This window comes from Tachyglossus aculeatus, chromosome 7 (assembly GCF_015852505.1).
Source record: "Tachyglossus aculeatus isolate mTacAcu1 chromosome 7, mTacAcu1.pri, whole genome shotgun sequence".
Classification (NCBI taxonomy): domain Eukaryota; kingdom Metazoa; phylum Chordata; class Mammalia; order Monotremata; family Tachyglossidae; genus Tachyglossus; species Tachyglossus aculeatus.
In genome coordinates this window covers 44,414,797-44,547,499 of record NC_052072.1, presented here as the reverse complement: position 1 = coordinate 44,547,499, position 132,703 = coordinate 44,414,797, and the positions used below count along the sequence as shown (strand labels likewise).

Here is a 132,703-nt window from a genome sequence, read left to right as displayed (position 1 = left end):
CTCTCCTAAGCGCTTAGTAGAGTGCTCTGCACACAGCAAAACTCGATAAATACCATTGATTGATTAATTGATTAACTGGGAGACTGTCTCCCCACTTAGTCCAGAACAGGGTGAGGTTTGAAGATCAGAATTTCCACCGCCAACCTTCTCTTCAATCTCTGCTCTCTGCTCTTTCCAAGCTCAAGTGGAAATGCTCATTAACTGGGAGAAATGCAGGGAGATTTCATTGGCCCACTAAGAGTGTTGGAACCACTAATGTGACCAGGGCGGGAAGGAATGGCAGGGTCTGTAGTGTCTGGCCGTCATGGTGGTTAGAAGATTAAACACATCTGGGGTCTTGAAATTTTAAATTTTGTCTTTGGTGTCAATGCTATTGTGGTCTTAAATGGGGTTGTTAAGAGCCAGCTGATTTATGCCAAATAAACAAATCTATTCAACTTCACACTCTAAAATCTCTAGATTATAAACTCATTCTACTTTATTGTACTCTTCCAACTGCTTATTACAGTGCTCTGAACATAATAATAATAATTATTATTATAATTATGGTACTTGTTAAGTGCTCACTTTGTGACAAGCAGTGTTCTAAGCTCTGGGATACATATAAGTTAATCAGGTTGGTCACAAACCCTGTCCCACATGGGGCTCACATTCTTAATCCCCATTTTACAGATGAGGTAACTGAGGCCCAGAGAAGTGGAGTGAGTTGTCCAAGGTCACACAGCAGACATGGCAGAGCTGGGACTAGAACCCAGCTCCTACTGACTCCTAGGCCTGTGCTCTATCCACTAAGCCCATCTTGATGCTTCTCTATCTTGATGCTACCCCAGGGATGGGCACACACATAGTAAGTGTTCAAGAAATACCACTGATTGATTGGTAAATCCCAAACAAAGACTAAAGAAGGAAAACATACTTTTCCACATGGAAAGGACTGGAAATGCAATAGGATCTTTCAAAGGGGCAGGTCAAGCAAGCTGGACACTGGCATGTACACTGATTATCGGCAGAGAACTTGTCTACCTTTCTTGTATTGCACTTTCCCAAGAGCTTAGTACAATGTTATGCGAACAGTAAGGACTCAGTAAGTAGAACTGATTGATTGATTGGACACAGCCTATAGAAACAGTTCTCCTGAACTAGTGTTGGTTGGGACAATCTGAAAAACTAATCGTTTACTCATGAAATCCTGTAAAATGCAAGGGACCTTAGAGAGTTCAGCCCTGGGTCTCACATTTAGGGAGCTCACCAGCTGATGCCGAGGAGTGTCTGTCTCATGCCGCTGCTGCTTTAAGCATAGCTGTGGGACACCTGAACATATCAAGGTAGCTGCCACTGTATTTTCATCATCATCAACTGCATTTATTGAGCACTTACTATGTGCAGAGCACTGTACTAAGCGCTTGGGAAGTACAAATTGGCACCACATAGAGACAGTCCCTACCCAACAGTGGGCTCACAGTCTAAAAGGGGGAGACAGAGAACAAAACCAAACATACTAACAAAATAAAATAGAATAGATATGTACAAGTAAAATAAATAAATAAATAGAGTAATAAATATGTACAAACATATGCATATATACAGGTGCTGTGGGGAAGGGAAGGAGGTAAGATGGGGGGGATGGAGAGGGGGATGAGGGGGAGAGGAAGGAAGGGGCTCAGTCTGGGAAGGCCTCCTGGAGGAGGTGAGCTCTCAGTAGGGCCTTGAAGGGAGGAAGAGAGCTAGCTTGGCGGATGGGCAGACGGAGGGCATTCCAGGCCCGGGGGACGACGTGGGCCGGGGGTCGATGGCGGGACAGGCGAGAACGAGGTACGGTGAGGAGATTAGCGGCGGAGGAGCGGAGGGTGTGGGGTGGGCTGGAGAAAGAGAGAAGGGAGGTGAGGTAGGAGGGGGCAAGGTGATGGACAGCCTTGAAGCCCAGGGTGAGGAGTTTCTGCCTGATGCGTATTTTGTTAAAGATATTTATTAAATGCCTACTAGGTGCCAGGCACTTCACTAAGTGCTGTCCCACATGGTGGTCACGGTGTTCATCCCCATTTTACAGATGAAGTAACAGTCACAGAGAAGTGAAGTGACCTGTCCTGGGTGACACAGCAGATGAGTGGCAGAGCTGAGATTAGAACCAAGATCCTCTGGCACCTGAACCTGTGTTCTTTCCACTAGGCTATGCTGCTTAGGACAGTCTTAGAAGGAGTCCACAGCAGGATTTACTAAAATGACTGCCACACACGAACAACCTCAGAGGGTGTAGGGTAGCACCAGCGTGACTTAGTGGAAAGAGCCCGGGCTTTGGAGTCAGAGGTCATGGTTCAAATCCCAGCTCCACCAATTAGCTGTGTGACTTTGGGCAAGTCACTTAACTTCTCTGGGCCTCAGTTCCCTCATCTGTAAAATGGGGAAGAAGACTGTGAGCCCCCTGTGGGACAACCTGATCGCCTTGTATCCTCCCCAGTGCTTAGAACAGTGCTTTACACATAGTAAGTACTTAATAATGCTATTATTATTATTTCACGTGCAACATCTCTCTTTCCACTTCCTCTGATACTGTGCAAGTGTAGCAGCCATCCCTGATTCCTTAAGAAATTTTCCAACCAGCAAAAAGTCAGGTAGTGTAGGATTCAATTACTTTGGGGAGAGGAGACTGTACTCTAGGCGCTCAGCACACAGTAAGCACCCTACAAATAATAAACACCCCCCAGAATAACACTGATTAATTCATTGGTAAGAGATTGGCCTGGGGAGGAAAACAATCACACATCCTCAACTAGTGGAGCAGGGAATGTCCATGGGGGACAAGTGCTTGGCCCAGGAGACTCCCACCATGGCCACCGCCACCCTCCATCCGTCAAACCAGGAAGAGTCTCCAGCCCGCTCTTAGCAACTGCTGCAGAGTTGGACCAGGTGGGAATGACCCTGGGGGGCAGAGGATCTGGCTGCTGCCATAGGAGCCTGGATGTCCTCCTTCCAACTCTTGCTCCCCCTCTTTCTCACTCCTGTCTCATTCCTGCAGCTGAGTGGCAGTGCCACATGATGCACTGGTGTCACGGACATGGGGCGAGGGAGGCCCACAAGATAGATCAGCTCTGGAGCCCACCAGGGGCTTAATCCAACCCTGCCTATAACTATTATTGATCCACTAACAGGTGAGAAAGATGCGGCAAGAACAGCTTAAACCACTTCCTCACAATGACACGGAGATTCAAGAGCAGAACTGGGAAGCTACGAATGCTTCATAGTTATTCTCGATTAAATTTTGCTCTTCGGAGTTCACAATTGCTTATTTCATCATTATCAAATTACTGCATTCATATGCATGTGGGTGCTATATAAACTAAGTTAAAAAAAAATTGAGATACTACCAACTCCCTAGGAACTTATGCCCTAAAACAGATTTCTTTCATGTGGGCAAGTGATTATTAATAGAACAATGGGTGCCCTGCAGATCCAAGGTTAGGTGATTATGGGTGAAGGATTACCATGTGTTAAACTAGGACCAGCTGTATACAGGATATGGAAGAGTTCAGAGCAACATTGGAGGTATTGTACAGGAGACCATCTTTAGAGGAGATAAAAAAATCCAGCACTTGATTCCTCAGCCCAAAAGTTTTTTTGCAACCTGACAATGCCTTTACCAAAACACCCAAAGTACAAAATACTGCAAAATAGAGTAAAATAAATGAATTAAAAATTCTTTTTAACAGGCTTCCTAGGAACAATCCCCAACCCCAGGCATTTGAACCAGTGACTACATCCAAGAGACAATTGGAAGAGCTATTATCAATTGGGATGTTGTTTTTCTTCACTTTCTTCTTAATGCTCTCTAACATACCTATCACCATAGCTCTCAGAGGCTCCGATTCTTTCCCATAAGGGTCTTTGAGCAGAGAGGAATTCTTGCCCTCCTTGGCCTTTTACAAGATAATCTGGGAATGGCCTGAGGTGGATCCCCCCAGTGACCTCCCTATTATTTCTCCCACCCCACTCCAAGGTCTCTCCACCACTCAGTTGACTTGGGGAGGGACTCTGTGAGCAGTTTACCTCAGGGCACTAAACTCCCTTTTGGTTTCACTTCTTCTGAGCTCCTGGGTGCTTGGCACCCTGCCTAGTTGCCATGACTACACGTACCTGTGAGGACAAAGGAAAGCTCATTTCGGGATCCAGGGGCTCCTTCCTTTCAGGTGTTGTTAATGAGGAAGTTTAGGTTGTGGAAACTCCACTGCCCGGCCATTAGCCTTCCCTCGCTGCCCACCCTGTCTTTTGGTATAGCAGAGAGCCCCAGCTCTTCTGAAGAGAACATGTGCAAAAGCTTGACTACGGGAGAGTGGAAGAAAGTCTTCTATGAAAAGATGGAGGAGGCGAAACCGGCAGACAGCTGGGACCTGATCATCGATCCCAACCTCCAGCATAACGTATTGGCCCCCGGGTGGAAGCAGTACCTGGAACAACACGCCTCCGGCAGGTGAGTCCAAGCAGGATGAGAGGCGGCGGAGGGAGGGACAAGGAGGTTGAAGACCCCTGTCTCCCCCCCTTCACCCTCACAATCCTACCGGCCCCGGCAGCAGAGGTGAGCCGCTTCAGTGGGGACTGTGAGGAGCTGCATTCCGGGAAACACAGACCTATTGTTATCCCACTTTTCTGGGATAACAGGGGAGGGGAGATGGAGAGGTCATGGTATGACACCTGAGTGGTTGAGGTGCCTGAACCGAGCAAAGCGGGTGGATTGCCCTAGAAGAGATTGAGGAAAAAAGAAAAACGGAAACAAGAGCTGTGGACATTCCTGAAGGGATAGATTTGGAAAATGACACCAGATAGGATTAACAAAGACCAGAAAGGACTGAGAGGGTGGCAAGCAGCTTGTGTTTCTGATCTCAGGTGATCAGTTTAATTTATTACTCTATTTATTTATTTTGCTTGTACATATCTATTCTATTTATTTTATTTTGTTAATATGTTTGGTTTGGTTCTCTGTCTCTTCCTTCTAGACTGTGAGCCCACTGTTGGGTAGGGACCGTCTCTGTATGTTGCCAACTTGTACTTCCCAAGCGCTTAATACAGTGCTCTGCACACAGTAAGCGCTCAATAAATATGATTGATTGATTGATTTTGGTCCGCCAGTCCAAATCTGTCCTAAAAGCTCTGGAATTGTGCTATGCAGGAAAAAAGAGACTCCAACTTTATTATAGTGTATGCTCCCAAGCATTTAGTACAGTGCGCTGCACACAATAAGCGCTCAATCAAAACAATTGATTGATTGTGTCACATTGAGGCATTATCCTTACCTTCAAGACTAATGGGTGGGTGAAGGGTGAAGGAATGTGGGGAAAGGGGGGGCAAAATACAACTCTATTTTATCACTGTCCTGTACTATACTACCCTCCTTTCTTACCTCCTCCAATTTCCTACCTTAATCCAATGCCACCCGCTTTGCCCTCTAATGCCAACCTACTCACTATACTTCAACTGCATCTGTTTCATGATTGACTTCTCACCCACATCCTGACTCTGGCCTGGAATGCTCTCCCTCTTCACAACCGACGGGAGATCACTTTCCTCACCTTCAAAACCTTATTAAAAGCACATCTCCTCCAAAGCTTTTTACAGTGCCTGGCATGTAGTAAGCACAGATACCACTAAAAAAAAACGGACTAAAACAAAAAAAAATATGGTAATTGTTAAGCACTTAAGTGCCAGGCACTGTACTAAGCCTTGGAGTGGACAATAGCAAATCAAGTTGGACAGAGTCCCTGTCCTGCATGGAGCCCACAGTCTTAATCCCCATTTTACAGAGGAGGTAACTGAGGCACAGAGAAGTTAAATGACTTGCCCAAGGCCAAATAGTACATAAAGGACGAAGCTGGGATGACCGTCCGATTCTCAGGCCCATGCTGTATCCACTAAGCCATGCTGCTCCCCTAATTTCCCCTTCTCTCCTTTCTGCATCACCCTTGAACTTGGCTTTGTGCCTTTTATTCACAGCACTTATTTACACATCCATAATTTATTTATATTAACTTCTATCTCCCCCTCTAGATTATAAGCTCATTGGGGGCAGGGAACATATCTACTCTTTTGTACAGTACTATCCCAAGCACTTAGTACAGTGCTTTGCACACAGTAAGCATTCAATAAATATGATTGATTGTACTAAGAGCTTGAGAAGGCAAGAGAGTCTGTATACATAGAGACTCTATGCAGAGGACTATATTGTGTTCAGTTCCTCTTCACCCCACAACCTGTCCCAGGGCCACAGTAGGGGCAATGTGTTTGGGGCAGGATGATAAAGAACCAGCCTGCAGGGAGAGAAGCACTTCTTTACCAATGGATATCACCTTGGACCAGCTGTTGTCAAGACAAGCCAGGGTAGTCTTAAAAAGACCACACTTTTTCAGTGCTGATTACTTTGGAGAGAGCAATGAATACAGGTATTGATTTTTCACAGATTGTGAGCCAGGGACCATGTCTAATCCTCAACCATGTATTTTTTCCCCAGCACTTAGCACATAATAAGCATTAAATAAATACTCTTAACTGCTACTCAGTAAAAGGGAAAGTGAGTGATAGAGGAAGGTCCTGTCTCCACAGCCCCAAAGCTGTTTTCTCATTAACCCTAAAGAGATAGAACACATGTCTCTCTTTTGATCAGATGCACCCAAGATCCTCCTCCGCTCAGGTCTCTCAACTGTGACATGAGATATATGCGGTAACAGAGTTGAGGCAGGAGGAGAATTGCTAAGAAGAGGAAGATCTGAAGGAGGGGAGGTTGAGAGAGAGAGGGACTGTGAAGAAGGGGTTGGAGTCTTGCTGCTATGTCTTTTGGGATTGTCTGTTTGGAATTTCGGGGTTGTGTTTCCTGAATTGGGGCTGTTAATCCAGTATTGTACACAACCCCTAAATCCCTGCTATTGGATTTAAAGGCTGCACATTGTATATCTGCTTATCCGATACTGTACATCGCCCCTAAATCTCCTTTATGAGATTTAAGGGCTATGCATCCTATATCAATCAATCAATTATATTTACTGATCACTTACTGTTTGCAGAGCACTCTTCTGAGCAGTTGGGTGAGTACAATATACAATAAAGAGACATATTCCCTGCCCACAGTGAATTTACAATCTAGCAGTCTGATTGATTAAATATGATTATGACCAAGTAGGATTCAATGTGGTTATTATGATTAAAATTAAGTATGATTAATTATGATTGTTTAAATATGATTGATTTATTGATCAATTAATATGGGCTACAAGACATTCCCTATTCTATAAGGATGGTGCATCCTATGTCCAGGACAGCCCATGGATATGGTGTAGTTGGGGTTTTTTTGGTATTTTTTAAGAACTTAGTATGTGCCAGATGTGCCAGGAACTGTATTACGTGCTGGGGTAGATACGATAATCAGGTTGGATACAGTCCATGTCCCACATGGTGCTCACAATATTAATCCTCACTTTGCAGAAGCAGTAACTGAGGCACAAAGAAGTGAAGTGACTTGCCCAAGGTCACACAGCAGACAAGTGGTGGAGCTGGGATTAAAATTCAGCTCCTCTGACGCCCAGGCCCATGCTCTGTCTTCTATGCCAAGTTGTTTCTCCTCCATATCTGATTTGGGTTAAAGGATATTGTACATCTCACAGGGTCTGTGAATCCTAAATGGGCTACAGGATAATCTATATCCTCAAGGGGCTGTTTATCCTATGTGAGCTATGGGGCTGTGAGCTGTGAGCCCCATATCCTGTGGGGCTGTGTGTACTGTATGGCTATAGGGTAATCTATATCTGAAAGGTGCTGTACTTTCTATATGGGCTATGGGGCAATGTATAACCTAAAGAGGTTGTATATCCTATTTGGCTACAGGACATTATATAACATATAGGGGAAGTACATCCCACATATGAGTATCCTATGGGGATGATGTATCTTATATGGGCTATAGGGTATTCTATACCCTACAGGGACTGTGTACCCTATATGGGCTACAGGGCAATCTATTCTGACAGTGACTCTGTATCCTTTTTGGGCTTTAGGATAATCTATATCCAGCAGTGGCTGTACGTCTTTTATGGGCTCTTGGATCATTGTTATCCTAAAAGACCTGTATATACTATATGGGCTATAAGATAATCCACACTCTACAGGGCCTGCATATCCTATATGAGCAATAGAATCACCTGTTTCCTAAAGAGGCTCTGTATCCCATGTGGGCCTTAGGATAATCTATATCCTATAGGGGCCATGCATCCTATTTGGGCTACAAGATAATAGCTGCACATAGTAATAAATGCTTAATAAATGCCTTCATAATTATTATTATTATAGGATAATCTCTATTTTATGATGGGGGGTGTGTGTCTTCTATGGGTCATGTACTAATCTATATCCTCTAGAGCCTTTGCTTCCTCTGTGAATAAGGGGCTGGGTGTGGGGAGAAGGGAAGGCAGGGGGAGGAGCTCACAAACAACTGGATGAGGCCCCCCCAGGCAGCAGAAATGAGCAGGGCCCCATCTGAGAACAGATCTTCTAGGACTAGAGGCATGAGGGAAGGGAGAGGCTGGAAATGCTCCCCTCTTCCTTTCCCCAATCCACTTGGCACCTCAGGGGCCTGGTGCCGTTGCCCGAGAAACGCCACCACATTACTTCTGCTTTGTCTCCCCGTAGGTTCCACTGCTCCTGGTGCTGGCATACCTGGCAGTCCTCCCAAGTGGTGATCCTCTTCCACATGTTCCTGGATCGGACCCAGCGGATGGGCTCCGTGCGCATGAGAGTCTTCAAGCAGTTCTGCTACGAGTGTGGCACCGCCCGGCTGGACGAGTCGAGCATGCTGGAGGAGAACATCGAGGGGCTGGTGGACAACCTCATCTGCAGCCTCCGGGAGCAGTGCTACGGGGAGAACGGGGGACAGTACCGCATCCACGTGGCCAGCCGCCAAGACAACCGGCACCACCGGGGAGACTCCTGCGAGGCCTGCCGCATGGGCATCACCCACTGGAAGCCCACAGAGAAGATGCTAGACGAAGAGGCCACCACCTACACCTTCTCCCGGGCTGCGAGTCCTTCCAAGACAGATGACTCGGGGTTCAGCTGCGACTTCTGCTCCATCCCTTGGTGTATGTTCTGGGCCACGGTGCTCTTGCTCATCATATACCTGCAGATCTCCTTCGGCAGCCCTGCCTAACAGCCTCGCCTGGCTCGGCCAGATGAATGTGTGTCAGAGGACGCTTTGGTTGGGGAAGAGTCATGAGGCAGGTTAGAGCAGGTGTAGTCTAGGTGACTGGAACTGTCCTAGCATCCTCAGTCGGTGGGGCATTTAGTCGTCACCGACAACGAGAGCTCCTCTTGGGTATTCTCCACCCCAGGGGAGGTTTCAAAGACCTTAGAATCTGTCTCCTCTTCTTCCTGCCCTTTTGGCCCTCCCCATCCGAGTCCAAGTTCTGCCCTCTCTGCTCAATCTCGACATCACTGACCCTTACCCAACCACATTTCCAGCTATTGAAGGGCAATCCCTTCAGTGTCTGCTATCTGAGGATGGGAGAGTCTCAGAGACGATGCTCTATAGGCCCAGCCTGGTCATGCGACTTCCCCATAGTCCTTCCCAGCCACTGGTCCCCCTCATCCAGGTGGTAACACCAACAAGGAACTCTCAGAGCCTGTGGGGCTCTCTCTCAAGGGGGTAGCAATATCTACGGTACCTGATCAAGGGGAGAGGACTTCAGGTTCTATTTTAAATATTTAGGAAAGTTAGCTAGGGGTGCAGTGGGGATATACTGTTCTTGAGCTCTCAGCTCTTTGGAAAGTGAGCATGGAAAGGCAATGAGTGACAGCAATCTAAACTTCCAGAGTCTTGTTGGGAGTCAGGATGAGAGAGTAAGCCCTCAACTAGAGTCCGGAAGCAAGAATGCAATAGCAGGAGTCAGAATATTTGGGTATTAAGTCCTAAGATCACTTCCAAACAGCAGTGGAATATTGCCCCAGGTAAGTATCTGAAGGACATTGGTTCACCGGTTAAATGGAAGTGCTGGATAGGGTAGCAGGGTCTTGTAAGAAAAACTGCCCTTCAAAAAGTCTGGTAGAAATGCTTCTGAACACATGCCGGAAATTCTTGAACATGGGAAAGCACTCATGGGATCCATTCTCTCATTGAGATTTGGGGAAAATGAATTTCCTGACAACTGCCAGGGAGAGATGTAAGAGATGGAACTGTCCAAGCATATTCAGGGGAAGAGTGTTTGGCTTTCAGACGAAACAGACAGGGGAGGGGATGATAGCTGGACAGGACCCAGTGTGGTGGGATTTGTGGTTCTCACATAAACCCCTGCCAAACAAAGTCCATTTGGGTCTCAGTGGCATTGGATGGCCAATGGGGTAGCTCGCCATGCTTCTCCCCATCTTCAAAACCCTCCTGAAAATTCACTTCTTCCAGGAAACTTTCCCTGATTAATTTTTCTCCTTCCTAGGTCATATCCTCCCAACAATCAGCTAAGCACTTTCACACCACCTCTGCACTGAAGCCCTTGCTGCCACCCAGGCCACTTTTATTCACATTGATAGATGTACTTGCCTATTTAGACACTTATTAATTCACCTCTCCACCTTTCCATTCCCTTCTTCCTCCCCCATTATTATGTTTTAGGCCTGGCTCCCCCATTAGATAGTAAGTTCTTTGAGGGTAGGAATTGTACTTTTTACCTCTTCAATACTCTCCCCAGTGCTCTGCACAGGTTAGGTGCCTAATAATACCATGGATTAATCAGATTGGTGAGACCTCAGGACCACCTCTGCCTCCAGGTGCCTGGCTGGGAGGTTGAGTTGTGCCTAGCTTCCTAGTTGGCCAACTGCAATGGATGAAACTTAGATGCTCCAGTAAGGCTTGGGAAAGAGAGCTATAGCCTCCCCTGTTGTACAACTTTTGTAAAGTTAATAATGTTCCAGGAGCTTACAGGACTCCCCTACACTTTCACTGCTCAGGCCAGACTCAGTATATTGAACATTTTTATGCAAAATTGTTTTTAAAGAACAGCAACAACAAAAAAACCTTGAAAGACTACAACCCCAGAACAAAGGATTATATAGGGAAAAGGGAAAATTTTCAAGAAGGGGTTGAGATTGCCTGCAAGACTTATCTCCATGTCACCCTGAGTTTACTTGGGCCCCCCAAAAGCTAGTGAGATCCTGTGGTGGCTGATGAAGAAAAGGGAATTACAACTCTGCCCAATGTCCTGTGGGCCCATTTCCCTAAAAAAGCTAAAATGCCTCCCATAGTCTTCAGCTGTGTTGCATCAGGGAATTTAGGCTTGCACTCTGCCTTGGAAAGTCCTATAGGTAGATTCTCCAGGTGCTTAGGGTTGAAAAGAGGACTTTCCCCTGCTCCTGGAGTTAGGGTTCTCAGCATTGTCGGGACTACAAGAGTTGCAGCTGCATGTAGTCCCCCTACAGCTCAGGGATCCACGGGGTGGGTCTGGAATCCCACCTCCCAAGTGGGAATTTAGACTCTAAATTTAGACTCCTGGTGGGCAGGGAACATGGCTACCAACTTTGAGAAGCAGCATGGTATAGTGGCTAGAGCATGGGCCTGGGAATCAAGAGGACCTGGGTTCTAATCCCAGTTCTGCAACTTGTCTCCTGTTTGACCTTGGGCAAGTCACTTAACCTCTCTGTGCTTCAGCTCCCTCATCTGTAAAATGGGGATTAAGACTGTAAACCCTATGTGGGACATGGGCTATGCCCAACCTGATTAGATTGTATCTACTCCAGGACTTAGTAGAGTGCCTGGCACATAGTAAGCACCTAAAAAATACCTTATGCTATGGTGAATACTGCTACTGTAGTATTGTACTCTTCTAAGCACTTAGTATAGTGCTGTACACATAGCACTCAGTGAATACCATTGATGGATTAATTGATTCAGATTACATGCCTAGGATTTCACCAGCTAGGATACTGGGCATGGGAATGTAATGACATCTGCAAATTAAACACGCCCGTGTTCTTGGGAGAAAGATGTGAGAAACTTGCAAACCAGTGTAGTCTGGTTGAAAAAGGCGCCATAAAGCAATTGAAAAAGCAGTCCCCGTTTTGCAACCGACTCACACTGAGACCCAAAACTCACCACTTAATCTCTACATTGTTCCATCTTTAAGGGGAGATAATGGTAGCGGCCCCTCCCTGTGGTGAGGATCAAAAATGAGATAATAGGAAAGAACTATGCTTAATTAAAATATATTATTGTGATTGGGAATAGTGATGATGGAAAATCAGATTTGGCTTGCAATAACTGCTTAGGTCCAGTCCTCTGTGGATCATGTATCTCCCCAGGGAAATCCCCCTCATCTTTCTGTTCTCTTTGCCTTCCTCCCTAGGATTCTTACAAGACCCTTCTGTTAGATTGGTTCACACACTTTTTTTGTCTTTTCACTCTGGGCAGCAGGGCACGAGTCACAGTTAACACCAGAACTGCAGCTCCCTGCTTTTTCCTATGGAGAAATCTGAGCCCTTGCTTTTTTCCCTCTAGCATATCATCTTCCAGTCCTACTCTTTAGCCCCTGCATTTTCTCGGCCCGGAAGTAGCCAAGTCTGATCAGTGCAAAACCCGGGCTTGTTTTCTTAAAAAATGCTTCAGCTCCCTTTTCACTTAAACTGAAATGGGTTAGTTAGTGATAAAATATTGTCAGACTACCTTGGAGTAAGCCAAAAGCCTTTGGCTTCAATCTAAGACATTATAGATTTCTTGGGCACATGATTATATTATCTTGAGTGCCCCTTGATTGGTCAGAGAGTCTGCTTGATTGTCAACTGATGCCTGGGAGTGCTGACCATTTAATGCTGCTCCCTTATTCTGTTGCTGGCCTGCCCAGACTGGAAAAACTTCAAGTATTATCTATCAATTAGGTAGATGTTGCTGAAGTCAGGACTCTCGAGGTGAGTTCTAGCAAAAGAGACCAGCAGGATGAGGTTCCAAGAGGGCTCTCCCTGTCTCCCTTCCACTCCCCACAAAAGAACTGTGACCCTAATGTTCGATTTAGCCCTGATTCATTCAAGTCAGAAGAGAATTTGGCACTGAACATGTCCTTTAAAATACCTCTTACCCCATGCAGATCAAAACGAGAGCTTCTGGATTGGAGAACTCTTTTAGAGAGGGCCTCTAAGGAGTCATTGTGGGAGTCACTTGGCAGGATCTGCCCTGGATGGGTGTAGCTCTGTCTGCTGGCTGCAAACCAAGACTATTTGTCTTTGGCACTTCATCTCAGGTTTGACTGGGGCGGCTTTGGTCTGAAATTTGATTTTTCAAATGAAAAATTATCTTTGCACACTTGTTCATCCCGTACAGGCAGGGCCTGTATTAAACCCCCATTTAAATACTTCACAGCCACTTTGGAAAGGCCTGCAGATGGCAGTCTCATCTCTCAAAAAAAAATCTGATTGAGGGAAAGTCCAATCCATTTCTGGTAGCATAACGGGAATATCTTTGTGAAACCAGTCTCTGGACCCTCCAGAGGACTTCCACTGTAAAAGGCTGGTTCAAGGACACCCTGTTAAGATTCTTGTTTGCAGAAGTTCCAAGTGTCTCCCCCTCACCCTAAATTCCGGGGACCTTATCATCTGTTTGGAGTTTAGAGGGTGTAGGTCAATAAGCTTCTTGTGTGTCCTTTTGAAAAAAAAAATGGCTTCACGAAAATGGGAGAGCCAGAGGTTGAGACTGGAGCTGAGGCCCTGCCTAAAGTTCAGACTCATTGAAATCTACCCCATATGAGGCCACAAGCAGGTCCTCCTAACTCTTTAATTCCATCCCAATGCCCAGGAAGGAGGGGAAATCACATTGCCTCTTTTCCTAATTTCAGTGGGTGGAGAGGGAATAGTGACTCAAGGGTAACTCTGAGACAATTGCTCAAGAGCTAAGACTCTCTCCTCCAAGAGTGCATTTTAGTTGACACTGACAAGAACTGAAAGATTGAGACATCTTATAATAAACTTCACTGCCATTCTCGTAGGCTGTTGCTCACCCATCCTGAGTTACGGTCCGGGAGGCTTCATTTTTCAAAAGAACTTACTACAGCTTGCTCTCTGGATGTGGATATAACAAGGCCCAAAGGTTGCGGTGGAAATAGAAATGATTCACTCCGGAAACCTTGACTGCATTGCCATGAGGTCATTTGCACACTGTTCAATTATTTACATACCGACAAGGTCATGCATTCGCTCCCATTGGCCATGTGGAAGGACGAAGACACCCACACACAAATCTCTATTTTCCCCATTACCCGTCAACGGATGTGAAAACTTTGGCCTAGCTTTTGCTGTGGCAAATTGTTGTTCTCAGGAAGCATTCTTATAATTCATGAAAAATAATATCCCCACATAAATGAATGTGTTAGATGTGCTTTGTATGCTATTAATAAACTTCGCTGTGGCTTTCTGAGCCTTCATTCGTCTTTGGCTGTTGAAATCTGCGGGCTGTAGTATTGAACACTTCATAGTGTATTAAAACTAGGAGACTCTGAAAGCCCAGTTTTGGGGGGAAGATGAGTTCCAGGACCTCTATCTAGACCACTCTTGGTCAGACCAATGGTCCATCTCAGCCTAGTTTCCTGGGGCAAGGTGATGCTTTCAGAACAATGTGATGGTTGTCCTAGATAGATATCTTAATAGTTATGGATGGACAGTCTCTAATCTTTAACTTTCCCTTTAGTGATCCGTTTTGGACCTCTTTCCCATGAGTGTCATCAGTTTTTGAACATACTGGTATTTTCTTGGTATGCAACTGCACAACTTTTCTTAGTAACCACTTCCATATGGTTATCTCCCGCTCTCTGTGACAAAGTGTTTCCTCTTGTTCGTTTTGAAACCACCACTTTTAAGCTTCAGTGGGCACACCTCATCCTGAAGCTGTGGCATTTGGTGAACATAAATTCAGTGTTTTATCTGCCCTTCCCTTTCATGATGTTGTGAATTTCAATCATTCCCGTCCTCAGCCCTTGTCTTTCCAGACTGAAAATATCTAAACTTTTCTGTCTCTCTTTGGACCTTCTCCATCACTTTCTTCAAGTTATCTATGGCTCTATTGTAATTTTCTTATGTTATGGTGACCAGAGTTTTATGTGGTGATCCTGATGTAGGTGTACTATGGTGGTAAAACTAGGCCTTTTATTTGCTTTGCCATGCCTGAAGGAGGTGTAAAAGGGAGTGATGGAAATAAGATGAGATGCAAAAAGACCTTCTTTTGGTTGACACTCCCCCGCAACCCCAACCACCGCACTCCCTTCGTGTCTGCCAGCAAAACCATCTGGAAAGGAGCTGCCAAGTCAATGGAGAAATTCAGAGCTGGGGAGGAGCAGGGGGGCTGAGCTAGCTCCACCAGTGAGGGAGTCTGTTTCAGGGCAGACCATCAGGGGAAAAGCTAGATGGAAGTGGCAGTTTTGCAAAAAGGAACCTGGGAGGGAAATGTAATAATAGTAATGGCATTTGTTAAGCACTACGATGTGCCAAGCACTGTTCTAAGCACTGAGGTAGATACAAGGTAATCAGCCTGTCCCACGTGGGGCTCACAGTCTTAATTCCCATTTTAATAATAATAATAATAATGGTATTTGTTAAGTGCTTACTATGTGCCAAGCACTGTTCTAAGTGCTGGGGGAGATAAGAGGTGATCAGATTGTCCCACGTGGGGCTCACAGTCTTAATCCCCATTTTACAGATGAGGTAACTGAGGCAGAGAAGTTAAGTGACTTGCCCAAAGTCACACAGCTGAGAAGTGATGGAGCTAGGATTAGAACCAACGACCATTGACTCCCATGCCCAAGCTCTTTCCACTAAGCCACGTTGCTTCCCTATAGCTGGCCAGGGAGGAGTCCCTTCTGAGACCTTATTTAGGTTGTGGGTTTGAACTGACTTTCATATAGTGTCATTCTGATATGTTATATACGCATGTAGTGTAACATAATGAGGTCATGCAAAATGTTGTGCGGTCATGTAGCAGAAGGAGGTGGAAGATTCTTTCCTGCTTCAGGGTGGCTAGATGTCTGACGGTGACTCTTGATATTTCGGGGAAGGAAAGAGGAAGAGTGGTAGTGGGAAAAGAAGCTAATGATAATGATATGTTAACAATAGCACCTTGCACTGATTGGAGGAGGATGAGGAGATATGTTCCAGGCATGGTCCCTGACTTGCTCCCTTCCTTCATCCCCGCCTCCCAGCCCCACGGCATTTGTGTATATATAATTAATTAATATATATTAATGTCTGTCTCCCACTCTAGACTGTGAGCTCATTGTGGGCAGAGAATGTGTCTGTTTATTTTGATATTGTAGTCCCCCAAGTGCTTAGTACAGTACTTTGTCCACAGTAAGCTCTCAATAAATATGACTGACTGAATGAATGAAAAGGCATTTAAGAAATGAGGAGTGAGAGCAACTCTCCCCTTACGTCTACATGCACACATTCAGCCCTCTCTCCTTTTCTCTATATGCACCTCCTCGCCTTTGGTTTACCTATACACACTCAATCTTCTATCTCTTTTCAGTTATTCATTCATTTATTCAATCATATTTACTGACCACTTGCTCTGTGTAGAGCACTGTACTTAGCACTTGGGAGAGTACACTACAACAATAAACAGACACATTCCCTGCCCATATACACACACTCTATCCTCTCACCGGGAAAATGACCTTTTATGCACAAGTCCCAGGCTGTTTGCCTTTCCATTTCATGAAGAAGAGACGAGGCCCTGGTGGGCAGCAGCAAGCAAGAAACAGCTGCAGAAGCTGAGATACTAAAATAGGAGAGGGGAGTGGCTAATGGCTGGCCAGGGTGGATGGTTTCCCTCAGAAAATCATCAGAAAATTCACCTGAATTGAGGCCTCACCACCACCCTAAAGGTCTCAATCTCCACATTTCATCATCTATCTCATTCCCCACCCTTTCCCCTCCAGTTTTTGAGCTGCCTGGATCTTCCCCCTGCCTTCAGACACATTTATGGGAGTCGTGTTTGGTAAGTGCCACTTTTTAATTTGCCGACTTGTGTAACTGGAATATCTGGAATACTTAAAATGCAGAAACACAGCAGAATCTGTGTCTACAGAATTCTCTGTGTGTGCATATATATATATGCAACTATAGGTGTGATTTTGTGCAGTACACAAAATCTTTTGTTGTGATTCTGTGCTACAGCCTCCAAAGGTCTTAACTGAGATATGACTGGGCTAATTGGTATAACTGTGATTGTGCAAGAAAATGCAACACCGTGCCCCTACAAAGATACAACTTGAAATGTTGCATTTATGTCCCTGTAGATATGCTCTGCATGAAAATACATTCCCAAAACACAGATGGTTTTGCAAGCACTTACATTCAGTCACCAAGACAAACTCATAAACATTCCTAACCCTGCCCCTGAGCATTCCTCTTTCTCTTGCTTGTAGTCCAAGCTTAGAAACTATCTCCACTGGGATATGTCTTTCACTGCAACCAGAGTGAGATGTGGGTGGTGAAATGGAACTGTAAGAGATTATTGAAGAGGACCAAATCATTCCCTACAACCCATCCTGCAATTACAAGGGGGTGTTTAGAGCATGGGGGAGAGAGGGACAGAGAGAGAGAGAGAGAGAGAGAAAGAGAGAAAGAGATAGAGAGCAGGTTCTTTGGTTCAGGATGCAAAATGTAGTGAGTTGAAGCTTGCCCACATCCTTTAAATGCGACATGACCTTGAAGTTGAGAGGCTACTTTACCAGAAATTCTAGGCGAGGTGCTTCTCGCTTCTCTAAGGTCATCGGATTTCCGAGATGTGAACACACACACACACACATACACATGCACACAAACAGCAAGCAGCAACTAATTCTGGGCTCAGTTCCCTTTGGCTGAAACGCCAAAGAAATATCCTTCCAGGCCTTTAACCCTAACCCTCTGCAGCATTCCCATCTGGAAAAATCTCCCTTTGAACATTTCTTCACAAGATCACTAATACTCTTCATGGCCCCACTCAATACGTAGTTTGCTCCTGCTTATCCTTAAGAGAGGGTTCGAACCTGGGGAACCTTCTCTCACTACCTCTGCCATGACATCAACTGCATGTGTAAAGGGATTGTGGGAGAAGACGAGTGCTAAGCATGGTTATTGAAGCAGGTTGGTTAAAGACTGGAATAGGTTTTAGAGGGTAAATAAAAGGACACAGAGCCACCCCTTCCACGAACCACTTTTTCCATCCAATCACTTAGTAGTAATAACAATAATATTTGCTATGCCCTTACTATGTGTCAAGCACTGTACTAAATGCTGAGGTAGCTACAAGCTAATCAGGTCAAATACAATCATTTTTATGCTTAGGGCTTACATTCTAGAAAAGAGGGGTGGGGCATGCAGAAAGTCCCGGGATTAAAAAGGTCAGCCTCGGGCGAAGGCAGGAAAATGGCTTGGATGGAGCTTGGCTGAAGTACAGGACATTTTTCTGTTCTTCTACTCCAGGCCTTGTTGGGTGATTGTTGGCATAACTGGGCCTTCAATCTTTTCTCCCTGCTTGCTCCCCTTCTGCCTATTTCAAGATTAATCCATTCTTCAACATCTGAGCTAATAAATATTGAGCTCCTTAGAGAATTTGGTCAAATGAAATAAATTCTTATTCAAAAAGTTCTGGGATTTAAATGTTCAAGGCAGTTTTATAGAAATATCTGCCCTTGATCCATTAGCTTCTTCCTCGGGATTGAGGCATGTCTCCTTTGTAGTGCCAAGAACCATTTTATTAGTGCTTTTCTGAGTGGGGTTTCGATTGAAGACATAGATTAAGACATGGGAAACATAAAGCAGACCAAAAGGAGGCATGTTTAGAGTAGCTTTAAGGTGGAGCCTTTGTGAAATCTTGGGTGTGTGAATTTAACAGCAATTCGATAAATTGACCATACATTGTCTCTTAAGAAACACAAAGATGTGTGATATAGAAGAATGAGAGTCGCAGCCAGCTGACAATGAATGTCATTTCTCTCTGAGTTGTCAGCTGTCTGTTGTTAAGTGTTTTGGGGCTTAGGTCCAAATTGGCTGCCTATTTAGTTCCCCTGAGGCTCTTTTAATGTCGGGTATTAGGGCCACTGCTGTGTCCTGGGAAGAGCACTAATGGCTCTGAGCAGTTGACTTCCTCTGTCTCAGTCCTGTGCTACACTTGAAAAGTTCCTAGCATCTCCCCAACTGGTCTCCCACCCCACCAGGACCTGACCAAGCCCTCCTTCAAGGAAAGTCAGCTATCAGTGTCCTTCTTATCAGGAAACATTTTGGTCTGACCTGGCTGTTTCTGCTCTCCTTGAAGTTCTCCACTGCTCTTCTAGGTCTTCTTCCTTAGTAGAAGCTCACTGTTGGGAAACAAAATTTCTTTGCCTCCAAAAGATCCTTTCCTGATCATTTTCAGGGAACAAATAAAGTAGTACAGCACTATCAGTGCTTTGTTTTCCCCTTTTTTATGATTTCAGAGAATTCAATGGTTTTCTCTCTGGCGTCAGAGTTGCAAAATTGGGTGTTCCCATAAAGGCCAATGGATTTTAAAAATGTAATGGCTTTGGGTTTTCATCTTTCCTGTCCTCTTTCTTCCCACTCTGCCTCCTAATTTCCTCTTCACTGAAGTCAGATGTTAGTGCCAGTTTTTTTTTTTTTGGCTTGAAGCAAAGAGTGTCCACCACCCTGCTGTGTAATTTTTATGGCAGTTGTTAAATGTTAATTATGTGCCAGGCTCTCTACTATGATTTGTGTATGTATTATGAATGGAGGGATACAAAGAACATATCTGTATCTTTTAACCCAACATAGGTTATTTCATGTGGGAGTACCTCATTTAAAGACAGCATTCATTGCCTCTCTTCACAAACAGGACATTCTAATAAATGTCCAAGGGGAATATCTTGGGACCAATTAAAACTACAGGTCCTCTCATGTGAAGAATTAGAAAAGATTTCAGAAAGGAGTATAAGGCAGATGTCTATCCATCCAAGACATTATTCTTAGCTATTTATCTCTCTGTCCATCCAACTACACTCACTTCTTTTATAAGATGTTGCTTTCTTAAAAAACTCTTCCTTGAGAAAGCTCACATCACAATGTCCAAACAGCCCGTCGATTACGACCTATGATGTATCCATTGCAGTGAGCATAGACACAAAACTTTCTTCTGACATCGTATGTTGCATAGAGCATTCCCTGGATTCTGCTATTGGATGCTAGTCAAAATGCAGAGTGGAAACACACCTTATATCAGAACTAAGAGTTTTTATCCATCTATCTCAACTCTTGCTATTTTAAGGATTGATTAACCAGCTTACAGAATATTCAGGAGGAGAAAGAAATCACTTTTGTGTGGGCATAGAACAAATCAAATTGCTAAAAACCAAATGCCTAAAGTCTACCTCCATTTCCAATCCCTGACATTTCCAAAATCAAATCATGGATTCCCTAAACCATCAAAAATCTTACCATGAAAATGGTTATAATTAGGGAAAACAAGTAAGTGAGGACTAGAGTTAGTAGTGTCGATAACTGGCTTTTATAATTGCCCAAAATTGAATGGTCAATTTGGTAGTCAATTGACCAAACTGATTGACGTCACTTTCCCAGCATAATAGTCATGTAATTCTTGTTGATTTGCTTAATCCTTGAGGGTAATTTGGGAAAAGTCTTGGAGAGGGGTTGCAAAGGGTTAATGTAAATGTGATCTTTAGTTATTCATTCCCCATCCTTTATCGACTTCCATGCCCATTGCCATGCCAGCTCTTTCAGATATTTAACTCCCTCCTCAAATCTGTTTTCCCTCACCCTACTCCAAATATCTTGTCCCTAATGATCTGGCCTCATATTTTATTGATGAAAATGAAACCATGATCTTCCTAAAATCTTCCTTGCTTCTCACTAGCCCATCCTTTTTCCTTCCCACTCTTTGACTCTCTCTCAAATGCTTAGTACAGTGCTTTGCACACTGTAAGCACTTAGTAAATACAATAGAATGAATGAATTAATACAATTGAGTGAATGAATGATTTTCCCTTCATTCCTAGCAGAATCTCAAGAGATCTACCTCCTCTCAAAATCATACCCAGTCTACCTGCTCCTCCAACTTCATCGCTTCACACTTTATTGAAACACTTGCCCCTTCCTTAACTGTCATCTTCAACTCCTCACTTTCTAATAACTTCTTTCCCACTGCTTTCAAGCATGCTCATGTATATCTCCTCTCATGGCTCAGTGGAAAGAGCATAGGCTTTGGAGCCAGAGGTCATGGGTTCAAATCCTGGCTCTGCCAATTTTCAGTTGTGTGACTTTGGGCAAGTCACTTAACTTCTCTGGGCCTGAGTTACCTCATCTGTAAAATGGAGATTAAGTCTGTCAGCCCCTGTGGGACAACCTGATCACCTTTGGGGAAGAAGCGTGGCTCAGTGGAAAGAGCCCGGGCTTTGGAATCAGAGGTCATGTGTTCAAATCCCGGCTCCGCCGCTTGTCAGCTGTGTGACTTTGGGCAAGTCGCTTCACTTCTCTGAGCCTCAGTTACCTCATCTGTAAAATGGGGATTAAGATTGTGAGTCCCACATGGGACAACCTGATCACCTTGTAACCTCCCCAGTACTTAGAACAGTGCTTTACACATAGTAAGTGCTTAACAAATACCAAAATTATTATTATTATTATTAAGTTGTCTTCACCCATCACCTCCCCTTCCTTTCCTCCAATTCTCTCTCTCATCCTTTTAAATCTGGCTTCCACCACTTTTACCCTTCTAGACTGTATGCTTATTGTGCACAGGGAATGTGTCAATTTATTGTTGTATTATGCTCTCCCAAGTGCCTAGTTCAGTACTTTGCACACAGTAAGTGCTCAATAAATATGACTGACCAACTTTACCCCATGGAAACTGCCCTCTCTAAGGTCACCAATGACTTCCTTCCCCCCAAATCCAATGACCTCTACTTCACCTTAATCTTCCTTGACCTCTCAGCTGCTTTTGACACTGTGACCCACAGCCTTTCCCTGGAAACATTGCCTAACCTTGGTTTCATTGGCATTGTCCTCTCCTGGTTCTCCTCCTATCTCTCTGGCAACCCCTTCTCAATACCTTTTGCAGGCTCCTCTTTAGCCCCCATCCTCAGTCCCTCAAGGTTCAGGTCTGGGTCCTTTCTATTCTCCACCTACAGCCATTTCTTTGGAGAACCCATTCACTTCCAGGGCCTCAACTACCATCTTAGCCACAGATGATTTCCAAATCTACTTCTCCAGCCCTGATCTCTCTCCTTAACATCATCATCAACAACAACAATAATAATAATGTTTTTTTTAAGCTCTTACTATGTGCCAGGCTCTGTTCTAAGCACGGGGATAGATAGAAGCAATTCAGGTTGGATGTTGTACTAGCTCCACAGGGAGCTCACAGTCTTAGCCTCTAATTAATAGATGAGGGAACTGAGGCACAGAGAAGTGAAGTGACCTGTCCAAGGTCACACAGCAGACAAGTGGCAGAGCTAGAATTAGAACTCAGGTCCTTCTTACTGCCAGGCCCGTACTCTGTTCATTAAGCTACATTGTTTCTCCATATGCTCCTTCTCTGCAGTCTCACATTTCCTCCTGCCTTCAGGACATATCTACTTGAATGTCCTGCCGACACTTCAAATTTAACACGGGCAAAGCAGAACTCATATACCCACCCAGATCCTGTTGTCCTCGGACTTTTCCTTTAATGTAGACAAAACCACTATCTTCTCTGCCTCACGAGGCCATTACCTTGGCATTACCCTTGACAAAACTCTCTCATTCAACCCTCTTGTTCAATCTGTCAGGAAATATTCTCCGTTCTACCTTCCCAACATTTCTAGAATTCACCCATTCTTCTCCATCCAAATTGCTTCCATACTGATCCAGGCACTGATTATGTCTCCTCCCTGACATCCCTGCCTGCAGTTCCTTCCCACTCCAGTCTTTACCATGCTCTGTTGGCCAGGTCATTTTTCTAAAAAAAATGTTCAGTCCACATCCGCCTACTCTTCTAGAACCTCAAATGGTTGCCCCTTCACCTCCGCAGCAAACAGAAACTCCTTACCAACGGCTTTAAGGCACGCAATCAGTTCACCCCCTCCAACTTTATCTTGATTTTAGACTACAACCCAGCCCACACACTTTGCTCCTCTAGTGCCAACCTACTCACTGTTCCTCAATCTCTTCCATCTCATGGTCTACCTCTTGTGCCCATCCTCCCTCTGACCTGAAACTCCCTCCCCCATCATATATGACAAACCATCTCTCTCCCCACCCTCAAAGTCACATTAAAATCACATCTTCAAGAGGCCTTCCTCAACTAAGCCCTCATTTCCCCTACTCCCCCTCCTTTCTGATTCATCTTTGTATTTGGATCTGTACTCCTTAAGCACTTATGTACTTATCTGTAATTTATTTTAATGTCTGTCTCAGTCTTAGAACAATACTCTGCACACAGTAAATGCTCAATAAATACCATTTATACATATATATATAATATTTTTATACACTTGTAAGAGAGTGATCTTTTTTCCCACTTTCCTACTTATCACCACCCGAAATGATTTTCAGAGAGCATGTCCCTATTCTAGGTTGAAAGTTTCTCAAGTTTTCTCTAACACCTTCTAGAGCTAACAATTTATTGCCAATCCTATCTTAATGTAACATTTCCTATCCATACAGCTAAGGAAGGCAATAAAACAAGAAAAGCCAATATTCCTTAGAGTAAGCAGCTTTTAACCCCATTAAGACTTTTATTTCATTTTTTACCCTCAGAAACAAGTGCCTCCTTCTCAATGCTAGTCTTATGCGATCATTACTGCTCATAATAGTAATGAGAGCACTTGTAGAGGACCAACAGTGTTAACTCCACAAAGAAAGAGAACTGCTTCCCACCCATTTGCTCACAATCTGCACTTCAAAGGCAGGTCAAAAGCAAACAGAAGAAAAGGAAGATGATCCACTCAAGGGAGCTGAGAAAGTTCACTTAGCCCAGGATGTTCAGGGTATAGTATTTGATCAGGATTTTTACTGCATTGTTGAACCATTTAGAATACTTTCAAGTCTCTGGGCCTTCAGTAGGCTAATTGTGGGCAGGGAATATGTCTGTTTATTGTTATATTTACTCTTCCAAGGTCTTAGTATAATGCAGTGCACACAGTAAGTGGTCAATAAATATGACTGACTGACTGACTGATAGTAGTGCATGATTAATTTCCCAGAAGAAAAGAGTGATACAAAGAGATCTGAAGGAAGTTCAGGAGAGCCAGGATATGAGAAAATGTATGAGCATAGGTAAAAAAGGAAGTGAGGCTAAACAGAGGAGTTAAAAATGTTTTAGAAGTTTGCAATTTAATAATTTGTTCTGAATTTTTAACTCAGAAGCTGCGTGGCTCAGTGGCAAGAGACCAGGCTTGGGAATCAGAGGTCTTGGGTTCTAATCCTGCCTCCACCACTTGTCCGCTGTGTGACTTTGGGCAAGTCACTTAACTTCTCTGGGCCTCAGTTACCTCACCTGTAAAATGGGGATTAAGACTGTGAGCCCCATATGGGACAACCTGATTACCTTGTATCTCTCCCAGTGCTTAGAACAGTGCATAGAACATAGTAAGTGCTTAACAAATGCCATCATCATCATTCATTCATTCAATTGTATTTATTAAGCACTTACTGTGTGCAGAGCACTGTACTAAGTGCTTAGGAAGTACAAGTTGGCAAAATATAGAGACGGTCCCTACCCAACAACTGGCTCACAGTCTAGAAGGGGGAGACAGACAACAAAACAAAACATGTGGACAGGTGTCAAGTCATCAGAATAAATCATCAAACCCCTAAACCAGGGAAAATAGAGAGACTGCTGGACATTCAGGACTAAAGAGAGAATCATTAGGTATAGAGTAATAATAATAATAATAATAATAACAATGGTATTTGTGAAGTGCTTACTATGTGCAAAGCACTGTTCTAAGTGCTGGGGAGGTTACAAGGTGATCAGGTTATCCCACGAGGGGCTCACAGTTTTAATCCCCATTTTACAGGTGAGGTAACTGAGGCACAGAGAAGTTAAGTGACTTGCCCAAAGTCACACAGCTGACAGTCGGCAGAGCTGGCATTTGAACCCATGACCCCTGACTCCAAAGCCCGTGCTCTTGCCACTGAGCCACAGTGCTTAGTAGATCTGAGAAACCCAGCTGCAGGTGATCTTATTTATCATTCAGTGAGGATTGGAGACACTGAAGACACTATTCCAGAGGTGATCATTCTCCTCATCTTCTGTCTTATTGAAGGCACATCTCCTCCAAGAAGCCTTCCCTGATTAAGCCTTCATTTCCTCTTCTCCCTCTCCTTGACGCAACACCCTTGCACTTGGATTTGCACTCTATTCTCCTCTCACTCAGTCCCACAGTGCTTATGTACAGATCCATAATTTGTTTATTTATATTAATGTCTGCCTCCCCCTCTAGACTGTAGGCTTGTTGTGGGCAGGGAACATGTCTACCAACTCTGTTACATTGTACTCTTCCAAGTGTTTAGCATTCATTCAATAGTATTTATTGACTGTGTATTGTACTAAGCATTGTACTAGCGTTCAGGAGAGTACAATAAAACAATTGTACTTCCCAAGTGCTTAGTACAGTGCTCTGCACACAGTAAGCGCTTAATAAATACGATTGAATGAATGAATGAACAGAAACATTCCCTGCCCACAATGAACTTAAAGTAAGCACTCAATAAATATGACTGATTGAAACGGTTGAGGGGAAAAGTTTGGTTTCTGAATGGAGGGAGGGAAAGAGAGAGAGATTACTGAAAGAGAGCATTAAAAAGTTTCTGAGTGAATGAGATGAGCTGGGAGACTCAGTCAGGGTCGCAGAGTAGAGAATAGAGGAGATGGTGAAGACTGTGGTTATCGGAGATAACAGCAAAGAGATTTTCAGTAGATGGAGAACTTTAAACACTTTAATGTCTTTTTTCCACAATGTGGGGGACATAGAATAAGTTCAGTTTCCACTCTTCTGAGAGAGCAAATAACAGAACCAGAGGAAACTATTAGTTAGAACACATTTATGCTATTTTAACTCTGAAAATCTCTCCATGATCATTTTTGCCGATTATTCTCACAATCTTATGAGGTAGTTTAGTATCATTCTCCTCATTTTACAGGTAAAGAAAGCGAGGAACAGAAAGATTAAATAACTTGTTCAAATAACTCAAAAGTTGTGATGCAGTCAAACTGGAACTTGCAATTCCTGAGTCTCTAGTCCCTGAGTCAAGCTTCTTATTTCAGACTCTTGACTAACAATTCTTTGGTCTTCCGCAGTTCAACCAAGCCAGAGAGTGAATGATTTGACACGAACCATTCGTCACTTAGCGCAGTTCAAACCAGAGCTCAAAAATCTGGTCTCTAGTTTACTGCTGCAGATTGTAAGGGATTCTGTTGTCCCTAGGAAGCAGGGCTGAATGTTACAGGGCTAAACTGGGGATTCACCCCTGAAGCAGTTACACATTACAATCAGGGAAAATGTACCCAAGACATTTCCTGTCCAAGTCAGTTGTTGGCGAAGAGCTAGCAAGCACTGCCTTTTTAAAGAGCAGGGAAGGAGGGAGCAGGGGGTGGAGGAAGCTCTGTTGTCTTAGCTGGAGGAAGATGTGAACCTAATTCTGGATCCCAGTAACCTTCTGAATCCAGGCCAGATTCCAGTGGATATTAGAATACACTCCATATCTGTCCTTCTTTCCACAGCCATCTCCCCAGGACACAGTGCTCACCAGGTGCCATCGGGTTTTCTGCCTGTTCAGGGTCACCATGGGGCCCCCAGAATCACCGGAACAAGCATCTTTCCCACCTGAGCGAGAAGAAAGGTGAGTGAGGGCAAGGCACAGAGGCCATCCATATAGTTTCCAGAGAAACGATTCCTGACTCAGCCAAAGGCACCAACTCTAAGCCCACTGGAAACAATAACTAGAGGAATGTGCAAACGTTTTCCTAGTGGTGACTGGTTGGAACTTGCCTCATGGGCCTCATCTGACTCCTTCCTTAGGGATTCCCACAAGGCTGGTTCAATGTTCCCCAAGGTTTTCCTCCCCCAACCCTTCCTCTCCATGCTCTTTCCTCTTTTCCTGTGAATCATTTAGTGATGCTACGTTGTTCCACCACCACTATCTTTGATACTACCCTAATCTCCATCTCCCGTGCCTTCGAATTGCTTTATTCCACTGATCCCAGTCAAAGTCTCCGCTACTGCCTATAGGACCTTCTCTAGGGCTTTCTCCATCTTCTTGCTTTCTACCCAGAAGGGAAAGGGGCAGAGTTACCTTCCTTTTCTCCAGCACAGATCATGTCATCTGAAACTTTCCTCTGCAGCGTGGCATATGCCTTCCGGCAGGTGTTATGATCCACAATTGGGACTTCAATCTAGAATATAAGGTTGCTTTTTGTTTGTTCTTATGTACTATTGTTCCTTGGCCCAAAAATCTCCTCTCCCTATCTTCTTGCTTTTGATTCCTACCACAACTCCCAAGTTCTTGGAGAAGATAAAGATAGTCTAAACTATGACTTGGGAGTCACCATAGCATTGACCTATCTTGGAGACATGTGATGATGGGAGGGAGAAGCCATAAATAGTGGGTCTGGAAGCCTAGAATTCTGAGTTTGAATCCCACCTCTGTTATTGCCCTATGTCAGGCTTTGGATCAAAATACTTCTCTTATCTGTTACTCAGTTGCCCAACCTAAGGTTTGGGTGAATGATGCAAGATCATTTTGGGTAAGGAAAATGTCTCTCAACTCTGTTGCATTGTTCTCTCCCAAGCGCTTAGTTCAGTACTCTGCACTTAGTAAGCATTCTGTAAAGACCATTGATTGATTAGTGATAAATTGATAATATAAAGCCTTTTGGAAAAATAAGGCATTTTAAAACATGTATAATTAATAAAATGGAAAATGTTAACACCAGAAGCCAGTTTCTGTTTATCAGTTTAGGGTACCTGATATTTAACCTCTGAGTCTCCTTAAGACCAATGAACGGACTCATTTCTCTGGGCCATCAGAGTAATCCAAAGTCACTGGTCTAAATCTTTGCTTCCCTAATCTGTTGCATAAGGCAGTCATATTTGCTCACTGGTGAATGACAGCCCAGCTGGGAATCAGCCTGATGATATCCAAGAGGAATTTCACAAGTCTCCGGGAACACAGAACTGCTTTAGGAGACTGGGTATCCTGTTCATTGTGTAACCCACATGTTTACTCAAGCTCAGAGTTGTAATAGTCCAGTAGTTGCAGTAAGTACAGGGTTCTCACACACAGTAAACACCCAGCATGGCCTAGTAGAAAGCGCATGGACCTGGGAAACAAGAAGGACCTGGGTTCTAATCCCGGCTCCCCAACTTGTTTGCTGTGTGAATTTGAGCAAGTCACTTAACTCCTCTGTGCCTCAGTTACCTCACCTGTAATAATAATAATAATAATGGCATTTATTAAGCACTTATTATGTGCAAAGCACTGTTCTAAGTGCTGGGGAGGTTACAAGGTGATCAGGTTGTCTCACGGGGGGCTCACGGTCTTCATCCCCATTTTACAGATGAGGTAACTGAGGCCCAGAGAAGTTAAGTGACTTGCCCAAAGTCACACGGCTGGCAATTGGCAGAGCCAGGATTTGAACCCATGACCTCTGATTCCAAAGCCCAGGCTCTTTCCAATGAGCCATGCTGCCTCTCACAATGAGGATTAAAACTGTGAGTGCCATGTCAGACAGGGACTCTGTCCAACCAGAGTGGCTTGTCTCTACCATCGCACTTACTACAGTGCCTGCCACATAGTAAGCACTTAACAAATACCATAAAAATTAAAATAAATAAATATGATTGATTGGATTGTGAGCTCATTGTGGGCAGACAATGTGTCTACCATATCTGTTGCAATGTATTCTCCCAAGCACTTAGTACAATGCTATGCACATGGTAAGTGCTCAATAAATACCACTGATGATTGACTTCTGTCAAGGGGAAATGGTGAGAGATAAATCTGGGTTTTGAGAATCCTTTTGAACTTGCATTACTTTTCCCTCCAATCTCTTTGAAAAAATTTGAAAAACATGAGGAAATCTGTCAGATGCCCTGCTGGCACTCTGTTCTAGATAGGACACATTTAACATCACCTCCATCAGGGACATCGGGAGCCTATGTAAGAACTGCTTTCCCCAGCCACTGACAAGAACCATAGTACCTGAAAGTAAGAGAAAATTATATGAGCATCTGGGCCATCTCCTTCACTTCCCCAAGGGAAGGCTTCATCCTGGCCACCCTGACTTTGCCAAGAGAATCCAAGACAACTGGCAGATGAAGAAGGGGTGGTCTTTTGCCTCAACTGAAGAAATTCAGTTTTCTTCTCTGAGTGGGCAGGGTACGTGTCTACCAACTCTTGAATTACACTCTCCCAAGCACTAAGTACAGTGCTCTACAGACAGTAAGTGCTCAAATTATATCACTGATTGATTGATTAATTAGGTCACATCACCTCCCCATGTAGATAGTTGGAAAAGGTCTAGGGAAAATGGCAGGTCTGCTCCCCAGAGCTGGTCCAAACCAGTTACTAGCTGCAGATGCATGGGGCACTTACAGAGTGGAGATGCTTTGGGCGATGAAACGATACCCTGCTCTATAATAGGTGGCAAAAGAGGCACCTACCTTCCTGCTGGGGCCCATCTGGAAGGCAGATGGGCATCACGTAGTCATTCAGTACTGCCTGCTCTGACAGCTCCACCAGAGCCAGGTCATTCTCGAACGTGGTGGCCTGGTAGGATGGGTGGAAGATGATCTTCTTTGGATAGAGATGTTGTTCAGTGTCATCCTTCTTTAATGTTGAGTGCTTGCCTGGGTGAGGAAAAGACAGGAGAAGGAGGTGAGGCTTTGAGAAGAGAGAATTCCCCTTCCTTGGAGAGTTTGCTCCCTGAAATTCTCAACGAGCTGCTGTCCTTTGTGAATCTTTCACATCCTGAGTTGTGGTCACTTCCATAATCTCCATTTGTGAGGAAGTTGGGAAGATGCTTGTCACATCATTTTGGAGAGAGGAGAACAGAGGTACAAGGAAGGTAAGAAACTTGCTCACAGACCTAAAGTCCATTCGTGGAAGAGAAAGGTTCAGGGAACTCTCACTTTTTATCACTTTACAGAAGTCATTGCCAGTTGCAGTTTCATTCATTCATTCATACAATTGTCTTTATTGAGCACTTACTGTGTGCAGAGCACTGCACTAAGCACTTGGGAAGTACAAGTTAGCAACATTGATGATGGTAGTTATATTTTTCCACTGATTCACCACCACATGATTAGATAGGTAGATTGGGAGCCAGAAGCAGTGTGGTCTAGTGGAAAGAGCACTGGCCTGTGAGTCAGAGAACCTGGGTTCTTAACCCGCTCTGCCACTTGCCTTCAGGGAGAGAACGGGCATGTCTCTTAACTTCCATGTTTCTCAGTTTCCTCATCTGCAAAATGGGGATTGAATATCTGTTCTCTCTCCTACATAGACTGTGAGCCCCTTCTGGAAGAGGTTCTGTCTCCAACCTGATTATCTAATATCTACTCCAGCATTTAATACAGTTCTTGACATATAGCAAGTGCTTAACAAATACCACTACTGTTGGAAGGTGATATGTGCGGCATTATCTTTTTTATGGCATTTGTTGTTCTTCTTTATGGTACTGATTAAGCACCTACAATATCCCAGACACAGTACAGAATTGTACTGTAGTGTAGAGAAGCAACATGGCTTAGTGGCTAGAGCACGGGGTTGGAGTCACAAAGTCACGGGTTCTAATCCCGGCTCTGTCACCAGTCTGCTGTGTGACCTTGGTCAAATCACTTAACTTCTCTTTGCCTCAGTTACTTCATTTGTAAAATGGGGATTAAGACTGTGAGCCCTATGTGGGACAGGTACTGTGTCCAACCTGATGAACTTGTATCTATCCCAGTGCTTAGAACAGTGCTTGGCACAAAGTAAGCACTTAATAAGTACCATAATTTTTTTTTTTAATTTTTTACTAAGCACTGGGATAGGTACAGGATAATTGGGTTGAACACAGGCTCTGCCCCAAACAGGGCTCACAGTCTTAATCCCCATTTTATAGATGGGTAACTGAGGCACAGAGAAGTTAAATAACTTGCAGACAAGTGGCAGAGCCAAGATTAGAATCCAGGTCTTCTGAATCCCAGGCCCAATCTCCTTCCACAAGACCACACTGCTTCTCGCTACTAATCCACTTCTCAAATCGTGTGGTGAGTCCTGCTTACAGTTCACCTTACATTCCTTGAATTGTGTTTCATGACTTAGGTTTCTCTTTCTCTTACTCACCCAAGATTATTTTGAAATCCGAGGGGCTGAGGATGTCAGAGAGGCGCAAAACTGAATCCTCAAACTCCAGTTGTCGATGAAGGCAATGAGCAGCTGTCACAATCCATTTATTACCTAGATAACAAAAATAATCCATTTATTACCTAGAGGACAAAAGATATGAATATACTGCAAAAGCCTCCTGCGGACTAGAGCTTCAGGACGTCTTTCTTCCTTTCTAATAGGAATGTTTTGCATTTTCCTAGCACTTTGGCCCTTTGCCAAATACTACTGGGACTTGAATTCCTGGGTCCACAATCCCAAGTCAGTAAACCTGATCCGAGGGTGGGTGAATGGAGTCAGAGCAAATGACTGATCCTAAATTACAGGTCCAATATGGAGTTCAAGCAAATGGGATGTTGATTCCCAATCCCCGCCCCTCCACATCCATTGGGTTCAATGGAGATCAGTCAGCCGAAATGTGGAAAACTAACTCCGGGGAAAGCCAAATCCTAATTGGCTGGTTCACCGAGTCCCATTCAATCAGGCTCCCACCAGCTGGCTTCTTTCTTGACTGTTTATAATGGGAAAAACCAGCAGCTGCTCCCATGTTTTTGAACAATTATGTGATTGGCATGGAACCAGGAATGACGTACCTGCTTAAGAAGCTGGGTGTCCATATTCCATTCCGCCACGCCACACAGAGTTTTACTAACAAAAATTCACACAAAGCTTTGGTTCCAGGGAGGGAGGCCATTTTGATTGCTTCTGTCTTGAAGTGGAAAGTATTGAGATTGACTGGAAATTAGAAGCAACTTGGCCAAGATCGATTGGCTAGTGGCTTCCTACCCTAGAGGCCTCAATAAAATCTGGTTCTAGCCTTTGGGGCTCCTGAATTGAATTGGGCCAGTGATCCCTGGGGAGGATTGAGAATCAGATTACCTTTCCAGAATCCTTGGGTCCACAGATGCTCTTTCAGCTGGGACCTGTTGAGCAATTCCAACTTGGAGCAGAGTAGCCTAGTGGATAGAGCATGGGCCTGAGAGTCAGAAGGACCCGATTTCTAGTTCCAGCTCCACCACTTGTAGGCTGTGTGACCACGAGCAAGTCACTTCACTTCTCTAAGCCTCAGTTATGTCATCTGTAAAATGGGGGTTATGACTGTATGCCTCATGTGGGACATGGGCTGTGTCAAAGTTGATTACCCTGGATCTATTCCAGTGCTTAGAACAGTGTCTGGCACATACCATAAAAAACAAAACAAAACAAAAAACCCTGAACCCACAGAGCCCAAGGAGTCTAGATTAACCCTGAGATTTACACAAGGGAAAAGGTGCATTGAAGCCTTATCAGTTTGCCAATTCAGCTTCCTGGCACGCCATCTCAGAGTTCCAGGTTCCTGAATGTCTAAGCCCCAGGACACATTGTTTCTCAGTTTCCATGTTGCCTCTGTCTTGGGGAAAGTCCAGAAGACACCACAAGTTTACTTTCCAGGTTTAATTAGCTCTTAGGCAACAGGGATTGATTTTCAAGGACTAAAGGACAAGTTGGAGAGGATTTTGTGGATTTCTGTACAGGACTACCCATCTCCTTGTCAGGCTCCCCACAGTCTTTGCATGACCTACTGGGAATCTCTCGGCATTATGAGTCAGCCTCTCAGCTTTTTGGGGAGTTGTGGGGGAAAAGTTAAGAGTTTTCCATGGCCCAAGTAGAGGATTGATAGGATGAGCAAGAGGAGTTTTTGAAGATGTGGTTTGAAACTTGAGTCACTGGAACCAAACCAAAGGGCTGCCTTGGTCAAGTCAGCACCGGGCCCTCTTAAGGGAAGAAGAGAAGGTCAACTGCTTTTCAGCAAAATGTTTTTCTTTCAGAGTAAACAGGGATAGGAAACCAGGTAGGTAAAAGTTTAGATAGGGAGGGAAAGTGGTTTCAGGACAGCTGGTTGTCCTGGGGATCCTTAGCAAGAAACGAAGGCCAGTATATACGGTAACAGGTTGGGCAAGACAGAAAACAGTTGCTGATCAGCTTTGCGGTTGGAAGATGGTTTAACCTTCACTCTATTGGGGAATTTCCCTTCTGTCTGGAGGAGGCAATCTCTTTGCAGCCAATAACCCATACAGTCCTTTGCCCTGTAACAAGAATCCTCCCTTTCCCTGACTGTTTTGCAAATTCTTGCTCTACAGGAAAATCTCCTCTTCTTGACTTGGAGAGGAGTTGGGCAGCTGTGCAGTAACATTAGTGTCTGGCAGGAAGAGGGAGGGAGCTTCTAGTCAGACCGGGGCAGACAGCAAAGAGCAAGATTTACAGCCTCAGTGTGGAAAAATTGCCTCCCAAGTAACAATCTGGTGAATAACTCTGTCCGCCTTACCCCAGGGCCATTAGACAATGGGTTCCTGTTTGAGCAGGCCCAAGAGAACTTCCCCCCTATTTCTCTGGGGCTGCCTACATCCACCACACAAGTGGGATGACACTGTGTCTTGCCCTCTCTGATGGAATCACATAGCCCGTCTCGGAGGGGGGTGCACAGAAGAGAGCCCCACCCCCCAACACTCTCCTTCCACCTTCTTCTTACCTAGGAGAGAGCCCCCGCAGAAGGGTCCCATGTGTCTGATCAGCATGGCGATCCATGGTGAGATCCCCTTCTGGGCGGGATGTCCATTGGCAATCCTGGCCAGCTGTGTCCTGGAGAACTTGGGGGTTCCACACACTGTAAGGGCATAAGAGTGAGGCCTTTGGGAATGGTTTTTTGGGAGACTGCCTTGTGAGGCACAGAAGGCCCCAGGAAAACTTTCTACTATTCCCCCTCTCCCTTCACCTCCTCAGCCATTTCCCTTTCCCACAAGGAGGAAGGGGTGGGGCCCATGATCCAGGGAGGAGCCCTCCCTCCACCTACTGAATCTTCCCTACCTCCTACCATCCTCCTCCCAGTGCACCCCTCCATTGATTCTAGACTAAGAGCCCCCTTGGGACAGGGACTGTGTCCAACCTAATTATCTCGTACCTATCCTAGCATTTAGTACAGCACTTGGAACATCGTAAGCATTTCACAAACACCACCACTATTATTTTGATCATTATTAAAGCTTGTGATTCTGGAACACAAGTCATTGGTAAAGGTAGGAGTGAGGAATCCCACCCTGGAATGTGAATGTGTCTGTTTATTGTTGTATGGTACTCTCCCAAGTGCTTAGTACAGTACTCTGCACACAGGAAGAGCTCAATAATTACGATTGAATGAATCGAATGAATGGATCTAAGTGCCAGCCATGGCAATGAATACCTCCGCTCCCCCCTGTACCCTCCACCCTGCCCTCGAGCCTTGGGTGCAGCAGTGTAGAAGCGATTCCCTCCTGCCTGGTGACATGTGTCCCAGCCATGGCTCAATAAATGACAGGATGTAGGTTTTGGTCTCAGAGGGGAAGCTGCTGACTCAGTGAAGAGGAAGTTCCCGGTCAGAAGGAGTAGGGGAAACAGGACCTTACAGTGTTACCTTTCAGAAAACGAAGAACACACAATGAAACCTCTAAGGACAGAGAGTTTGACTTCACAGGGGTTTATTTTCTGCTTCAGCCTCCCCAGTGAGATTTGCAGGGTTTCGACCCCTGACAAAATGGTAAAGCGTACAATATGAAATATAAAAAATATAATATTTTCTACATTTGCAATGCATACTCTTGTACGTGGTTATCATCAGCTGATTAGAAAAATAGATACTTTCCGTCGATCTCTTCGAAGCCAGCTACTTATCTGGAGTGCGTGCTTAAATTCCTCTGAAACAGGCCAGGGCAAGGAGATGTGGTCAAACGGAGTGGATGGCATTTTCAGAATGGCTCTTGGAACGGAAGCGGAGGTAGCAGCAGGGAGATAAGTCAGGGGCAGAAAGACTGTCTCTGTGCAATCTTTGGTTCTTGGTTCAGTCCACGATGGAATACGAGTGATAGAGTAAGAAACTTAGAAGGATAAGTAAGGGATGTTAGAAGAGTATGAGCAGGTGAGTGAGCTGGTTGGATGCATGGCCTAGTGGCAAGATCACGGGCTTAGAAGTCAGAGGATATGGGTTCTAACCCCAGTTCCTCCACTTGTCCACTATGTGACCTTGGGCAAGTCACTTCACTTCTCTGGGCCTCAGTTACTTCATCTTTAAAATGGGGATTAAGACTGTGAGCCCCACGTGGGTCAACCTGATTACCTAGTATCTATCCCAGTGCTTAAAACAGTGCTTAGCATATAGTAAGAGCTCAACAAATACCTTAATTATTAATGATTATTATTATCTCCGGCTTTCATAGAGATGGGATGAGGCAGTAGGGCTGGGGGGGTGAAAGGGTTTCTAGCTTCCTGTGGGCAGAGAATGTGTCTGCCAACTCTGTCATAGTGTACTCTCCCAACTGCTTAGTACATTGCGCTGCATACAGTAAGTGCTCAATAAATACAATTGATTGATTGTTTGTTCAATTGATTGATTGATTCTCCATCTACTGGTCCATCTACCATTGAGATCCTGTGGCTGCCTTTGGAATTTGGAGCCAGCTGACCTAGGTGAAAAAGAAATTCATTAATTGACTGTCAGCTCACTGTGGTCTGGGAATGTGTCTGTTTATTTTTATATCTTATTCTCCCAAGCGCTTAGTCAGTGCTCTGCACATAGTAAGCACTCAATAAATATGACTGAATGGATTAAATTGGTGTCATCTGCTGCCACATTCCCAGAGGGAGCTTGGGATTACAGTCACAGTAGGAGAACTACCTGAGATGCAGCTTGCCTGATTATCTCTCTGTTCTCTCAGTGGAAGTGCCAATCTGAGTGCAAATTAGCATGTGGGGATTTGAAGTTTGGCTCCCCATCAAAGTCAGCCGAGAGTCGGCAGCACCTGCAGACCGCACAGCCTGAGACTCACTCATTTCTAAACTCAGAGAAGCCACAACACCTTGTGGGGAAGAGGCAGGAGGGTGGGGAGGGAAAGGAGACACAGACATGCGTGGGACCCCAGCTTCCCGCCCGTAGAGTGGGCCACAGGCTCAAAGCCCACAGGCCCTGCCACGGTGCCGGTAACTTCAGTGGACTACGGAGTGAAGTACAGAAGGGGTTGAGCTAAGTCCAACAGACCCTTTAGGTTCAGAGAAACCTGATCCGGTTGGTGTGAGAGAATGGACACTCACAGACCCCCAGGCTTTCTAGCCTGTAGGAGACCCTTTCTCTTTCAAAGTGTGACATGCATCCGGGAACGACTGGAGTGTATAGGTGGGGAGCGTCTCATCATGGAACAGGAGCCGAGATTTCCGAGAGTCCGATGGCACATCCACCGGGATGGGGGTTCATCACTCCGGTTCAGGCTCCCCCAGGGCATCGGGGAGGCCCAGTTTATCTCGTACCCAGCCCACGTAGTTGGAGACCTTGGTGTAGACCCCGTAAACCTGTTTGCTGCCACATTCTTCAGGGCCGCCCCAGGAGACCAGCCCCTGGGCCACCCAGCGCTGGCTGCTGGGATCCTGGGTGACGAAGGCCCCGCCGCTGTCCCCCAGGCAGGTGTCCTTGCCGCCCTCGTAGTAGCCGGCGCAGAACATGTTCTCGGTGACGCTGTAGTTTCCGGAGCGGGACTCGTAGCTGGCTTTGCACTCGGCGTGCAGCACCACGGGCAACTTGACGTACTGCAGGACGTCGGACAAGGTCCGCGTGCCGCTGCTGATGATCTCGTCCACGGTCACGTTGGGATTGGAGATCCCCCAGCCGGCCACGAGCCCCAGGGTGTGCGGGAGCGGGCCCTCCGGCTGGGGCTCCGGGAGGCAGACTGGCAGGACGTGGGCCCCCAGGGGCACGGGCTCCGTCAGCTGGACCAGAGCGATGTCGTGGTTGTAGGTCCGGATGTCGAAGTCCTGGTGCAGGATGACCTGAGCGGCCGTGCGGTTGACGGCGCCCGATTTGTCCCGCACATCATGTAGGCCCAGGTACACTGTGACGTGCTCCTTGGAGACGGGGATGACAGTATGGTCTCGCCGCTGAGAGCGCAGCACATGGGCGGCCGTCAGCACCCAGCTCTCGGAGAGCAGAGCTCCGCTCCCGAACCATTTGTTGTTGGGCACCCGCGAGGTATCCTCCACTACGATCAGGGCCTGCCAGGGGAAGAAGCCCGGCTCCGCCCCACGGCCCCCGATGATCCGCTTGACTAGGCTGGGCAAGGAGCGGGCCGGCTGGCCGCACACTACAGAGAGGGAGAGAGGGAGGGGTGTAGGAGAGACAAACAGAGAGCTGTGGTCAGAGGAAACTGAAAGGGCCGCAGAGAAAATTGTCATCTGATGCTGTTTAGATTATGCCAGCCTCTTGGTTCCCCATAGCCTAGGACACTTCCCCCTCTCAATCTCTCTATCCACCCTCCTTCTTGCCCTGCTGAACTTAGTCTTTATTTCTCCCATAAAAATAAGGAAAGGCCTATTTAAGGGAGGCCAGGAGGTCTTTCAGGTTTCAGGTTGTCAGACTCAAGGGGTCTGTTCCTAAGGTCACTGAGTGAGCCTGAGAATTTCCAGTTCTTCTCAGGGCCTAGGTTTCTTTTGCTTAGTAGGATAGGATTGACAAATAAAATGAGGTGGGCTGAGCATTTAGTGCTCCTTAGCTTGTCCACTAGACTGTAAGTTCATTGTGGGCAGGAAATGTGTCTGTTTACCGCTATATTGTAATAATAATGATGGTATTTGTAAAGCACTTACTATGTGCCAAACACTGTTCTAAGCGCTGGGGAAAATACAAGGTTATCAGGTTGTCCCACATGGGGCTCACAGTCTTAGTCCTAATTTTCCAGATGAGGTAACTGAGACACAGAGAAGTTAAGTCACAGAGCTGACAAGTGGCGGAGTTGGGTTTAGAACTCATGACCTCTGAATCCCAAGCCCGTGCTCTTTCCACTAAGCCTCGTTGCTTCTCTATTTTCCCAAGCACTTGGTACAGTACTCTGCACACAGTAAGGGGATGTGTCTGTTTATTGTTATATTGTTCCCTCCTAATTGCCTGGCACATAACAAGCACTTAACAAACACCACAGTTATTATTATTATTAGACCTCTTAGAAGGGGCTGTTGGGAAAATGCCTTATGGGGACCGGGGACTGAGCTGGTCAGGAGGCATAATCTACCACAATGATGCGTGAATGCCTCCCGGCACCACCCATCATTGCACCGGGGAACCCGATGGTACCTTGAGGGGAGGAAGTGTCTGGATTGTGCCGATCCACTGAGGGAAACACCCATCACAGGCACACCCCGAAACTCCCGGTTGGTGTCCCGTGGTCGGCTCCCCCTGCCCACAATGAGCCAGTCTCCAGAGCTGGCCCGGCAGGCCTGATACAGGCCCAAACCATCCCTCCTCGGGCCGTCTTGGTTCTCTGGTGTGGATTCTTGGTGAGGTGGCGGTGCACTTCTCTGACAGGATCCAGGTGTCAGGCAGGTCCTGCTCAGCAGGCTTTGAGCGAGCAGTCAGGAATCTCATCCTGCAGCCTCTTAAATTTCTGGGGCTTTAATTAGCATGCGATTTTCTGGCAGCTTTAAAAGGAAAATCATCTGCTCGCTTAATGGATTTCGCATGTTTACTTACCTTGGGCCAACAACGTCCCTGGGACATGCCCTTTTTGTCCACTGGGAACACACGGCACTTGCACTCTCGGCCAAGTCTCTAGACTGGAAGCTCCTTGAGGGTAGGGAATGTGTATACTGACTCTTGAGTATCCTACTCTCCCAAGTGCTTAGTACAGTGCTCTGCTCACAGAAAGTGCTCAATAAATACCATTAACTGATCAATTGGGCCGGGTGTTCTCTGGACCCTGTTAAACATCAACCATCTTTCAGGTTAGGCTAGGCTATGTAGAACTTCACAGACTAGTCATAGTAAGGAGTTGATTGCTGCTGAAGACAAATTTGGCTCAACAGTCACATGCCTGTTCACCAGACACACGATGAGGAGATCCACATTTGGCTGGGTGCAAGGGCAGTCAAGGTGGGCATTGCAGAACTCCTTCCCAGTGTTCTGGACCTTAGGGCCTCTATGATTCTGTGAGCATCTAGCAAATACCTGCCAGGACACAGAGCAGCCCGCAGATACAGAGCTGTCACTGCTGAGGTGCCTCGGCTAGTCAGGATCATCCAATGCTGGAATATCTGTTGGGACACTGCCACTGCTAAGAAGAGGCCATTCCTTCACCTTACCTCTTCCTGCTTCTGCTTCCCTCCTGCATCCAGCTCAGCCAGAATACACAGGAGAACGTAGGACAGGAGTGGCTGTCCTGGTGACATGCACCCACCTTTTTCGAGCTGCCTGACTTCAAATCAACTCAGCTGTCAGTTTAGTCTGAAACACTGCTCCTTTACTCTCAGGGATCCAATGACCTGCACTCAATTCCCCTGCTGCCCTTTCCAGAGGGGGCTTCATCTTCTCTCTCTCCCCAAGACTCACTGGGAAAGGGGAAGGAGTGGGCTTCCTTCTTGCTCCCCAATGCCATTTTTGCACCATTCCACCTCCCCTACCCCTAGCTTTCCGCTTTCATTCATTCATTCATTCATTCAATCGTATTTATTGAGTGCTTACTGTGTGCAGAGCACTGTACTAAGCGCTTGGGAAGTACAAGTCGGCAACATATAGAGATGGTCCCTACCCAACAACAGGCTCACAGTCTAGAAGGGGGAGACAGACAACAAAACAAAACATGTGGACAGGTGTCAAGTCATTGGAATAAATAAAAGTAAAGCTAGATGCACATCATTAACAAAATAAATAGAATAGTAAAAATGTACAAGTAAAATAAATAGAGTAATAAGTCTGTACAAACATATATACAAGTGCTGTGTGGAGGGGAAGGAGGTAGGGCAGGGGTGTGGGGAGGAGGAGAGGAAAAAGGGGGCTCAGTCTGGGAAGGCCTCTTGGAGGAGGTGAGCTCTCAGTAGGGCTTTGAAGGGTGGAAGAGAGCTAGCTTAGTGGATGTGTGGATGGAGGGCATTCCAGGCCAGGGGAAGGATGTGGGCTGGGGGTCTACGGCGGGACAGGCGAGAACGAGGCACAGTGAGGAGGCTAGCGGCAGAGGAGCGGAGGGTGTGGACTGGGCTGAAGAAGAAGAGAAGGGAGGTGAGGTAGGATGGGGTGAGGTGATGGAAAGCCTTGAAGCCGAGAACGAGGAGTTTTTGCTTGATGTGTAGGTTAACAGGCAACCACTGGAGATTTTTGAGGAGGGAAGTGACATGCTCAGAGTGTTCCTGTACAAGGTTATCAGGTTGTCCATGTGGGACTCACAGTCTTAATCCCCATTTTGCAGATGAGGTATCTTGTTTGGAAGCCCATACCATCTGCCTCGACCACCCTCTCCAGTTACTGGTCATGGTCATCTACCACCCCTCTTGCAACTTTCTGAAACATTTTGTTCCCTTTCTCCCATTCCTTCTCTCTTTCACCATCCCTACATTGATCCTTGGGGACTTTAATATCCATGTGGCATTTCTGCTGATACTTCCACTGCCTGCTTCCTCTCACTCATCAATTGTGTGAACCTCTTGCTCCACTCCAGCTCCCCGATCCTCTGACTTGGTCACACACTCTGTCATCTCTAGTCACTGTTCTATCTCCACCCTGACCAACTCTGAAATTCCTCTGACCACAACTTTCTCACCTGCCTTCTGCAAATCTGTCCTGTTCCCTCAGAGCGACTTCTGATCGTTTGCCAGAGAAGCACTGTGGCTCAGTGGAAAGATCACAGGGCTTGGGAGTCAGAGGTCATGGGTTCTAATCCCAACTCTGCCACTTGTCAGCTGTGTGAGTTTGGGCAAGTCATTTAACTTCTCTGTGCCTCAGTTACCTCATCTGGAAAATGGGGATTAAGACTGTGAGCCCCATGTGGGACAACCTGATCACCTTGTATCCCCCCCAGTGCTTCACACATAGTAAGCGCTTAACAAATACCGTCATTATTATTATTGTTCTGACCAGCTCCTTTGACAATACTCTAAACCCCCGAAGTGATTGGGGGAATCACAGTGATGTTTTGTCCTTTCTTAGGGCTGTTCTTTGAGAAAAGCATGGGAGTTTTGGAGAGCCCCTCACCAGTGCAGAACGCCATGCCTCCTGCCTAGGGTACTGGTCTTGTTCTCAGATGTATCATCAATGATGATGATGATGTTGATAATAATAGTAATATTAACTGTGGCATTTATTAAGCACTTATGAATGCACTGTATGAAGCGCTGTGGTAGATTCAAGGCAATTAGGTCAAATCCAGTCCATGTTCCACATGGGGCTCCCAATTTGAGGTGGGAGGGAACACATGTTCATTTCCAATTTACAGATGAGGAGACTGAGGAACAGAGAAGCTAAGTGACTTGCCCAAGATCACAGAGCAGGCAAGTGCACTTAGAACAGTGCTTGGCACACAGTAAGAGATTAACATATACCCTAATTATTAATTATTAAGTGGTGTGGTCTAGTAGATAGAGCATGGGTTTGGGAGTCAGAAGAAGCTGGGTTCTAATCTTGACTCTGCCACTTGTCTGCTGTGCGACCTTAGGCAAGTCATTTAAATTCTCCTTGCCTCCATTACTTCACCTATTAAATGGGGGTTAAGGCTCTAAGTTTCCTGTGGAACATGGACTGTGGTCAACTTGATTAGCTTGTATCTACCCAAGTGCTTAGAACAGTGCCCGACACACAGTAAGTGCTTAACAAATATCATTAAAAAAAAGGGAAAAAGTGATGGACCTGGGATTAGAAGTCAGGTCCACTGTCCCCTAGGTCTGTGCCCTTTCAACTAGGCTATGTCAGGCCAGGGGCTCTCTGGCTCTGTTCATCAGGGAAAACAACAGGGAAAACAGAGAGTTCTCTAAACAAATCTCTACTTTTACTGGGCTCCAGCCAGCATGAGGCTCTGGCCTCTGTACAGAGGAATCTGGACTGAACATGACCCTAGTGGGATGCTAAACATGGAAGTGATTACTGCTTTCTGGGCCCCCAATGTAACACCTAATTTGGAAACCACTGACAAGGAGGGCTCTCTGTCTCACTGTTAGGCCCAGATGCTGTGAGCAGCACCATGGAAAGAGTAGGAACAGTATTTTTTTAAGTGCTTACTATGTGCAAAGCACTGTACTAAGCACTGAGAAAGAGTACATGGGTAGGAATTAGACATGGTCCCTGGGCCTCAAGGGGTTGACAGTCTAAGTATAAAAGTGGGGAGACAAACTGGTGACAGACACGTAAGCTCACTGTGTGCAGGAAACGTGTTTACCTATTTTGTTGAATTGTACTCTCCCAAGCATTTAATACCCAGTGCACTCAGTAAACACTTGATAAGTACCATTGATTAATTGACAAGGAGAAACAGGAAAAAAAAAATCACTAAAACAATATAAAATGAGGATAGAGAAGCAGCGTGGCTTAGTGGAAAGACCCCGGGCCTGGTTGTCAGAGGACATGGGTTCTAATCCCAGCTCCGCCACTTGTCAGCTGTGTGACTTTGGGCAAGTCACTTAACTTCTCTGTGCCTCAGTTGCCTCATCTGTAAAATGGGGATTAAGACTGTGAGCCCCATGTGGGACAACCTGAAAACCCAGTATCTATCTCAGAGTTTAGAACAGCGCTTGGCACCTAGTAAGCGCTTAACAAATACCATCATTATTGTTATGAATAAATAAATCAAAACAAAAAGAGCAATAAGCCATTGTGGCTAGAGGAGCAGAGGCTGCGACTCATAGAGACTCAAAGCCCAACTGTCACAGCCACACCCACGGGGATTGTCTCTGCCTCAGTGCTGCCATGAAACTTTGGGCCATGGAAGATCCTTGAACCTATTTGGTGAGAGCACCACATTTAAGTTCAGAAGTCCAGGTGTGTGAAGTCACCACATTCTGCCTTACCGAGTACCCTTTACACCACCTATAAAGCACTCATTTAATGCCACTGATTGACTGATTGATTAACTCTGAGGCTCTAACTTCTCCTCAGTTTCCAGGTCTGGATTATTTTTTAAGAAGGCGAAGCTGAGGCTCTTATTGCCCGGGCCACGTTATGAGAGCAGGGACCAGACATTTCCTGCCTTCTGGCTTGGCCTCTTTCTTCAGAGATTTAGGGCTGAGGAACCCAGGGTGAGGCAGCAGGGCCCTTTTTTGCAGTGTGAGGGAGGCCAGGGCATTGGCCCTTCCCTTGACACACTTCATTTGTTGGAGCGAAGCAGGCCTGTGGAGGCCCCAGCCTGATTAGCCTTTGGAGCACTTGACACCTGCAGAAAGGTCAGGATGACAACCCAGATCCTCTGAATATAGCTCGTGGTGGGCAGCGGATATATCTTCCAACTCTTGTTATATTGTACTCTTCCAAGTGCTTCATGTCATGCTCTGCACATGGCAAAAGCTCAATAAATACGATTGATTGGTTAATTGATTGATTGAAACACCATGGGGACCACAGCTGTTCAACAAATGCTGCATGGAGATCGTTAGCTGGGTGTAGGAGAACATGAACAGGCCTAGCTGGGTACAAAGGTCAGAGGAAATGCTACCTGAGCACATATGAAACTGAAGCAAGTTGAACTTCGTGTTCCTGAACTGAGATCTACATTTTTTTCTTTTTTTGAACTTCTCAGATGGTTGAATGCAGAGACACAACAGGTACAGGAAATTGAAGGGCCTGGCAGTTTTGGGTCAGTGCAGAAAGTCTTTGAAAATGCTAAGCACCTGGAATGTCTATTCTCATCAGCCTGGCAGCCCACGTAGACCCAAGACCAGATTCTCCAGCGGCTTCCATGGAGGAACCCTAATATCTCATTCTAAGGTGAATTTCCTTTCCCATGTGGAATTTGATTTTGTTCATGTGTACCAAAATCTGGCCTTGTCCAAACCAGGGGCTGTAAGGTCTTTTTCCAAGACCACTGAAGGGCTGGGGAGGATGGGATGAGAGAAAACCTTCAAAGTTTCTGCCCAACCAGGATGGATTGTGCCATGATTTGCGGAGGATATGCTAGTTTGGGGAGAGAGACGACAAAAATTTGTGAAGTAGAGCCCTAATTTCTAATAAGCGTAACTGGCAGGACAATTCAATGTACTGCACTGAACTGGTTCTGGAGCTACAGGGTGGGTTTTCAACTTATACCACAGAAAATTCCCTCCAGTGACAAAGCTGCCTACCCTATGAATAGCAGCCCTGCCCACAGGCCAAGAATCTTGGCCAAATCACTTCCTCACTATGTCACATTTCACTTCTGTGTGAAGGGGATAACAGTATCTACACCACAGAGAGACTGTAAGGGGAAAAAAAAAACCAAAGCCCAACAACCTAGAAACACTTTTCAAACATAAATATGATATGAAAATGGAGAAGCGAACATACTATTCATTCATTCACTTGATTGTATTTATTGAACACTTACTGTGTGCAAAGTACTGAACTAAAAGTTTGGGAGAGTACAATACTACAACAGACAAATTCTCTGCCCACAACGAGCTCACAGTCTTTAGAGGGGGGACTAGTGGAAAAGCGCAAGACTGGGAGTCAGGACACTTGGGTTCTATTCTAGCTCTGCTACTTGCCTTAGTACCATGCTTGGCACACCCTAAGTGATTAACAAATACCACAATACCACTTACCTGCTGTGGGACCTTGAGTAAGTCACTTGAATTCTCTGGGTCCCAGTTTCTCATGTGTAAAATGGGGAATAAATACCTGATTTCCCTTCCCTTAGACTGTGGGCTTCATGTTGGACTATATCAGATATGATTGCAGTTTATGTAGCCCAGAGCTTAGCACAGTGCCTGGCACATAGTGAGCACTTACTACCACAAGTATTATGATGACGATCATCATCATCACCATCAATATTATTATTTAAATGCTTATAGATATAGCAACTCTGTTCCTGGAGTCCCCATCCCTATGTTGGAAGTAGTATCTGATTGGAGAAAGGGTCACTATAGGGTGTGTGGAAGTAGGTAAAGCCATAGAGAGAGAGAAATAATAATAATAATGACATTTGTTAAGTGTTTACTATGTGCAAAGCATGGTTCTAAGTGCTGGGGAGGATACAAGGTGATCAGATTGTCCCACGTGGGGCTCACAGTCTTCATCCCCTTTTTATAGATGAGGTAACTGAGGAACAGAGAAGTTAAGTGACTTGCCCAAAGTCACACAGCTGACAAGTAGCGGAGTAGGAATTTGAACCCGTGACCTCTGACTCCTTAGCCTGTGCTCTTTCCATTGAGCCATGCTGCTTGGAGGTGCTCAAACCAACCTTCCTTGTCTGGACAGAAACTGGGCAGCTAGGGGAGGATTAGGCCCGATCAAAGAAAGATGCAGGCTGGAGTGGAATGTGACATGATGGTTTGTAGGGCAGCACTATAGCTCTTGGCTGACTCAGTTCTCCCAGCAATGTGACTTTCTGGAAGGGCCCAGTGGGTTGTTTTGTGGGGAGGGTTGCATGGCGAGGGCATGTCGGCCGGGTGTGGGGCAAAGATAATGGGAGAAACCAGAAGACAGACTGTGGGCCAGAAAGACAGAGTGATCTCTTGGCTCCTACTCAGGAACAGCTGTTTGAAGGGGAAGCTGAGGTCAGGAGAGCAAAGTCACAGTCTGTTGTTCCCCTTCTGCAGGCTCAGCTCTGTGACCCAATTGATAAAATCTCTTACAAGAAAATCAAAGTTCTCTGTATGTACATACACATTAGCAAGCACAACCACTTCTCCATTTGGGCTCAGAAGACAAAATGCACTGAAAGGCATGGTTGTGCAGATAATCAATCAATCGTATTTATTGAGTGCTTACTGTGTGCAGAGCACTGTACTAAGCGCTTGGGAAGTACAAGTTGACAACATATAGAGGCGGTCCCTATCCAACAGTGGACTCACAGATAAGGTACCTACCTGGTAGGCAAGTGGGTAGTTTGCTCCCCAACTCTTCATTCTTCCAGACCCCTTTATCTTCACATGTATATGTGCCTAGAGGAACAAAAGAATGGAGAAAGAGAGAGAGAAAAAAGGGAGAGAGAGAGAGAGTCAGTGACAGTGTGCCCTCTAGACTGTAAGCCCGTTATGGGCAGGGAATGAGTTGAGGAGAAATAAAATGGCATGTATTAAGTGCTTACTATGTGCAAAGCCCTGTTCTAAGCTCTGGGGAGGTTACAAAGTGATCAGGTTGTCCCATGGGGGGTTCACAGTCTTAATCCACATTTTACAGATGAGGGGACTGAGGCCCAGAGAAGTGAAGTGACTTGCCCAAAGTCACACAACTGACAATTGGCAGAGCCAGGATTTGAACCCATGACCTCTGACTCCAAAGCCCGGGCTTTTTCCACTGAGCCACGCTGCTTCTCAAAGCAGCATGGTGTAGTCTCGATTAAGGTGGACAGATTCCTAGGAAAGGGAAAGTCCTAAAAGTACATAGGGCCAGGGGTTATCGGGGTGAAGGAAGAGGCAAGGTGGGGGAAGGATAAAGGAAGTGACAGTAGCAAGGCACAGAATCAAGAAAGGGAGAGAAGGAGAGAGATGGAGGAAGGATATGGAGAAAGGAAAAGGGAATTCATTCTGCCACGGCCACCTTTTCCCTTAGTTATGGCCACCGCAGTGGCTCAGGTTGTCATTCATTCATTCAATTATATTTATTGAGTGCTTACTGTGTGCAGAGCACTGTACTAAGTGCTTGGGAAGTACAAATTGGCAACAAATAGAGACGGTCCCTACCCAACAGTGGGCTCATAGTCCTGTCCAAGGTGGCTCAGGTGAACAGGGGCCACTGTTCCTTGAATAGGGGTCAAGAAGCGGAAAACCTGCTTCTTCTGGCCAGTGGTGATGGCAGAATGTGCCAGGCCGGGTTCTCCACTGTGGTCCAGTGGGGATGGGGATCTTCAGTGGTTGACGCTCCACAAGTTGGCCCTGACCCCAAGAGGCTAGACTTGTAGGGAGCCCTCAGCCCTCCTTCCTCCTGCACTGTATTCTGATCTAGGGTTCTAAGGGCAATAAAAACAACTCCCAAAACCTGAGTGGGAAGCAGGACAGAGAAGCAGCAAGGCCTAGTGGAAATAGCACGGGCCTGCGAGTTGGAGGACCTAGCTTTTAATCCAAATTCTGCCACTTGCCTGCTGTGTGACTGTGGCCAAGTCATTTAGTTTCTCTGTGCCACAGTTTCCTCATTTGTACAGTGGGAATTCAGTACCTGTCCTTTCCCCCCCTTAGAGTAAGAGAGAGACTGTGGTTGACATGATCATCTTATATCTACCCCAGCACTCAGAGTGATTGGCACGTAGTAAGCCCTTAACAAATACCATTATTACTAGCAATCATAGTAATAGTATTTATTAAGTGATCATTTTGTGCAGAGTGTTGTACTAAGGGATAGGGAAGTCTTTGCATTGTAAGCTCGTTGTGGGCAGGAAACGTGTCTACCAACTCTGTTGTACTCTCCCAAGCATTTAGTACAGTGCTCTGCACAAAGTAATAAATACCAATGATGATACATACCATTGATTGATTGAAAGAGTGTATAAGTGGGCATTAGTGAACCACATATTTTAGGAATCTTCTGCCGAAAATGTGACAATGAGTCACCGTGTTCTTTATCTTATTCCTCCCATCTGCAGCACCTCTATTGATGTGGTGAAAATAGAGCTGGAGCTGGAATGCCATGGCCATTTAAAACAAAGTGGAACTGCCCCACTGCCTCTTTTATCCTTAGCAACCTCACCCCTTGCAGCCCAACTCCTACTCTGTCCTACACCCCACAAACACAAATCCAGCCAGGCTGAAGCTTGCTATGATAATAACAATAATAATTATAATTGTGGGTTTTTTTTATGAGCTCTTACTATGTGTCAGATACTGTACTAAGTGCTGGGATGGATACAAGCAAATTGAGTTGGTTACAGTTCCTGTCCCTCATAGGGCTCACAGACTTAATCCCCATTTTAAAGATGAGGTCACTGAGGCACAGAGAAGTGAAGTGACTTGTCCAAAGCCACACAGCAGACAAGTGGCAGAGGCAACATTAGAACCCATGACCTTCCGACTCCCAGGCCTGTGCTTTATCCACTATACCATGAGGATTTTCAGGTCTATCTATGAACTTGACACCTGTCATGGGGGCTGAACAGATAGGAGGGTCATAAGGTTCAAAATAATCAAAATAATTAATAATATTAATTGTAATAATAATTGTGGTATTTGTTAAGTGCTTATTATTTGCTAGGCACTATTTTAAGCACTGAGGTAGATACAAGATAATCATGTTGGATACAGTCCCTGTCCCAGATGGGGCTCACAGCCTTAATCCCCATTTTACAAATGAGGGAACTGAGGCATAGAGAAGTTGATTGTCTTGCCCAAAGTCGCACAGCAGACAATTGGTGGAGTCACTTGTCAAAAGGATTAGCCTTTTTTTTCAGCAGTGTGTGGGAAGAATGATTCCATTAACCCAGACAGTTGGGTGGGCCAGAAATAGCAATAGGTTCAAGGAAGGGTTAGTTACATTCACGAATGACAGATACAAAATAGGCTATTAGAGGGAAAAGTTGGGAAAGTTAAAAGGTGCTGTTATTATGTTCTAAGCCTCTAAGGAAAGGGCCTCTCTCTAGTGAATGGGGAGGGGAGGTATGGGGAAAGAGCAGAAGTTTCCAGTTTACTCTCCTTTCTCTTTTCTCAATCCCTCCCTCCCTGGGACTCTGGCTGGAATGTCCAGGAGGTTCCAGGCCTTTCAAGATTTATGCCGTGAGGTGGACGCCTTTGGCACAGTGGCAGGTTCACCGATCCTGAAATATGAACTCTACCATAGGTGCCAACTTTTCGTTGGAAAAGTGCAGGGGCAAAGAGCTGGCTGGGATTTGAATGAGATTGAGGACCAGGAAGGGATGAACTTCAGGGTGCTTTTCAGCACTGAATCTTGTAGAGAACCAAGTAATCAACTCTGGGTGTTCATCTTGGAAAGTTGTGGGGTTATTACACCCTGCATCTCTCCATGTGGAGTGGGCATCAGTGACAGACCGAAGAACCTTTCTTTCTCCTACCAGTTCCTTACTTTGGTAAGAATTAAAAACATTCTACCACTAATATTTTCAGGCAATGAGTGTATGGAACCTTAAGACTATCAGCTCCTTGAAATCAGGATCGTGTCTACCAATGCTACTGTACTGTACTCTTCCAAGCTCTTAGTACAGGACTCTGTGTACAGTAAGCACTCAATAAGTATCATGAATTGATTGATTGTGTTTAAGAGACCTGACATGAGTGAGTAAAACCATTTGCAAAGCTGCGATGACACCTCAAAATGCCAGAAGCCTTGTGTTGCCCAGATGCTTATTTGTAATGCAAATCCTTTATTGATCCACTGCCATTCAGCATGGCTCAGTGGAAAGAGCACTGGCTTTGGAGTCAGAGGTCATGGGTTCGAATCCCAACTCCACCATATGTCTGCTGTGTGACCTTGGGCAAGTCACTTAACTTCTCTGAGCCTCAGTTACCTCATCTGTAAAATGGGGACGATGACTGTGAGCCCCACGCAGGACAACCTGATCGCCTTGTATCCCCCCAGCGTTTAGAACAGTGCTTTGCACATAGTAAGCACTTAAAAGCCATTATTTCAGCACTTAGAACAGTGCTTTGCACATAGTAAGTGCTTAATAAATGCCATTATTATTATTATTATTATTGTTATTCTGCCCCTCCAGACCCCAGAAGCCAAGCCCTTGTAAATTTATGCTTCAAAAGCTTTTACTTGCTAAGGAGGTGCTGCTGTGTAGTAGGGTGGAGAGACACAGGCACCAGTAGATGGGGCAAGCAGGCTAAGGGATGGGAATTACTAGCTGCAGATTTTGCATGGTGCCACCAGGAAAGGAGGGCCAGCAGGTGGTTCCAGTGCTATGAGAAAGCATCTGTCTCCCAAAAAGGAAGTATCCCAATGCTTAGTACAGTGCTCTGCAGATAGTAAATGCTCAATAAATATGATTGATTGATTGATTGAAATGATGCCTAAGTACTGCTCTCAGGGATGAGGTGGGAGGCACACCTGGATCCTGAGTGTGCCCAGAACCACATTGGCTTACTATCATTATAGTATTTGTTAAGCGCTTTACTATGTGTCAAACACAGTTCTAAACACCAGAATAGATACAAGTTATTCAGGTCAGACACAGTCCCTGCTTCACATGGGGCTCACAGGCTAAGTAGGAGGGAGAACAGGTATTGAATCCTTATCTTTTACAGTTGAGGAAACTGAAACACAGAGATGTTGAGTGATTTGCTCAAGGTCACACAGTAATTGGCAGAGGTGGGATTAGGACCCTGGTACTCTGACTCCCAGGCCTGTGCTTTTTCTGCTAGGCCATGCTGCTTTCCGTGGGTCTGGACTATCCCAGATTCACTGCCCTGGCAAGGGACACTCCTTAGGTTGGCTTGAACACACTTTTTCTGGATGGAGAGGGAATAAGCATTTGACCACTTGAAGCCTCTTCCAGCATTAGGTTTCATGGATTTTACTTTTGGCTTGTATAATAATAATAATAACGGCAAAGCGCTGTTCTAAGCACTGGGGAGGTTACAAAGTGATCAGGTTGTTCCACGGAGGGCTCACAATCTTAATCCCCATTTTACAGATGAGGTAACTGAGGCCCAGAGAAGTTAAGTGACTTGCCCAAAGTCACACAGCTGACAATTGGCGGAGCCGAGATTTGAACCCATGAACTCTGAGTCCAAAGCATGTGCTGGGAAAATCCTGGCAGGTGGTTTGATATAGGCAAAGGTTTTCTTTGGAGAGATCGATGGTGTACTGTGAAAGTACTGGCCTCCAGAATGGGGTGGGGTAGAAATGGTCTTCAGCAATCTCAAGGAATTTCTAACCAGAGGGACCAAGGAAGCACGTGTTGGGAGTGGGGAGGAGTACTGATAGTTTCCCTTACTATAGCTCTTCTAAAACATCTGAGAAAGTTAATTCTCCCAAATTCATTTGCAAATCAGGGACAGTGTGTTCTGGTGGTAAACGCAAAAACCAGGGAGTCAGGAGACCTGAATCCTAGTCCTGGCTCTGCCAATTGTCTGCTGTGTGGGCTTGAACAAGTCCTTTAAGTTCTCTGTGCCTCAGTTGCCTCATCTGTAAAATGGCCTTAAAAGACGTGTTCTCCCTACCTCACAGACTAGGAGTCCTGTATGGGACAGGGACTGCATCAGATTTGGTTATCATTTACCTGCCCCAGTGTTTGGCACAGAGTAAATGTTTAATCGATGCCATCATGATTATCAGGTTCCTCACCTGGAGCCTCCTGAGTTAGTGCCCATGTCGGTAGCAATAGCATGTTGGGACAGGTCAGAATCCCTCAGTCAGTCAGGGATGCGGATGGATGTTTGTGTTGTGATTGAACTTGAATTGGACTAGGGGCCAGCCTAGAATTCATCATTTGAACCCATCTTCCAGCTGGAGAAGCTCCCTCTCCCTTCACTTTTTCCTTTCCTCTTGCTATTTGACATCCTCCCTCTGCCGTGGTCTCCAGAGCAACACACAGCATGCTGGTACAGGGAACCTTGGTTTTCTAGCAACCCAACCCTGCTTTGGGGCTGTTTTTCTTTTCCCTCCAGATGTTGCCCCCCCATTCTGTTTGCTTCAGTGGATGCCCTCACACCTTGCTGTTACAAAGAATGAAGGAACAGATGAGAATGACACCAAGGTTCCTTTCCTGAGTAGTGACTTCCACTCAGAACCCTAAGAAATAGAGGATCATTTTGAAAGAGTTTTTTCCCTGGACCCATGACTTTGCTCATATCAAAGGAGACTCTGCAGTGCACTTAAAGGACACTGCATCTACCTCTGCCCTTTCTCTCCTCAGGCTTTGTTAGAACATCCAACACCCCTGCCCAGTTTGCCAATAACTTTGCTCTTTCTCAAACAATAAGTGGGGCTTGGGGGAGGTGCTGAAATCAATTAGTCAATCAATGTCCAGAGCCTTACCAAGCACTTGGGAAAATACGAAAGAGTTGGTAGACATGTTCCCTGGCCACAACAAGCTATTCATGCCATTGAGCAAATGTACTATTTCAAAGAGAATTTTTCTCACGCAGTGGCCGTATTTTGGAGTACCATACAGCATTATAATCCCACGGCACATATGTAGCATCCATAACTGATTTTAAAATCTGTCTCCCTCTCTAGACTGTAAGCTTCTCATGGGCAGGGAACATGTCTACCAACTCTGTTGTACTCTCCCAAGAGCTTAGCACAGTGCTCTGCACACAGTAAGCACTCCATAAATACTATCAATTGACTGATCACAGTCAGTATAAATTCCATTGCCTTCTGACTCAGCCTCGTTTCCCTATTGCCCAACCACAATGCTTGCTTGGGCTCTTACCAGTGATGTTTGGGAACAGCTTGTAATAGGGCTGCTGGCAGGAATAGTGGATCTCTGATTTGTATATGGTGAGGTTGTCCCTGGTGGAAAAGGTGACAGATCCGTGCTCCAGGTTGACAGGGGCTTTGCAGTCTGCAACTGTAAGGAGAGAAGACAATCAGGTCCCTTCTCCAGCCCTCTGTGGCCATCTGCTGCCTATTTGTCTGTGGTCACTTACCTGGTAAAGTTCTGGGCTCCGTGGAGGTGGGACACCTTCAAATCAGGATCCAAACAGTCCTTCCTCCTACTCCCCTCCTTCATTTGAGATACTAAAATCCAATTCCCCTACCCTAATGTACTGAGTGTACCTTCCACAATCCCTTACAGTGATTAATTCAGGTGTTCACAGGCTGGGTCCCATGCTTAGCACAGTGCTCTGCACATAGGAGAGAAGAGAAGCAGCGTGACGCAGAGGAAAGAGCACGGGCTCTGGAGTCAGAGGTCAGGGGTTCAAATCCCGGCTCCATCAATTGTCAGCTGTGTGACTTTGGGCAAGTCACTTAACTTCTCTGTGCCTCAGTGACCTCATCTGTAAAATGGGGATTAAGACTGTGAGCCCCCAGTGGGACAACCTGATCATCTTGTAACCTCCCCAGTGCTTAGAACAGTGCTTTGCACATAGTAAATGCTTAATAAATGCCATCATTATTATTATTATAGCGAGTGCCATTGATTGATTGCCCTCCTGGCTGCGGTGAATTCCAGGGATCTAGTTTTCTTATAACCCAATATTAATATCTTGTTTTTTGTATAGGACTTGGATTTTGCCAAAGTGCTTTCACTTCCATGATCTCATTCTAACCTCAGAATATCCTTGGCAGATTGGGGGAGGGCGGATGATGTTATCCCCACCCTATAGGTGAGGAAACTGAGGTCCAGAAAGATTGCTCAAGATCATAGAGGAGGCCAATGACAGTGTTAGGACTAGAACCCAGGCTTCCTGACTTCTAGTCCTGTGCTCTTTCCACTAGATCATACTGCCTCCTGATTCTTGGAAGACTTTGGAACCCAGTTCTCTTGAGCTGGCTCTCTCCAGCCCCTCTCTAATTGTACTCTCCCCAACCCCTGTCCAATTTTACATCGCATTCCAACCCTCTGCCTCCCTGGCAGGGAGAGCAAGAGCGAGTGAGAGAGAGAGAGAGAGCACAGGTTGAGACAGACAAAGGGCAGTGGATTAAGACAAGTAGGGAAAATTGGAAGAGTCATTACCTCTATTGGATGGTTGATGGCTTTTGGAATTGTATGCTGGCCTAGGGAGTGAGAGTGATCCCCTAGACCCCCTTTCACAGAATCAGCAATTCAGCATGTCCAAATTCATGGTGGTGTGTCACAGGAGATGGGATGAGAGAGCTGAATCCCCTAGATCTAAGAACCCTGGTGACTGGTGCTGGGAAAGAGGGGGCTTTTTGAGTTCCCCAAGGAGGGTTGGTTATTATTGTTATTACTATCATTATTATTAATATTTCAGTGGTACTTAAGTGCTTACTATGTGGTAGACACTGTACTAAGCAGTGGAGTAGATAGAAGATGATCATGTTGGGCATAGTCCCTGTCCCACATGGAGTTTGTAGACTAAGTTGAGGGGAGGAGTATTTAATCCTCATTTTAGAGATGAGGTAACAGCCCAGAGAGGTTGTGACTTGCCTAAGGTCAGATAGCAGACAGGTGGTAGAGCCGGGATTGGAATCCAGGTCCTCTAGATTCCTAGGCCTGTGCTCTTCCCAGTAGGCCACACTAATTCCCAATTTCATTTTAGGGGTATGGAATTCTAATTTTGTCCTGGAGTTCCCAGGCCATCTGAAGCCCATGGAACCATATCCCACACTTCCAAGGATGCCTCCCAAGGTGGAGGTGGGGATAGAGGTGGGGGGTGTTGAGGGGGAGGCTTCTGGCCTCTGGATCTCCCCAGAGATCCTGGGGTCCAGAATGACCGAGGGTAATCCTGAACCTTGGTATATTCCACTGACCAAATCTCTCAGTAGGTCTGAGTTAGTCCAGCCCAAATGGGATGGATTGGGGCAGAAACAGATCCTTTCACTGCACTATGAGGGACATGGCAGCCCAAGGTCACAGCTCTGGGACAGCACAGACTATTCAGTCAAGAGGAGAGGACTGTCAGAGTTGGATTTCAAAAGCTGAATATCAGCCTTGGCAAGTTGCTATTTCTAGTCTCATATTTTGGGATGTTTTCTCTGGAAATTTGGGGGAACTCCTCAACGTGGGAAGGCCACATACCCTAGCTCCTGTAGTTTCTCAACCTGCCAGATTTTTCTGAATATACTTCCTCATGGCAGTGTCCAGTTCCATGTTCCCGAAACACCCTTCTCCTCATGCACCTGTTCTATCCTTAGGGCTAAAACCCACTTGCCCCCGGTTCTGTTTTTCCCTTTCTCCAGTGACTATGTACCATCTTCTTTTTCTCTCACCTCCCGATTTCTTCTACCTTCCTGCTCGTTTGATCAGTTTCAACCCAGTAAAATATGTCATTTTCTAGGAATCTCCCTCATTCCCTCCTCTATGGGCTCTCTGGGTGAATTGCTGTAAAAATTCCCCAAAGGATTAATCAACTCTGTTCCTTCCATCTGACCCCAAGTCCCAGCTGTTAGCCCTCTGATATAGCCAACTATCAAATCTGGCTGGCTTCCTGTCCTTTTCCCAGGAGAGAACTCTGCCCTCCCAACCCTATTCCCCTCCCTACTTAGCCCTTATGGCTCAGATTCATATAAAGTACCACCACCTTCCACTCAAAAGTTGCTTTATTCTTAACATTAGAGTGTGCAAAAATAAAAGGTAATGCCTCACCCGGATCCTCAGAAAACCAGACTAAGACCACCAATTCCACAGAGATAAATCCTTCACATCAATTGGGTCTTTGGGTAGGCAAGCTACTTCTTTTTCCTGGGACTCAGTCTCTTTTCGTGTCACATGAAAACTGCCTCCTGTTTTCCTCTATGGTGAGGTCTAGTATCTGAAAAGCACTGTCGGCTTCAGAAAATAGGCACTAGGTTAATATAAGACAGTGGTGTTTATTGTAGGAAAATCTAAGGGTCACTTCCATGATTCAGCATACAAGAATAAATGGTCTCTCCTTAGATTTTCCTCATTTGTATGTTCCCTTGATCCAAGGATGGACTTCTTTTGCATGTGACCAGAATCTTATTCTCCTGCTCAAGCCCCTTTTCCCACCACTCCATCTGTGGCAATGTTACATAGCCAACAGCCCTAGGTGGGAGCCACTCCAAGAAGGCATTTAAGTGACCCCCTTGTCTTTGGAATTTACAACCAATTCTCTCATTTTCTCTTGTGTCCTTTCACACCCTCTTGGCTTCTCCCTTTCCCACTTTCTAGATTTCTCCTCTTCTCTCTCCATATCCGGTCTCTTCCTTCTCGAGGTCTGACTCTCTGCCTTTTCTCCAGTGGCATCTCCAACTTCTCCACCTTTGGGCATCTGACTTGTCTTATTAATTCTTGAACCCACCTTCTGCCCTCTGTTTACCCATGCAAGCTCTGCAATGGGCAGTCAGTGGGATAGTGAAATGGGAAAAGACCAGGGTCCTAAAAAAGGTCTACTTCTTTCTAATCAACTGCCCCAACAAATTGCCAAGCTCCATTGGATTAATGGTATCCTACCCACCCATTCCTGGAGCCCAATCTCATTCTGTCCTACGGAGTATCTGGGAAGTCCGTACTTGTTACTGTGGACCCAGTAAGGAGGGGGACAATGCCTGGGTGGGTCCTGTCCCCTGAAAACCAAAGCTTTATATCAACACCAAAGTCCAAGACAAAGTCCTCCTCTGTCTTGGGAATGTAGCAGGGTTGGGCCAGACTTCCTAGGTCCACCAAACTCCATCTGGGGCTGGACCAGAAATGGATTGGCTTTGGGGCAGAGAAGCTCACTGAGACCCCTTGTTGTAAGGTGCCCCCACAGGCTCACATGCTGGACACTCTGCCTCATAAATGCAGCCTAGATGCTATTGTACTAATGACTTCAGTCCTCTAAATGTCCCATAGAATTTGTTCCTCCAGATTTCTAGCTATAAACATGGGTAAAGAGAGGAGGCGAAGCTAAGTTTTCTTAGTGACAAATTATTCTGAATGATATTTTTTCAGCTCCTGGGGGGAATCGACTCAGTTGGGAAAAGCAGCAAAAGATTAAATAATGAAAATAACAAAGTACAATCTACAATTCAAGAGTTTTCTCAAAAATTACATGTCAGATATGGAGTGTATCAAAAGCCAAAGTATCTCATTCAGCTACACACACAGTGGGTCATGGATCATTGGAAGTCAGTGTTTCCTGGGAGATGTTGAAATCAGCAGCACTGAGAATCTAATTGCTTTTCCTCAGCTTTATGGGGACAGCACCTGAGGTGGGAGAATAATCCTGAACAGGACAAGCTGGCTAGAAGCAGCTAAACAACTCAGGGGCAATTCAAGGCAGCATTGAACATCTCAGATCCCACAAAAATCCATCTGATTTAGCTGAAGTGAAAAGAAGGGGAAGGCTTGTTGTCCCCAGACTCATTAGCATCTGGTCATGACTTAGGGGAAGTCCATCTCATGAGGTCAGCATGGCATGGTGTCGTGCCATTCACTCTGCCCCTTGTTCTGATTCAGGTCTTCGTTCCATGCTGTTTCCAGTTTCTGCAACCACGGTGAAACCAGAGGGGGAAAGGGAAGAAACAGACAGAAAGCAGGAAGATAGTGAGAGGGAGGAAAGAGTGAGAGGGAGGACGGGGAGGGAGAGAAAGATTAGTAGGCAAAGTATAAAAAGCTCATGCAAGAAATAAAGCCCGCTCAAGAAGTAATTACCATCAGATTTGGTTAAGGGTGCATAGGATGAATGTGACAAATATGAAGATTTATAGTGGGCTGTACACTTGGCTGAATCAATACTCAACAGGGAAGCATCTTCCCAGTTAATGATATACGTTCCCAGTGAGAATACTCAAGGAGCTACCCTGAGCAGTAGGGAGGAAACCATCCCCGGACTGGAATACGGCAGGTTTTTTTTTAAACAATGGGGAAACATGATGTTCTAAACTTTGTAGGAACAGGGCCATGAAATAGGAATACAAACCACTGGAACATCTTGTCGTGACATTGTTTCTACTGCTGCAGTATTCAGCAGTATATTTGTGAGAAAGTGTCAATTCTGGTAAAGTACTGTAGATTTTGCTACACTCTGAGGTGGTGAATGAGAAAAGACAACAACCCCAAAGCTTCATTTTCTTTAGTTATTCCTTGGCCCCCAGCCACAACAGCTCATGCAAGAGAAAGTGAAACAAAGAGTGAATGCCCAAGCCTGAAAGTGATGCCAAGAACTCAGCTGAAGAGGGAGACCCCTGAAGGCTTACCTGGCTGGGCAGCAAACTGAGGCAGGGGACTTCTGGGTTTTAGTGTCGGTGATCATTTCAGTTAGCTTTTCAGTTAGCCCAGTGGCATCCGAGCAGGGTGCTAGTCCCATGAAAAAAAGGCTGTGGTTTTTAGAATGGTTGTTTCTTCCTCTTTTCTAAAGATGGTAAGCACCTTGAAGGCAGGGACTGCGTCTTCAACCTCCATTGTAATCCCACAAATGCTTAATTCAGTGCTGTGCACACAGAAGGTGCTCAATAGATCCTAAGGATTAATCCCCAACTTCATTTCCTCAATTTCTGTAGCATGATCTGTCCCACAATTTCTCTATTCCTTTGCTTTGCCTTCTGACATAATGAATCAAGACCCAGAGCAGAATTTTGTTCATGAATCTCATGAATCCAGACAGAATTACAGTCAATGAATGAACATTCCAGCTAGTCTGTGAGGTAAAAGTAGCTTGAAAAATGTGCCTTTGAGATCTAATGTGACTTGTCTGTCCTACTGTTCCACCTAGTTGTAAATAATTTTGTTCGTACTCTGCACACACTAAGTGCTCAAATAACACCAATGGATTGATTAGTTTGTCTGCACCGCACATTAGATTCTAAACTCCCTGTGGGTAGGGAATATGCATTTTGCTTCTGTTGTACTTAATTATATTAATCTGTTGGGATTAATATAATGCTTTGTGCTCAAAGTGCCACTGAATGAATGAATGTTCAATCTGTCAATGGTATTTACTGAGTACTTCTTGTGTGTAGAGCACTGTACTAAGTGCAACATAACAGAGTTGGTAGACCTATTCCCTGGCCCACAAGGAGCTTGGTCATAGATGATTAGCCATTCCCTCTTTGGAAACATGTTAGGTTTGCAGCTCATGTTCTGGGGTGCCTTCTCTTTCCTCATTTCAGCATGAATTCTTCCAGGCAAAGGAAGTTACCTCATAAGTTTTCTAGAGGAAAATGTAGCACCAGATCAGGACACCTTGATGTCTTGTATACCTTCATAGTGTCTTAGTAGCAAACAATCAACTATCTGCCTGCCAATTCCTTCTTCCTTTTTGTTCTAGTAAGCAGTGTATCTGATAAGGACATTGTAGAAGTTAGGGAATCAGTCAATCAATGGTATTTCTTGAGCACTTCCAATATATGGAGCACTGTACTAAGCGCTCGGGAGAGAACTATGCAACAGAACTGGCAGACATGTTCCCTGCCAACAAGGATCTTAAACGCTAGGGAAGACCTGTGTGCCTGCCGGCCAGCCAGACAGCCTGCCAAAGGAAAATTCCCATAGAGCATATGGAGTCTGGAAATCAGAACACATACAGAGTAAATTCTTTTGTTCAGTGCAACAAAGGTGCTCAATGACTGGTGCTTAATTAGAAGCAATGTGATTGAGAGAACTAAATCAAGCAAGCTACAATCCCAGTGACTCTGAGTTTTAATTCTGACTCTGCCATGTATAAGAGGGGGTGACCTTATGCTAAGTCTTTTCAGCCTTCCCTCCCTCAGGGTCTCCTTCTGTAAAGTGGGTGTAATGCTGACAAAGATGTAGTCGGTAATAAGTGGAAAGTATCTGGCAGAAATCTGAGGCTGCAAACCAGGCTTTGGATAACTTGAATTTCCATTTGCCCTTTATTTCAGACCTAAAATTATTCAACTTGTCCCATTTACACAATTATCGCCTCTCTCTGTCAAGCTGCCTAAGCAGGGCCAGGACAGGCAAACGTCCCTGGAGGGACAGAGAGCTGCCCTAGAACACAGAGATGTAGACTGTAAGCTTGTTGTGGTCAGGGAACATGTCTACCAACTCTTTTGTTGTTCTCTCCCAAGTGCTTAGTACAGAGCTCTGCACACAGTATGTACTCAAGACATATGATTAAGAAATCTTTCTGCTGAGCTGCCTCAGTCCTCATTCAATAACTCATTTATTGACTGAGCCCTCATTTCCTCTTCTCCCACTCCCTTCTGCATCATCCTTGCACTTAGTTACCCCACCCCACAGCGCTTACACACATATCCATTATTTACTAATTTACATTAATATCTGTTTCCCCCTCTAGGTTGAAAGCTTGTGGGTAGGGGGTGTGTTGACCAATTCTGTTATACTCTCCCAAGCAATTACTACAGTGCTCTGCACATGGTAAACACTCAATAAATACCACTGATTGATTTATTGATTTTTCTAGGATGAGCCATTTGGCTAGATTATTATCTCCCTGGGGCAAGGATCATATCTGTTAATACCATTGCACTCTCCCAAGTCCTTATTTCAGTTCTCTGAACAGAGTAAGTGCTCAATAAATAAATATTACTGATTGATTGAACCAGAAATAGCCCCTTCATTTAGTTCCCTTGAACTGTGACCTTCGGCTGGGATCATACCCTGATGCCTCTCACCATTGCCAATTACAGCTGAAGATAAGCAACTGATGAATAAGCTGATTGAATTTTTTTATTTCCCCTGAATTGGGCCATTTTTTTTACCTCTTTTTCTTGCTAGATTTATCCTCAAAGGGGATATGCTCATCTGCTCATTTATTTGCACTATTCCAGGTATATTGTACTGATTCTCAGAGGCTTTGTCTTCAAGCACCCTGAACCTCAAAATGAAGGGTATTTGTTTTCTCCTTTGAATCAAAACAGCAACTGCACCAAAGTTAGTCTACACAATTTCCCATGACAGGTATTCACAGATAGAAAGCATCATTTCTGGGGATTTTTTGGTTCCTTAAGCATCTTCATATTTATTTTTAATTGCATTTTCATTTGTATATTCAATGACATTCTGCTATTTCACCCTGATATTCTTGAATGACTTACTACCATAGCCTCCTATTTAAACCATTGGTAAATATTTTTTGTCTGTCCATCTCCCTCTGTTAATTAGGAATTCTTCTAGGGCAGAAAGGTGTCTTCTGTCTTACTCTCCCCAAGTGCTTAATACAGTGCTTTGAATACAATAGGTTCTCAATAAATACCACTGATTCGATTGATTGAATGATGTAGAAACCTATATAGAAAGGTTTTATTTTTTTTTAAGGATTGAAAAGTTTGAACAGGCCAATCAAGGCCAAACCCAGACTCCAAGAGGGATACTTTTGAAGGTTCCCTCATCTAGGTGCCCCAAATCCAAGGAAGAAGTAAGCATGTTAAAGCAGCAGTAGAAATAGTCATCTACTTCCTTGACTAGAGTGACGAATGATTTTGGTTCTGTTAGTAGGAAACACTGCTGCTCATTTCACTCATTTTCCCTCCAGGACAAGGGAGGTTTGGCAAAGAGCCTTGGTGGACTGGGAAAATCTTACCTACTGTGGTTTAAGAGGGATAAATCTGGAGGTGGCAGTAAAGAATCCACCCAATACTCCCTTTGGTCCTCAAGGCTGAGCTGAGGTTTGGAGAACTTTTTTGTTTTTCCTCCTGTTCTCCCGTCCTCCAAAGCCAGGAATCAGAAGGGGCCAAAATTCAAGCTCGAGCTGAATGCTTTTGGAGAACAGGCAGTTGCTGTTGCTGCCAGAGGCACCCATAATGCTTTCAGAGCATCTCTTCTTCCCTTGCTTTCTGCTCCCTGCACCAGCTGGGCTCTGCACCTCATTGTGGCCAACCTCTTGGGCCTGGTTCTCTCCTCATTGGCCACCCTCTTCCTTTCTTTGCCAGGGACCCACTAATTCCCAGGTTCATCCGGTCCCTAGGCTCGGGCTGCGTAGCAGGAAACTGGGTGGGGGTGGGCAAAGAAAGGCCAAGGCTCCTATTTGATGAAGAAAACCCCTGGAAGCTGACACACATTTCACTGTGGCCACTGGCAAAGTCACTCTGTCCTGGGCACCGACAGTCCAAATAGTTTTCTGACTGAGCAATTGCTCGGACTGGTTTCAGGCCCACGGAAAGTGCATTCTTTCTCTGAGGCTAGCAAACTTGTCTCCAGCTGGGACACATCCATTTAGTTTAATCCACACCCACGAAGAAGACTCTCTTACTTTTGCAGGTGGGAATCCTGTTACTCCATGTTCCATCCTTCAGGCACTCGATCTGGAATGTATCAGCCTCTACGTTATCCTGGGAGAAAGACACAATGATAGGTGAAGAAAGGAGGGGCCTCCCCCCAAACCCACAACTCCCAGACAGCTTAATCCCATGATTTATTGAGTCTAGTGCAGCGGATTAGCAATGAGATCTTCCCTAGACCCTTAAAGTCCACTGTGGTCACAGAGCCTGGGAGTTCTATTTGAGGCCTTCCCTGCCCACCATCTCATCGCCTGGGCAGGGGATCCGGGTACCTTCAGCACGTTGTAGCCAGTATCACAGCTGATGACCACCTGGTCTTTGAAGGAATATGTGGCCTGGGAGGGCTCAATTTTCCCATTGGTGGGGGGCCGCAAGCCTGGACATGAGTTCCCTGAGGGACAGAGGGAGGAGAGAGAAAGGCAAGAAAAATGGTGAGTGATCTACGGTTCCAGTGGTACTGGCTGCTTTCATCCACCTCCATCCTAAGAGAGAAGTAACGAGGGGGTTTGTGGTGGGGAGAGGGAAGGAGTGATATCTGCTGTGCTGTTCAGGAAGTCCACCCATGAACCGGTTTTAGGGGGTGGAAACATGAAGACTTTGTCCTTTGATATTCAGTTCACTGTAGCACTTTCTAATTCAAATAAGCAGCAAAACAAACATGAAAGCCCACTGTTGAGCCCACTGTTGGGTAGGGACTGTCTCTATATGTTGCCAACTTGTACTTCTCAAGAGTTTAGTACAGTGCTCTGCACACAGTAAGCACTCAATAAATACGATTTATTGATTGAAAAGACATGGGTGTGTGCATGCGTGCACACACACACACTCACACACAATCACACCAAGGTTCAAAGCAAACGCAAGAACCCCAATCAAAAACAAAGACTTACACTGTGAGAAGCTAATCTCTCAACTAGTCTCCTACTAGAAGAAGGAGGCTGAAGATGTACATGGAAGGGAGACCAAGTTACCCGTTGCAGTGTATGAGAGCTTCCAGCCTCCATTTTCCCCGGAGTTGTCACTGTGGAACAGAATCTGGATGCTGTTACTTTTGGTCTCTATGTGTCCTGGGGATTTCTCTCCGCAGAAAGGCCCGAACTCTTTCTGGCCAGCTTTAATCTGCCCAGATCCACAAAGACAAAGAGAAGATATGTATCTGGTCACACAGGGTGAACATTCCATTTATTCTCTGGAAAAACTCTGCAGAATTATCAGATAGGACCCATGAAGGGGATAGTGGGTTAAGTTTGGCTGTAGAATTCCTTGTTAAGAAATGTTACTGCTCACATCTGGTTTGACAGGCTGATCATGTATTTGGCAGCTGAAATTTGGACCAAATGTGAGAAAGAGGGCAAAGAGATGAGGAAGATTCTACTCCGCAATGTCTTATTGACATTGGGGAATGGAGTGAAACTTTTTCAAATTTTCCCATATGATCCTCTAGCTAGAGGAAAGGTAGATAGTTCATCCAATTTAAGTAGGATTGAAGAGACACCCACCAGGGCTGTGGGACCTTTCTGCTTACCTTGACATAATCATAGGGGCATGACACCTCAGGGTGGTCTTCTATGTCAAAGCTGTCCTCAAACTGCAGGCTGAGCACAAATCCCTCTTCCAGCTCAATCCTGTAAAGGCAGTCTGAACTCTTGGGATACGCATTGGGGAAGTCAGGGCTGGTGATCACTCCCGTCCTCTGGGTGAAGAGGTTATCACTGCACTCCACTGCAGCATACACATACATGAGAACAGAAGGCCCATAAAGCACTTGACCACATCGGCTGGTGTCCAGGGATGATTTTGATGGCAAATGAGGTAAGCGGTTGCCTCAGGGGAGCCCATGGTGAGGGACGTGGTGGGCCTCTGACCCTTCCAAGATTGCTGCCAGAGCCCTCCTCAGAATAGTCACCACATCTGCGCAGAATTCCCACCGCGCTGATCATCCTCTTGAGACTCCTTCCCTCAAGGTAATCTAAAATCTCTGACATTTGATTAGTCTTCAGTGGAAAGTGCACGGGGTTGGGAGTCAGAGGTCATGGGTTCTAATCCCGGCTCCGCCACTTGTCAGCTGTGTGACTTTGGGCAAACCACTTAACTTCTCTGCGCCTCAGTTCCCTCATACGTAATATGGGGATTAAGACTGTGAGCCCCACGTGGGACAACCTTGATTACCTTGTATCCCCCCAGTGCTTAGAACAGTGCTTGGCACATAGTAAGCGCTTAAAAAATACTAACATCATTATTATTATTATATCTTTGAACATGGAGATCTGCAGGGTGAGGGTAATAGAAAGATTAAGGGTGGGCAGGGCATGGACCCTACAACCCTGCTCGCTCCCATGGCCCAGAAGGAAGGTAAGGTTTGGGAGTCCCCAGAGAAGTTTTCTGTGTTGATTCTCGCTGAAAAGCTCCATCTGCCTCCCACAGGCCCCCAGACTGGAGATGGGCCCTGGGCCCGGATAGCACTGTCTGCCTTCCTCCATTTGGGGCTGGCTATCAGGTAGTCCAGGGGACAAGGCTCAGCTCCCCCAACCCCGAGGAAGATAACAGGTGGGCCAAAGAGGCCGGGCTCAGTTTCCCCAAGTCAGGGAAGCTGGTTTTGGAGTACCAGGGTGGAATTTCATTGCTGGGACACCACGGCTCTCTAGTCGCCGCTGGCACAGAGGTAGGTCAAGGGTAGGGGCTGGGAGAAGATGGGGTGAGAGGGATGGTGACTGGCAGTGAAGTGGGAGCTGGGATACAGTCTAAGGCCACCACTGTGTTATTGCTGAACCCAGAAGAAGCAGTGTGGGACAGCATCAGCCAGAGATGATTTTTTCCTGGGCAAAGTGGAGTGAGCCGACACCCTGGGGTGAAGTGCCATGCCACTGTGCCATCCCTGACAGATCCCCACAGCCCCATGGGCTCTCTCTACCTTGATCTTGTCTAGCCTGTCACCAACCCCTTGCCCTCATCTTCCCTCGGGCTGAAACTCTCCCTCCCTTCATAACAGATAGTCCACACTGTGGAAGCAGCATGGCTTAGCGGAAAGAGAATGGGCTTGGGAGTCAGAGGTTGTGGGTTCTAATCCCGGCTCCACAGCTTGTCAGCTGTGTGACTTCGGGCAGGTCACTTAACTTCTCTGTGCCTCAGTTACCTCATCTGTAAAATGGGGATGAAGACTGTGAGCCCCACGTGGGACCTGACTACCTTGTATCTACCCCAGTGCTTAGAACAGTGCTTGGTACATAGTAAGTGCTTAACAAATACCATTATTATAGTCCACCACTCGCCACCTTCTGTGGCAAGCTATGTGACTTTGGGCAAGTCACTTCTCTGGGCCTCAGTTCCCTCATCTGGAAAATGGGGATGAAGACTGTGAGCCCCACGTGGGACAACCTGATCACCTTGTATCCACCCAGTGCTTAGAACAGTGTTTTGCACATAGTAAGTGCTTAAAAAATGCTGCTATTATTATTATTATAAGCCCTCCTTAAATCACATTTGCTCAAAGGGGCTTTCTCTGATCAAGCTCTCATTTCCCCTACCTGCCCTTCCTTCTTCCTCATTTTGCACTTGTCTTTGTACCCTTCAAGCACTTTGATACTCACCCTAGCTCCATAGCACACACGTGTGTGTGTGTGTGTGTATATATATATATATAGATAGATATAGATAGATATAATTATGGTACTTCTTATGTGCTTACTATCAGTCCCTGTCCCACATAGGGCTCACACTCATAATCCCCAATTTGCATATGAGGTAACTGAGGCCCAGTGAAGTGACTCGCCCAAGATCACACAGCAGGTATATGGTGGAGCTGGGATTAGAACCCATGACCTTCTGACTTCCATAGCCATGCTCTGTCCACTACGCTGCACTGCTTCTCATATCTCCTTGTATTCGATTATTTCTCTTTCTGTAGTTTATTTTAATGTCTGTATCCCCTTGTAGACTGCAAATTCCTGTGGGCAAGGATCATGTCAACCAACTCTATCGTATTTACTTTTTCAAGTCCTTTGCACAGGGCTCTGCACATAGTAAGCACTCAACAAATAACACTGACTGTTTGATTAATGTCTGTCTCCCCCTGTAAGCTCCCTATGGGGAGGGAACATATCAACCAACTCATTGATCTGTATTCCCCCAAATCCTTAGGACAGTGCTCTACATACAGGAAGCAATAAATACCAGAGAAGATGATGATGATGACGAAAATTGAGAAGGATCATGACCTAGTGGCTAGAGAAAAACCTGGATTCTAATCCCAGCTCCACCACTTGTCTGCTGTGTGAGCTTGGGCAGTTCATTAACTTCTCTGTGCCTCAGTTACCTCAACTGTAAAACGGAGACTACGACTGTAAGCCCCATGTGGGACTTGGACTGTGTTCAACCCAATTAACTTAGTCGAGTGCCTGGAACGTAGTAAGTTCTTAACTAATACCATTAAAAAAAACTCAAGCAAGTGGTAGGAAAGGTTTGTGTCTGAGAAAGTTGAGTGACTATATAGCCACCTGATACCCTTTGGACCTTTGCTTTTCCCTCCAGGAGCGTGGGTGACTCCTGAAATTTACACTGTGGACCAAATTCAGTGATGGCTTGTTGGATAGGCTTTTTGTAATATTGAGACACATTTCATCCTACTTTGACTGTGAGCACTATGTGGGATAGAAAAGGTGCCTGGCCTTACCTCTGCAAGTCCGGTTGTCAGAATGGAGGATGTAGCCAAAGCGGCAGGAACAGTAGTAGCCACCTATGTAGTTGTGGCAATAATGGTCACAGGACAGCTCCTCATCGCTCTTTTCAGTGCACTCATCTACATCTGTAGGAAGGTAAAGGAATCATGCACATGTTGCTTCTAGAATCTTATCCTTCAGGGGCCCTCCGGCTATTATACTGTCCAGTCACCTGCCTATTAGATATGCAGGATAGATGGCTGTCTTTCGTTTTCTGAAAGCTCTCCAGGGGTGAAGACTCCTCAACTTCCCCTTTCCCTTCTTTGCTAAAATATCACTTCCAGTGCTGAATCTCCCAGATCATCAAGAAGTTCTTCTTTTGCCCATTTGCTCTCTTTTGGGCTTCACTGGAAGAACATCTGCATAGCAACTTGCCCATTAAATCCTTTACATGTTTAAAGAAAATGATTACATCCTCACCTAGCCTTCTTTTCCCTAGGCTAAACTACCTCAAGCCCTTTCTTTTACTGAGCCCATAATCATTTCTGTCATTCTTCTATGGATCCTCTTCAGGTTACCTAAATGCTTTTCAAAGTGCAGTGAACAAAACAGCATGCAACCATTTAATAAGGATCCGACCAATACAAAGTATAGGAGATTGTTTCCTAACTACTGCCCTTATTAATACATTTCATAATAAAATCATGACATTTTCAGCTTTGGTTGACTGTGATGCCTTTTGCTATACTTGGGGCTAGCCTGTCTTTCTCCATTCTGAATTCGATTTACTTTTCATCTCTAAGATACTACCTAGTCCTTGTCCTGATTGAGTTTCATCCCATTTTTGTCTATTTCATTCATTCATTCATTCATTCATTCAATCGTATTTATTGAGTGTTTACTGTGTGCAGAGAACTGTACTAAGTGCTTGGGAAGTACAAGTTGGCAACATATAGAGACGGTCCCTACCCAACAGTGGGCTCACAGTCTAGAAGGGGGAGACAGAGAACAAAACAAAACATATTAACAAAATAAAATAAGTAGGATAAATATGTACAAGTAAAATAGAGTAATAAATATGTACAAACATATATACATATATATATTTCCAATTTGTCTATATTGTTTGGACTTTTGTGTCAGTCTTCCAAAGTGTGAGCAGCCCCAGTCAATTTAGAATCATCAGAAAACTGAATAGCCACATTTCAAAACTTTTATCCAAGTTGTCAGAAATGATATGAAATAAAACTGAGCACATGGAGGCATTAAGCGATTTGCACAAGGTCACCTGGCAGACAAGCTGGGTAGAGGTTAGAACCCAGATCTCCTGACTCCCAGTTGTGTGCTCTTCCTACTGGGCCACACAGGCAAAAACTGAACCATTGGTGAAACCATGTTGTGCATGACCCATGAGACAGCTACACTCCCACCTAGCAATGTGGGGTCCGGCTAATGCTTTCCCAGCTTGCCAGTGAGGATGTCATTGAGGGGCCAATTCAGGAGTTTTGCTGCATTGTCGATCTATTAGAGAAGCGACATGGCCTAGTCGAAAGAGCACAGTTCTGGGTATCAGAGGACCTAGGGTTGTCTGCTGTGTGACCTTGAGCAAGTCACTTCACTTCTCTGTGCCTCAGTTCCCTCTAGACTGTGAACTTGTTGTGGGCAGGAATGTGTCTATTTGTTGTTACACTGTACTCTTCCAATATCTTAGAACGGTGCTTTGCACAGAGTAAGCACTCAATACAATTGAATGAATGAATGAATGAATGCAAAATGGGGATTTTATACCTATTCTCCCTCCTACTTAGACTGTGAACCCCATATGGGATGAGGTTATTTTTTTACCTGCCCCAGCATTGAGTACAATGCTTGGCACATAGTAAGCATTTAACAAATACCACAGTAATTACCATTATTGCTTGTCTCTTATATGTATAGTTTTTCACTCCTTCAGAGAAGAAAATTCATCCTGCATAGTTTGTTCTGCACAAAGCATCATATGCTCCCTAGTAGGCTAAGCTCTTCAAAGCCATTAGTAGTTTTCACTAATCTTTCCAAGCGACAATATTCAACTGCATGATTTGCATTTCTAAGAAATACAAGAGTGTGGCAAACTGTTTTACATTCAGTGGAGGGGCAGAGAGCAGGAATCTTCAGCAGGGATAGCCACAGTAGTGCTAGCCCAGATCCCTCTACTTACCCACGGCTGTGTAATGAGCATCAAAGCCTGTGAAACGCTCCTCATTGGAGAAATCTGATCGAAAAGTGATGGACATGAAGGGACCTGGGGATAGGACCACCTGCTGTCCAGGTGCTTGTTCTGTGTCTGTAGTTTCCTTCCCACAAAAGGTGGCCAACTCCTGATCTTCTGCTTCTACCTATGGACCAACAGGGAAAGAAACAGCGTCAACATCTGCTGTCTTGCTCAAGAACCCCTTAACTACCATACTGCGTGTATAGGTATGTCCAATGCTTAGAACAGTGCTTTGCACACAGTAAGCGCTTAACAAATACCATCATTATTATTATTATGATGCAAGTCTGCTGGTTTCCTCCACTTGATTGTAAGCTCCTTGAGGGCAGGACCAGGAGTTTCACTTCGTACTGTACTCTCCCAAGCAGCTAGTACAGAGCTCTGCCCAAAGCAGCCCAAGAAAGACTACTGATTGATTGATTGATTGACCAATTCTTTGAATACGAAAGCAGAAAGTCCTGAATCAGGGAGTGAAATAAAAATCAATCAATCATAGTTTTTTGAGCACTTACTGTGTCCAGAACACTGTACTAAGCACTTGAGAGAGTACAGATTAACAATATTACAGAGCTGGTAGACACATTCTCTGCCCACAATGAGCTTACAGCCTCGAGGAGCTCTAGGATTTTGAAGTACCAGTAAGAGAAGTTTGAAGTCATTTAAATTTTAACCTGTCTACTAACTGTTATACTGTACTCTTCCAATGGCTTAGTTCAGTACTCTGCACACAGTAGGTGCTCAATAAATATAATTAAGTGATTAATCAAATAATTTAATTTGCCCTGAGGTAACATAGGACCCAACTTCAGATGGAAGTCAGCAAATTTTCATTAAGTGAGAGGTGCCTTCGACACTAATCTACTGACTGCGGGATACTTGGGTGTCCTGCAAACACCTCAAATTTAACATGTCCAAAACAGAATTCCTCATATTCCCGGCCAAACTCTGCCCACCCTATATCTTGCCCGTCACTTTGACAGCTCTGTCTCAGAAGCCTGTAACCTTGGCATTATCTTCAACTCATCTCTCTCATTCAACCCACATATTCAATCTGTCACCAAATCCTGTCGGTTCAACCTTCACAATATCACTAAATTCTGCTCTCTCCTCTCCAACGAAACTACTACCATGCTACTCCAGGCACTTATCCTACCCACCTTGATTACTGCATCAACCTCCTTGCTGACTTCCCTGCCTTCCATTTTTCCCTTCTCCAGTCCATACTTCAATTTGCTGCCTGAATCATTTTTCTACAAAACTGTTCAGTCCATGTTTCCCCACCCTTCAGAAACCTCCAGTGGCTGCCCATCCAACTCCAAATTCATTCATTCATTCAACAGTATTAAGAACTTACTGTGTGCAGAGCACTGTACTAAGCACTTGGGAAGTACAAGTTGGCAACATATAGCGATGGTCCCTACCCAACAACGGGCTCACAGTCTAGAAGAGGGAGACAGACAACAAAACAAGTAGACAAGGGTCAATATCATCAGAATAAATAGAATTATAGCTATATACATATTAATAGAATAAACATAGTATACATGTACAAATAAATTAGAGTAATAAATACGTACAAATATATACAAGTGCTGTGGGGAGGGGAAGGGGGTAGGGCAGATGGAGGGAAGGGGGGGTGATGGGGAGGGGAGGAGGAGGAGAGGAAAATGGGGGCTCAGTCAGGGAAGGCCTCCTGGAGGAGGTGAGTTCAAACTCTTTACCACAGGCTTTAAAGCACTCAATTACCTTGTCCCCTTCTACATTACCTCCCCAATCTCTTATTACAATCCAGCCCTCACACTTAGCTCCTATAATGCCAACCCTATAGCTCAATCTCATCTATCTCACTGCTGACCTCTCACCCATTCCTGAAGAGGAATATCCTTCCCCTTCATATCCTACAGAGGATCACATTCCTCACTTTCAAAGCTTTATTAAAAGCATATCTCCAAGAGGCCTTTCCAGACTGAGCTCTTATTTCCTCTTCTCCCACTCCATTCTGCATCAACCTTGCACGTGGATTTTCACCCTTTATTCACCCCTCCCTCAGCCCCACAGCACTTATGCACATATTCATAATATATTTATTTATATTAATATCTGTCTCCTCCTCTAGACTGTAAGCTGACTGTAGACAGGGAGCATAACTACCAACTCTGGTATATTGTACTCTCCCAAGCACTCCTGGCTCCCATTCCTTCTCTCGTCTGGGTGGATGAGGTTGACATAGGTGGTAGCCCAGCCTGAACCTCAGTCCCTTTAAAGAGAACAAATGATGGAAATGACCCTTCTCGAACCCCTAGCTAGCCTCCCACCAAATGAGGAGGAGGCAGCTGGCCTCAGATGCTTAGACTTTCCCTAGGGGAAAAGTTCTGCCAGGATGCAGGACACCCAGAGAGCAGCCTTTTTGGCCTCATTTTCCCTGCCGGGGATGAGGTATTTTGTTCCTCATGGCTTTGGTCTATGGTGTTTGGAGCTTGGCCTCTATGCCAGTGGGGAGATTTGCATATGAATGAGGCATTTCTCTGTTTCCCTCAGGGAGTCAGGGCAGTGGGGTGAAGAGGGAGGTGGGACTCTGCCTTCACTGTTTTTCACATCCAGCCAGGTCTATTCAGCAGACCAAAGGAGCTATTTCTGCCTTAGCATAAATTGTCTGCTTCTTCCCTGAAGGCCTCTTGCCAGTAACTCCTAAAGGCTCTCCCCTGTCTAGATGTCAGCAGGGCCGCTTCATTTCCAGTACTGAAAGGGTCATTCCCGCAGCTCCCTTTTCACCCAGTAAGCTCTCTATCAATCAATCAATTGTGTTTATTGACACTTTCCTTTCCCCAATCAATTGTGTTTATTGAGTGCTTACTGTGTGCCACTGTGCTACTATGTGCAGAGTTCTGTATTAAGCACTTGGGAAAGTACAGTATAACAGAGGTGGTAAATATGTTCCCTGCCCACATCCCTCTGTCACTCCTTCAATTAATCAATCAATCACTCGTATTAATTGAGCCCCTACTGTGTTCAAAGCTCTGCACCAAGAACTTGGTAAAGTGCAGTCGAATTAGTAGGCAAGGTTCCTCAAGGAACTCACAGTCTGGGGTTGGGAATGGCAGGTAACTGGGGAGGGTGCTGAAGAGAAGCAGAGATAGACTGGGAAGTGAATGTATATAGCAACTCTTATATAAGGGAAACAATCAATCAATCAATCGTATTTATTAAGCGCTTACTGTGTGCAGAGCACTGTACTAAGAGCTTGGGAAGTACAAGTTGGCAACATATAGAGACAGTCCCTACCCAACAGTGGGCTCACAGTCTAGAAGGGGGAGACAGAGAACAAAACCAAACATATTAACAAAATAAAAACAGCATGGTGTAGTGGATAGAGCATGGAAACTGGGAGTCAGAAAGTCATAGATTCTAATCCTGGCTCTGCCACTTGTCTGCTCTGTGACCTTGGGCAAGTCATTTAACTTTTCTGTGCCTCAGTTACCTCATCTGCAAAATGGGGATTGAGACTGTGAGCCCCACATGGAACAAAGACCGTGTCCAACTGCATTTGCTTGTATCTACCCCAGTGCTTAGTACAGTGCCTGGCACATAGTAAGCGCTTAATACCATTATTATTATTATTATTGTACTCACCCAAGTGCCTAATACAGAGCTCTGCACACAGTAAGCCCTCAATAAGCACAATTGATTGATTGATAGACTCTTTCCCTTTCTCAATCAATTGTATTTATTGAGCGCTTACTGCGTGCAGAGCACTGTATTAAGCACTAGGGAAAGTACAAAATACCAGAGTTGGTAAGCACATTCCCTGCCCACATCAGGTTTATAGTCCAACGGGGAGACAGTCCTGTCCCTCTCCTCCCCTTCTGGCAACCCTAGCCCCTCACCACAGCCTCTCCCCACAATCCCTGACAACTTTGACCTTCAGAAATCTGGTAATCTTACCTGGGGTTTCTCCATAGTTGTTCCAGCTGCTCACCCTTTCTGCCAGTGTTTGAAAATATGTCTACAGCAGACAGAAAGCTCACAAGAGATCAGTCACCAGGGCCCATAAGGGGCAAGAAGAAGAAGGGCAAAATTGGTGGCCACAACTAGAGAGACTAGGAAGGAAGTCAGTGAGGGACCAAGATAATCAAAGAAGCCCTCCCCAGGGAGTCAAAGCACCAATCTACCTGCTGGTTTTTGAAGAGAACAAGGAGGAGGAAGGGGGAGTGGAGTGAAAGCCAGGGAAACAGAGGAAATAAATAAAAGGGAGAAATGAGAGATGCTGCTCTGCTTCAGAGATGAGATTAAACTGGGCAACTGGAACCCAAGCCAGACCCCTATGCTCTATGCCCTAAACTCCAAATCAAAGCCAAAGTTAAGATAAACACTTACACGCACAACCAGTGAAGAGATGACAAACAACTGGAAGGCATTAAGACAGTATGTGGAAAAGTAAGGCTATTTCTTTTCAGTCAATTCTCAATTACTTGTTAATCAAAGATAGGGATAGTTGGGATCACTGAAATCTGCTGATAACCCCCTACAAAACCCTCATTTTAAGCACTAGTTTCAGCTTCCTTCCCTACCAAGCCTCGTACCACAGCTGTTTAACTGACTAGTTTGAGTTTCACCTCCATCCCCCACCCACTCTGTTGTGGAAATTCTAACAGGGAATAAAAAGACCAGAAAAATAGGTTCCACAAGAGAGGAAAGAACAATCAAGAGTTGGATAACTCTAGACTGGAACATCCACAGTGGCCAGCACATTCGATTTAGAGATGTTAATTCTGGTGCTTCTGAGTTAAGGCATTTATTAAGCATCTATTATGTACCAAACACTATGTGCCAGTCCCTGTGTGTCAGAAGAGGGCAGGCAGATAAAAACAAAGGAAACAAGGATTGCAAAACAACAACAAGCAATATAGCAAATAAACCAAGTCAACAATGTCAAGACAAATAAATAAACTGATCTTGGGGGTAGGGGCCCCCTCCTCAGGCTTTAAAAGCTTGGAAAGGTTGTTTATCCCTACATGCTAAGGGAGGCTGGTGAGGTACTTTATATACTTTTCTATTCTGTCCATTTTAATTCTCAGTGGTCTTAGTGCTTTCCTGACTGCCATTGCTGTGACCATTCTATTCTCTTGGACCAGGATTTATGCCCTTTTTTAGTATTATTCAGAAATGTTAATGTGTTCTGCAGCTAGGCCAACCATATGTCCCAGTTTGGCTAGGACTGCTGTGAATTTTCAGGCTGTCTCAGGGTTCTAGACCATGGGAGAAATATCTCCAAGTATGCTGGACTCAGACTGCAGGCTCTGTCAGTTCAGGTCGGTTTCCTCACCTAATTCTTGAGGTGACTGAGAGTTTCTCCTATCCTATAAATTGAGGGAGCCTTCAGTTCTAAACATACCCCACTCCTCCTGGTCCCTAGACTGCAACAACAGATTTTCTATACTAGAGAATGTCCAGACTCTCTGATCATCCTTAGTAGAAGGATGAGGAAACCACAGACTTGAAGGAGTCTCATTGCTCCATCTTCTTAAAGAACAGACTTTTTAATATGAAGTTTTTTCACCAAAAGTTTCCCCCTGTTTCAGGGAAACAACATGGCTTAGTGGAAAGAGCATGGGCCTTAGAGTCGGAGGATTTCACAACTTGTCTGCTGTGTGAACTTGGGCAAGTCACTTAACTTCTCTATGCCTCAGTTTCCTCTATCCCATCTCCCCACTTCTCCCTTACACACCTGCACAGAAGTTTGTCCCTTTCTTGCCCTGACTCCCAGCCCACCCAAGTTTCCTCCCAGCACTGAAGCCCTGCAGCAGCGACTTTTCCAAATGTCCGACCATCTCACCTCTCAAACCTCATGTTTGCTGAGATTATGAGGTATTTTTGGCCCCAGTACTGCTAATAATTTTCAGCAAATTTGTACTAACAATACCTTCCCTGCTGAGGAATATTTCTTTATAATGAAACCCCAGGGGACAATGTAGGGGAAATTCCATATATTGCAGGGATTAGCAGGACCAAAATAGATTTCATTCATTCATTCAATCGTATTTATTGAGCGCTTACTGTGTGTAGAGCACTGTACTAAGCACTTGGAAAGTACAAGTCTGATTTAAAACTGATTATGTGAAACTTTTTCTTAGAAAGAAGTTTGCTCTGAAGCTTTACCCAAGACATTTTCTCCAAGGAATTAGAAGCACTTATCTCCTTTTTTGAACACGGCTTAGTCTCTCTCAGAGGAAACTGAGGCAGGGGATGGCTAACTGCCTTGTGTTGGTTCACCCAATAAGTCAGAGAAAAGCCAAGAATAGATACCTAATAAGTAAGTAATAACTAATTATTATTACTACAACTACTACTAATAAAAACTAAAGGCAATGGGTATGAACTGTCAAATGTTTCCACATTCTCCTCACCACTCTACTACCCCCTTCTCTTTTTTCCCTTCTTCCCTATTTCTAAAGAGGCAGTCTCCCACCTAAGCTCGTTGTGGGTAGGGAATATGTCTGTTTATTGTGATAGTGTACTCTCCCAAGCACTTAGTACAGTGCTCTGCACGCTGTAAGCACTCAATAAATATGATTAAATGAATGAATGAGCAAATGAATATGCCCTACATCCAAACCCTCCTCACCTTGCACCACTGACTCTCTCCCTTCCTAAAAACATGTCCTCCCATTACTTTTCCCTCTATCACTGCTTTCTTCAACCTCACCCTTTGGCAGCTCTTTCAAACATCCCCAAGCCTTCCCCTGTTTAAAAAAACCCCTCATGATCCTACATCACCTTCCAACTATTGCCCCATCTTCTTGCTCCAGTTCCTATCCAAACATCAGAGATCGTTCATTTACATTTTTTCTTGTGTCTGGAGGAAGTGATGTCACAGAGGTTGCCCTCCAAGAAATCTATCTTCCCATTAGCCTCAAGATCAATTCACAGATCTCCTGGTGCTGTTCTTTCTGGGACTCAGATGAAATAATTTCCCACACCCCTGGCTTCTTTTATCCAACCTTGGCTTCCAGAGACGCTGTCCTCTCCTGGTTCTCCTATCTCTCTGGCGACTCATTCTCAATCTCTTTTGTGGGCTCCTCTCAGTCTCTTTTGCGGGCTCCTCCTCTGCCTCCTACCTCCTAACTGTGGCCATTCCTCAAGATTCAGTTCTGGGTCCCCTTCTATACTCCACCTTTACCCACTCCTTTGGAGAACTCGTTCTCTCATAGCTTCAACTACCATCTCCCTGCAGATGATTTCCAAAGATACCTCTCCAGCCCTGATCTTTCTCCTCTACAGTTTGATATTTCCTCTTGACTTCAAGGACATCTCTTCTTGGATGTCCTGATGGTGCTGTGCTCTATTTGGGCTGCATTAAGAGTAGAGAGGGCACTTATCCTCTCTACACACTGAACCCAGTGGAAATTGGTCCTCCCTCCCTGTGTACACTCCCATAGAGTCACGAGACAAGGAATCCTTCGAGCTTCATTCCCCCACAGATGCAGGTGGGAGAATAATCAGTCAATTAATAGTGCTTATTAAGTGCTTGCGGAGCACTGTACTAAGCGTTTGGGAGAGTACAATACAACAGAATTAACTAACACATTCCCTGTCCATAATGAGTTTGCAATGGACAGGAAAACCCTAAGACCCCCTTGGGCAGTAAAGTCCATATTTTGCCTATCCATTGCCAAGCTGGGAATATTGTAGAACCAGAATATAGAGAGTGGACTGACTGTTAATTCCAAATCACCTTTTCAAAATCAATCTGCCAGTCAATGTCATTTGGGTGTCCATTGGTATAAGGAGCAGTATGCTAGACTCAGGTCTTATAATAATAACAATAATGATGGCATCTGTTAGGTGCTTATTATGTGCTGAACACTGTACTGCTGGGATTGATACTAGATAATCAGGTCCCACATGAGACTCACATTCTAGCATGAGAGAGCATAATTATAACACCCCCATTTTGTAGATGAGGGAACTGAGGTACAAAGAAGTTAAGTGACTTGCCCAAGGTCACACAACAAGTAAGTGGTGGAGTCAGGATTAGAACCCAGGTCCTCTGATTCCCACACCCATGCTCATTCCACTAGGCCATGCTACTTCCCTATGGTCTAAGTACAGACAGAGGCTAACTGCCTTGTGTTGGATCACAAGTAAGTCAGAGAAAAGCCAAGAATAGGTAGATATAAGAATATTATTATTATTTCTATTAATAATAATAAAAATAAAAACTAAAGCCAGTGGGTGTGAAATGCCAAGAGTGTCTCCAGCTTCCTCATCACTGTATTACCCCTCCTCTTCTTTTGCTGCTTCAATATTTCTAAAGAGGTTTCCCACCAATGCCCTAAATCCAAAACCTCCTCACCTTGTATCACTGACTCTCTCCCCTCTTAAAAGCATTTACCCCCATTAGTTTCCCCTCTACCATAATGGGAAAAGACAAAACAAACATAAAGACCCACTCTAAATGACAGAAACCTAAGTGCCTAGGAAAATCTGAACAAGATAAATTATATTGTTATTCTGAACAGGAAGCCACTCCTGCCGCAATTACACCATGTGATTAACTCCACAGCAATTCTACTCAAGAAGGTGTGAGCCCTTTGAAGCCTTACCAAAAATCTTATCTCCTCCAGGAATCCTTCCCTGCTTAACTTCACATTTCCACCCCTCTATTATCCCTCTCTTTTGTACATCCTATATGCACTTGGGTCTGTGCTCGCTAAGAACTTTGATATTCACCCTATACCAGCCGCACTTATGTTCATAGTTTGATCATTCATTCATTCATTCAATCAATCATATTTATTGAGCACTTAATGTGTACAGAATACTGTACTAAGCACTTGGGAAAATACAATACAGCAATAAAGAGTGACAGTCCCTGCCTGCAACAAGCTCACAGTATAGAGGTGGGGAGACAGACATCAATACAAATAAACAGACATCGATATAAATGAATAAAATTACAGATATATATATATGTATATACAAGTGCTGTGGGGTATATATACTGTATATACAAGTGTATATACAAGTGTATATATATATATGTATATATATATATACAAGTGTTGTGGGGTGGGGAATAGGGGGAAGAGCAAAGGGAGCAAGTCAGGGTGATGCAGAAGGGAGGAGGAAATGAAGCCTTAGTATGGGAAGGCCTCTTGGAGGAGATGTGCCTTTAGCAAGGCTTTGAAGGGGGAGAGAGTAATTGTCTGGCAGATTTGAAGAGATGGGGCATTCCAAGCCAGAGGTAGGAGTGGGCAGGGGGAGATTGAGGGATAGTGAGAGGGTTAGCACCAGAGGAGTGAAATGTGTGGGTTGGGTTGTAGAAGGAGAGAAGCGAGGTGATGGAGTGCTTTAAAGCCAATGGTGAGGAGTTTTTGTTTGATACAGAGGTGGATAGGTAACCACAGGAGATTTTTGAGCAGTGGGGGTGACATGTCCTGAACGTTTCTGTAGAAAGATGATACGGACAGCGGAGTGAAGTTTGGACTGGAGTGGGGAGAGGCAGGAGGTTGGTAAGTCAGGAAGGAGTCTGGTGCTGCTGCTATGTGTCTGCTGCTTCCCCTATAGTCTATTGCTTCCCCTATCTGTAATTTATTTTAAAGTCCATCTCCCTGACTTGATTGAAACTCCCTAAGGGTATAAATGGTTTCTACCAACCCTATTGCATTTTACTCCCCAACAATAAGTGTTCAGTAAGTACCATTGATTGATTCATTGATTGACTGGAAGGGAGGGAGGGGAGGGCAATACTTTTAAAGTCTTGGGAGTAAAACTAGGAGCTAGAGGAATTTCTTGCCCAGGGAAAAGGGGTGGGGGCACGAGGGAAGAGAGTAGAAAGAAAAGGATATGGGGAGGTGCTTGCTAATCAGGAAAGGAAGGCAAACCGTTTGCAGAATCAGTTCCTTGACTGTGTCCTACTTATTTCTCTGGCTTTAATATAAAACCAGGAGGCAAAGACAGGGTAACCATTCTGACCTTTCAAAGATATTTTATGCTACTGCAGAAACAACATCTTTCCCTTGGGTAAGATAACTGAATTTAGGCACAGAACAGCCAAAGGGAACTACATTGCTGAATTAACTGGAGTTGAGAAAGACTTTTAAGTTTAAGGAATTAAAAAAAATAAAAATCAAGGTTCACTTCTGAAGGACAGAGTGCTCCATTCAGTACATATTTAAAATGAACGTCACTTTAGCACTTCTTTATTATTCTCCAGAGCCAAACTTCTCTTGTGAAAATGTTGACATAGTGACCCCTGAGGGAAAACTCCAAACAAAAAGCCAGGATTTAATTATGCTCCTGCTCTCAGGATGTAAATGATCTATGAAAAAGTATACAGTCCATAGCAGCCACAGCAAATATTAACCAGGGCCATTGACCTCTCTGTTTATTTTATGGTCAAGGCCTGTTCCTTCTCCCCTGTGGAATACAGTCCATAGGAAATACTCACAAAACCCCCAGGCTACAGCAAAGCTGTTGATCAGGAGTGTCACAAGCAGGGGTAAGCACACATAATAATAATAATGATGATGGCATTTGTTAAGTGCTTACTATCTGCCAAGATTCATTCATTCATTCATTCAATCGTATTTATTGAGTGCTTACTGTGTGCAGAGCACTGTATTAAGCATTTGGGAAGTACAAGTCGGCAACATGTAGAGACAGTCCCTACCCAACAACAGGCTCACAGTCTGGTAGGGGGAGACAGACAACAGGAGATACAAGGTAATCAGGTTGTCCCATGTGGGGCTCACATTCTTAATCCCCATTTTACAGATGAGGTAACTGAGGCACAGAGAAGTTAAGTGACTTGCCCAAAGTCACACAGCTGACAAGTGCCAGAGCCAGGATTAGAACCCACATCCTCTGACTACCAAGCCCGTGCTCTTTCCACTGAGAAGCAGCGTGGCTTAGTGGAAAGAGCTCGGGTTTAGGAGTCAGAGGTTGTGGGTTCTAATTCCGATTCTGCCACTTGTCAGCTGTGTGACTTTTGGCAAGTCAATTAACTTCTCGGTGCCTCACTTCATCTGTAAAATGGGGACTGAGACTGTGAGCCCTACGTGGGACAACCTGATTACCCTGTATCTACCCCAGCACTTAGAACAATGCTCGGCACGTAGTAAGCACTTAACAAATACCAACATTGTACATGGATTTGTGTGCATGAATACACACATACATGTATATATATTTATATGTGTGTGTATATATATGTGTTTGTTAAGCACTTAACATTTGTCAGGCACTGTACTGAGCACTGGAGTAGATACAAGGTAATCAGGTTGGACATAATCCATGTCCCACATGGGGATCACAGTCTTAATCTTCATTTCACAGGAGGTAACTGAGGAATGAGAAGTAAAGTGACTTTCCCAAAGTCACACCACGGACAAGTGGCAGAACAGGGCTGGGAACCCAGGTCCCTCTGACTCCCAGCCCTGTGCCTATCCACTAGGCCACGTACATATACTCAATACATATGCAGGTACATATAACTATTTAGGTATACACTGTCACATCTATTTTCATGACTGAGAGAGGCTTTCATTTTTGGGGTGTAGCAATTTACTGAAAATATTAAGTCTGTGTTCCCTTTATTCACCCCTCACTCAGCCCCTCAGCGCATGTGTGTATGAATGCATATGGATGGATTCAATTAATTATTTTGCTATGTGAAGAGTACTGTACTAAGCATTTGAGAGCATTCAATACAACAGAGTTGGCAGATACCACATGGAGACCCATATTTGTCACCAAATCCTGTAGGTTCCACCTTCACAATGCTAAAATCCTCCCTTTCCTCCCCATCCAAACTGCTACTATTTTAATCTGACTTTATCCTACCCCTCCTTAATTGCTGCATCAGTGTCAGTCAGTTGTATTTATTGAGTACTTACTGTATACTAAGCATTGTACTAAGTGCTTGGGAAAGTACAATATAACAATAAACAGACACATTCCCTGCCCCAAATGAACTTAAAGTCTAGAGGGGAGACAGTCATTAATATAAACAATTAAAGTACAGATGTGTATCTAAGTGCTGAGGGACTGAGGGAGGGGTGAATAAAGGGAGCAAGTCTGGGAGATGCAGAAGGGAGTGGGAGAAGAGGAATGGAGGGCTTAGTCAGGGAAGGCCTCTTGGAGGAGATGTGCTTTCAGTAAGACTTTGAAGCGGGGGGACTCCTTGCTGATCTCCCTGCCTTCTATCTCACTCCACTCCAGTCCATAATTCACTCTGTTGCCTGGATCATTTTTCTACAGTCCATGTTTCCACACTCCTCAAGAACCTCTAGTTGGTGACCATCAAACTGAAAATCCACATCAAACTTAAAATCCTTACCATGGGCTTTAAAGCACTTAGTTACCTTTCCCCTTCCTACCCTACCTCCCTGATTACCTGCTACAAATCAGCCTGCATACTTTGCTTCTCTGATGCCAAGTACTCACTGTACCTCTAACTCATCTATCTTACTACCAACCTCTTGCCTATGTCCTGAAATGACCTCCTTCTTCATATTTGACAATCATTCTCCCCACATTCAAAACCTTTACTGAAAGCATACCTCCTCCCAGAGGCTCTTCCTGACACAGCCCTCATTTAATAATAATAATAATGGTATTTAAGTGCTTACTATGTGCTAAACGCTGTTCTATGCGCTGGGATAGATACAAGGTAATCAGGTTGTCCCTCGTGGGGCTCACATTCTTAATCCCCATTTTCCAGATGAGGTAACTGAGGTACAGAGAAGTTAAGTGACCTGCCTGAAGTCACACAGCTGACAGTGGTGGAGCCACTTCCTCTTTTCCCATTCCTTTCTGCATCACCTTTGCACTTGGGCTTGTACCCTTTATTCGCCCCTCTTTCAGGCCCTCAGCCTTTATGAACATATTTATAATTTATTTATATTAATATCTGTCTCTCCCTTTAGACTGTAAGCTCATTTTAGGCAAGGAAAAGGTATACTCACTCTGTTCTATGTACTCTCCCAAGCACCTAGTACAGTGCTCTGCACACAGTAAGCCCTCAATAATATGATAAATTAATTGATTGATTGATAGACACATTTCCTGCCCAAAATCCTGGTGTTGAGTTTAAAGATACTCAGTAATGTGATAAATTGATTGATTGATTGATAGACACATTTTCTGCTCAAAAGCCTGTGGTGAGTTTAAAGAAACTCTTGGCACTTTGATTTCTCTAAGTTGCTTTTACTTATCTCATTTTATTTTCACAACCTCTCGGTGAATCCATCCATTAGCCAATCAACTGTTTATTGAGCACCTAGCATGCATAGAGCATTGTAGGAAGTACATGGGAGAGTACAACAGAGTTAACAGACAGGTTTCCTGCTCTCAAGGAGCTTACAATCTAGTGAAACATAAGCTCCTAACCAGACCCATCATGAGCACAGATCTCTAAGAAAATCTAATGACAAGGGTACAGAGCAAGTAGCCTGAGCACATGTGCACATCTTAAGTACAGAGTTTGAAGTACATACTTCAAACTTTATTTTGTGGAATTTGTTAAGGGCTTACTATGTACCAGGCACTGTACTAAGCAGTAGGGGAGGTACAAAGCTAATCAGGTTTGACACAGTCCATGTCTCACATGGGATTTACAGTTATCAATCCTCATTTTGCAGTTGAGGGTAATGAGGCCCAGAGAAGTTAAGTGACTTGTCCAAGGTCACAAAACAGAAAAGTAGAGGAGCTAGGATTAGAATCTGGGTCTTTCTGATTTCCAGACTCGTGCTTTACTAGGTAATGCTGCTTCTCTTTGTACATATAGAAGGCTAAACAATGGTGACTGGATCCTATGTCTTGCCCAGCCTTTAAGTGAGTCTGGTCCTGAGAATAGTCCAGCTGAGCGCAAATAAATGTATGTACACAGGCTGTTTTATAGGGTTTTGGGGGGCAGTAAATCAGTGCAGAATCTTAACACTTTTGATGTGTGCAGGGGGTGGGTTCCCCCCCTTTTTTTGAGCAATGCCCCATTGTCATGGTTTTTCTGGAAGTTTTTTGTGCAATTTCAGTTCACCCATTGCCCAGGTTTTGCTGGACATCTTTCTTTAGGCTGTTTTTCTGGGCAGTGCTGGGTGCCTATCAGATGGCTTGCTGGTGTTGCCTTGGCTTGTATTCACAGGGGATGAATTCTCTGTGGTCACGTAGAAACCTGTGGTCCAGACATGTCCGGTGGGTTCAGTGTTGTGATAGGATGTGAATCTTTTAGTTCTGTTTCATCTAGAAGGGCCACAGGAAGCCTTTTGAATGAGTTTGAAGTTTTTTTAAGGCCCCGATGGTTCAAGAGGAGTTTCTAGGACAGAAAGGTTCTCTGCTCATTGTCTGTTTTCCATTGCGATGACTTCTCCAGCTAGCCAGGTTCTAAATTAGTGGCCTAGGACCCTGCAAAGTTGTTGCTAGGTCATGTTTCCTGTTTGAATTGCACTGAAGACAATATCAATGTTCTGTCTCCTTTTAATTCTGAATTGGAAGGGTTCTTGCCTTTAGAATAATATATCTTTCCTCTGCTGGCCCACAAATGTCTGAGAAGGATTTCCAGGCATCTTCTGTTTCTAGGGCAATCACAACTCTCACTGGCTTTAGAAATGTTTTGATCTTTGTGGGTTCTTGGGGTTGGTCCTAATTCCAGGTTTATATGGAAGCCTGCTGATCGAGATGATGAGCAGGGACTTTAGACTCAGATTCTTTTGGAGCTCTTCTGTACGTCATGTAAGGCTCAGTTTTAACATATGAAGTCTGTGTACCTGTCTATAATGATGCCTTCTGAGGATACAACTTGTCAAAAAGACCGCATTCCTGTTCAGTCTCCTAGAGCAGCGGTAGTCTCTTTGAGCAAACTTGAATGAACTCTATGATCCAATATTTATATTATCATAGTCATATTATTATGCATCATACCATAAAGAATGATTATCTGGAGCAGAATCCACTTTACAAAGGTATTGCCAGGAAAAAGAGCATATGCCCAAAAGCCTTAAACTTTTAAAATCAATACGCAAGCAAGTGATAATGGAAAATAAACCCACAATACTACTGGTTCTGTATTTCTTCAGACTAATGAGCAATCACTGTCATTAGACAAACCATCCCTCCGGCACTGTAAAGTGTGGGAAGGATTGGTGAAAATTAAGTACGCTGGTAAAAATCTTTATGGACTGCCAGAAATGTGGAATCTGCATCCGAGATTCCTGAAACCATGTTAAGAAAATTAGGTACCATTGCAATCAAGGACACAATGAAACATCATCCTGCCTCAAAACATCTACACCATTAGAAAAGGCAAATAAAAAGGCAAATGATGGAGCCTCTCTCCCTCCTACTTATACTGTGAGCCCTGTGTGGGACAGGGACTGTGTCCAACCTGATTAACTTGCATCTACCTCAGCACTTAGAATAGTGCTTGACATATATATGTTTGTACATATGTATTACTCTATTTTACTTATACATATTTAGTATTCTATTTATTTTATTTTGTTAATATGTTTTGTTTTGTTGTCTGTCTCCCCCTTCTAGACTGTGAGCTCGCTGTTGGGTAGGGACCGTCTCTAGATGTTGCCAACTTGTACTTCCCAAGCGCTTAGTACAGTGCTCTGCACACAGTAAGCACTCAATAAATACGATTGAATGAATGAATATAAGTGCTCAACACCTTAATAATAATAATAACAATGATGTTTGATTTTCCGTTAACAAAATGCCACGCAAGCTATTTTAATGATATTTTTTAAGTACTTACTATGTGCCAGGTACTAAGGTCTGGGGTAGATACAAGCTAACCAGGTTGAACACAGTCTTTGTCCCACATTGGGCTCACAGTATTAATCTGCATTTTACCGATCAGACAACTGAGGCACAGAGAAGTGAAGTGACTTGTCCAAGGTCATGCAACAGACAAGTGGTGGAGCCGGGATAAGAACCCAGGTCCTTCTGACCCCCAGGCCAAAGCTCTACACACTAGGCCACACTGTTTCTTCTGCTATTCACAGATGAAACCTCAAGAGGTAATGTGGCCTAGTCCCCTACCTCCAGGCAGTTGTAACCCTTACACTAACCAAGAGAAGCTGTGGCTTTCCCATTTTTTAAAAAAACTCTAAGAATAGGGATGACTGATTGATTGAGTTAATGACATCTCAGTCAAAGGAATCACATCTAATGAGAGCTCACCAATATTTGACAATATCATGCTTCACTGCCAGAAGAAGGAGAATTTTTCGTTTCTCCACTACCAGCTAACGTTTTGAGATGAGAAAAAAATAATGTATCAATTTTCAAGAAAGCAGATGATGTTGTAAATATAATTGAATAAAAGAAATCCTAAAACAGAGAGGAATTAGAAGATGTGCAGGAGAGTTAGCCTGCTACAGAACACTTAAATAATAAAAGAAGGCAGCCATTCAGGCTTTCAGACAAATTCTTTTTTTTTAAATGGTATTTGTTAAGGCAATCAGTCAATCATATTTATTGAGCGCTTACTAGGTGCTATGTACAATGTGCTTATTAAGTACTTGAGAGAGTACAATATAGCAGACACAATTGCTGCTCAAAACATGCATACAGTCCCAGGCACTGTGCTAAGCTTTGGGATACATACAAGATTACCAGGCTGGACACAGTCTATGTCCCACATGAGGCACACAGTCTTAATCCCCATTGTACAGATGAGGTAACTGAGGCACAGAGAAGTTAAATGACTTGCCCAAGATCACACAGCAGACAAATGGCAGAGATAGGACTAGAATACAGGTCCTATCCATTAGGCCTTCCTCCTTCTCACTTCAGTAAAATTGACAAACCATTACTATAGTCAGCAGACAAGTACCTACTTGTGCAGTTGCATGAAAAGCCTCATAATCCAATTACGCTTCATTTATTTAATACCATAATGCTATTCTTTGAGTTACTTTAAAAACATTAAACAATTGGTTAGGGACATTTGCCATTGCAGTATATGGAATGTAAAGGAATTTCATTCACTTTTTCCAGAGATTCTGGAACGGATCCTAACATTTGACCTATGAGGCTTTGGAAAACATATGCCATGATACAATCATTCATTACGCAGACACATTTTCAAGGACCATAATCTAGTTGTATCATGGGGCTTGCTCATATTTCTATTACTACATCCAGTTGCCTGCTGACCTATTAAATAAATGCAGCCAATTCATTCAGCTTGTGATCCACTTTGACTCCCAAGGCTCTTTTTGCCTTAGCAATGTCTCTCCAGTTTTACTGTACCATTTATTTGTATTTTTCTCTCCTCTGTAGCCTTGCATTTCCTCCTGACTTCGGGACATACCTACTAATACCTCAAATTTAACATGTCAAAAAATCAAACTCCTTATCCTCCTACCCAAACCCTATCCTCTCCCCATCTTTCCCACTCCTGTAGACTACACCTCTATCCTCCCTGTCTCACAAGTCCTCTCTTCTCTCTCATTCAACTCACATATTCAGTGTGGTCACCAAATAATGTTGTTTCTACCTTCACCACATCACTAAAATCCACCCTTTCCTCTCCATCCAAACTGCTACTATGCTGATCCCAGCAGTTTTATCATACCGGTGTGGGCAGGGATTGCCTGTCTTTATTGTTGAATTGTACTTTCCAAGTGCTTAGTACAGTGCTCTGCACACAGTAAACACTCAATAAATACAATTGAATGAATGAATGAATATCCCATCTCAAGTCCTTAATCAGCCTCCTTGCTGATCTCTCCACCTCCTGACTCTCCCCACTCCAAGATTATTGGCTGGATTTTTTTTAATGAATAGTTCAGTCCACCAATCCCAATGCCTCAAGAACCTCCAGTGGTTGCCCACCCACCCCTGCATCAAACAGAAACTCCATAACAGTGACTTGAAAACATTTAATAATAATAATGGTATTTATTAATTATGTACTATGTGCCAAACACTGTTCTAAGTGCTGGGGTAGATAGAAGGTAATCAGGTTGTCCCATGAGGGACTCACAGTCTTAATCCCCATTTTACAGATGAGGGAACGGAGGCCCAGAGAAGTAAAGTGACTCACCCAAAGTCACACAGCTGACAAGTGGTGGAGTCCAGGATTAGAACCCATGACCTCTGATTGCCAAGCCTGTGCTCTTTCCACTAAACCGCGCTGCTTCTCTAAGCCACGCTGCTCAGCTATTTCCCCACCTATCTTACCTACCTTACTTCCTATGACAATCCAGGCCCCACACTTTGCTCCTTTAATGCCACCTATTCATTGGACTTCTATCTCATCTATCTAACCGTCGACCTCTTGCGCATGTCCTACTTCTGACCTGGAACTCCCTTCCCCTTCATACCTGCTTCATATGAGAAGCAGTGTGGCTCAGTGGAAAAGAGCATGGGCTTTGGAGTCAGAGGTCATGGGTTCAAATCCCGGCTCTCCCAATTGTCAGCTGTGTGACTTTGGTCAAGTCACTTCACTTCTCTGTGCCTCAGTTCCCACATCTGTAAAATGGGGATTAAAACTGTGAGCCCCCGTAGGACAACCTGATCACCTTGTAACCTCCCCAGCGCTTAGAACAGTGCTTTGCACATAGTAAGTGCTTAATAAATGCCATCATTATAATTATTATTATCTGACAGACCACAGGCCTCCCCACTTTCAAAGCCTCCAAGAGGTCTTCCCTGATTAAGCCCTCATTTTCCCTACCCCCTTTCCCTTCTATGTCACCCACACCTACACTAAGAAGCAGCGAGGATCAGTGGAAAGAGCACGGGCTTGGGAGTCAGAGGTCGTGGGTTCTAACCCCGGATCCACCACTTTTCAGCTTTGTGACTTTGGGCAAGTCACTTAACTTCTCTGTGCCTCAGTTCCCTCATCTGTAAAATGGGGATTAAGACTGTGAGCCCCAAGTGGGACAACCTGATAACCTTGTATCCCTCCCGGTGCTTAGAACAGTGCTTGGCACATAGTAAGCACTTAACAAATACCAACATTATTATTATTATTACACTGTTGGATCTGTACCCTTTAAGCATTTGTGATTCACCCTACTCTCAGCTCCACTGTACTTATGTGTGTATCTGTAATTCATTTAGTGTCTGACTCCTTCTCTGGACTGTAAGCTCCTCATAGGCAGGGAACAGTCTACCCACTCTGTTGTAATGTACTGTCCCAAGTACTTAGTACAGTACTCTGCAAACAGTAAGCACTAAATAAATTCTGTCGATTCGTTGACAAAGATCACACCTTATCCTTGTCCCAGTCTATTTTATTTCAGATGGTCCAATGCTATTATTGATTGAGGTTACTTTGCTATTCCTATTTTCAGAATTTTAACAAGTCTGCTCAACTCACTGTAGACACTACACTGGATAAAGCCTCATTTCTTCCATTCAGGTCATTGATGAAAATCTGGAAAAATACCAGTCTACAAGACATGCAATATATGCTCTACTCCCCTGGGTAGCTAGCAGCTACTCAGAGTCTTGTGTTTGAGTGAATGCAAAATGATTGGTTTGTTCTAGTTTTTAAAGGGGAACAATGAGGAATGTTAAAAGCTTCAAAAGGGGCTCATATGAAGTCATGGATGCTAGGTTTCTGGGGAAAAAGTTAAGGTTGTTAGAGTGTAGTCTCTAACCATAAGGAGGGCTGCAAAGAGGACTGAAATCACATCTTTGTGTCCTTTGGAGCCATTTTTGGAGACAGGATCCAGGACTGGACAGACGATTGACCTGATCCCACCTCTGGGTACCATTGCCCCTAGGTGAGAAATTCAGCCAGGGTTTAGTTTTTGGCAAAATCGTAAACTACAAGACGTTCTCCACCGAGAACATTAACCGTCATCTCCTAAGCCTAGGACCCCCTACCTCTGGAATTTCAGAAACTGCTTCTGCTGCATGAATTTTTGCTGACCTTACAAGCCCACTGCTTGACTCTCTTCTTTCAATTTAACTACTTCGATACAGAAAACGAAATACATTTATTGGCAGGCATAAAAAAAATTGCCTACCCAAAGAGTCCCTCTAGACCGTATGCTCTTTGAGGGCAGGGAATGTACCTATCAACTCTATTGTATGGTTCTTTCCCAAGTGCATAGCACAGTGCTCTGCATACAGTAAGTGCTCAATAAATATAATTGATTGATTGCTCCAGTGTAATATTGTTTCGTTGAACTAACGAAACAGACATCAGTTGGTCATCATTGAACTGACTATCTATGATTGCCAGTGTTGACCTTCTGTCTCCTTCACTCTCACCCCTTCCTTTTATGAAGAACATGCTCAATAAACCCATAGCATTTACTGAACACTTACTGTGTCCAGAACACTATTCTAAGCATTTGGTAGAGTGTAAAAGAGATGGTAGACACAATCTCTGCTCTCATGGAGTTCATTTCTTCCCCTTTCTAATCATTAAGCATTCTCTATATACTCCAAGAGTTTTACAAAATATTGGCGAATGACTCTGGATTTTAGCCGAAAGACTTTCACATGAAGTTTTGACAGACACCATTTCTACATAAAGTTATGGCAGGCACCAGTTCTACAGCCCACAGATCCAAGTTGAGGCTGGTTGTGTTTGACTCACTTTAAGTGGAAAGCAGCATGGCCTAGTCACTTAATTTCTCTGGGCCTCAGTTTCCTCAACTGTAAAAAAATGAGGATAATACCTGTTCTCCCTCTTACTTAGAGTGTGAGCCCCATCTGGGACAGGGACTGTGTCAGGACTTAGAATAGTGTTTGACACACCCATAGTAAGTGCTTTACATATGGCCTAGTGGATAGAGCGTGGGACTGAGAGTCGGAGATCCTAAGTTCTAATAGCAGCTTTTCCACTCATCTGCTCTGTGACCCTGGGCAAATTACTTCACTTCTCTGTGCCTCAGTTACCTCATCTTTAAGATTGGGATTAAGACTATAAACCCCACGTGGAACACGGATGGTGTCCAACCTGATTAGCCTGTTTCTATCACAGTGCTTAGTACAGTGCCTGGCACATAATAAATGCTTAATAAATGCCATTAACCCCCCCACAAAAACTACTACTACTCCTGATAATAAAAATAATAATAATATGTTCAGAAGAACGAGATTGGATCTGGCACAACTGGGAAGTGGACCTATATGGGTGGGTGAGAATATCATTCATTCATTCAATCTTATTTATTAAGTGCATACTGTGTGCAGAGCACTGTACTAAGGGCTTGGGAAGTACAAGTCGGCAACGTAACAGAGAAGGAAGGGGAAGAAAAGGGTGGGAAAGAGCAGCAGGAAGAGAGCCATTCCTTCCAAGGAGCAGGGACCGTGTCTAATTCCTACCTGAATATTCCATTTCAGTGCTTAGTACAGTGCTCTGCTCACAGTAAATGCTTAATAATACTATCACTACTACTACGGGGAGAAGAGAGGCATCAGGAGATGGGAGCAAAATTGAGAACTTCCAGGATGTGCAAAGGATGTTAACTTTGCTATAGAGAAGCAGCGTGACTCAATGGAAAGAGCACAGGCTTGGGAGTCAGAGGTCGTGGATTCTAATCCCGGCTCCACCACTTATCAGCTGTGTGACTTTGGACAAGTCACTTAGCTTCTCTATGCCTCAGTTACCTCATCTGGAAAATGGGGATTAAGACTGTGAGCCCCATGTGGGACAACCTGATTACCTTGTATCTCCCCCCAGTGCTTAGAACAGTGCTTGGTACATAGTAAGGGCTTAACAAATATCAAAAATTATTAAAATTAATTATAGATAACTATTTTGTGCCTTGTTATCTTTAATGAAGTGCCTTAACTAATCCTGTGCCCTGCACCCAGCAGAAACTTAACAAATATTGGTGATGATCATAGTGATCAAGTTTTTTTTTCAGTTCTCATCTGCCTACCTTCTTGGGACCCAAGAACACATAATCAGTAAAAAGGATGATCAATCAAATTAAAATTGAGGCTCTTTCTTAATAAGTAACACATATCCCTGCATGCAATACTGAATTGCAATAATTGCCTCCCACCAATTATTTAAATTTCATTGTAAAGTGGAAGGAATGCTGGCTTAATAAATGCCTTGTTCTGGCTCTGCTATAAAGGAACCATCTCTCTAATGATGGAAAAAAGCCTCTCATTGTGAAAATGACTGCCTCAAACCTCTGAATTCTTAACTGAATGATGGAAGAACTAGATAGAAGAATTCCGAATCAGAAGATACACTCTCTAAGCCCTGATCTAGGGTCAGTGCAGACATCTACACACAAAATACCTAATAACTCTTTTCATTAATCAGAGTGAATTACAAGAAAAGCTGCAAGACCTAGTAGGAAGAGCACTGGCCTGGGAGTTAGAGGACCTGGGTTCTAATCCCAGCTCCTCCATTCATTGTTGTGTGACCTTGGGCAAGTCATTTCACTTCTCAGTGCCTCGGTTATCACATGGGTAAAATGGTGATTAAATCCTGCTCCCTCCAAATTAGACTGTGAACCCTATGTGGCACAGGGACTATGTCCTACCTGATTATCTTGTATCCACCCCAGAGCTTAGAACAGTCCTGGACACAGAATAAGCTCTTAACAAATACCATACAAAAAAAAAGAAAACTTCAACATCTATACTGCTTTCATCTACGGGTCTAAAATCACTGAGGAAAGGCACAGATGTTATAAATTCAGGCAGGTATTCTCAAAAAGGTCAGAGGATGAGTCATTTGCTCTTTCTTAAAGGGGTTTATTAAAATGTACTGTTCTCCTTAGATTGGATCCATCGCAGCTGAGTGAAATATGTGCGCCCTGTGTTCCTTCAGCCTTCCCCAACCCTCCCATTGTGACTGAGGAAGTCTCCACCAGCCCTCAGTGGGCTCTGTATGAAATGGGCATGACAGCCATTGCCCTCCCTTCTCAGCCCCTCTACACCTCCAGAGAAAAAATCTAGCATTTACACTCACCTTCATAAAATAATAATAATGATGGCATTTATTAAGCACTTACTATGAGCAAAGCAGTGTTCTAAGTGCTGGGGGGATACAAGGTGATCAGGTTGTCCCACGGGGGGCTCACAGGCTTCATCCCCATTTTACAGATGAGGGAACTGAGGCCCGGAGAAGTGAAGTGACTTGCCCAAAGTCATACAGCTGACAACAGGTGGAGCTGGGATTTGAACCCATGACCTCTGACTCCAAAGCCCGGGCTCTTTCCACTGAGCCACGCTGCTTCTTCTTCTTCATACGCCCTATCAGCCCCCCTTACCACAGTCAAGTGAACTGCCTTCCCTCCCCATCACCCTGGGCCAACACTGGCTCCCCTGAGTACCATCAAGGAGACTCCATCCTGTCCTGTTTCCCCTTACCCTGGTGGGAATGAGAACAGCACCTGCAGAGTGAGTGAATGGCAGCAAAAGCCGTGACTCTGGACACTGAATTCACGAAAAGAAATTCTGTTACTCTAATCACAGCTCCCTACTGACTTTTGTTTTTATTTTGTATATTGCATATTTATCCTTGTCCCTTATGATGTTTTACTGTTTTAGTGTTTTATTGCTCCCAATGGGTCATTTCCAGTCCTCCCCACCTCATGCCAACCACCAATAGTCAATAGATTGGGAACATGTGTCCAATTCCCTCCTGAAGTCTCTTTCCCAGTGCTCTACACACAGAGCACTTAATAAGTACAATTAATAATAATATCAATAGTAATTATTATTATTATTATGGTATTCATTAATCACTTACTATGTACCAGGCACCGTACTCAGTGCTGGGGTGGTTACAAGCAAATCAGGTGGAACACAGTCTCTTGTCCTTTGTGAGGCTCACAGTCTCAATCCCCATTTTGCAGGTGAGGTAACTAAGGCACAGAAAAGTTACTACTATTATTACTACTAGTATGAGCACAAATAAGTGCTAAATAAGTATGAAAGCTGATTACATTTCATCTCTTCTTACTCAACATTGTCTATTGGGTGCACTGGACTTTAATTTCCTCCTGTGAATAGTAATAACAATTGTGGTATTTGTTAAGCCCTTACAGTGGGTCAAGCACTGTGCTAAGCATTGGTGTAGAAAAATAGAAGCAAATCAGACACAGTCCCTGTCCCAAGTAGGGCTCATAGTCTAAGGTTGGGTAGGGACCATCTCTATATGTTGCCAACTTGTACTTCCCAAGTGCTTAGTACAGTGTTCTGCACACAGTAAGCGCTCAATAAATATGATTGAATGAATGAATGAATAAGGGAGAGGGAGAACAGGTATTTCACCCTCATTTCATAGACTGGGAAATTGAAGTGTAGAGAAGTTAAGTGACTTATCCAAGGACACACAGCAGGCAAATGGTGGACTGGGGGATGTAGTTCCATGGAAGTAGAAAAGACAGTCTTACCAAGCTTCATCTTGCCAGACTGTCCCCTTCCCTTAGGTTAGATTCATTCATTCATTCAATCATATTTATTGAGCACTTCTTGTGTGCCCAGCACTGTACTAAGTGCTTGGGAGAGTACAATACAACAAGAAACAGATACATTCTCTGTCCACAACAAGCTCACAGTCTAGAGGGAAGAGAGATATTAATATAAATAAATAAATTGCAGATATATACATATGTACCGTGGGGTTGGGAGGGAGGATGAATGAAAGGAGCAAATCAGGGCAATGCAGAAGGGAGTGGGATTAAAGGAGAGGAGGGCTTAATCAGGGAAGGCTTCTTGGGGGAGATGTGCCTTCAATAAGGCTTTGAATTTGGGTAGAGCAACTATCTGTCAGATATGAGGAGGGAGGACATTCCAGGGCAGAGGCAGGATGTGGGCGAGTAGTCGGTGGAGAGAATAAATGAGATTGAGGGACAGTGAGAAGGTTAGTATTAGAGGAAGTTGGAGGGGGAATCAGGGAATAGTTGGAGAATTTACTTTTTTTACCTTTAGCAACGGAAAGACCTCTGGGGAGTCTAAAGACTAAACTTGGGCACCCAGTGAGCCTCCTTCAGTCATGGTCCCAAATTCACTTCATTTAGCCCCTTCCCCTAAGGTTTAGACCCATGTAATAGGCACAGATGTAATTCATTCATTCAATCATATGAAGTAACTGAGACACAGAGAAGTTAAATGACTTGTCCAAGGTAACACAGCCGACAAGTTGTGGAGCCACTATTAGAACTCAGGTCCTCTCACTCCCAGGCCTGTGCTCTTTCCAGTAGGCCACCACGCTACTTCTTGTTATTCGTTGTGCTGCAATTGCCCTCCAGTCCCAAAACGGGGCCAAATAGGGAGATAAAGGATGTTGAAAAGCTTGACACTGTTTTGGGCTTTATGCCGGTCTGAGCTGAGCTTATTCTCTCAAAGACTCAGCCTTTCCAGGCTACGTCTGATCTGGGCCCTGCATGGCTCCTCTGATTCTTCCAAACATCAGTCTGATTCCTCAGCGGGGGACCCAGTCTCCCTAGATCATCCCCTCTAGAGTGTAAGCTCTTTGTGGGCAGGGAATGTGTTTACCAACTCTTTTATATGGTTACACTATACTCTCCCAAGCAGTTAGTACAGTGCTCTGCATGCTGTAAAGTGCTTTAATAAATCCATCCAGTTGATTGATTGATTGATCCATCTGGGGCCAGTGTCTCGGACCCCTGAATTGGTGGGAATGAACCCCTACCTGTCCCCTCTCTGCCAGGAGCTCTAGGCTGGACTGGGAAGGAGTTGAACCCATGGTATTTTGCTTGAACTATACCAATTTCAGGAATGAAGTGATCTGAATAGTCATTACCCTTCCAGTTCTGGCTCAGGGTCAGTCCACGCGTTTGAAGTTCTGCAGCAGAAGTTACGTCTGATGCACAAATGACATTTTGAAAGAAAGTCAGTTGTGGAAAAAAAAGCCCTTTTCCCAGTATTAATCTCTAATTCTAAGGGAATGTGGAAAATGTGGCTAAATCAGAGGTAATTTTCAGAGAGACATTTTCAGCCATGTGTCTCTGTCCCTGCTGGGCCTGAATCAGAGCCACATGGTTTTGGTGGATCTCTGCTGGCAGGGAATCTGAGTGCCAGAAGGAACTTCACTAGGCCAGGTTCCTGGCTCTAGTTAGAACTAATCTAAGTTGTTCAGGGTCTTCGGACTATTTCTGAAAACATCTTCCTTGGGGAGGTGAGGGGGAGGGATTCCATTATCACTGGGTTATGTGTAGTGGTGTCTCACACCTGGGGGTACCACTTACTCTCTCCCTGAATTTGGAAAAGTATCTCCATCTTTTGGGACCTGTTTCTCATTCTGTGAAGTGGAACAAATAGTGCCAGTGTCCTGACCAGCTGGCAGAAGGATCTGAATCTGACAATGTCTGAAAATCACTGGAGCTCCTGGGGGAAAGAGGACTAGCTACTTTCTCCATGAGGCTTCCATTATCTTCATCAATATCTTCTCATTAATAATGTCGCTGGCAAAGTTAAGCTTGGCCCCTGAATGAGGTGACAGCTGCGAAGGCTGTTTCACATTTAAAAAAATAGCTGAGAAACAAATAGCAGGGTGTAATCCAGGGAGAAAAAAACACTAAAAATAAAGTCATGGTTCAGCTATGCAGAAAGTGCCCTGCATTCCCATTAGAAGACGTTTCTACTCTATCATTCCCTTATTCACTTGTGCCTATTATTTATATCTACACCTCTATATTCTTAACAGGATAGTCACTGATTGATGACTACTGTTTTCTCCATTTGATTGTAAACTTTTTGAATGCTGGGGCTGATGCTTCTTAGAGAAGCCACGTGGCTCAGTGGAAAGAGCATGAGCTTGGGAGTCAGAGGTCATGGGTTCAAATCCCAGGTCCACCACTTGTCAGCTGTGTGAGTTTGGGCAAGTCACTTAACTTCTCTGTGCCTCAGTTACCTCATCTGTAAAATGGGAATTAAGACTGTGAGCCTCATGTGGGACAACCTGATCACCTTGTATCCTCCCCAGCGCTTAGAACAGTGCTTTGCACATAGTAAGCACTTAACAAATGCCTTCATTTTTATTATTATTACTCTCCCAAGTGCTTAGTACAGTGCTCTATATTAATGCATAGTATTGATTGATTGATTGATTACCAAGTAAAGTAATGAGCACACAATCAGCACCAATACCTTTGATACTTGGTATTGGCTGGGGAAAATACCTTGAGTGATCCCCCAAAACTGAACTTCTTCATTTTATTTCTAAATCTTGATTTTTCCCCCATTTTTCATCAGTGGATGCTCTAATTCAATTTACCTTCAGTTTGTCCAAGTCAGTCAATCAACGGTGTTCATTGATCGCTTACTGTGTGCAGAGCCCTGTACTAAACACTTGGGAGAATACAATACAACATAGATGGCAGACATGTTCCCTGCCCACAACGAGGGCCCAGAGAAATCACAATGGGACCGACAAAATGCTGGCATACCAATTCCCCTGATGGAACATCTCTTAAGGTTCCATCAGAATTAGAACTCTGAACCCATCCTCTTGGGTTCATGCTGGAACTGTTCTGGCCTGGGACCCCCTGAGGGTCTGCACTGAGACTGAGTGATTCTGAGACTTGAGTATCCTGGGGGAGCTTTGGATTCTGGGTCCCTCCCACAGGTGTAATGTGGCCTAGTGGATACAACATGGGCCTAGGATTCTGAAGAACCTGAATACTAGTCCCGATTCCACCACTTGTCTGCTGTGTGACCTTGTGCAAGTCACTTAACTTCTCTATTCCTCAGTTAACTCATCAGTAAAATGGGGTTTAAGACTGTGAGCCCCATATGGGACAGGGACTGTGTCCAACAAGATGACCTTGTGTCTACTCCAGTGCTTAGAACGATGCCTCGCACATAGTAAGCACTTAACAAACACCATTAAAAAAAAGATCCTTTCGTCAGTCAATCAATCAAAAATATTTATTGAGCACTGTACTGGGCACTGAGCACTGAGGATTGTATTAAGTTGGAAGACATGAGCCCTGACCACAAGGGATTCAGGGCTGGCTGAGCCCCTTGGGTCTGAAATCCAAACTGGGGAGTTCTTCTAACCTGTCAGGAAGGAAATGGAGGCCAAATTCATTTTGAGCCAATTCTGGCTCCCCCTCAGTCACCCGAATTATCTTGAACTTATTCTACAAAGGGCAGCAGTAAAATCTTCCACAAGGAGCCCAACTGAGGTGTTGCCAAGCTACTTATTTATTCATGCTCCCTTTCTCACATCTTCCCTCATTTTCCTAGACCCCTAACTCCAAAAGGAAAAGGATCTAGACAGGTAGAGGGACAATAACAGTTCCTTCCCACATAATTAGCAACTCAGTATCACTCATTTGCTCTAGGCAACTGCTGTTTTCTGGTTTATTAGGAGAACCATCTTTGACCAAGGCCTTTGAAGACTCACTATTAAGGGGAGGCATAAAAGCACTTTAAAGCACTTACTCAGCTCTCCTCCTCCTATCTTACCTCAATGATTTCCTACTGCAACCCAGCCCTGAAATGTGCCCCTCTAATGCCAACCTACTCATTGTACCTCAATCTCATCTATCTCACCACCGACCCTTGTCCACATCCTCCTTCTGGCCTAGAACCCTGACCCACTCCATATATGATGGAACATCACTCTCCCTATCTTCAAGGCCTTACTAAAACCACATAGGTTTACCTTCACATAGTCATATTCACAGAGGTAGGAGGACTCCAGGTCAAAGTGCATGAAGTAGAGTTTGATCCGGAAACCCTCTGGGACTGTGATATTCCAGATCATTTCGGAGTCACTGGGGTAGGATTCTGGATAGCTGGGCGACTGGATCTCCCCAAACAGATCGTTCAGTTCCACGGTGCTACTGAAAGCCCTCAGCAGAAGGGCACATAGAGAACACAGCCAAAGCCACCTGGAAAACAGGGAAGGAGAACACAACTGATCACCTAAATCTCAGGGAGAGAGTTTACTTCAGAGGCAATAATTAGTTTTACATTCACATGGGAACTCAGTGAATACCCCGTCAAGCACTGAAGAATTGATTACTCTCTCTACTACATGGCAGGAAGACATATTAGAGACCTTTGCAGCCTCTGAAGACTTCACTCTCTGAGGACCAAGGGGAAAAGGGGTTCCTGAGTTGCCAATGGGCCCTTCTCTGTGTTTGAGAAACCAGAGCCAGGGGAGCGGGGACCTGGCACCCAATAAAGCTCTTTGATAAAATAGTGAGGCTCAAAGGTAATAACTAGAGTATTTGTTAAGCGCTTACTATGTGCCAAGCACTGTTCTAAGCACCAAGGAAAATACTAGGTAATCAAGTTGTCCCACGTGGGGCTCACAGTCTTAATCCCCATTTTACAGATGATGTAACAGGCACAGAGAAGTTGTGACCTGCCCGAGGTCACACAGCAGACAAGTGGCGGAGCCGGGGTAAGAACCCATGTCCTATGACTCCCAAGCCTGTTCTTTCCTACTAAGCCATGCTGCTTTCCACTAGGTACTAGGCACATACCAGCAATAAATGGGGAAGAGACCAAGTTGTTTGCCCAGATCCCAAAATGAGTCAGTGATGATGCTAGGACCAGCATATCCTGAAACCTGAAATCAGAATCTTAGTGGGTCTTCAGGTGTAGGGTGACCTTTGGCTCAGTTTTGCATTGGATAATCAAGTGTTCAGTAGGTCTGTCTAGTACTGATTCAGGACTAGACGCATTTGTGAACAATATTTCAATTTTCTGCACTGATCCCCTTTCCGACAGGGCTCCTGCTGCTGGGTTTTGCTGCTAGGATGTGGCATCGAATTCACATGGGTCTTGAAGATGGGGAAACAGGGATGTGCCGGATGTGTAGGAGGAGGGAGCTTCAGGAGTGAGCAAGCATTTGGTATGAGAGTGAGGCACCTTGAACAGTGAGGCCTGAGAGGAGGAAAATGTGTGAACTGTGAACTTGAAAAGCAGCATGGCCTAGTGGATAGAACATGAGAACCTTGCTTCTAATCCTACCTCTGCCACTTGTCTGCTGCTTGTGAACTTGGACAAGTCATTTAACTTCTCTAGGCTTCAGTTTCCTCAACTGTAAAATGTGGTTTGAGACTGTGAGCTCCATGCGGGATGTGAACTACCGCAGCACTTATTACAGTGCCTGACACATAGTATGCATTTAACAAATACCATAAAAAATACAAAAGTTAAAAAACCTGGAGTGTAATGTGAGAAAGAAGCAAAGGATAAATAGGGGAAACCATGTAAAGTCCAGCACAGCGTTTGAGCCATGGAACTTAGTGACAGGATCAGTGTGGCCTAGTGAAAAGAGGATGGGCCCGGGAGTCAGAGGATCTGGGTTCTAATCCTGCCTCTGCCACTCATCTGCTGGGTGACCTAGAGGAGGTCACTTAACTTCGCTATGCCTCAGTTACCTCACCTGTAAAAGGGGAATTAAGACTGTGAGTTCCATGTGGGATATGGACTGAGTCCAACCTGATTGTCTTGTAACTACTTCAGCTCTTAGTACAGTGCCCAGAATATAGTAAGCACTTAAATACCATTAAAAAAATCTTGGTGCACAAACATAAATGAAGCCTTAATGACATTGAAATCAGACAGGACACAGGCCCACTGAAAACTGGACTATCTGATACAGTACTGGAAATCCTGCCATCCTATCAGTGACTGAGTCAAGTGAGGATCTCTCACACACTCCCTGATCATGCTGGTTGCTGCACTGGGAAAGGGACTCTGGCAAGGCTGAGGTGACCTGATATTCTCGAGTTCACAGCCAAAGAAGAGGCTTCCAGGTCAAGAGCCAGGATGTGAGGGAGGAAGAGAAAGGACAGAGCTAAGAAATGGAGAGGGAGAAAATCCAGTACAGACACTCATATACACACTGACATGCTCAGAGCAGATCCCAGCAACAGCAGCAGGAAGTGAGCATCCATCCCCGCGCCCCCTGACCAGCCCCAGCCCCACAGCACTTATGTACATATCTGTAATTTATTTACTTATATTAATGTCTACCTTGCCCTATAGACTGCAAGCTCACTGTGGGCAGGGAACGTGTCAGTTTAGTGTTATAGTGTACTCCCCCAAGTGCTTAGTACAGTGCTCTGCACACAGTAAGCGCACAATAAGTACAATTGAGTGAATGAATGAAGAATCCAAAGATGAGGGAGCAGCAGTTAGCTCCAACTTTCAGCCTCAGTGGCCTAGAGTGTGGCCTGTGGACTGGAAAGGCGGGAAATCTCAGCTCTGAACACAGTAAGTGCTCAATAAATACGATTGAATGCATGAATGAGTGAATGAAATCAGGAGAACTTGGCCAGTAATGGAAGGAGACTCCTCCTCTACCAGCTGTTGTCTGGACTGGCCTCTCACTCACATCTGTCACCACTGCCCACACGGCCTCCACAGCCCAGGGCAAGACTCTGCTGGGGCTGGCGGCAGTGAAAGCAGAGTGAACAAAAGTGCCCCCTTCAAGAGAAGGGGCTTGGGAAGCAGAATGATCAGGTGGAAAGGACATGGGTCCTGGAGAGAGAGGATCTGGGTTCTAATCCCAGCTCCGCCATATGCCTGCTGTGTGACTTTGGACAAGTCGCTTGACTTCTTTTTGTTCCATTAGCTCATCTGTAAAATGGGGATTAAGACAGTGAGCACCATGTGGTTCGTGGACTGTGTCGAACCTGATTAGATTTGGGTAGGGACTGTCTCTATATGTTGCCAACTTGTACTTCCCAAGAGCTTAGTACAGTGATCTGCACACAGTAAGCGCTCAATAAATACGAATGAATGAATGAATCTACCCGGCATTTAGTACAGTGCCTGGCACATAGTAAGCACTAAACAAATGTCATAAAAAAAACCCCAAACTCAATGCTAATACTGTGTATTACAAGGTACATTTCTAGTAAGGGAGGGAAGGAATTGTGATGTTTCTGTTTTTTCATCTGAGTCTCTACTTCCTAAGTTTGGAGTAAATTTCCTCTAACATACAATAGGTCTTATGTGCACACACATACACACACACACACACAAACAAACAAAGCTTAAAGATAAGATTATAAATGGCAATGTTAACTCTCCATCAGTTTTCCCTCATAACTTCCAAATTTCTGGGTGTATTAGGCATGGAATTGTCCCTAGACAACCTGCTATCCCATTGCAAACAGGAAATAAAGTGGGTGAATCTGAAATAATGCTAGTAATAATAATGGTAGTATTTCTTAAGCACTTACTATGTACTAAGCATAATCAGGCAGGATGCAAGTTCCTGTCCCACATGGGGCTTGGAGTCTAAGTAGGAGGGAACACAGGCATTCAACATTCATCTTACAAATAAGGAAACTGAGGCAGAGAGATGCTAAGTGACTTACCCAAGGTCACCCAGCAGCCAAGTGGCAGAGCCAAGACTAGAACCCAGGTTCTCTGATCACAGGTCCATGTTCTTTCCACTAGGCCACACTGCCATGTACTGGTCACAGCTCCAACACATATTGCCCTATTTTTTCCAAGCAAACTAGGCTGCCAGAAGGCATGTAAGACTTCCTGAAGAGGGAAAGAGGAAGGGTACCCACCTCAGGCCCCCACCCCCAGCCCTCAGCTAGGGCACATTTCCTCTTCATGAAGGCCTGTCCTCTCTGAATTCTCATGCTGTCCAGCACCCACAGGAGGTGTAGACCAAGGTTTGCTCACCAACCAGAGATAGACCTTCCTGTCACAGGTGCACCTGCTCCCTCAGTTTCCCTGCAGCCAGGCTTGGGAGGGGGATCACCAGGGTGAGGGGCTCACCTAGCCCCAGGTAGTTCAACTGCTCAGAATGGAGACACCAACCCATGTCTCCATCCTCAGGGGTGGTGGTGCAGGAAGGGTTAGAGAAGCACCAGGTTCCCACCTGGGGAACGGCAATGGGAGCCAGTAATTTGAGTTTACAATGAAGCGTGTTTCTGGCCCCTTGAGAATCATTCATTCAGGGAGCAGCAATCTCTAGTGACCCAAGGGAGCCTCTGCTCCTCAGAAAAGGTCTAATTTAAACCCAGAAACTCGCCTTCAAGTCAGCAGGCTATAGCTCCTAACTCTCAGAGCAATCTGTTCCTGTTTAAAAGAAAATACGAATGAAAGGGGACTTTAGATACTTAGACATTTCTGAGAAGGGTGTTCCCTCTTCTATCCTATCACACGCGTGCACACGCACACATGCACACACTTAATAGTTACCCACAATTACATAATAAATACAGATAAAACACCCCATTTCTCCATCAGCAGGCTATAGCTGGGTTTTTGGTAGCCTATTGAAGGCAGTCTGGGGTGGGTTGGCATCACATAGGGGAGAGAGTTCAGGTGTATGTCCAAGGTAGGTGCCATTTTGGAGGCAGGGGTTGCTTGGTCCTGGAGGTCTGGTCAAAAAAGCAACTGTCACTCCAAACTGGCTGATCCCCCCTGCAGACATGGCTTCCAGAGCTGGGCATAGAAGCCTCGTCCCTCCCTACTGGACTAGTTGCTCAAGCCAGGTGGCACAGAGCACTCTAGAGTGGCCAGAAGAGAAGAGGGTTGAACTGTAACTATTTGAGCAGGGGCCTGAACTGACCAGACAAATGCAGCTAAACCGACCAATCAGATTGAATAATCATGGTATTTGTTAAGCACTGACAGTGTGCCAGACACTTTAATAAGCACTGGGGTGGATATGAGCCAATCGGGTTGGACACAGTCCCTGTCCCATCATTGGGTTCACAGTCTTAACCCCCATATTACGAGAAGCAGCGTGGCTCAGTGGAAAGAGCATGGGCTTTGGAGTCAGAGAGCAAGGGTTCAAATCCCGGCTCCACCACTTGTCAGCTGTGTGACTTTGGGCAAGTCTCTTCACTTCTCTGTGTCTCAGTTACCTCATCTGTAAAATGGGGATTAAGACTGTGAGCCCCCGGTAGGACAACCTGATCACATTGTAACCTCCCCAGTGCTTAGAACAGTGCTTTGCGCATAAGTGCTTAATAAATGCCATTATTATTATTATTATATTACAGATGAGGTAACTGAGGCACAGAAAAGTGAAGCGACCTGCCCAAGGCCACACAGCAGACAAGTGGTAGAGCCGAAATTAGAACTCATGACCTTCTGACTTCCAGGTTCATACGCTATCCACTATGCTATACTACTTTCCACTATTTAGAATGTAATGTGAATTGGGAAAGGCTGGAAGAAGATGAGTGACCTAGGGCGAGTCTCTTAACTTCCCCGTGCCTCAGTTACCTCATCTGTAAAATGGGAATTAAGATTGGAAGCCCTATATGGGGCAGGGACTGTGTCCAACCTGATTACTTTGCATCTACTCCAGTGCTTAGTGCAGTGCGTGGCATAGTAAGCACTTAACAAATGCTATTAAAAAAGATACAAAAACCCATAGGTGTCTGGGGAATGATAAAGTTTCTCTTTCAATGAAGTCCAGAACACTCTCTTTATGAAGTTTAGATCTCTTTAAGAATGGTTTGGTGCATCACATTTCCTGATTTACCAGTCAATTGCCTCAGATTTGCTGTAAATTCAGACATTTACATGGAATTGTAAACTTGGGACAAGTTTTCGTTTTGTTAAATTGAGGTTTCACTGGCAGGTTTCTGAAGGTTCACAAAACCACAGAACCAAGCAGAGGGAAATTGATTTCTTCTCTGTTCAAAACAAACTCACACACATTATAGAGAGAGATTAAATAAACTCCCTTTCAGTGGAAGCTAGGCTAGAAAAGTCGAGTTACTGTAGAAAGGAGAACCCTGCCCTAGCCAGGAGGGAAATGCAAACTTCCCATTGCAGTGCCACTGAAGTTTCTGAGGAGAGGCTTCTCTTCCAAGTTACATCTTTCAGAGTCTAAGGAAAGTTCCATGGAAAAATCAAGCCAAACAGCCCTCTTTCTCTTTTAAAACAAAAACCCAAGAGCCAGCCCAGGAGACACACAGTGAGAAAGTCAACTAGAGATTTCTGTGAGGTTCCTATAGGAGAGAAACCATGCCCAGGTTTAGAGGATAAACAGCACCACTCTCGGCTGCTTCAGTAGGTCAGACACATTCACAATCCGACAGCCTGGCCCACATGATACCGTTATTATCCAGGAGGAGAGACCCCATCATCCACCACCCAGGATATTGCCGGGCCCCCTGGCACTCACCTCATGTTTCTGCCTTGGGTGCTTTGGCTTTGATTAGCTGTTTCTTCCCCCCCAGCCTTATTTGTCTGTGATCCTTTTCCTGAGGTCGGTCTTCCTCCCGTCTCTCCTGTGCTCCACTGTTTGCCTTATCTTTGTTCTGAGGTCCGTGTATGTGTCTGTGGAGTTGGCTTGGCATTCTCCATGCAGGTCACGCCTTCCCCTGCCTGCAACAGATTCCTACCCCCCACCCCCCTTCCCTGTCTCTCTCTCTCTCTCTCACTCTCTCTCTCTCCTCTCCCTGTCATCTCTGCCTGTCTCTTTCTCTCCCTCTTTTCTCTTACTTTCTCTCTACTCTATCTCTTCTCCATCTTTTTCTCTTCCTCTCTCTCTCCTCTGCCTTTTCCCTCTCTTTTTCTGTTTCACTCTCTAACCTCACCAAACGGAATCTGTCCTCCCTATCCAGAAGTCTGTTCCCACTGTTCCCCTCCTCTCTCCCTGTGGGACTGACTCAAACACTTCAGAGAAAATCCTTGGGCTCAGTAGGTATTTGTGTTAATAAATCTGTGGTGGGGGGAGAAAGGGAGGGAGAGGGAGAGAGAGAGAGAGAGAGGGAGAGAGAGAGAGAATATGCTTGTTTTGGCTCCTTTGCCAGATGGCTACAATTTGTTTCCCTTTGGAACATGCTGCAAAGACATAGGCAAACGAATACAAAAATAAAATGCCAATAAAAGAACAATAACAACAGCAACAAACTGAAAGAAAAACACAATGTCTACACATGGGTAGAAATAGTTTACTAGAAACAAGTCGAGAAACAAAATCCATACAGCATGTCTCCAAATAACTGCAGGTTTCCTAGGAGCAGAGTCACTGGCAAAGAATTCAAGGAAGCATGAATTCCTTTTGCTGGACCGTTGTTCTTTACAACTCAAAAATAAAGCCTTAATAGTTGTTTACTAACTACTCTGTAATCATGCCTTATAACATCCAGTGGTCTAACCCACAACAGAGAATTTATTATAAGAACAAAAAACAACTGATAGCATGTGTCTTTTGTGTAAACATATATCTATGAACCATAAGAAAATGAGACACTGCCTATAATCAGAACTTATTCCAAACAGAAAGGATTCTCCAAAGTGTCAACATTTACTGTTTTATGGTATTTGTTAAGCGCTTACTATGTGCCAAGCACTGTTCTAAGCACTGAGGTAGATACAAGGCTATCAGGTTGTCCCATGTGGGGCTCACAGTTTTAATCCCCATTTTATAGATGAGGTAACTGAGGCACAGAGAAGTTAAGTGACTTGCCCAAAGTCACACAGTTGACAAGTGGTGGAGCAGGATTAGAACCCACAACCCCTGACTCCCGAGACCATGCTCTTTCCGCTAAGCCATCCTGCTTCTCAAAGAAACTGTTTTCAAAGTGATTCAGAATTAAATAAATGTGCATATGTTAATGTATGTACATGTCTTTAGACTTCAGGTACAAATGTACCCAGACTGTAAGTTCATTGTGGGTAGGAATTTCTCCGTGTATTGTTGTACAGTACTCTCCCAAGTGCTTAGTACAGTGTTCTGCACACAGTAAACTCTCAATAAATATGATTGAATGAATGCATGAATGTTTTTAGGCATATATACACACTTCATGCACAACTATGTAGGCAGAGGATCAACCATCATTGCTTGGTTATGCGATGTAAAACTCCTATATTTTAACTTCCTATTCTATAGTTTTAATCCCTGTCATTTTTAAAAATTATACAGCAGTTTCTCCATTTCACACTTTATTAAAGGGCTTAGATATAAAAGGGCCATTTTCTAGGATGCAGGTGTGAAAGAAAGAGATTAGAGAATGTATTTTGGTGTTTAAATTTAGGTTCTTGGACAACACACTATATTCTGTTCAAAGCAAAGGTTTCAAAAGACTTAAGAAGATGCAGAAGTCTTCTCGACATCAAATAGCTCCCACAGAACAACATTTTAATGATTTAAATGTAAATGAAGCAGAAACACATGGATTACATTTCTCTTGGAATACACAAGGGTTTAAAAATTAAGGCGAAAAGAACTTGGCAAAGGGTTATGCAGAGCCCAGCCCTTGAGAGACATTCTGTGAATTTACAACACGGCAGCTGGTTTGCCAGTCACTAATGCAGTGGGTATACAAGTGAAAACAGCAGTCATTGACTAAGTGCAGATATCAAAATGAAGGGAAAGCCAGGACACAGACCTGGCTAAGGATCAAGAAGCAACTGTGTTCCAGAGCAGAATGCTTCATGAAAAGCCTCTAGACTGTCAGCTTGTTGTGGGCAGGGAACATCTCTACCAACTTCTTATAGTGTAATCTCTCAAGCACTTTGTACAGTGCTCTGCACTCAGTTAGTGCTCAATAAATACAGTTCGTTAATTGATTAAAAGCTTTTGGAAAATGGACCATCCTGAAGCTCTCCCAGTGTTTTCAGATCTTGTATATTTTTTTCCCCTGGGAGCTTTCCACTGTTGGTATGGAACATTTACAAACAGGGCCTTTATGGCTCATTGCTATATGGGTCCTTTCCAAGAGTAGTTCACTGTTTGTGACAACATCATTAGAGTTAGGTTAAACAGCTGTGAGGTCATAATCAGTAATTGGATGGGTGAGGGGGTGGAGAGTCTTTCATTGATACTCTTAATGGTTTGAACACAGTTCATTTTACTTTGGTATGTGAAAGTCCACCCTGAACCTGAACCCAGAAGCACATCCTGAGAGAAGCAGTATGGCCTAGTGGAAAGAGCACGGGCCTGGGTGTCAGAAGGTCATGAGTTCTATTACCAACTCCACCACTTGGCTGCTGTGTGACCTTGGGCAAGTTACTTCACTTCTCTGGGCCTCAGTTTCCTCAACTGTAAAATGGGGATTAATTATTGTGGCATTTGTTAAACACTTACTGTGTGCTAGGCCCTGTACTAAGCACTGGGGTGGATACAAGCAATTCAGGTTGGACACAGTCCCTCTCTTACATGGGACTCACAGTCTTGAACCCCATTTTATGGATGAGGTAAATGAGGCACAGAGAAGTGAAGTGACTTGCTCAAGGTCACACAGCAGACAAGTGGCAGAACTGGAATTAGAACCTGTGATCTTCTGACTCACAGCCCTATACTTTATCCACTATGCCATGCTGCTTCTTTGAGCACCATGTGGGACAGGGACTGTGTCTAACCCTATTTGCTTGTATCAACCCCATTACTTAGTACAGTGCCTGACACAAAGTGCTTAACAAATACTGCAATTATTAATTATTATTATTACCTGGGTTCTAATTTTGGCTCTGCCACTTGTCTGCTGTGTGATCTGGGGTAAGTCACTTAACTTCTCTGTGCCTCAGTTGCCTCATCTGTAAAATGAGATGAAGATTTTGAGCCTTATATGGGACAACCTTATGTCCCTTTCATTCATTCATTCATTCAATCATATTTATTGAGTGCTTACTGTGTGCACAACATTGTACTAAGTGCTTGGGAAGTACAAGCTGGCAACATACAGAGACGGTTCCTACTCAACAAGGGGCTCACAGTCTAGAAGGGGGAGACAGACAACAAAATAAAACATGTGGACAAGTGTCAAATCATCAGAATAAATAAAAATAAATCTAGATGCACATCATTAACAAAATAAATAGAATAGTAAATATGTACAAGTAAAATAGAGTAATAAATCTGTACAAACATATATACAGGTGCTGTGGGGAGAGGAAGGAGGTAGGGCAGAGGGGATGGGGAGGGGGAGAGGATAAAGGGGGGTCAGTCTGGGAAGGCCTCCTGGAGGAGGTGAGCTCTCAGTAGGGCTTTGAAGGGAGGAAGAGTGATTACTACAGTACCTGGCACATAGTAGGTGCTTACCAAATGCCTTTAAAAAACAAACAAATACCCCTACCCATCTGTGACAAGAAACAAGGCACAGAAATAGTAATAGTATTCATGGAGTACATACAGGGTGCAATGCCCTGCACGACACATTTGGAATAGTACAAGAGAAACAGGAGGCATGTTCCCTGCTTGCAGGAAGCTTCCACTGGAAGGTGTTGGCAGAGGAGACAGTGGAGATGAGAAGAGAAAAGTCTATATCAAAAGAAAAGTCTACATCACTAGTTTCACACCCAACAGTTTACTTCTTGACACCCACAGTTTGCAAATACAGATAATTTATGTCAATAGTTTTTTGAATCCAAAAAAAAAAAAAAAGGAAAAACGTCAAAGAATTGTGGTTCTGGAGTTTCTGAGTCTATTGTCTAGGGATGTCTACTTAACCCATCAATCAGTCAAGCATATTTATTGAGAGTTTCCAGTGTGCAGTGTGCATGAGGAGAAATCAGGAGCTGGGACCAGGAAATTCATTTTCTCTCCACTCCTGGGAAATGCATCATTGTCTGGTGCAGAGTGAGCGAAGCCCATTTCTTCTGGGGTCTCACAGAGGTGTATGCTGAGGACTGGGACCCCAGAAATGAGCTTTCAATCAATCAGCAGCATTTACTGAGGGCTTTCTATCATCAGAGCACTGTACTAAGCGCTTGGGAGTGCACAATGCAACAGAATTTGCAGACAAGTTCCCAGCCCACAGTCATCTTACAGTCCAAAGGGAATGCTGCCTTTTTCACCTAGGTACACAAAGTAGGGGACAAGAAAAGAATGAGCCGCAGTGTGGCTCCTGAACTCGGCAAAACCTGTCAATTAAGCCGGGGAAGCCATCTCAGAGGGAAATCGTGGGCTATTGAGATCCATCATTTCTCAGAAAAAAATTTTAATTACTTAACGACCTTTCCCTACTGACTTTTCAATTCTTCTGAATTCCCCTCCCAGCACCGGGCTTTCTGGTGAGAGTAGCCACTGAAGCTGAACTAGGTTATACTTTTGTGTGTTTTTTTTTTTAATGAAGCCCCATTTTCCAGCAAAGTGAATTTAAAAAATAAAAATTTTTATTTTTATTTAATTTATTAAATTTATTAAAAATTTATTGTCATAAATCCAGACAATAGCCAGAATGGGTTCAAAGTGGGGTTTTACCTATGCAAATTGAACAGCCAGTTTGTGAGGATAAATAACTCAATCAAAAATGAGAGCGCTTTGAAAATTAGGAAAACCCCATAGATTTTTGAGGTGGTGTTGACTTTGCTTTTGTGTTTTGTTTGTACAGGGGGTATAGTAATGCTAAACGAACCTCATAGAGTGATCTTCCAAACAGTGTTTGAACGATTGTTAAATGCTTGAAAGAACTCATGTTAGAGGAGAATGCAGGGAGCGGAGACTCGGCAGTTTTCAGTAAATCTATTCTTGACCCTGTTTATAGACACATCAGAAGATTTGGGGAAGTTAACCTTCAATCTCTCTGGAACTCAAATTTTCCCAACTGTAAAATAAGCACTTGCTATTCACCACATTCTCAGTCCAACAGCATTTATGTACATATATGTAATTTATTTTAATGTCTGTCTCCCTTTCTATATTGTAAGCTCCTTCATTTATTAAATGGTATTTATTGAGGGCTTACTGTGTGCAGAGCACTGTGCTAAGCACTTGGGAGTGTACAATACAGCAATAAATAGTCACATTCTTGCCCACAACAGGCTTACAGTCTAGAGTAGGGGAGATCGACATCGATACAAATAAATAAAATTACGGCTATGTACATAAGTGCTGTGGGGCTGGGAGGAGGGAAGAGCAAAGGGAGCAAGTCAGGGCAATCAGGAAGGGAGTGGGAGATAAGGAAAAGTGGGGCTCGGAAGGCCTCTTGGAGAAGATATACCTTCAATAAGACTTTTAAGATGGGGAGAGTAATTGTCTGTTGGATTTGAGGAGGAAGGGCATTCCAGGACAGGGAGATGATGTGGGCCAGGGGTCAGTGCTGGGACAGTTGAGATCGAGGCCCAGTGATGCACAGTGAGAAGATTAGCACTAGAATATCGAAGTGTGCTGGCTGGGTTGTAGAAAGAGAGAAGTGAGGTGAGGTAGGAGGAGGTAAGGTGGTGGAGTGTTTTAAAGTCAGTGAGGAGTTCTTATTTGATGCGGAGGTGGACAAGCAACCACTGAAGTTTTTTGAGTAGCAGCAGGGTGACACGTCCTGAGCAATTTTGTGGAAAACTGATCCGGGCAGCAGAGTGAAGTACGGACTGGAGCGGAGAGAGACAGAAGGAGGCTGGGAGGTAAGCAAGGAGGCTGATGCAGTAATCCAGGAGGGATAGGAAGAGTGATTGTATTAACATGGTAGCAGTGTGGATGGAGAGGAAAGGGACGATTTTAGCTATGTTGTGAAGATAGAACCAACAGGATTTACTGATGGATTGAATATATAAGCTGAATTACAAAGCGGAGTCAAGGATAATGCCAAGGTTATGGGTTTATGAGATGGGAAGGATGGTGGTGGCGACTACAGTGATGGGAATAAATCTTACTCCGCCTACTCAGACTGTGAGCCCTTGTGGGCTGAGTATCTTGTATTTACCCCAGTGATTAGTACAGTGCTTGGCACATAGTAAGCACTTAACAAATACCATAAAAAATGGTACATTACTAGTCCAATCCAGTAATTGCATTTCTAGTGTTTCTATCTTTCCCCAACCTGGAGTTTCTAATACTTTGCTAGTGTGCTCACTAAATCTTACAGTCTAATGCTAGCCACTCTCTGAAACATAAATAGAAGTCTACAAGAGTTTTGTGCTTCAGTTGGTAAATTAAAAAATCCATATTTACTCTTGTAATCAACAAATGTCTTTTGAAGATTTTTTAACAATGACACAATTACTCCGTCATGTGACATTGCTGGGGAAAAAAATTGCCATATGGTTTTGCAGTGGGTTTTAGTTTGGAGCAGAAATAAGTTAACAGACATTTGCTACTGGGTATATTTTATACTTCAATTAAATTATTTTTAAAGTCTGGCTCCAATCAGTAAATCAGCGTGGGATTAGTGTGGGATTAGAGAAGCAGTGTGGCTCAGAGGAAAGAGCATGGGCTCGGTAGTCAGAGGTCACAGATTCTAATCCTGGCTCTGCCACTCATCGGCTGTGTGACTTTGGGCAAGCCACGTAACTTCTTGTGCTTCAGTTACTTCATCTGTAAAATGGGGATTAAGATTGTGAGCCCCACGTGGGACAACCTGATCACCATGTATCCCCACAGAGCTTAGAACAGTGCTTTGCACATAGTAAGCGCTTATCAAATACCATCATTATTATTATTAGTAAGAATAAATTTGTCACACTTGTCAGTCATAGCTTTTGTTTAAAAAAGTAAAAAAGCGTTAACTCACTGACTCCAGAAATCTCATGTTCCAAAGGGAAAATGGATTTGAGAGCTTTTTTTGTTATTGCTGCAGAAGCAATAACAAAAGCAGAGAAGCAGCATGGCTCAGTGGAAAGAGCATAGGCTTGGGAGTCAGAGGTCATGGGTTCAAATCCCAGCTCTGCCACTTGTCAGCTGTGTGACTTTGGGCAAGTCACTTAACTTCTCTGTGCCTCAGTTACCTCATCTGTAAAATGGGGATTAAGACTGTAAGCCCCACGTGGGACAAACTGATCACCTTGTAACCTCCCCAGCGCTTAGAACAGTGCTTTGCACATAGTAAGTCCTTAATAAATGCTATATAAAAAAACAAGCGCATGGTCCAACAGAAAAAGCACAGGCCTGGGAGTTTGAGGACCTGGATTCTTATCCCAGGTCTACCATTTGTCTCCTATGTGACCTTGGGCAAGTCACTTCACTTCTCTGTGCTTTGGTTACCTCATCTACAAAATGGGGATTCAATTGCTTTACTCCCTCCTTCTTAGAATACAAGTCTCATGTGGGACCTGACTATTTTGTATCTACTCCAGTACTTAGTATAGTGTTTGACACATAGTAAGTCCTTAACAAATACCTCAATTATTATTATTAACTCCTTTAGTGAAAACCAGTTATTATCCTCAAACTCTCTAAATCTCTGAAGACAACAGTTAGTGTGTCCTCTCTCGGCAGCTTCTTCTAACTTCGGAGGGCCCTGGAACTTTTAGCCAATTTGTCTTTCTTTAGTCCCAATTTATCTCACCCATACTATCCTTCCTTCAGCCCCCACAATAAGTTCCCCCACTTCCCTCTCCATTCCAGGGACAAACAGAGACCTTCCAGAGAGACAGTCTCCACTAAGATAGAGAATGGTGACTCCCCCTAAATCCCTCCCCACAACTTGCTAGTGAGGTTTGTAGCAGTGTGAGGGATGGGGAGGGGAGGAGTTGCTGGGACTAGGGGAAAGGAGGATGCTTCAAGGAGGTCTTCCTCACCTGGAAATTTGTGCTAAAGAAAGACCTATTGATTAAAAGCAGCCTGGATCTCCAAAGCAAAAATCACAGAGGGAAAGCAAATAAGCCATCCATTTCTGGTCTTTTGACAGTTCTGGGCCCTGGGAAGGACATGGCAACTGAGAAAGACTGGGTTAACACCTGGGTCCAGGAAGGGAAGGGGTCAAGGGGGAGAAAATGGGGGAGCATAGGAAATTTGCATTAAAATTCCATGCCCAACCTAGGGTATGAAGAATACCCTTTTCCCCATTTATATATCTATATATTTTTCTGCACCACCCTCAAATTCTCTAGATAATATTGTTTCAAGGTTCAGGTGAGTTCCCAAGGCAAGACACATTTCCTTAGCATAGTCTATTAATTATGATATTTGTTAAGCGCTTAAATAATATGCCAGAAACTGTACTAAGGGCTAGGGTGGGTACAAGCAGATTGGGTTGGACACAGTCCCTGTCCCACGTGGGGCTCACAGGCTCAATCCCCGTTTTACAGATGAGGTAACTGAGGCCCAGAGAAGTGAGGTGACTTGCCCAAGGTCACACAGCAGACAAGTGGTGGAGCTGGGATAAGAACCCATAACCTTCTGATTCCCAGACCTTTGCTCAATCCACTATGCCATGCTGCTTTTCCTCTGTTTTAGTGAGAAGTGAAAGCCCTACTTCTTGGAACAGTCAGTGTGAGTGTGGGTGAGGGAATAGCAGTGGCACTGATCAAAAGTATCTCCCAGAGATTTTCTGTCCAGGTGCCACAGACTCTTCCTGCTCCTTGTCAGTTACCTCCCAACAACCGGGGGATTGGGTGAGAGAGGATGGATGGCTCAGCAGAAACGATCACCACTCCTAGAAAAATTAAGGAAGCATTGACCTTTTCCATAGTATGTTATCTTCTCCCAACCCTTTTGCTACTTACAACTTTACCTCTTTACTACTATTTATCATTCCTAAAGTCTGATGTTCACAGTTAGCCCAATCCTGGTCTCTTGATTACCAGAGATAACAGCAGCACCACCTCAGTGGATCAATTTTATTTATTGAGAGCTTACTGTGTGCAGAGCACTGTACTGAGTGCTCGGGAGAGTACACTAGAACAGAATTGGTAGGCACATTCCTTGCCCTTGATATCTGAAGAACTTGTGGAATGCAGGGTACCTCCTGATTGGTCAATGGGGATAGCAATTAGGGTCTGCTATCCTGACAAGTGAACTGTGAAGCGGAGACACATTTTTGGTCATATCAACTGAAAAAGCACCATCAATTCTCTCCCACTCCAAGGACCAGGTATTTGGTTGAGTTAGCTACTCTGTGGTACAGGTGCATGTCTTTCAGTTTTGATTGTGTTCCCCATTCCAAGAGGGAATCTTCATTCAATTCCCATTAATGGGGAGGTAGGACTCTTGGGCTCATGTCTTGAATAGCTTGACAAGTTAATATAACTAGTAGTAATAATAATGATGGTATTTGTTAAGTGCTTACGGTGTGTCAAGCATTGTACTAAGTGCTGGAGTAGATATAAGTTAATCGGGTCGATCGCAGTCCCTGTGGCACTTGGGGTTCACAGTCTAAGTAGGCAGAAGAACAGGTATTGAATCCCCATTTTGTACTTGAGGGAACTGAGGCACAGAGGAAGTGAAATGACTTGCCCAAGGGCACACCACGGACAAGTGGCAGAGCTGGATTTAGAATCCCAGGTCCCCTGGCTTCCAGACCTGTGCTTTTTCCACTAGGCGATACTGCTTCTCCAAATTATGTTCCTATTCCAAGCCATAGTTCAACTTCAACTTCAATCAATCAATTGTATTTATTGAGAACTTATTTATGCAGAGTATTATTCTTGGGAGCGCTTGGGAGTGTCCAATAGAACAGAGTTGATAGACATATTCCCTGTCCACAATGAACTACAGTATGATAGGGAGCACAACCACCTATACATGAATGAGAAGCTCTTTGAGTCACTCTAGGAGAAGAAAAAAATGCCAAAAAAATTAGGCAGGGCTAGGATTTTGTGGGTGAAAGAGTGGTACAAATATTAAGGAGCTTTAATTGTGGATGGAAACATGACAGTTGCTCTATACTCAGGTCAACTGATCATCACCAACAACAGTAGGTAAGAATCAATTTGCCAACTCTCCTCAAACTTATCGGAAAGAGATCCCAGCTTGGTGGTTCTGGGAGATATGACCTCCTTCTCCTCATGTAGTCAAGGGTAATGGGTTCAAATCTTGGCTCCACCAACTGTCAGCTGTGTGACTTTGGGCAAGTCACTTAACTTCTCTGTGCCTCAGTTACCCCATCTGTAAAATGAGGATTAAAATTGTGAGCCCCTCCATGGGACACCCTGATCACCTTGTAACCTCCCCAGTGCCTAGAATAGTGCTTTGCACATAGTAAGTGCTTAACGAATGCCATTATTATTATTATTATGTATGCCCTGACCCAATTAAACTGGTTTTCGAAGAAGCAGATCGGTCTGCTGAAGGAGTTGTGTGCATCCTGGGAATGTGTCTTTCTAGTGTGTGAGTTCCTGTACCACAGCCTCAAGTACTGACTGTCAGCTCCCCCCCTTCCCCACTGCCTTCATCTGCTTAATTAAATTTCTGGGTAGGTCAGGGGAAATTTGATCCATATGGCCTTGGTTTACTTGCACTTGGCTCTTGGAGATGTGGCTGTTGTGCAAAAGCCATTTGACGTCTGCAGTGCCTTTTTAATTTATTTTCTTTTTGTAAAGTGGATGAGTAAGGAGTCCCAGAGAGAATTCCAAGCCACCTTCTTAAGAAAAAGAAGCCGAGTTGGGAGCAAATATTGGCAAAGGATGTTCCTCTACCATGCTGGGAGTGGACAGTGGGCAGAGGGAACAGGAGGTCAGCAAACAAGGTGCCTCCACCCAAATAGCTGTGGACAAGCCCAAGGAATGCTCTTGCTTGGGACCTGACAGAAGTGGGAAGAAGACCCTAAATTTCTTTTATAATGAGGTTTCACTGTTGACACCCTCCTTCCTCCGCTCAGCTGTTTGATCACTCCCGTAATGGGCTTCCTATACTTTCATTTCCCTTCATAGAGGCTTTTCTTTGCCCCTTCAAGGGCCAAAAACCAGGCTGGCTCCAGAAGCAGCAGAAACAGCAGCAGCAGTAGCGTCGACAGTGGCCAGGGAATCTGCTTTCGACCTATGGAGCCAGTCCAAATCCTTTGTCTGTTTTGGAGGTGGTGTGGATGTGTGTGTGTGTGTGTGTGTGTGTGTGTGTGTGTTTGCCAGCAGAGAGATGATGGCTCATTAGGGCCCCTCAGAACCGAAAAGGATCCATCTGGTGGCACAAACTACACATTTGCAGGAAAAATATAAGGCCGAGATAGGCCAGCAGCCTCCACACTCAAACCTTTTTAGCTGTGTACCTGATGAGGCACAGTTAGTACTCTTTTCAATCTCATTAAAATCGGTTTCATGTGTATATATATACATGAAGCAGATGTTTCATATTTTATGAAGTTATGTGTGCAATTTATGATTTATAAATTTAATCTTATGTCTGTCTATGTTTAGGGGTGTTTACTGGTAAACCAAGGCAAGCAGGTGTTTAGTGATTTTATGGAACAGCTCTTTTGAAAAGTGAGAACTTTCTATGGACCCTCAGAACCTCAAAATTTAAGAAATAGAAAATGATTTCCTCAAAACATATTTTATCCAAATTATGCTGATCATCCAGGAGAGTCTATTTATTTCTATTTACTTGTTTTTGTTTACTTATCCCTCTCCAGAAGCAGCAAGGCCTAGGGGAAAGAGCACAGGACTGGGAGTCGGAAGAACTGGGTTCTGAACCTACTTGCTCTATGACCTTGAACAAGTCATTATTCTCCACACGGTAAGCACTCAGTCAACACCAGTGATTGATTAATTGATTAAACTTCTTTGGGCCTCACTTACCCCATCTATGAAATGGAGATTAAATAACTATTCTCCCACCCACTTAAACTGAGGGTCCTATGTGAGACATGGACTATGTCTGATCTGATTTCATTGTACCTAGCATGAACATTGACTCATAGTAAGGGCTTAACCAATACCATTGTTCTTATTATTACCTCTTCACCCACATCTCCATTCACTCTGCCATCTCTATGGCTCTCCTATACTGGCCTCTAGGGAGTTGTATAAATAAAGCCTCAGGGAGAGATGACAAGGAAGAATGGCGATTTCATGGAACAGGTTCATGGAACAGGTGGCAGATAGCAGATGGAGACCACATTAAGATCCTGGTATTTGATAAACATTACTATGTGTAGATACGATAATAATAATAATTGTGGTTTCGTTGCTATGTGCCAGGCACTGTTCTAAGAGCTGGGTTGGATATAAGTCAGTCACATGGTGCTCACAGTCTTAATCCCCATTTTACAGATGAGGAAACTGAGTCATAGTGGAGTTAAGTGACTTGCCCGAGGTCACACAGAAGACAAGTGGAAGAGCGGAGATTAGAACCCAGATCCTTCTGACCCCCAGGTCTGTGCTCTGACACCTAGATTCAAGTTAACCACGTGGGAAATAGGCCCCATCCCACCTGGGGCTCATAGTTAAGTAGGAGGGAAGACAAATATTGAGTCCCCATTTTACAGATGAGGAAACTGAGGCACAGAGGAGTTAGGTGACTTGCCCACAGTCACACAACAGGCAACTGTCAGATCCAGGAGTAGAACCCAGGCCCATGCTCTTTCCATTAGGCTGAGCTGCTTCTGACCATATATAGAATGACTTCCCATTTTCCCTAAAATGTCTCACATGAAATCAATGCAGATACACTTTATCTGTATAAAATTGACAGTTACTTCAACTGTCCGACCAAGTCTGCTCCACATCTGCAACACCCCTTCCTCCCCACGTGCCTGCTTTTATAACCTTGTTCTGTCTCCACCAAGCCAGCTCCTTCCCTGCTCCATAGATTGGGACCAGCCTGGACTCCTCCCCAGGCAATAGAGGAGGTCACTGCTACCCCATGTCTCCTTATTTCAAATGCAGTCTGTCTAGACTCCCTCTTAGAGCTGAAGTTCTGGAAGGATCAGGAAAATCCGAGTGCCTAATACAGTGGTCTCCATCTGGAAAAAACGACAAACACATTTCTCTTTGGGTCTTATGGGTGTCTGATCTCCCCCATCAAATTGGAGGGTACCTCGGGGCTGTATCCACTGTTAGGGCTAGCGCTCAGTAAACCCATCAGTAGATCAATAAGAGTTGCCTGAAGTGAAGTTCCCACAAAAGAAGTTCTCCTCCATAATGGAAGGTAGAATGCTGAACACAAACACTTTCGCTTTTGGAAACAACTCTTGTAGGTTAATAGCACAGATCAGAGGGCTATTACTGCCCCACTTTGGCTCAATCATCTAAACAGTGTATATCCTCACTGAGCCCTGAAGCTTCCCTTAGATTCAGACATGACAGTTTCAGTTTTTCTGAGGGATTCAGTAGAATTCCTGCCACCCCAGGAGTAGAAAAAGGGAAATAGAGTCACAGCCTTGGCAATGACACTCCCTAGTGGCAAGAGCCCAGGCTTGGGAGTCGGAGGACATGGTTTCTAATCCTGACTCTCCCCACTTGTCTGCTGTATGACCTTGGGCATGTCACTTAAATTCTCTGTGCCTTAGATCCCTCATCTGAAAAATGGGGATTAAATCCTCCTCCCTCTGATTTATAATGTGAGCCCTATGCGGGACAGCAGGGACTGTGTCCAACCTGATTATCTTGTATCCACCCCAGTCCTTAGAACAGTTCTTGACACAGAGTAAGCACTTAACAAATATCATAAAAAACAATGAGGGTAAGTTTTACTGGACTCACCAGAGGAGCTGTACGATGTGTTTACTCAATTTACAGGGGTGCAAAGGGCCTTGTTTCTATTAGTAGTAATATTAATAGTATTTATTAAACTCTTACTGTGTTGGGAGAGAATATGCAGGTGGGAATAAGATAAGGTCCCTGTCTTTTGGGGACTCACAACCTAAGTATAAGGGGGGAGAAGGGATTGCAGACAGACGCATCAGAAATGATGAAACAATAGAATAATAAAACACAGACAAAAACAAGAAATAAAAACAAAACTAGAAGGGCACTTTTATTAGAGAAGCAGAATTTCAGGCTCCTTGGCTCTCAGAGTTCAGAACACACATGTAGCCACGGCAACCACTACATCAGCCACGAGTCTTCACTGGGTTTTGTGGAGCCCTCCAGCTACAGGTGCTTTTCATTTTCCTTCCAGAGTAGTGGAAGGCAGAATGGATGGAGTCTCCTTGACGGCACAGAGAAAAGCCAGGCCAGTTCCCGGGGAGGCAGAATGGCTGGCTGTCTGGTGGCAGGGATGCTGAGACCATGCTGCTGCAGCTTTTATCCCTCACCCAGTGCTCCCAGAGCATACTGGGAGCAGGGGCCCTCAGAGATGTGAGGGAGGGTGGCAAGTACCTTGTCCTTAGGTAGGATGAGACACTTCAACCATCCCACACAAATGAGAATTTACCCATAGGTGACACATCTCTAGGTTTCCTATTCTAGCATGAAATACCCCTTTTGTTAAAAAAATTGTTTCTCATAGCTAATCAAAGGTGGTTCCTTTACCTCCCCCTGCCCTATTAAAAAATTGAATCTATGCTTGAAATAGAGAGGTGGCTTGGAATGGTGGCTGGCTGAGTGAAAACAGCAAAATCACTTACCATTTTAGGAATTCTCTATATTCACAACAGGTTAGTCTGTGAAAAACCTATCTCTTATTGTGATTCTTGCGTTGATCCCAGACTTGATTTTACAAACCATTTTTCACTTTCTACTTGCCATTTTGAGAGCAGAAATGGCTTTGTTTACTGAGGACAAAAGGTCTGAAATCTATTGTGTTTTCAGAAGACAAAATTAACATCCGTCCTTGTCACTCATTTGTTTTCTGCTCTGTGAACTTCAAGTGTTCAGTCTTTTTCCTGGAAGAGTGAAATGAATTTCAGAGTAACCATTGCTTAGTACACGAAGGGAAAGAACATGCAGTGGCAACTTGAGTCCACTAGATGGCAGTTGAGGTTCTCCAGACTTGTTTGAGAATTTTTCCAAGTCCAGGAGAAGAATTCTTCTTTGTAGAAGAAATTGTTTTGGTGTGTATTCTAAGATGGGAGATCCATGACTAGAGCCTATTTAGTATTTGGAGTTCCTGTTTATAAACTTCTCTTTTCTTCAGCGTGCAACCTGGCCTTAAAATAAAAAAAAAGCTTTGGTTGAAAAAAAACTTCACAAGATTCAGCCAGAACGAGTTTGGCATTTTAAAAAGTAATAAAACAAATGGAAAGATTTCAAATTTCACTGGGGGAAATAATAAGTAGAAGCAGATAGTCCCACAACTCCTAAATCTCTATTTTGATCCTTTTTTTTTGATGACGATGCAAGTAAAGAAATTATAATCTAGAAAATTCAGTGCAGTACCAGGAGGAGAGAGATCAAGTCTTTTATTTCTGGTTCCACTCTACTGCTTCACTGCTATGGACTCAGTGTTCACTGTGGCAGAATGGAGACCTAGGAGGGCCCCTCCCTAGCTGACAGGAGCAGAATTTCAGGCTCCTCAGGGTTCAGACTTCAGGACACACCAGCAGCCACAATAATGACTAGGGAAGCAGCATGGCTCAGTGGAAAAAGCACGGGCTTTGGAGTCAGAGTTCATGGGTTCAAATCCCAGCTCCGCCAATTGTCAGCTGTGTGACTTTGGGCAAGTCACTTAACTTCTCTGTGCCTCAGTTATCCCATCTGTAAAATGGGGATTAAGATTGTGAGCCCCCCGTGGGACAACCTGATCACCTTGTAACCTCACCAGCGCTTAGAACAGTGCTTTGCACTTAGTAAGCACTTAATAAATGCCATTATAAAACGACTACATCAGCCACCAGTCTTCACTGGGTTTTGTGGAGGCATCCAGCTGTGGGAGCTCTTCACTTTTCTTCCAGAGTAGTGGAAGGCAGAATGGATGGAATTTCCTTGGTGGCACAGAGGAAAGCCAGTGCTGGTTCCTGGGGACCCAGCTCCCTAAAGGCAGGAATCGGATATAATAATTATGGTACTTGTTAAGCACTTACTATGTGCCAAGCATTGTTTTAAGCTCTGGAGTAGATACAAGTCAATCAGGTTGGACACAGTCCCTGTCCCACATGGGACTCACAGTCTTCATCCCCATTTTTACAGATGAAGTAACTGAAGCCCTGATAGCTGAAATAACTTGCCCAAGGTCACACAGTAGACAAGTGGTGGAGCTGGGATTAGAAACCAGGTCCTTCTGACTCCCGGGCCCATGCTCTACCCATTAAGCCACACTGCTTCTCAATCAGGTCTCGGGCCTTTGGGAACATAAACTGGATAGTTGGGTAAAATAGCATCTTTCACCAAATTGTTGTAAGGATCTTTGGTTTCTCAGGCTGACCGCCATGCCCGTGGGTGACCATCTAGGAATGGACCTCCTCTGGTTGAAATGGGACATGCTGGCCTGAATCCACTGATGGGTGAGACCAGGTCTTGCCAAGCCAAAACCGTGCAAACTAGGGCCGGCTACAGATAGTAAGCAAGGTAAGGAGTCACCTCTGGACAGCATGTGGTGGTGGCAGGTGGGGGGCAGTGAATGTGCTGGGAGGTGGGTGCAGAGGACAGAGGGAAGGGAGGAGGAAAGGGCAGATCCAAGAATCAGTGCCAGATACAGGAGCTGCTGTTTCAGGAAGGCTGCCTGTCGACCTACGCATCAAGCAAAAACTCCTCACTCTCGGCTTCAAGGCTGTCCATCACCTCGCTCCCTCCTACCTTACCTCCCTTCTCTCCTTCTCCAGCCCAGCCTGCACCCTCGGCTCCTCTGCCGCTCACCTCCTCACTGTACCTTGTTCTCTCCTGTCCCGCCATCGACCCCCAGCCCATATCCTCCCCCTGTCCTGGAATGCCCTCCCTCCACACATCTGCCAAGCTAGCTCTCTTCCTCCCTTCAAAGCACTACTGAGAGCTCACCTCCTCCAAGATGCCTTCTCAGACTGAGCCCCTTTTTTCCTCTCCTCCTCCCCATCCCCCCCGCCCTTCCTCCTTCCCCTTCCCACAGCACCTGTATATATGTTTGTACAGATTTATTATGCTATTTATTTTACTTGTACATATTTACTATTCTATTTACTTAGTTAATGATGTGCATTTAGCTTTAATTCTATTTGTTCTGACGACTTGACACCTGTCCACATGTTTTTTTTTGTTGTCTGTCTCCCCCTTCTAGACTGTGAGACGGTTGTTGGGTAGGGACCGTCTCTATATGTTGCCAACTTGTACTTCCCAAGTGCTTAGTACAGTGCTCTGCACACAATAAGCGCTCAATAAATACAATTGAGTGAATGAAGGAAGGAAGGAAGGATCCTGCCGATTCAGTTGTGAGCACTGCTTACTCCGTGGCCTGAAACCTAGTGGATAGAGAATGGAACTGGGAATCAAAAGATCCTGGGTTTTAATCCCAGCTCTGACACTTGTCTGCTGTGTGACCTTGGGGAAGTCACTTAACTTCTATGTGCTTCAGTTACCTCATCTGTAAAATGGGGATTAAGGCTGTGAGCCCTATAATAATAATAATAATAATGGCATTTATTAAGCCCTATGTGGGATAGAGACTGTTTGCAACCTAATTTTGGAGAATCAGCATGGCCTAGTGGGAGTCAGGAAACATGAATTCTAATCTTGGCTCTGCCACATGCCTGCTGTATGACCTTGGGCAAGTCAATTCACTTTTCTGTGCCTCAGACACCCCATCTGTAAAATGGGGATTCAATATCTATTCTCCTTCATATTTAGATTGTGCGGGACAGATTCAGAGACTGTGTCTGACCCGATTATCTTGTATCATCCTCAGCATTCAGAACACTGCTTGACACATGCTAAGTGTTTAATAAATACCGCAATTAATATAAGGGTGGGGCTCAGGTTAGGGTTTGGAGACCTATATTGGAAAATCAATGCTTTGCTTCATGGAACAGTGCAGTTTGGTCCTGTCACATGGAACACCTTGAGACATCATCACACTGAATCACATGAGTGAAGTGACATGATAGTGTTGACAAGCTGGAGTTCTAATAATGATAATAATCATTAATAATAATAGCATTTATGGTATTTGTTAAGTGCTTACTATGTGCCAAGCACAGTATTAAGCTCTGGGTGGATATAAATTGGTTTGGACACAGTCCCTATCCCACATGGGGCTTACAGTCTCAATCCCTATTTTACAGATGAGGTAACTGAGGCACAGAGAAGTTAAGTGACTTGCCCAAGGTCCTATAAAAGGCAAGTGGAAGAGACAGGATTAGAACCCCTGAGCTTCTAATTCGCTGGCATATGCCATATCCACTATGATTTGCCTCTAGCTCGCCGTTTTGACTGGCAGACTCGCAGTTGGGAAAATCATCTAAACTTACATCCTTTCTCTGATCGTAGTTATTCTCTGTTAAAAGGGATAGTGAAAAGTAAAAAGGACAAAAAGACTTGGCAGCAGGAGGTACGAGAGTTAAAAGCCCAAGGGGTCAGAATAATCCTCCAACTGGATAATCAAGAGTCTTAACAATCAAGGTTTGATTGAAAGTCTGTGTCCTTATTCTGTCTCCTTTATGCCATTGCAGATGCTCTTCTGATTCATGGAAAAGCACCATCTTTATTTTGGGTTTGAAATTCACTAACTCAGGCTACAGTTGAACAGATAGGGATTTCAAGCCCATGGAGACATTTGATTTCTCAGTGTCATGGTCATTTTGCAGGAAGACGTGGGTGAGTGTGGGTGTGCATTTCTTGTGCAAAGTGGCCCCACCAGGGTAGGGTACTATTATAGGAAATCATTTCTATAAATCATTTTCCTGGGTTAGCTAATCAGGCAGGAAAAAGAAGAAGCTGATGATTAGGGACTTTCTCCCTACTTTGCCCCGAAAATCCCCATTTGGAAAACTGGAAAAACAATTTGAGAACAATGTTCCATTTTCTGCAAGCATCTGTGTCTAAAATTTCCATACACATAGTTTTAAGATGGGTGTTAGAAAATTTTCTCAAAGCCATCCATATCAGAGGAAAACTGCAACATTGATTCAAGTTCCGGTTTCTCTAGTTAACTAAAGCAAGATCCAGTAGTTATTTCTTAACAAGCTAGTGCTTAATTTACGAACGAAACATCATCCTTTAGCTGTGTAGAGGAGCATCATTAGCTCACCCACATAAATTGGAATCCCTTTATAGTCCCACCCTTGGCTCCCTGGATCACAGTTCCACTCTGTCTGGGGAGATATCTAATATTGGAACCAGCAAACCATGGGGACTGGGTTCAAGGACAATGCATCGAGAAGCAAATTGCCCTTGACTCAGGTTTCTTCTCAAACATACTGATTCTGGGATAGCTTCTGACATGATTGGACTTCAGCATCCATCAGTCCCTCCCTTCTAATCAGCAGACATTCAGGCAGGATAAGGACTCTGGGGAATGGGGAAATACAGGTAGGCAGAGCTCCCAGGTGTTGCATGGCATATTAACATGAGGGCTCACCCTACTCCAACCCTGGACATTCTGCTGCGACCATGGTGCTGGAGAGCGTGGCCCACATTGTGAAAGTCCAACTCCCTGCCTACCTCAAGCGGCTCCCGGTACCAGATTCTCCCGGCTGACAGTTTCAGAGTGGCTGCAGTTACTGCCATTCCTGGGTGTACTTGCCCTGCTGTGCTATCTTGCGGTCCGTCCCTTCCTCCCCAAGAAGAAGCAACAGAAAGACAGCTTAATTAATTTCAAGAACAAGAAGGAAAACCCCAAAGTAGTTAATGAAATCAACATTGAGGATCTGCATCTCACTAAAGCAGCTTGTTGCAGGTGTTGGCGTTCTAAAACGTTTCCTGCCTGTGATGGCTCGCATAACAAACACAAGGAGCTGACGGGAGACAACATGGGTCCACTAATTTTCAAGAAGAAGGAGGTGAAAGAATAGAATTGATTGATAATATTGAAGATTTCTGAATCTGATGGAGCTATTTCCAGTTCAGAGCTGTGACCCTGGAGTCCTTTTTGTTCCAACTTTTGAACCCCTCCAACACTCTTCCTGTCCACTTGTTCCTGTCCCTGCGTGGGGATTTCACGACATCCATCAGTCAGTGGTACGAAGCGCTTAGTACAGTGCTCTGCACATAGCACACAATAAATACAATTGAATGGATTGAACTGAGTGGAAAACTGGAGGAGCAGGTATGGTGGTGCGGACCAGGAGGTGACAGTGATGGGGGGTTACCATGTTTTGTTTTGTTGTCTGTCTCCCCTTCTAGACTGTGAGCCCGTTGTTGGGTAGGGACCGTCTCTATATGTTGCCGACTTGTACTTCTCAAGCGCTTAGTACAGTGCTGTGCACACAGTAAGTGCTCAATAAATACGATTGAATGCATCAGCCTCCTCTCCGATCTCCCATCCTCCTGTCTCTCCCCACTTCAATCCATACTTCACGTCACTGCCTGGATTGTCTTTGTGCAGAAAGAAACACTCTGGGCATGTTACTCCCTTCCTCAAAAATCTCCAGTGGCTACCAATCAACCTACGCATCAGGCAAAACCTTCTCACCCTCGGCTTCAAGGCTCTCCATCACCTTACCTCCTTCCTCTCTTTCTACAGCCCAGTCCGCACCCTCCGCTCCTCTGCCATTAATCTCCTCACTGTGCCTCGTTCTCACCTGTCCTGCCATCGACTCCCGGCCCACAACCTCCCCCTGGCCTGGAATGCCCTCCCTCCGCACATCTGCCAAGCTAGCTCTTCCTCCCTTCTTAGCCCTACTGAGAGCTCACCTCCTCCAGGAGGCCTTCCCAAACTGAGCCTCCTCCTTCCTCTCCCCCTCCTCTCCCTCCCCATCCCCCCGCCTTACCTCCTTCCCCTCCCCACAGCACCTGTATATATGTATATATGTTTGTACGTATTTATTACTTTATTTATTTACTTATTTTATTTGTACATATTTATTCTATTTATTTCATTTTGCTAATACATTTTGTTCTGTTGTCTGTCTCCTCCTCCTAGACTGTGAGCCCACTGTTGGGTAGGGACTGTCTCTATATGTGGCCAACTTGTACTTCCCAAGGGCTTAGTACAGTGCTCTGCACATAGTAAGTGCTCAATAAATATGATTGAATAAATGAATGAATGGTGCCTGGGTGAAGAGCACTTAGAACAGTGCTTGGCACATAGTAAGCACTTCACAAATATCATGATTATTATTATGGTAAACCATGAAGCAGTGTGGCTCAGTGGAATGAGCATGGGCTTGGGAGTCAAGGACGTAGGTTCTAATCCCACCTCTGCCACTTGTCTGCTGGGTGACCTTGGGCAAGGCACTTAACTTCTCTATGTCTCAGTTACCTCATCTGTAAAATGGGGATTTAGACTGTGAGCTCCACGTGGGACAACCTGCTTACCTTGTATCCACCCCAGCTCTTAGAACAGTGCTTGGCACATAGTAAGTGCTTAAGAAATTCCGTTATTATTATTAGTATTATTAAATTTCAAATTTTGAAATCAGGCAGAGGGCTCTATCACCCTAAATGCCTCAAATCTAAGACTCCTCTCTCTCAATCAACACATATTCACACTATCATTAAATCCTGTCAGTTCGACCCTCACAACATCACTAAAATCTGCCTTTTCTCTCTATTCAAGCGTTACCACATTAATCTAAGCACTTAACCTATCCTGCCTTGATTAGTCTATCAGTCTCCTTGCTAACATCCCTGCCTTCTTGTCTCTGCCCACTCCAGTCCATACTTCACTCTGATGCCTGGATCATTTTTCTACCAAAAAGTTCAGTCCATATTTCCCCCACTCCTCAAGAACCTAAAGTAGCTGCCCATCCACCTCTGCATCAAACAGAAATTCCTCATCCAAGGCTTTTTAAAGCACTTACCCCTCGCCCCCATTTGCTTCACCTCACTGCTGTCACTACAACCAAGTACTTTGCTCCTCTAATGCCAACCTACTTACTGTACCTCAATCTCATCTATCTTGCTACCAACCTCTCACCCACATCCTGCCTCTGGCCTGGAATGCTGTCCCTTTTCATGTTCAACGAGATGATTACTCTGCCCTCCTTCTAAACCTTATTGAAGGCTCATCTCCTCCAAGAGATCTTCCCTAAGTCCCACTCCCTTCTGTGTCACCCTGACGTTTTGCTCTCTTTATTCATCCCCATACAACCCCACAGCATTTATGCACATATGTTGAATATATTTATTTACATTAATGTCTGTTTCCCCCTCTAGACTGTAAGCTCGTTGTGGTCAGGGAATCTTTCTGTTATATTGCTGGGTTGTACTTTCCCAAGCACTTATTACAGTGCTCCGCAGACGGTATTCATTCATTCATTTAATCGTATTTATTGAGCACTTACTGTCTGCAGAGTACTGCACTAAGGTCTTGGGAAGTACAAGTTGGCAACATATAGAGACGGTCCCTACCCAACAGTGGGCTCACAGTCTAGAAGGGGGAGACAGAGAACAAAACAAAACATATTAACAAAATAAAATAATTAGAATAAACATGTACAAATAAAATAAATGAATAAATGAGTAATAAATACGTACAAACATATATACATATACACAGGCGCTGTGAGGAGGGGAAGGAGGTAAGGTGGGGGGATGGGGAGGGGGAGGAGGGGGAGAGGAAAGAGGGGGCTCAGTCTGGGAAGGCCTCCTGGAGGAGGTGAGCTCTCAATAGGGCCTTAAAGGGAGGAAGAGAGGTAGCTTGGCGGGTGTGTGGAGGGAGGGCATTCCAGGCCAGGGGGATGACGTGGGCCGGGGGTCGACTGTGGGACAGGCGAGAACGAGACACGGTGAGGAGATTAGTAGCAGAGGAGTGGAGGGTGAGGGCTGGGCTGTAGAAGGAGAGAGGGGAGGGGAGGTAGGAGGGGGCGAGGTGATGGACAGCCTTGAAGCCAAGGGTGAGGAGTTTTTGCCTGATGCGTAGGTTGATTGGTAGCCACTGGAGATTTAAGCACTGGAGTGCTGGAGATTGGTAGCACTGGAGATTACACAGTAAGTGCAATAAATACCACTGAGTGATTGATTGATAAATAAAAATAAAAAGCAGAGTTCAGTTCAGAGCTAAAAGAAAAATTGTGTCCTGTTTTCTTTGCCCTTCTGCCAGCTAGACTAACTCAGGAGGATAGAATCCCAAAGTCATAGCGAGTTAGATCGTCTTTCTGTGTCAGTAAACCCGTTTGGTTAAGCTATTCTTGAATGAACTATTGAAGACATAGGTGCCTCAAACCCAGTGGCTTGTGTGAGTGTGTCTTTGTTCTCCCGAGTCCAAGGTATTTTTCTGGAAGATACATTTTTAGGCATGAAATTAAAACTTTGAGCTTGTCTTTTTATAAGGCAACCTGATGTAAGTGGAGTGGGCTGGTCAGACAAACCCTCCTTCTTTATATCCTATAGACGATCACTCTCCCCACGTTCAAATTCTTAGTAAAAGCAAATCTCTAAGAGGCCTTTTCTAGGTCCTCATTTTCTCTTCTCCCACTCCCTTCTTGCCCTTGGATTTTTAGCCTTTATTCACACTCCTCCCTCAGCCCCCCAGCACTTAAGAACATATCTGTAATTTATTTATATTAATGTTTGCCTCCCCCTCTAGACTGTACACTTTTTGTGGGCCGGGAACATATTTACCAACTCTGTTATATTGACCTCTTCCAAGTGCTTAGTACTGTGCTCTGTGCACAGTAAGTGCTCAATAATACAATTGATTAATTGATAGGTGGATTGAAACCATCACCAGAGTCCAGGGAGAGGGCTAGAGGCCCCGTTCTTCCGTTCTGAATTTATCCATTCCCCAGGATAATTAGATGATAGACACAAGAACACACTCTCATAATAAAAATACACTGTCTAGTGCTTTTTCATCCCTATGAAGTCAAATTGAGGAAAAACAAGAATCAGTATCCATCCCTTCTATCATTAACCAGCTTCAGCATCATCCACCTTCCTCTGGAAAATTTACAACCATTCTCTCTCCAGGGAGGTTTCAGCACTCAGTTTAAGGTAGAGTTCTCTTTTCTCTCTATTCTGTCCTCAACAGATGTCAGTACTTCCTCTCCATTTGCAACAGAAAAACACTCAGCCAAGTTAATACTTTAAGACAAGCAAAACCCAACAATTTCTCCTGAGCTGAGAGCCGTGAAATTCAAGTAATAGAATTCCCTGTGGCCAACCTGATTAACCGACTGGGGCAGGGAGGGTTGAAAGTTCATAGGTAACTTCTGTAAAGAACATTACATAAATAATACTGGTCTATTTGCAGAAACCACTCCCTCCCCACAAACGGAAAGTTCCACTTTTATGTCCCCATAATTTGGTGAGTGACTTTTTCAATGCAGAAAGGCCTCATCCTTCCAAGGATCTGTAACTACGAAAGCCCCAGCAGTTAGGCCTGAGAAATCAATGATGATATTGAATATCGTCATCCGCATCATCATCCAATCATTTATTAAGAGAATATATGTTGTTAAGTGATCTGCTTAGCCAAATGGGCAATAAAAAGTTAGAAGCAGATTAAGTTATGTAACCTGACCCTAAGAGGCTTACTCACAGGGCAAAGGTGGAAGGACAGGTACTCAAAATTCAGCAGCTAAAATCCGATACTTCAAAATAACAATTTTAAATTCCTCAGTCCAAAGATTTGTCAGTCGAGGATTGGACAGTCATGTCTTCCTTGCTCAAATGGTGATGTGTTGGGGGTGAAAAGTCCCCAGTCTTCAGATTGGCAGAATGGTACCCAATTCCACCTCTGCATTTGATATGTACAGATGTAGGGGATTGTGTGTCTGCCCTTCTGCAGGAGCTGAGCCTCAGCGTCCGGGTGTTAGCCAAGAGAGAGTGGGAGGTCCCAGCCTTCAGATCCTCTCTTCTCACCCACCCCCAGGTATTTCCTGATTAATCACCCCTCCTTCCCTGTCATGCATTCCATCAACCACCTCAGCACTCATATCTCTATCTTCACATTAGTTATTGATTCGTCTGATCACTCACATTGTTTACATCTCTTCTCTCACTCTTCTCCATGGAATAGTCATTAATTTATATCTATTGTTTTCCCTCATTAGACTGTAAGCTTTGGCAAACAGATATTTGTTTGCTCATTCATTCATTCATTCAATCATATTTATTGAGCGCTTACGGTGTGCAGAGCACTGTACTAAGCGCTTGGGAAGTGCAAGCTGGCAACATATAGAGATGGTCCCTACCCAACGACGGGCCACATTGGGTACTAAATGTAGAAACAAGCCCTGGGCTCTACTTATCCCTAAGGTTTTAATAAAGTGCATGCCTAAAGAGAGAACAATAATTCAGAAGAGTAAAACAGTGTAAATTCCATTAACTTCTTTCTTTGTAACATGTCCTTCTACTCAACATTATTTCAGACTCCATCACCTCCCAGACATTAGTGACGTAAATCATCCTTGTCCTTCTGCCTGCTTATTCACAAAAACATCAGTCCATTTTTATTAAACATTTGCTAAACTATTACCCTGAAACTTCAGGGTTTGTTTTTTCTTTGATGGCAGGGATAGGGGTTGGGGTTGTTTACATATATTAGGGCTTAACCATTGCACTAATATTTAAGGCTAATGGTTCTATTATTCCCTAATGGTGGATTCATTATAGAAAACTCTTGTTGAGATTTAAATATCTTGGTTATGTTTTAGATATCGAGTAGCTGGTAAATTGAAGCTATTGTAAAATGAATTCTCAACTTTTTAGAGGGAGAGGGAAAGACTTCAGTTGCTGAAGTGTGAATTGGCTTCACTTGGATGAGCTTTCATGACCAGATTTCTTTCAGAATCACATTTGTTTCTCTCCTTTACATATGCTCCTGGATTCTTTCTTAGCTATCAATAAAATCCACTTCTTTCGAAAAGTTCATTCAGCAGTAGATCAGGATTTCTTGGTCAATCAGTCTATTCCGCAAGCATAGTTAATGAGTGCCTATAATAGTAGTGATATAGTAGTAGTAATAATAATAATGATTATGATGGCATTTATTAAGCACTTACTATGTGCAAAGCACTTTTCTAAGAGCTGGGGAGGTTACAAGGTGATCAGGTTGAGCCCCACAGGGGGCTCACAGTCTTAATCCTCATTTTACAGATGAGGTAACTGAGGCCCAGAGAAGTAAAGTGACTTGCCCAAAGTCACACAGCGGACAATTGGCAGAGCTGGGGTTTGAGCCCTGACCTCTGACTCCAAAGCCCGTGCTCTTTCCACTGAGCCATGCTGCTTCTCTAAGGAAGTAATAGGAATAGTAGTAATAGTAGGAAACATACTTATTGAGTGCTCATTGGGTTCACAACACTGTACTAAGTGCTTAGGAATGTACAAGAAAAGCACAAAGCATTTTGCCTGCCCACAAAGAGCTTACATTTGCAGAACAATGCCAAAGGGAGAGGGCTTAGTTAGGAAGGGTTCTTGGAGAAAAAGTGATTTTAATAAGTCTCTGAAGGTGGGGAGAGTAATGGTTTGTCAGATATGAAGGGGTGGGAGTTCCAGGCCAGAGACAAGATATGGGTGAGGGGTCAGTGGTGAGATAGATGAGACCAAGGTACAGTGAGTAGGTTGACTTTAGAGGAGTGAAGTGAACAAGCTGGGTTGTAGTAGAAAATCAGCAAGATAAGATGGGGCTGGGGGGCAAGGTGATTGAGTGCTTTAAATCCAGTGTTAAGGAGTTTCTGGGTGATGCAAAGTGGATGGGCACTCAGTGGAGGTTCTCTAGGAGTGAGTAAAAATGGACTGAACTGTTTTTTTGAAAAATGGTCTGGGCAGCAGAGTGGAGTATGGATATAGTGGGGAGAGATACAAGGTAGGGAGGTCAGCAAAGAGCCTTAAGCAGTAGTCAAGACAGGACAAGATAAGTGCTTGGATCAATGGGGTAGCAGTTTAGATGGAGAGAAAAGGGTGGTTTTAGTGATTAGAAGGTAGAATCAATGGGATTTAGGGATAAATGATTTGGGAGTTCAGTTTTAGACATATTGAGCTTGAGGTATTGGTGGGTATCCATGTAGATATGTTCAATAGGAAATAGGCAAGGAGAAGCAGCTTGGCCTAGTAGATAGAGCAGGGTCCTTGGAATCAGAAGGACCTGAGTTCTAATCTCAGTTGTGTCACTTGTCTGTTCTGTGATCTTGAACATGTCCCTTAACTTCTTGGTGTCTCAGTTAACTCTTCAGTAAAATTGGGATTAATCCTGTGAGCCCCATGTGGGACACGGGTTGCGCCCAACCTGATTAGCTTGTATCTATCCCAGCATTTAGTACAGGGCCTATCACATCGGTAGTGCTTAACAAATACCACACAACAGAGAGAAAATGAGGCTGTAATAGAGGTGAAAGATCAAAGCTAGAAAGGTAGATTTGGAGGGTCATTCACATAGAGGTGGTAACTAAAGCCATGGATTAGATGAGCTTCCTGAGGGAAGGTGTGTAAAGTGAGAAGAGAATGGAATCCAGAACAGATCCTTGAGGGTCACCCACAGTTAGGGGGTACCAGGTGGAGGAACATCTTGCTTCAGAGACTGAGAAAGAGTGGCTAGATATGCATTAAGAAACAAAGGTTTGGCAGTGTTTGCATGGGTACCCAGTGGTACCCATGGTTCGCGTGGTTCACATGGGTACCCATGGGTTCTCAGTGGAACCCAGTGTCAAAGGCAGCCAAGCGATCCAGGAGAATAGAGATTGTTGGATTTGGCAAAGAGAAGGTCATTAGTGAACTTGGAGAGGGTTGTCCCAGTGGAGAGAAGAGGGCAGATTGAAGTGGGTAAAGAAGGGAGTTGGAGGAGAGGAAGTAAGAGCAGTGGGTGAATGCAACTACTTCAAGGAGTTTAGACAGAAATGGGTGAAGGGCAGTGAATCGTTAGCTGGTGGATTAAGTGGGACCTGGAAAAGATTTATTCATTATGAATTCATCAATGGACCAATTGAATTTATTGAGCACTTACTGTGTGCAGAACACTGAACTAAATGGTTGGGTGAATACAATATGTTAGGTAGACATGATCCTTGCCCTCAAGGAGCTTACAATTTAGCCAGGAAGACAAACATTAAAATAAATTACAGGTAGGGAAAGTAACAAAGTATTTTAAGGATGTGGGGGTGGAGTGAGTATAGGGAAGATGTGAGCTTGTTTGAAGGCAGATGGGAAAGAGCCATCAGAGAGTCAGTTATAAAATGCTGCTCCCAAAACAATTTTTGAACTTCTTTCTATTGTCCTAAGAGTTGTATTCGGGAGTTTGGTGGTCCAAATGTCAGTCAGTCAGTCAATTGTATTTATTGATAACTTACTGTGCACAGAGCACTGTACTAAGCACTTGGGAGAGTACAATATAACAATAGA

General features: G+C 44.5%; 2 protein-coding genes across 4 annotated transcripts; one reads left to right on the top strand and one right to left on the bottom strand.

The window, feature by feature from the left end:
• The first annotated feature begins 4,190 nt into the window (after nucleotides 1-4,190).
• RTP1 (receptor transporter protein 1) lies at nucleotides 4,191-9,178 on the top strand. The gene is made up of 2 exons (XM_038749813.1): nucleotides 4,191-4,462; nucleotides 8,662-9,178. The coding sequence occupies exons 1-2, from the start codon at nucleotides 4,191-4,193 to the stop codon at nucleotides 9,176-9,178; spliced, it is 789 nt and encodes a 262-aa protein (XP_038605741.1).
• Nucleotides 9,179-25,925: 16,747 nt separating this feature from the next.
• Nucleotides 25,926-104,166, bottom strand: MASP1 (mannan binding lectin serine peptidase 1). 3 transcript variants are annotated; one of them, XM_038748877.1, is made up of 16 exons: nucleotides 104,007-104,166; nucleotides 97,539-97,767; nucleotides 68,903-69,080; nucleotides 66,717-66,848; nucleotides 63,573-63,769; nucleotides 63,019-63,166; nucleotides 62,320-62,438; nucleotides 62,020-62,098; nucleotides 52,647-52,784; nucleotides 46,186-46,260; nucleotides 33,887-34,021; nucleotides 31,336-31,449; nucleotides 29,673-29,858; nucleotides 29,144-29,211; nucleotides 27,304-27,403; nucleotides 25,926-26,834 (listed from the first exon to the last, which is right to left on the bottom strand). In XM_038748877.1, the coding sequence occupies exons 1-16, from the start codon at nucleotides 104,009-104,011 to the stop codon at nucleotides 26,644-26,646; spliced, it is 2,094 nt and encodes a 697-aa protein (XP_038604805.1). In that variant the 5' UTR covers nucleotides 104,012-104,166; the 3' UTR covers nucleotides 25,926-26,643. The 3 variants fall into 3 exon arrangements, with proteins under 3 accessions (XP_038604805.1, XP_038604804.1, XP_038604806.1); XM_038748876.1 differs by lacking the exons at nucleotides 25,926-26,834; nucleotides 27,304-27,403; nucleotides 29,144-29,211; ... (1 more) ...; nucleotides 31,336-31,449; nucleotides 33,887-34,021 and adding an exon at nucleotides 35,722-37,514; XM_038748878.1 differs by lacking the exons at nucleotides 25,926-26,834; nucleotides 27,304-27,403; nucleotides 29,144-29,211; ... (3 more) ...; nucleotides 46,186-46,260; nucleotides 52,647-52,784 and adding an exon at nucleotides 56,904-57,329.
• Nucleotides 104,167-132,703: the final 28,537 nt, after the last annotated feature.

Excerpts from the sequence above, each read along its gene's own strand:
- RTP1 (XM_038749813.1), top strand. The coding sequence starts at position 4,191 with ATGAGGAAGTTTAGGTTGTGGAAACTCCACTGCCCGGCCATTAGCCTT. Across the intron at positions 4,463-8,661 it reads GAACAACACGCCTCCGGCAG|GTTCCACTGCTCCTGGTGCT; the intron begins GTGAGTCCAAGC and ends GTCTCCCCGTAG.
- MASP1 (XM_038748876.1), bottom strand. Across the intron at positions 63,770-66,716 it reads TGACAACCGGACTTGCAGAG|TGGAGTGCAGTGATAACCTC; the intron begins GTAAGGCCAGGC and ends TGTATGCTGCAG. Across the intron at positions 62,439-63,018 it reads GCTCTCATACACTGCAACGG|GGAACTCATGTCCAGGCTTG; the intron begins GTAACTTGGTCT and ends TCTGTCCCTCAG.